The 142,039-nt window shown below is 42.4% G+C and overlaps 5 protein-coding genes across 25 annotated transcripts; 2 read left to right on the top strand and 3 right to left on the bottom strand.

Annotated features, from left to right (window-relative positions):
- The first annotated feature begins 2,073 nt into the window (after window positions 1-2,073).
- Window positions 2,074-18,009, top strand: CSRNP2 (cysteine and serine rich nuclear protein 2). 9 transcript variants are annotated; one of them, XM_034645853.1, is made up of 6 exons: window positions 2,074-2,350; window positions 3,060-3,164; window positions 7,385-7,621; window positions 8,725-8,984; window positions 12,215-12,511; window positions 14,537-18,009. In XM_034645853.1, exons 3-6 carry the CDS (start codon window positions 7,471-7,473, stop codon window positions 15,458-15,460), a joined length of 1,632 nt encoding a protein of 543 aa, XP_034501744.1. In that variant the 5' UTR covers window positions 2,074-2,350; window positions 3,060-3,164; window positions 7,385-7,470; the 3' UTR covers window positions 15,461-18,009. The 9 variants fall into 9 exon arrangements, with proteins under 9 accessions (XP_034501744.1, XP_034501742.1, XP_034501740.1 ...); XM_034645851.1 differs by having other exon boundaries at window positions 2,993-3,164; window positions 4,857-7,621; XM_034645849.1 differs by having other exon boundaries at window positions 2,901-3,164; window positions 4,857-7,621.
- A 449-nt stretch (window positions 18,010-18,458) lies between these two features.
- LETMD1 (LETM1 domain containing 1) lies at window positions 18,459-27,011 on the bottom strand. 5 transcript variants are annotated; one of them, XM_002921568.4, is made up of 9 exons: window positions 26,862-27,011; window positions 26,165-26,316; window positions 24,260-24,375; window positions 23,552-23,634; window positions 21,598-21,784; window positions 21,373-21,474; window positions 21,115-21,267; window positions 20,596-20,692; window positions 18,459-19,458 (listed from the first exon to the last, which is right to left on the bottom strand). In XM_002921568.4, the coding sequence occupies exons 1-9, from the start codon at window positions 26,981-26,983 to the stop codon at window positions 19,388-19,390; spliced, it is 1,083 nt and encodes a 360-aa protein (XP_002921614.1). In that variant the 5' UTR covers window positions 26,984-27,011; the 3' UTR covers window positions 18,459-19,387. The 5 variants fall into 5 exon arrangements, 2 of the variants coding, with proteins under 2 accessions (XP_002921614.1, XP_034501746.1); XR_004621382.1 differs by having other exon boundaries at window positions 19,407-19,458; window positions 20,596-21,267; XM_034645855.1 differs by lacking the exons at window positions 21,598-21,784; window positions 24,260-24,375.
- An 8,039-nt stretch (window positions 27,012-35,050) lies between these two features.
- SLC11A2 (solute carrier family 11 member 2) lies at window positions 35,051-79,713 on the top strand. 9 transcript variants are annotated; one of them, XM_034645844.1, is made up of 21 exons: window positions 35,051-35,564; window positions 36,640-36,729; window positions 37,904-37,984; window positions 39,043-39,179; window positions 44,185-44,418; window positions 59,245-59,316; window positions 61,205-61,353; window positions 61,916-62,041; window positions 62,448-62,567; window positions 64,007-64,113; window positions 64,643-64,713; window positions 64,817-64,884; window positions 66,122-66,277; window positions 66,992-67,150; window positions 67,928-68,014; window positions 68,870-68,989; window positions 69,146-69,295; window positions 69,835-69,908; window positions 70,493-70,646; window positions 72,619-72,672; window positions 73,563-74,985. In XM_034645844.1, exons 5-21 carry the CDS (start codon window positions 44,373-44,375, stop codon window positions 73,611-73,613), a joined length of 1,764 nt encoding a protein of 587 aa, XP_034501735.1. In that variant the 5' UTR covers window positions 35,051-35,564; window positions 36,640-36,729; window positions 37,904-37,984; window positions 39,043-39,179; window positions 44,185-44,372; the 3' UTR covers window positions 73,614-74,985. The 9 variants fall into 9 exon arrangements, with proteins under 9 accessions (XP_034501735.1, XP_034501736.1, XP_019657661.1 ...); XM_019802102.2 differs by lacking the exon at window positions 73,563-74,985 and adding an exon at window positions 78,441-79,713 and having other exon boundaries at window positions 35,053-35,564; XM_019802103.2 differs by lacking the exons at window positions 37,904-37,984; window positions 73,563-74,985 and adding an exon at window positions 78,441-79,713 and having other exon boundaries at window positions 35,053-35,564.
- A 3,157-nt stretch (window positions 79,714-82,870) lies between these two features.
- Window positions 82,871-98,278, bottom strand: HIGD1C (HIG1 hypoxia inducible domain family member 1C). Its single transcript, XM_019802107.2, has 5 exons — window positions 98,247-98,278; window positions 97,726-97,779; window positions 96,704-96,805; window positions 92,146-92,280; window positions 82,871-82,935 (listed from the first exon to the last, which is right to left on the bottom strand). Exons 3-5 carry the CDS (start codon window positions 96,795-96,797, stop codon window positions 82,871-82,873), a joined length of 294 nt encoding a protein of 97 aa, XP_019657666.2. The 5' UTR covers window positions 96,798-96,805; window positions 97,726-97,779; window positions 98,247-98,278.
- Window positions 98,279-111,710: 13,432 nt separating this feature from the next.
- METTL7A (methyltransferase like 7A) lies at window positions 111,711-119,604 on the bottom strand. The gene is given in 4 exon segments (XM_002921571.4): window positions 111,711-113,308; window positions 118,515-118,707; window positions 118,709-118,761; window positions 118,764-119,604. Coding segments are annotated over 4 exon segments (759 nt in total). The 5' UTR covers window positions 119,040-119,604; the 3' UTR covers window positions 111,711-113,071.
- Window positions 119,605-142,039: the final 22,435 nt, after the last annotated feature.

Below are 142,039 nucleotides of genomic sequence, written 5' to 3'. Positions count from 1 at the left end.
TGCATTTGAGCTTCCTGGTCATTTGCCCTCTATAGGCCCTGCTTAGGTGGGAGGCAGAATTGCAATTATGGGCAAACTGGCACCATTGTAGTAACTTACCTAGTGTTTCTACCAAGACAATGAAATATGGTGAATAAGTGACTGTGATATGTAGTCGTGATGTTTGTTACAGGTCCAGCTGATCTTCTGACTGATACAGAACTTATTGCCAAATTGGATTCTGCGGCGATTTCAAAGCACGTGCTGACTTTGGTTTGGCTATCTTCTAATTTGGCGTCATTAACCTACAAATCATGGGCACTGAGGCTGATGGTACCCTGATGAATTTCCATGACTCAAACTGTGGATCCATAGCCATATGAGACACTTTTTAAGCCTATCCAACATGGCCTTTTGGCTATTATTTTGTAACTCTACTCACTGATTCTACAGAGCGGTCTGGGGCTTTCTCTTTTTGTTATCTGTGTGTCCAGGAAAGACAGAGTCATGAACATTTACATAGCACTGACTATATTGTAAACATTTTATACTATATTAACTATTTAATCTCCATGAAACCCTATGAGATATATACGGTTCTCCCTGTTTTGCAGATGAGGAAGCTAAGGCACCGAGAAGTTACATACCTTGCCAAGGGCCATACCACTACTGAGTGGAGGAGTGGGTTTGTATTCAGGTAGTCTGGCTCTGGATCACATGTTACATCATACCTACATTTCAGCAGATAGGGAGATCGGTGCATGGTACGCTAAGGACTGCTTTTTTGCGATGTGCTTTTTCACTCTTGTTTCCTGGCCTCATGGAGCCTCTGATGTCACCTAGGTGAGAGGACTGGAATTTTTGGCATTACGTCCAAGCCAGCCAACTTCTCAGTTCTAAAACTGAGATGGCTTGGAAGCCAGCAGATCTGGTTCCATAGTTTTGGTTGCAGTGAAAAGTGCGCTAGGCTATGGAACCAGCCTAACCTGAGTTTTAAGTCCTGCCATCCACCCACCAAATATCCAGTAAATATCTAGTGAGTTCCTAAATGTCAAATGCCAGGCTTTGTAGGGGGTGCTCACGATACGAGTAAACAAAGCAATTCCTTGTTCTCATGGAATTTAGTCAAGTGAGAGAAGACTGAAAAATATACATCAGGTGGAAAATGCTAAGAAGAAATCTAAGTCAAGAGGATAGAGACTAAGGGGAAGAACCGTTTTAGAAAAATGGTTAAGGGAAGCCTGATATGGGGATATTTGAGCAAATAATTAAGTGAAGGAGTGTTTTAGGGAAAAGGCCCTGAGGTGAGAGCACGATGGTTGAAGGAACTGCAAGGAGGTCAGTGGGCAGATGTAGTTAGAATACAGGAGGAGAATAGTAGAAGGAAACAAGATGGATGACAGATAGGATAGGGGGTGGTGAGGGTAGTAGGGAGAGGGGATGTACCTACCTATATGTGGTAAGGCCTTATAAGTCAAAGAAGAGACATATACTTGTATTCTGAGTGAGACCGGAAGCCAAGGCTGGGTGTCCTTGGCAAATGACATATAACTTCTGACTTCTGAGTCTTCTTTTTTCCCATCTTAAAAATGAGTTGCAAAGTTGTGAAGATCAGAGATCATGTAAGAATATTTTTGACAGAAAACACAAGTCTTAAGTATTGCCGTAACTCAATACGTTGTATTTCCTTCTCTATACCTTGGGCAGGCTGCAGCACTTCATGCTGCTTAAGACTGAGCTCCCATGGGCGAGCGAAAGGGGGATTATGTTCTTTACGCATGGAGTGTGGTCCTGGAGAAAGGAAAAGGGGAGCTTTAGAGTCAGGTTCGTTTAGTCATTGAAGATCTGTATTTGAGGCTGTCCCCCTTCCTGTTCAAAAGGCTGCAGAGGCGCCAAACTCGCTTTCCCAGGTTCCACTGCAGCAAAGACCCCGCCTCCAGAGCCCATCTGCAGGCGACTTTCGGCTCTGCGCCGGTCGCCGCCTCCAATTCCCGGCATGCTGCGGGGTGAGGCTGGCACGTAGACTCCATTTCCCAGCCTGCCCCGGGGCTCGGTCAGGACGTGCCGGCGCCTATAAGAGCCAGAGCGCTGCGGCCGGAGCCTATTGTTAGCCGGAGCCGGGGCGGTTCTGGGCGTCTGCTACCGGGGGCGCCCGAGTTGCTGGAGCCGCCCGCCCTCCGCCGCCTGCCGGCCGACCTGCCCATCCGCCCTCCCTCCCAGCCCTGCCGCCCTGGGAACTCCCCGACCGTCGCCCCGGGCCCGGGACTCACTGTCTCCTCTCTCCTTCCCACCCGGGCTAGGGCGGCGGCGGCGGCGGCGGCAGCGGGGGCGGCAGAGACCATCACGGGAGGAGGCAGCTGCGGCGGGGCCGGTAATGGGCCTGGGGGTGCGGGGCGGAGGGTGCCGCCTCGTCCTTTCTCGGGATCGGCCCTCGGGCGGCTGTGGAGGAGTGGTCAACTCAGAGCTGCGCGGATGGAGGGGTCAGAAATGAGGGAGGCTCGGACGGGAGCGGTCGGGGGGCGGGGAGCCAGGGCGCCGCTGGGAAGGGAAGGAGTCGGGAGAGGCGTGGGAGCTAGGGGCACGGAGGACGCGGGCCCGGACTGCGGGGGCAGCTCGGGGGAGACCGATGGGCGGCTTGGAAGCTGGCAGGATTGCGGATGAGGGTTGAGTTCGGAATGGAGTGGAGATGATGTAGGATGGAGGGAAGTGAAGGAAGGGGAGGGCGGATAGAGGAAAATGTGGGAGGAGTGGTTGGGAATTTGTGAGTAGCAGGCAGGAAGGGATGAGGAAGGCTGGGCAGGGGCTGCAGACGATTGGAATGAGCGGGAAGGTTAGCAGGAATCAGAGAAGTGGGCCGGGAGCTGAAGGGTTCAGCATGGGTGTCCATTAAAGGGAACTGATGCCTTGACATGTCCTTTCAGCTCAGGTTCCTGATGTCTCCCATTTTTCTGGCGTTGTGGGAGAAAACGAAAGCATCACTTGCCCTGGCTGCTAGCTTTATCATTTTTCACAGGCCCAAAGACGCAGCTGACTGCCATCCATCCCTTTTAGAGCCATGGTCTTGATTTATCCTTTTAAAGGGGTTAGAGTGGCGGTGTGATACGCAAACCGTTCTTCAATATGAAATGTTAGAAGTTATCCCCAAGAGACACAGTGTCCTCTTGTCCTGCAGTTTTCAGTTTAAGGTAAATCCGTAGTTGATTCAGATTTTCATTTTCTTTTCTGACTTCACATCTTGCTAATCTCCAAAGCCAGGAGGATGTTGGTGTGTGCCAGAGTTAGAAATGACTGGATATCCTTGAGAGTTAATGGTTCCTGCAGCATCATGTTCCTGGTCTCCACAAAGATCTTGTGTCCTCCATACGATGGTGGTTTAGACATGGAAAACCAAATTCTAACCTTGTGTCAGTGAATGGGTAAAAAAACAAAAAACGTTGTGAGGGTTAGAGGGGGGCTTCCTTAAAATACCTAGTTTAAACAGTATGTTTGCACTCAAGCACTTTATAAGTTCATGATCCTGGTAATCACAAGGACACATGGATCCATGAAATTCATAGTATTTGAGAATCAACTGCAATATCTTGTGAAAGGAGGAGCAGGTCAGGTCATCTTACTCAGGTTTATCCAAACACTTAGCAGCAAGCCTGCCTTCCTCTAACCCAGCTACAGAAGGCAACTCCGACAGTCTTACCAGAGATTTTCGTCCCTTGACCTTTAGCAAAAGGTTGGGTTCCAGTGGAGTGAAGAGGCTTTCTCCTGTGAGGTCTACGTTGTCTTATGATTTTATATTCAATTAAGAGAGAGGCTTTCGTTACCTAACTTTGCAAATAACATTTTGAATCCACAGATTTTTTTTCTGGGCGGTCCCTTTTTTGCTGGTCTCACATAAGCTGTATTTTTTGTTTTGTTTTGTTTTTTGGGAGGTTGTAATAGGAATCCTACAGGCCTGAAAAGGCTTAGATGTAGGACTAAAATGCATGTATGCTATAGATCCTTATCTGGTACTAGCCTCGTATCTTCTGTTTACTGTGGATATGCTTTATTTCATATACCTTTGGGAAATATTCAGCTAGAAACACTTGAGAAAAGACCATAAGGCATGTAGCCAGAAAGTGTCAGCTGACCTTTCATTTCACTGGCATTAAAAAGCTTTTATAGGGGTTTGCATTATTTTCTCCAAAAGCATTTGTTGTTTGAGTTGGTCATTTTGACAGTTAACTGTCAGTTATGGCCTGCGTTTCCAGTCTCCCCTTCATTATTTCTGTATGGGTTTAAGTGCTTGGAATGTAACTCGCAAGTGTTTCTCGAACACAGGCATTGATCCTCTGCCAGTGAATTGTTTAGAGAGGTGGGAATGACGGATTTCGAATTATGGTTTGAAAAGAGATTGACTTGATGAACTGGAAAGTGTGGGACCTATTCTGGTTCTTTCTGTTGCAAAGAAAGGTCTCTTCAGGCCACGCTGGAAGTGGATGGGAGGTTTGCTTTTGGTGCCCAACGAGTATCTTTTTCTGACAAGTTCACACCAGAGTTGGACAAGGAAGGCTGGGTTGAAATTTAAATTTATATTGGTTGTCAGGACAGAATCAATGAATTTTATTTGTGTGTGTATATATATATATATACACACACATATATATATATTTATATATATATACATATATATATAGTGGAGTGAATGTCAGAGAAAGTGATGCAGACAGATCCTGGGTAGGGTGAGGAGAGCTCAGTTGGTATGCACATTACTCACACATGTAGCCGTGGGTTCAGATGATTCTCCGGCATTTTAAGGAAAAAATCTTTCTCCTAGGTTTCACATCTTTTCTTTCTTTCTTTTTTTTTTTCCTCTTTCTTACCTCCCTCTTATCATTGCCCAGAAGCCACTATTCCGGGAGTGGAAGTGGGGAAGACCTAGAGAAAAGGGCGAAGGAGAATGGAACAAAGAGCCAGCAGTCCTTGCTGCACCAGAGGAAGTGATACCCCTGAGGGCAGCTGGGTTAAGACAGTGAGAATTTTAATAATAAAGATGATTTTGGACCAAACCCAACCTCATGCAGGGCTTAAAGAGAAATATTCAAAGGGAAGCCACAACTACTGGAAGCAAAGGGACACGGGAAGAAAGGACAGGCCTGCACATTTGCTTCCAGTCATAAAGCCCTGCATGCTTCCTGACTGAGGAAAAAGCCACTTTCCCAGTAGCAACACTAGACATCTCAGTTAAAACTGAAGCTGGGCTTATTAGGCCCTTTCTGAGAAAGCAGATTTTCAGCTCCATCTGAGTTTTCATGTGGTTGAGAACGTCTTCAAGTGGGGAGGAAAAACTCAATTCGGTGGTCAACATTATTCTCTCTCTTTTTTTTTTATCCCACCCACATAAGTTCTCAGTTGTAAAGATTACCAACCCCCGTCATCGAATGGAATAAGAAATTTGTTAGTTAAGAGGTATCTTTAAACCCAGCTCCAACCTTACCCCATTCAAAGGTCCTTGGCTCTCTCCATTCGTAATATGTCCTAGGAATGTGAGCTCTGATGGGAAGATCAGTAACCTCAAGAACAGAATCGACACTTTGGGTTCATTTTTAAATTTCATTACAATTCTTTTTATTTTTTTTAAAGATTTTATTTATTTATTCGACAGAGTTAGAGACAGCCAGCGAGAGAGGGAACACAAGCAGGGGGAGTTGGAGAGGAAGAAGCAGGCTCACAGCAGAAGAGCCTGATGTGGGGCTCGATCCCATAACACCGGGATCATGCCCTGAGCCGAAGGCAGATGCTTAACCGCTGGGCCACCCAGGCGCCCCTAAATTTGATTACAATTCTTTCCAAGTACTTGATTTTTTTCCCCTCCTCTCTGGCCAAATTTAGTTCAGGAATGTGCTTGTCTGAGACCTAGGATGGCTGAGGTTTCTTAGGTACATCTTGGGACTCGAATGCAGAATTTTGATGAGATCTGGATGGATAGATCAGGAAATCTCTTCGCTCAAGTACTTATTAGGTCTGGTTGACTACGTAGAGCTGATCCAAGAGCAGGCACATTGCTTCTGAGAGACACAGGCCAGAAAAACAGCTCTGTCGCAGGCATCTCTTGACACCACAGTATATTCTGGGTAGCTCTGCAGTAACGCGGCCCTGTCTTTCTGGGCAGTGTTGTTATTCCTGCTGCATAATTAGCAGTGAGATCATAGTCTGGGGAGATTCGGGCATTACTGAGGCGAAGCAGGGAGGCTTCATATCATCACTTGTGGCCCCGGCTCTGACAGCATTTCTGTCGAGCAGATTTATCTTCTTGGGAACTTAAGTCCAAAGATGGAGAAGGGGAAAGATTTGTACCTGGGAAATGGACCATTCCAGACTCTGTGTGTGCGCGACATGTTGAAAACACTGCCCGCCATATTGACGTCACCAGAGTCCACTGTCACTTTAGCTATTTGTTTCCCCCTGCCAGCTTCTTCACAGAGGACTAAAATGGTAAAGCTAAGTTTTCCTCGCCCAGGGGATGATGATGATAGACCCGCTGAGCCCTATTTTACGGAGCTGTGTGAGATTGGAAAAGATTCTGGGTTTTGAAGGCAGTGCAGATTCTAATCTTCATTCTTTAGAACCAGATTTGACCTTTCTAGGAGCCTGGTGAGACACTTCACCCTTGTGAAAATCTGGGTAAAGTGTTTCCCTGGCTTCTGATGTACTGTGAACCTTAGAACCTAGAGCGGTATTTCTCCAAGTGCGTTCCAAGAATCATTTGCCTCCTGAGACGCTCTGGAAACAAAGGGTTCCATAATCGGGTATGGGGACCCCTGCACTGTGTTTGCTCTCACCCTTCACCATGCTTATTAACATGTTTAAAGCCTCTAAGCTATCCTCTCAAAAGCACTTTTTAAACTATTTGGAGACAGTGGTCCTATTTCCATGTAAAGCTATTAATATCCATGGAACTAGTTTATTTAATATATACACTTTGGGAAAAGCCAGGCTAAATTTTCACTAGGAAAAATAATTGGATCTACTCTAGGTTCAGGCACAGCCTAATTCTGCCTCTGATCCCTAGTCCCTCCTACTGGCCCCTTGGAGAGCTCTCCTGTGTGAGCACAGAAGCAGCTCCCGTTATCCCCGGGCTAGTGAAACCCAGAGCCCAGCTGGCTTAGAACCAGAGGCCTTCACTGTGCTCGGAAAGGTGCTGCTGTTTCTCATCTCGTTATTCTACGAGCCACTGAGACTGGAGGGGCTAAAGAGAAATAAAAGTAGGAGAATGTTGGCCAGAATAAGTAGAGAAATGACCTAGTCTCGAGAGACCAGACATCAGTGCTAGCTCAGGGACTTCCTGTCTTCGTTTGGAGAGCTGTGTGTATAGACTTGGGAGGGGTCTGGCTCAGGATGGGAATGCTGATTCCTCTTTTCCCCTGGGCAGAATCCTAATGCACCTGGCTAACTGGTGGTGAGCTGGGGCTTTGGGGCCAACTTGGTGGGCTCCCCAAGGAAACCCCTTTGAAACCAATGGATGCATTCACGGGCTCGAGTCTCAAGAGGAAGTTTGATGATGTGGATGTGGGCTCATCAGTTTCCAACTCAGATGATGAGATCTCCAGCAGTGACAGTGCTGACAGCTGTGACAGCCTCAATCCTCCTACAACTGCCAGCTTCACACGTGAGTGAGCCCCTCCACCCCCTGCCTCCACCCACATCCTCAGCATCAGAGCCCATTGCAGTCCCTGAGACAGCTTCTCTCTGGCTGGGGGATTTTCCCTTAACCGTGATCTTTTCCACTCTTAGCCCAACCTCCCTCTTTGGAGGACTTTATTGCTCTAATATCTTAGACGTAGGTTTGACTTATTCTAGCTGATTTTTCTTATGCTGTGGTTTATAGGTCCCCAGAATGGGCTGAATTAAATTGAAGAAGCAGAAATCCAGGATTTTACCCTTACCCACCAGAGTCCCACACAATTGTCACTCTAGAAGGACAAATGGTGCCTGGACAACTGGGGCAGTTCCGGATTTCTTAGTTCTAATGGCTCCGTTAATTTCTTGGAAAGAACTTCTGATTCTATAGACCAGAGGTTGCCTACAGACCAGATCTGGCCCACTGCCCTTTTTGTAAATAAAGTTTTATTGGCACACAGCCACACACAGTGTAATTGCTTTCGTGATACAGTGGCAAAGTTGAGTAGTTGCAGCAGAGACCTCATGGCCTGCAAAGCCTAAAGTATTTGCTGTCTGGCCCGTTAGAGAAGAAGAACACCATCCCCAGCTATAGGTAACACTGTCCAATAGAATTTTCTGTTATGATAGAAATGTTTTATATCCACACTGCCCAGTACGGTAGCCATTAGCCATATGTAGCTTTGAGCACTTGAAATGTGCTTGGTGTAACCGAGGAGCTGAATTTTAAATTTTCTTTTGAATCATTATTTTAAATCGCCACGTGTGGCTAGTAGTTGTCGCATTGGACAGTGAAGCCATATAGCTGGTTATATCCTGAAAAGATTACCTAGAGATCCTCTTCCCAGCTGATGTCCAGAATTAGCTCTTGTGGTCATCTGTTCGGGTGAAGTCAGTCTGGAGGCAGTGGTACGGACCTGCTGATGTTCAGGGTCCCTCCCAACTGTGCATTTATCATGTGAGGATTAGAACTGTCTCAAGGTACAGAGAGCGCTTCGGACGACAGTTGAGCGCCTAGCCGGATGAGAAAGAACGAGGGCCGCGGGCGGGCCGATTCGGGGTTGGTGAGACCGCTCTGTGCTCCCTTCCCAGCCACATCCATCCTCAAGCGGCAGAAGCAGCTGCGGAGGAAGAATGTCCGCTTTGACCAGGTGACCGTGTACTACTTTGCCCGGCGCCAGGGCTTCACCAGCGTGCCCAGCCAGGGCGGGAGCTCGCTGGGCATGGCCCAGCGCCATAACTGCGTACGCAGCTACACGCTCTGTGAGTTCGCCCGGGAGCAGGAGGTGAACCATCGGGAGATTCTCCGTGAGCACCTGAAGGAGGAGAAGCTCCATGCCAAGAAGATGAAGGTGATAAGGGGTCTGGGGTCTGGGTACTTAACCATGTGCCAAGACAAAGTGGGAAACCGCCTAGGTCTCTTGATTATTTGTTCTTCTTAATTTGACTCTTGCCTTTGGCATGTAAAGATTCCAGATCTTTCTAGTGAGAAGCCTCACATCTGGAATCAAATCTCAGTCTGAGACACCTTCTTGTTGTCTCTGGCGGGGATACAAGATAGCAAAATGGCTTCCCTAGACTTCCCTCCCCTCGTCCCCTCGGCACATTTTTTAAAAGTTTAAGGTGCGAATACCTGAAAATACTCAAGTCTGCCACCCTCGGAACCTGAGGAAGCCCATTGTTTCAGTTTCTCGGCAAATGACTGTCTGGTGTCCCGGTGCGCAGAACGGGTTTTCCCCGCTAGACCCCGCTCCTCTGGGGGTGGTCTTTTAGGTGTCCACGACAGCATTACCAAAGAGCTGTTTCACTTTGTGTGGTGCCGGGCCTGCCCTCTGCTGCCACACCAGCTCTTCCAGGGCAGGGGCAGCGGGGCTGGAAGGAGACCCGGCTCTCAGGGCGGCTCTTCACAGCTGCCCGTTTGCTCTCGGCGCTGCCTGGCGCTCCGCACCGGGCCGCAGAAATCTCCCCCGGAGCTCCTGGTTCGCGGTTTGGAGAACACTGCTTTCGGCCTGGCCCAGTTTCATGCGGGCCCCAGGCATGCGGACCCATATTCATACAGGGGGCTGCGTTACTTCCAGGGTTGAGGGTGAAGTCCTCATGAGCCACACCAAAATGTCGTGTGGCCGGAGAATGGAGGACAGAGGATGGGGGCTAACGACGTCTCCTTCCTTTCTCCCTCTGACAGCTACATCCCCTTCCCGCAGCCTCCTCCCGAAGCCTCCCACCTGTTTTTCTAACTGGAGTGACATCGAGGCGTCCCTTTCTTGTGTCTGAGGAATTCCGTCCCTGACCCTATCACCTTCCCGCTGCTATAGCAACAGCGGGGGAAATAAACACTGTTCTCATCATTGGCCGTGAAGGCTTTTCTTCCTTTTTCCTAGAAGAAATCTCTCTTGTGGATCTGGTAGAGGGATAACCTGTCAAAGCATGATTCCATCCTGTTCTGTGGCCTCCCTTGTCCGAGGTCTAGGGACAGAACTGGGCAAACTCGAGGCTGACATAAGACTCCTACTTACTAGCCGATTTGGTGAACAGCCGCTCTGGTGGCGACTGATACATCTTTCTGTGTCGAGAGAAACCCTTACTTTGGCCTTCCTGGGTCCAGTTTACTCTTTTCTTAGAAATTTTTCCTATCTTGAGGCGCCTGGGTGGCACAGCGGTTAAGTGTCTGCCTTCGGCTTAGGGCGTGATCCCGGCGTTAAGGGATCGAGCCCCACATCAGGCTCCTCTGTTGTGAGCCTGCTTCTTCCTCTCCCACTCCCCCTGCTTGTGTTCCCTCTCTCGCTGGCTGTCTCTATCTCTGTCAAATAAATAAAATCTTTAAAAAAAAAAAGAAAGAAATTTTTCCTATCTTTAATACTCTACAGGGGAGACTGTTGATGTAAAAAAATACATCTTTCACATCTCCTGCGTGCCATCTCATATTAATTTTCCTCTTTAGGTTGTCCCCTTCCCCCCAGAAAAGCTGGTGCTCTGTAGCTTTAATGACCTATACTTTTTCTAATACTTTCACTATTTTTTTTTAATTTTGGCCTTTTATTCACTTGGAATTCATTATCATGGGTAGTATGAATTGGGAATCCAACTTCACTTATTTTTCAGAAGAATATCCAGTTATCCCACTATCATTTAATGAGCAGAGTACTCTCTTTCTCACTTGATTTGAAATGCCACCTCTGTCGTGTTGCATGGAATTCTTACATCTACATGGGTTTCTTCCGATTGCATCTCTGATCTCTTTCCCTGGAGAGGACAGCAGGAGGGAGGGTGCTGGGGAGGAAGGAGGCCATGCCCAGCAAAACAGGCGGGAGCAGCCCCAAGGTCGGCAGAAGGGCCCCTCTGCGTGAGTCTGCCTGGGACAGAAATAACAGACCAGGAAACCCCCAGAAACACCACTGTGCCTTCCCCCCTTCCCACAAACAAACCAAACAGGTGTGGCGCTGATTAGCGGCCCTGTTGCATCATCTCTCTCCCAGGAGTTGTTTCTCCCCGAGCCCGGCTGGGTCTGATGAAACAAACCCGCCCGCCAGGAGCTTGCCTCTCATCCTGCTAGGAGCTTCCAGAGCTCTGGGAATCCCGAAGTCTCATTTTCTTTCCTTGAATTCTCCACTGAGTTTTCAAAACTCATTCAGCCAGATTGTCTTCAGCCCGTCCTTCCACGAACACTCCCTTTCCTGCTTCTCCGTCTTTCTTAGCCCAGAGAACCCAGATTCCTGCCTACTGTTAGTGCCTCAGTATTATACACGCCAGCCTGCGTCACACACGGCTCTTCTCTGAAATCAAACAGGAAGGGATAGAAAGGAGAATGACTACATTTAGGCTGTGGAGTTGGAGGTGAGGGCTTTCTTCGATAGCCACGAATAATGTGGTCCTTTTTTCCTCCTCCCAGTGACATGAAGCTCCTCTGTGTGTGAGGATGATTGTTCACACCGTGGGGGTTCAGGGTCATTGACAAAGACCCGGTAGCCTCGTACTAAACGTTAGTGTGCTCTTCTTCCCACGGTGCGGTTTTGGGTCCTTTGGGGTGCAGATCGAAGGGTGTTTTGCCGAAGGTTATCTAGACATCCAAAAGTTATCTAGACATCCAAGGAACATCCGGCCATGGATAGACCTTCTCCTCCCTGTTAGAAGGCAAGTTAGCTGAAGTTACGGGACCCAGGTCTGGGGGGTGGAGGGTATATTTTTGGGAAATCCTATCTTCTGGGAGGGAAGATGAGATGCTGGCTTTGAGGAACTTCTATCTGGAAAGGTGATAGCCCCTGTGTTGACAGGGAGGTGTCAGAGCTGCATACGGCTTCCTGCCATCCTGCTCTAGATTGATTCTCTTCAACCACCCAGTATGGTCATGACTAGCCACGTGCGGCTATTTTTACTTTATTAATAGGAAGTAAAATTAAAAGTCCCCCTTCTGCTTAGCACTAGCCGCGGGTACAGCGCTCAGGAGCCCCGTGGGCCGCGAGCAGCGCGGATACGCCCCTCGTCGCAGAAAGTTCAGTTGGGCTCTGCGGCTCTAGATGCTGGGTGTGGGGCGGCGCCTGCTGAGAACACTGGAGGCTAACCTTCCCGTCCTGTCTCCCGGCAGCTGACCAAGAATGGGACAGTGGAGTCGGTGGAGGCCGCCGGCCTGACCCTGGATGACGTCTCAGACGAAGATATTGACGTGGAGAACGTGGCAGTGGATGATTACTTCTTCCTGCAGCCCCTGCCCACCAAACGGCGACGAGCCCTGCTGAGGGCTTCGGGGGTCCACCGCATCGATGCTGAAGAGAAACAAGAACTGCGAGCCATCCGCCTGTCACGGGAGGAGTGTGGTTGTGACTGTCGCCTGTATTGTGATCCAGAAGCGTGTGCCTGTAGTCAGGCTGGGATTAAATGCCAGGTCAGTCCAAGGGGGCCTGAGACGGTAGATGTACTCCAGAGTCCGGGGGGATGTGATGTGGGTACCGCGGAACACGGGGCGGGGGGGGCTGCGCATCGTCCGTGGGTGGATTCCCCAGGACTGGGAACACTGCCTGGTTCCACAGCCCTCCTCCACCAAGGGAAGAACCAAGCATGGCGGGATTCCTAGGCTGGGGAGATAATAATGATCTTTTCTGTAGTTCTCACCTCATAAGTGATAAGCAGCAGCTGTGAGCAAAGGGGGGAACATGGGTTAGTAAGTTTAACATTAGTAGCTGTTCCTTAAATATTGACTGATTTCATGAGCTAAAGAGAAGAAGAGAGGACTCACTCTTCTCTCACTCACTCACTCACTCACTCACTCACTCACAGGACCTCTACTCCAGTTTTGTAAAACTCAAAATAATTCTCGGGTTTCTGTAACTCAGGATGGGACTTGGCCTGGCAGAGCTTAACTCCAGTGTCTTAAAAGATGGAAGACATCATCCCCTAGCTGGCCTGACAAGGAAGGGACAGTTTAGAAGGCATATCTCCGTTGAAAACAGCAGTACCATCCAAAGGATGACATTTATTTGGAACTTGTATATTGAGGATGTGGGTGCTGAGTCCTTGTGGTTGAATACGCCCTAATGAACTGTCTCTTTCTTATTTTCGGTGGGTAATAGCTGTAGCAGGTCTGGCCAAAACTTCTTTTCAGACTGAAGTCCCACAATGAGTCAGTCTGTTACACAGTCCTGAGAACAGTCCTCAGAATTGGACTGCTCCTAAGAACTGGAATGGAGAGTTCTAGAAGTTGATACCATAGGAAGACATTGTGTATTTGTATATACATATTTGCTTACATTTATTTTATTTTATTTTTGGTATGTGTGGGCTTCTTTCCTTTTGGGGGTCCAAAAGGGAGATAAGGAGGCAGAGAGGATCTCCTTTCCAGATATTCCTGGTTTGTAAGTTAGTTATCTTAGTAACTGCTCCAGACGCACACTGGTCAACCGTCAGGGAAAATATGAAGTGGGTGGTGAAAAGCTGGCCATGATTATGTTTGAATCGTCACTACAGCACCCGAGCAAAACCAAGGCACTTGCGCTTAGTTTCCCTAGAACATACTGCTTTGGACCAACCAGCTAGATCTTTTGCTTCCTTTCCCTGTCATTGCAGGAGGCAGTAGGCTTGGGCCTCTGCCTTTGTTTTCTCAATAGACTAGGTAAGTTCTGGAAGTCTCTGAGGCACAAAAATTTCTTCTACTCTGAGAACTGTCAGCATTCAGAGCGGTATCTCTGGACTCTTAACTGGAAAGGCCCTTTAACGTGATTTTTGGCTACATTTTATTTGGAACAGGAAACAAAGCCCTGGAGAGATAAAGGACCTTTTTTTTTTTTTTTTTTTTTTAATTTTGTTTATTTCAGGGGCGCCTGGGTGGCTCTGATGGTTGGGCAACTGCCTCTGGTTCAGGTCTCAATCTCCAGGTCCTGGGATCAAGCCCCAGGGCCGGCTCCCAGCTCAGCAGGGAGTCTGTTTCTCCCTCTTCCTCTGCTCCGCTCCTGCTCTGTCTCTCTCTCTCAAATGAATAAATAAGACCTTAAAAAAAAAAAAGATTTTATTTATTTGAGAGAGAGCACAAGCAGGGGGAAGGGCAGAGGGACAAGAAGACCACGCTGAGCCCGGAGCCCGATGCGGGGCTCCATCCCATGACCCTGAGATCGTGGCCTGAGCCTAAACCAAGAGTCGGATGCTGGACCGATGGCACCACCCGGGCGCCCCTGAGGCAGAGAACCCTCCTGAGGGCACACTGCTACTTAATGGCTGTGCTGGAGCTGAAATGCAGGTGGTCTGATAACTACCCCCTGGTGCTCTGGTCGGTCAGGCTGAGCGTTACATTTGTCCTGCTTGTTTCTCTTTTAAGACCTCGAATCCCAGCTGCCTGTGTTTGCCAGCTCATGTCTCCTGTCTCCATCACTGAATCCGTTGGTCTCATCTTCCCTCACCCTTCTTGTCCCCTCCTCAGGTGGATCGCATGTCCTTTCCATGTGGCTGTTCGCGGGACGGCTGCGGGAACATGGCGGGGCGCATAGAATTTAATCCAATCCGGGTCCGGACTCATTACCTCCACACCATCATGAAGCTGGAGCTGGAGAGCAAGCGGCAGGTGAGCCGCCCCCCGGCCCTGGACGAGGAGCCCTCCCCCGCGGCCAGCGGCAGCCTGACAGGGGCCCAGGGCTCGGAGACGCAGGACTTCCAGGAGTTCATTGCCGAGAACGAGACGGCGGTGATGCACCTGCAGAGTGCGGAGGAACTGGAGCGGCTCAAGGCCGAGGAAGACTCCAGCGGCCCTAGTGCCGGCCTGGACTCCAGCATAGAGAGCCTGGGCGTGTGCATCCTGGAGGAGCCCCTGGCGGTTCCCGAAGAGCTGTGCCCGGGCCTGACAGCCCCCATTCTCATCCAGGCTCAGCTGCCCCCGGGCTCGTCGGTGCTGTGTTTTGCCGAGAACTCAGACCACCCCGCTGCCTCGGCAGTGAACAGCCCGTCCTACTTGAACAGTGGGCCGCTGGTCTATTATCAGGTGGAGCAGAGGCCGGTCCTGGGGGTGAAAGGAGAGCCGAGTACAGAAGAAGTCCCACCCTCTTTCCCCAAGGAGAAGGATCTGAACGTCTTCTCTCTCCCTGTTACCTCACTGGTGGCCTGTAGCCCCACAGACCCAGCCGCCCTGTGTAAATCAGAAGTGGGGAAAACGTCCACTCTAGAAGCGCTAGTGCCCGAAGATTGTAACCCTGAGGAGCCCGAGAATGAAGACTTCCGCCCCTCTTGGTCCCCCTCGAGCCTCCCCTTCCGCACGGACAATGAAGAGGGCTGTGTGGTGGAGAAAGCCTCACAGCAGAGTGAGGACAGGCCCCCCGAAGATTCTTCCCTAGAACTCCCTCTGGCAGTGTGACACGGGGTGGGGATTCTGCCTGTCACCCATTCTCTATTTATTCCCTTATTTTATCTAACACCATTTCAAAACAAAACTGAAGAAGCAGCTGCTACTCCCATGTTATTTTATTGGGGCCTTGGGGGGATGGGTGGGAAAGAATTGTTTGTAAAAGTATTTTTTAAAGGGTAAACGGAACCAAGGAGACCAGTCCCGGCTTGATCTGGGGAGAGTCCGGGGGCCGAGGAGGCTGCGTGGTGCTGAACACTGAGCTCTCTGGGCCACTGGATCAAAGAATGAGGATCTCCCAGGAGAAGCTGGGTAATTCAAGCAGCTATTCTTTATGTAGGGACCAGAACACAATAATTTGAACAGCATGGCAAAGCCCCTTCTCCTTTCCTGCGCTCCAGGTGGGGCACAAGCTCATTATCTCATCAGTCACCACCCCGATAGCCCACTTTGGTGTTACCGTCATCAGCTGGAATGTCATCTGGTCACATCTAAGGAGGCGTGGATAGAAGGGTCTCTGCTTCTGTAGACGACCACCAGGATTTGTACAAATGTACCCTGCCTTCCCTGGCCCCTATTTGGTAAATAAGTTAATATTTGACATGTTTGGTGTTCTCTGACCTGTTCCCCACACTGGGGATTTCTGGTCTGTAACTTGAATTATTTCTTTCACATGTTATTAGGTACTAGAGTTAAGCTTGTCCATTTATCTTTTCCCCCCTCCTGCCTTTTCCCTCGAAGAAAAAGCTAGATTGGCTGGGGATGTGGCCTAAAGAGCCGGAGTCTTCTGTCTGCGTCTAACGCCCGCTCTGTCAGGCGGCTCTAGGCTGGGACTCACACGTCCCATGGGAGGCATATATGCAGCACTAACTACGTCCCAAAGAGGCAGCAGGAACAGGCTGCTGTCTGGAAAGAAGACTTTATTTGTCCCACACTTGCTTTTTCACCCAGGTCCCTCCCACTCTGGGAGGTTTGAGCTTTGAAGGAACATAGGATGTGGCAATCTAAAGTCACTGACTAGTTTTTGTTCTTTTTTTCTGTATCTACCCTTGTGGTCCTTGGATAGACAGGGTTGGAGAGTTCTTAAACTATTCCTGTCCACCCACCGCCCCCAGCCCCAAGAACTGCAGACATTTATTGGATCCCTCCATCTTGATAATGTCAAAATTGCAAGCCAAACTAATTCTTAAATGCAGCTCCCAGGTTCCAAAGAATTCAAGTTCTGACTATAACCTTTGAGATCGATCAAGTGGGACTCAAATTCACTTCTTACCTCTACGGGGTGGGGGGGGCACACAGTTCCTATTCACCTTATGTCCAGCTTACGTTCCAGGATGTGCTCCACTGAACGCCACTGAATTCTTTTTATTAGCAGTTACCTCTGCCTCCATTTGGAGGCAGGAGGGAGCAAAACACTCTTCTCCAGCACCCTTGACATCATGCTTCCCTTCTGGTATGGTTTATTAACCAGGAAAGAAAACAGTGATAACCTTTTCGGTTTGGGTGGGGGAGAGAACTCTTCCCACCTACCCTGCTCACCAAGCTGCTTTGTGGAACGTTAACGCGCCCTGTACGTATGTCGCAGCAGCGTTCCACCTATGAGATCTCTCAACTGAGCCTGAGAGGCCTTGTACTTAAACAGATAGATCTTTTAACCCAGTCTGCCTCTCCTGTTCATTCCAGTTTTGCTTGGTTTTATATTTGGAGGGGAGTTCTTAAGTACAGGACCTTGTCTCCCCCCCATCCTCTAGCCTCATGAAACAGTCTTAAGTACCCGAGATCTAGACACTCTCCCACCTTCAGCCGGCTCCTTGAATACAAGACTGAAGCTTCGCTGCAAATTTGACTCTGGAGAAGAATCTTCCTGAAAGTTTGTGTTGGAGGGGGAGGGTGGGCTCCATACATTCCCTCCTTAGGAAGGCTCCAGCCTCACCTAGGAAGTGGATTCCAGCTGCTCACTAAGAGACACTTTAGCCTTTGGGATCAAACCAAGAATCTGAATCTAATTGTCAAACTGCCTGCCAGCCCCCAAGATATTTGGTTTTTCTGAAACACTAGTTTCTTCACTTGATCTTAGCCAAAAGGCCAAGAAGCGATATCTGAAAAACTAGTTTCTTAATCCAAGTCCATCCCTCCCTTAACAATTCTGTTGCTGATCCCCAGTTTTTAATGCTGAATATTAACATTGAGCATTAATCGTCTTGTCAAGCAAAGGGCCTTTTCTACAACCTAGTCCATCTCGTTTCTGGTGCTACCTGAGCTGGACAGAATTCTAGCTCACGGTTGCTAGAAAAGCTAAGCCTAGGCCTCTGATCACAGGAGCAGATGGCTTCGGTCCCGCTCAGTCTAGGCCTAGATAAAAGAAATCTTATTGCAACTCATTATTTTCCAGTTTCCTTTCTCACATACTGTATACAGGTAGTATTTTCAATGTGAATCCAAAGCTTGTCTGGTTCTCTGAAAAGATTTTTTTTTTTTTTTTGCCTTTTAGGTCCTTTACATTGTGATAATGCTGTATTTAAAGAGAATATTTAAATGTAATATTAAAGAAATATTCAGAAGAATGGTGTGTTATTCTTTATCTTGGCAGGCTCGTTACTTGTTAGAGAAAGGGTATTTCTCTAGCGTCATACATAAAACTAATTAGGTCAGTTAGAGATTAATGTTAACATTATGGTAGAAAAAACAGAACATTCTCTTTGGAGCATCTAGAGCTTGACTTGCATCACAGGCCCTTATGCAGCTCTTCAGCTGAAGCAGGCCTCGATCCTGCGCTCCTGGAGCTTCTCCCTTCCTATAGTCCCTCTGGGGGCTCATTTGTTCATTCCAAAGTCTCTATTCCCTGTTACCATCTTAAAGTCCAGCGAAGAGGATCAATGTCAAATCCGCTCCCTCTGAACTTCCACCAGAAGCTTCTATTCCAACCGACTACCTCCCCCATTAGGTCGGTTTTGTCAGTCTTGTCAAAGGAGCTTTAGCAAAACAGTATGCAGAAGTCACTTCAAGCAACTGGTTTCAGGCAATCTTTACTTGGCTTTAAAACAGTGCTTCATGCATGTACAGTAAGTCACTACAGGTCAATGATGTACACAGACAACAGCTAAACCCAACTCACAATGCAGGCCTCTCCTGGGGTCCCAGGCGGGGCGTGATTAGTACCTTAGAGGTTTACTCCACGGCCCGGAGAAGGCAGCCCCCGGCCGTTACAGCCGGACCGCTGCAGCACAGTGGAGTTAGCGGAGTTGAAGATCCTTCGGGGCCGCACCACAGCCCAGAAATGAATAAGACAAGGGGGGTGAAGGCTATAAACACGGGAAGGGGCAAGAAGTGCTTGGTATTTCCTTTAATCTTTTCATTAGAAAGTTCCCATGTGTGAATGACTACTGGCTTTAAAAAAAAAATGTTCAAGGATTAGGAAAGGAAAGGGAGTGGTTAACCCAGTGAGGGGGCCAAAAAAATAAAAAAACACCTATTTTTGGTCATCACAGAAAAGATTGAGGGCAGCATCGAAGTACACGCATAGACGTAAATGCTCCAATTTAAACAGTGCCGCCCCGCCCCCCCCACCGGCCAGAAAGCGTAACAAAAACGCAGCTGTGAAGAACGTGGCAGCGGGTAAGCCCCAGGGTTTCCAGCTGAGGCAAGAGCCCACTTCCTTGGCTCTGAACTTCACACGTCACGAGGAAAGGCCAGGGCAGAGGCTGTCGCCAGCTCGGGCTGATTCCGAGGAAGCTGGGAAGACAGCTCACGTGGGCTGCCCCAGTAAGAGGACATGCTTCGGTTCCAGCTCCAACCCGGGCACCAGGCCGTGAAGCCCAGGCACCTGGTCCTCCGCCTCCCGCACACCCCACCGCGCACAGATCCCTGCTGACCAGTGCCGTTCGGGAAGCGCTGCCGCCCCGTGTGACTGCAGGACGGTGCCGTCCGCGCCACGCTGGCTCAGCGCCTCGTCCCCGTGTAGTTGATGGAGAGCAGGACCACGTTGTGCAGCAAGAGGGACAGCTCAGCTTCTGTAAACACCGTGAGCGTCAGTGGCTGGGCCAGGAGCAGTGAAGCCTCCTAACTGCCTCGGTGGACAGGGCTCGAGACAAGAGGCGGGAAGCCGAGTGCAGAGGTGTGACGTCAAGGGGCTACTGTTCTCAAAGTTCCCCTGCTTCGCTCCAGTCCCTGCATGTATGTTTTCCTTTCCTTCAGGATACTCCTTTCTACCCACCCTCATTCCTTGACTCTTAAGGGGGGGCAGTAGAAAATCAGGAGATGGTAACGATACTAAACACCACTGTCACCCTTGGGATTCTTCTGGTAGAAGCTGGTGCTCTGGAAACATTTCTTGGCTCCAAGGAGAGGAGTAGGCCTACCCTGACATTCACATGCTTAGAAAACATCAAGGCCTAGCCAAAGGTTCCAACGAGAGAACCACAGGCCAAACACCCACCCGGAGGTACTTTTTATTTAACCAAATTGAGTGTTTTTGTTCCGAATTTGAGTGCCTTTCGACTAGCGCTCCTCAGTTGAGCTAATTCTATTCTCCTCTCCCCCACTGGACGTCTAGCAATGTCTGGAGACATTTTTGGTTGCCAAACTGGTGTGGAGGGGCGCCTGGGTGGCTCAGTCGTTAAGCATCTGCCTTCAGCTCAGGTCATGATCCCAGGTCCTGGGATCGAGCCCCGCATCGGGCTCCCTGCTCGGTGGGAGGCCTGCTTCTCCCTCTCCCACTCCCCCCACTTGTGTTCCCTCTCTCACTGTCTCTCTGTCAAAAAAATAAATAAAAATCTTAAAAAAAAAAAAAAAAAAGAACTGGTGTGGAGGATGCTGTTGGCACCTAGTGGGTAGAGACCATGGATACTGCTAGAGATTCTCTAACGCCCAGGACATTAGCGTCGACAGTGCCGGGGCTGAGAAGCTGCCTCAGACGGGCATGCGTGCCGTCTCGGGCTCCCACAATCCTCACTACTCCCTCTTGTCTTGCACAGTCCACTTCATTACCTGCTTAGGTCCTGCAGGCAAATGAGTTTATGCCCTTTCAATTAGATACATATATTAAATAAGGGTCTCACGGTACTCAATAATCAACTCCAAAATAATCTTCGAATCAAATAGAAAAATACTTCGGATTTTAGTGTCATTACCACAGGGTTGTGTCTTACCTTTCAGGCTGCAGGAAATCTGTAACCACTCTCCTAGCCAAGTTCGACACCTCTCTTCAGCAATATGGGTTGAATTCAGGCCACGAAGATAACAAGCCTGTATCACTCAGAAGGGAACAGACCTCAAGAATCACATAGCAACTCTGCCCATGAAATGTAAACCCACAAATACAAAATATAACAAAAGTTATAACCTCACGCCCTTTCTCCACGGCAATCTGAACTACAACGGACACGAGGACACATAAAGGAGCCTATATAATCGGAAACAGTAGGTCTAAAAGAATAGCGTCCTCGGTTTCTGAAGGGCCAAAAGAAACATAAACCAAAATTACTATGGGCAATTCCTTTTCCACGAGTTAAGTTCGCTGAGAAAAAAGGCACAGAAATGAGGTGAAAGAATAAAGAGTTTGGGCTTTGTTCTAAGAAGCAAAACAGGGAGCTCTCTGTAAGCTCCCAGCCCCGTGAGCTCAAGAGCCCACCAAGGACTGAGGGTTGATATCGCCAACGAGTTCTTACCGATTTCACCTCCTGAGGAGTCAGCTGGCTAATCCCCAGCTTTGCCAAAGCTTTGTCCAGTTGGTGAATCACAGTGGTGTGAGTCTTTAAACGGTGTCTCAACAAGAAAGGAGGCAGATAAGGCGTGAGAAGCATGGCTCGACTCAAGGCTTTCTGTAACACAACAACACAGCAGGAGAAAGTCAACACAGTTATTACCACACGCACGACCTGAGGCCAGGTGAGGCTGCGGGACACAGAAAGCCTCAGAGTGCTCACCATTTGCAAAGCATGGAGTTGCTTCATGCCCAGAGGATGGTTAGAGAAACACTCTCTCAGAGCCAGGATATCATGTATTGCTGGGTGGGTACCATGCTGTATCTTGGGAGAGGTGAGAGATTGGTAGAGGTTAGGAAGGTTCTGCCTGGCCCTTTGTCCTAGTTTTAGTGCAAACGGGATCTCACAAGAGTCGGAGTCTGCAGGAAGGGTTAGCTGGAAGAGTACCTTGGTGCATAGTTCTGTCAAATGCCACCGGAGTCCCGCATCAGAAACGAGAGGGATAACCTTTTCTAAATGACAAAGGATTTCTGGGTGTGACTGCTTCCGGCGAGCGTGATAGATATCTAAGAAATCAATCTGTTGCTTTGGGGTCCAGAAATGTTGGATCAGTAGCTGCCTAGGAAACAGGTACCTGAAAGGAAAAGGAATCCCAATGTCACTTGCTGAAACAGGCATCTTTCAAAACGATCCAAGAAAGTGTTTGGAAGACATGAACACTAGGAAGAAGAGACGGAGACGTGACTTCCCTACCTCACTGTTCTTTTCTGTAAATGAGTCTCAGACCGAGGCTTAAAGGTACACTGAAGCACAATTCCAGGCAACATGACTGAGGTCATGTGAAAGGACGCGGTAGTGGGGCAGCCTCGCGTGCGGTAACGAGACGGAATGACTTCACGTGAACTAAAGCATTTGAAGAACACACTTTGGACCGAGCTGGAGAGAGCTGCAGACAGAGCCGGTCACTGTATGTGATGACAACCTCACACTGTAGCACAGTCCGTTTGTGTGTATAAAATGTTCAAGGCAAAGGTGTTTTTTAATTCATTTTTCTACATGGGTGGTGGTTTTAAAGCATGGCCACAAATTCCCTGGCATTCCTCTTATTGAGAAGGTCTGTGTCTCCTTACTTTTTAAATCCGGGTGACTGATTGAACCAATAAAACAGAGCAGAGTGAGTCTTTGTGACCTCGGAGACTAGGTTATAAAAGGTCAACCAGATTCTTATTTGCTGAAACACTGACCCCTGGAGCCCTGAGCTGCCAGGTAGGAAGCCCCATGACTCTGAGGCCACCATATTTAAGAGGCCACCCGTAGGCACTCTAACTCAGAGCTCCAGCCTTCCAGCCATCCCTGCTAAGGCACCAGACAGAAGAGTGACTTTAGACCATCCAGATTAGTCCCTTCATCAGCTAAATACCCCTCAAGGACTTCCGTCAACACCACATGGAAGAGCAAATTCAGTCACCCACCTGAACCCTGCCCAATTTCCTGGCCCACAAAACCATGATAGCTACTAAGCTTCGCGGTTGTTCGTTATATAGCAACAGATAACTAAAATACCATACAAGATCGGAGCTTGAAAGTGTCACCTTTTGGGGCGCCTGGGTGGCTCAGTTGGTTAAGTGTCTGACTCCTGATTTTGGCTCAGGTCATGATTTTACGGTTGTGGGATCGAGCCCCCTGTTCGGGTCCACGCTCAGTCTGCTTGAGATTCTCTCCCTCTGTCCTCTTCCTGAGCTCACTCATTCTTGCTCTCTCTCCCTCAAAATAAATTATTAAAAAAAACCCCACAAAACTAGGGTACCTAGGTGGCTCAGTCGGTTAAGTGTCTGCCCTCAGCTCAGGTCATGATCCCAGGGTCCTGGAATCAAGTCCTGCATTGGGCTCCCTGCTCAGCGGGGAGTCTGCCCCTCCTTCTCCTTCTGCCCCTCCCCCAGCTCATGCTCTCTCTTGCTCTCTCTCTCAAATAAATAAATAAAATCTTTAAAGTAAATAAATAAAATAAAATAAAACTGTCATCTCTGGATACAAAGTAAAGTAATAAAGATTTATGTTATCAGAATATGAAATGCATTTCTCTCCTGAAAAAAAAAAAGATTCTCCCAAATTGCTATGCTTCTCAGGGAGTGGGTTGCTGCCTCTAGGGATGATGGAAAAGGTCATAATATTATTTCCCATCACACAGGGGCTGCTAAGAGACAGGTAAAGTCTAAGCTCCCTACACCTACAGCTAGCTGATCCAGTAATCCAAGTGTTACTGAGTGGCTAACTGGCAGACTGGAGCAGGAGGTGTGATACTCTCTGCCTGCTTCTGAAATGGAAAGTTCTTTAAATAATTTTTAATTAAAAAAAATCTATATTTCTTCAATATGCTGGGAAGACAGAAATCTGTACTCACATTAGCAAGAAGACCAGGTAGTTGGCAAAGGGTGGAATGGAAATAATACCTAGGAAAAGACACTTGGTGACGTCTCGACGGAACTAAGCAGAAATAAAGACAGATGCAGTTTTAACCCAAGTAAGTTCTTAATGCAGTGAACAATCCCTCCCCCACACCGTGCAGTAAACTTCTATTGCAGCCCAGAGAAGGATCAAGGTTATTTCTATCTACCTCTGGTTGGTAAGTTCCTAGGGGACAGAAGCCCTGATTTGTTCATTTTTGTATCCCAAATAATGTCTAGTACGGGGCCCGACATTATGCTAAATCCCTCAACAAATTCTTCTTGATATGCTGAACGGGTCCTAGGTTCTCACTCTCAGCTTCAAAACTACCCATCAAGTCACCACCAAATACTACTTTCCCGCTGCCTTTTGGATCCTTGCAGATTTTTATATATTCAGAACTGGATTTTAGTATTTATAACTTTTATTCAGAAAGTATGCCAGAATCTCTATGGAGCTCTGTTATAGAGGGCTACAACTCTGAATAAACCCAACGCTGACAAGTTATAACCTGATGCTCTCATTTAGTTCAATACTTCGATCTCCCAGTGGAGGGGAAAAGGTTGATCAGGGGTGAACAAGATAGGAAAGAGAAAAGCCTGAGATCTTGGTTAACTTGAATTACCTCACCATGAACTTCTGGATATCTGCCCCTGGCCCGTACCTGTCTCAAATGCTCCATCTCCCGGTATGGAAGTTGATGAAACTTTATATTGTGCTTCCACATATTTGCCTTTATTCTTCTAGCCTTTTTGGCATCAGCCCATAACATCTGCAATCCTGCCTCATTAAAGTAGAGGACAGAGAGTGACGTTATCCCAGTTTGAATCTTACCACAGCTTCCAACTCCATGTTTACCCACAACACACATACTTGTCCCTCCCCAACACTACTCTAAACTAGGACACTTGAACCTCTTGTGAGGCCAACCTATATCTCTCTTCTCATTCTTTATCCCCCCAGCACATCACCTTTCTTCCAGCCACGTTGGCCTTCCGTGACCTACTATGGGATGCTCTTCCTCTTCTAGTTCACTACTCACTCCCTCTTTAAAACAAAAAATCAAAAGCTCCCTAACCTCAGGAAATCTTGCTCAATTAACCTTAGGTAGTCCCCAACCAGATATTAACTTATTTCCTTTCTAGAAGACTTTCAGAAATATAATTCAGCAAATTTCTATGACTGTATTTGTTTTTTGTTGTTCATCTGATGATAATTCTTACATTTTACCAAAGGCTTTAGTTTTTAAAAAATGCCTTCCTATTTATAAATGAAATGATATAATGTCTAGGCTGGCTTCAAAATAATACAGGTGAAGGCAAGTGTACAAATGAATTAAGATTGATGGCCACGAGTTGATAATTGTTGAAGTGAGGCTGAGTACATGAAAATTCAAGACATTATTCTATATTTGTGTATATATAAAATTTTCCATAATTAATAAGTTTAAAAACAGGAGCACCGGGCTGGCTCAGTCAGTTAAGCGTTCTGCCTTCGGCTCAGGTCACGATCCCAGGGTGCTGGGATTGAGCCCCCAGTCGAGTTCCCTGCTCAGTGGGGACTCTGCTTCTCCCTCTCCCTCTGCCTGCCCCTCCCCCTGCTCGTGCTCTCTCAAAAATAAATAAAATCTAAAAAAAAAAAAGCTTAAAAACAAACCAACCAAAATCCTTTTCCAGACCCTTTTCTCATTTAATCCTAGTTATAAACCTGGTAGCAGACAAAGCAGCCATTCTATTTCTACTTTAGATTTTGCAAGTTCATGAAGTTAGTAATAGTCATGATAATATTCACAGCCGACAATACGGTAGTTTATTGTAACTGCTGTTATGATAAAAGTATAGAGTACAATAATAGGTATAGATACATTTATTGAGCACATACTATGATCAGGCCTTAAGTACTTTACATGTATTGATGTATTTATTTAGTCTTCACAACTACGTGGTCAGTAAGTAGGTCCTATTATTTTCCACATTTTACAGACAAGAAAATCAAGGGACAGGGAGGTTAAGTAACTAGTCCAGTCACACAGCCAGTGACAAGCTGGGATCTGAAGCCAGGCAGTCCGGCACTGGTGTGGACACCTGTCATTATACCATCTTCTAGTAACCAGCACAGCTCTGATCTGAATGAAAACATTCAGAAAATAAATATATGTAGTGCTATTTCCACGATATGCTACCTAGGGCAGATTTGTGACAAGCATTAGACCACATTTTCTTATGGGCCAAGTCAACTGATGAATCATAGGGCCGGTCTGTGAAGCTGTAGCTGCCTGGCCTTATACATGTCAAAGCATTTCTGCAACAGTCAGCTGTGTGTGGTTAAGAAAAATGCAAAAATACCTATATTCCCCCTGGATGCTGTCAGAAGTTGTTTGTCATAATACTTTTCTAGAAACATTCTTCAGAAGTGCTAACTTAGAAGAACTAATTTAATCCTCAAGCATTTATGAAACAGAAAACACCCCAGCTCACACCCACATAGCAGAACATGCAAGTAATCTTACTTATTCTAAACTCTTTGGCATTGCCCACGAACGGATTCAAGGGATTTGTTTTGGCTTTACCTTTCATGAAGACTGTGTACAGGACATAGAAGCGGGGGAAATGACGACCCAAGAAACGATGATATTTCCCGTTAATCACTTTAGTCTTGGCCACCACATAAGAAATCAAGCTCTTCACATCTGCCTTTGGTGAAAGGTGAAGCTTTGAAGACCTACACGGAAGATCAAAGAGACTGTCTGGGAATCAATCCTGGAGCCCCTTTCCACTAATGTAAAACATCAGTCTCAGAGAATGTATTCTAAGACCTGAATCTTCTGAAATCCAAGGAAGATCTTGGGCACAAGGACAGATAAGCAGACTGAGAAAAACATCGGGCAGATGAGACATCGGGCAGGAAGCAATGTCGGGTGTGGTAGGAGTCTGCAGGGAGCGCAAAGCCTGAGGGACCATTTGAACAGCATGCTAAGGCCAAAGAGATGGGATCCAGATAAGAAGCCGTAAAACCTAAGCCGAAAAGGGAGGCTGAAAGATGAGTTCAGGACACGTGGGGATTTCGGAAAACATGGGGCACTAAGAGTTGTGAAGGTCAGGAAGCCGTATCACTAGCGGCGATCGGGGTGCGAGTTCCCAGCAGCATAAAAGCCCCGGGGCCAGGGCGTGGAACGCTGAGAATTAAGAGACAGCATGCAAACAAGATTGAGACACTTGGAAACGCCTGTACGTCAGAAACGCTTTCCTTTCTCCCAGGTCCCTCACCGAGGGGCCCCCCAGGCCAGGCCACAGCGAACAAGTTGCAGCTTCCGGGTGACATGAGGTCCGAGAGTGACCGCTGAACCCCACAGAGCAGCCCGAGCCCAGCACACCCTGGAGAGCGCCATCTTCACAGCGAGGGAGGGGGAGAGGAGAGGAGGTCGCCTTTAGGTCAAAGTTCACCGGACGTCACGTTCGTTCCAGAACGCATGCGCCTTTCCTGAGTGCTGATTGGTATCCATAGCCAGCCGGCCTGGCGCTCCCCCGATGAGGAACCGACGCAGAGACTAAGTGGCGAAAGAAGGACCAGGATTGGACGCAGCCAGTATTTCCTGATTTAAAGGCGCCGGAAACGGGCTGTCCTCGAGGCAGTGAGGACGTATGGCAGTGGTCGGGTTTGTGATCTTGAGGGCGTCCTCTCGTTGAGGGCCTGCTGATCCCTCGCGATTCCCTAGGGCTTCCGAGCGCCGCCCTTGCCCTCTGTCCGTACCCCGGGCTTCGGGGCCATGACGCGGTGGGTGCCAGGTGTCAGCGTAGCAGTGCCTGAGACCGCGGCGCCTCCTAGGGGCTGGGGAGACCCGCGGCGCCCTCTAGTGGTGGCGGCCAGACTAGTCCGGGAACTGTCCAGTGCCAGTGAGGTGGCCAGCGTTGGAGGCCTGGGAGCGGCCCCTGTGCACGCTAAGTACGTTTTTACTTTAGACGCTGGTTTCCGAACTAGGTTTGTGGGGAAATGCAAACTTTCGTTAAGCGCCTCCTGAAGACCAAGGTCGGGTTTCAAATGTCAGTTTTCTAAGAGGCTTTCTCTGACTATTCAAAGTAATGCCCATGATAAGGATACACATTTACCTCCATCACCTTGTATATTTTCTTTATAGCATTTCCCACTTAATACTGTTCATACGTTTGTTTCCTTGTTTGGCCCGCTTCCTCAACTAGACTGAGGGCAAGCACCTTCTTGCCTTGTTCATTGCTGTACCTTACCCCTAATCCTAGGTGCCATTCCTAGAATGTAGTAGGTGCTCAATAAATATTATTAATTTTTTTTTAAAGTAGGCTCCACCCCAGTGAGGAGCCCAATGCAGTGCTTGAACTTACTACCCTGAGATCAAGACGGGAGCTGAGATCAAGAGTCAGAGTCTTAACCAACTGAGTCATCCAGGCACCCCTAGATGCTCAATAAATATTCTTGAATAAATTAATTACTGAAACTGGGAAGGATTCTTAAACGTGGCACTTAGCTGCCTCTGAGAGTTTACTGTCTCAAGTACATATGGATATTTACCCTCCATGGAGAGTTGTAAAAAGCATCCCATTTGGAAACAGGATCTAGGTTCAAATCTTAGCACTGCCATTTCCTTTAGTGTGTATGACCTTGGACATGTCACTTTAGCTCTGGGCTTATTTCCTCTGCAATAGTACTCATTTTATAAGAATTCTGTGAAGATCCAAGAAGAAAATGGTTGTGAAAGCTCCATAGAATGCCTAATGGGTCAGAGAGCGTTCTATTAGCGTAGGCTGTTTATGACTGTATCAATCATGAAGTCAGAGAAAATGTTCTCTAATGACGATCTCTACACGTGTTGGGTAGATGAGGTGGGCGGGATAGAAAGTTGACTAAAACATGATCTCTGTCTTCAGGCAGTGTCTAAGTTCTCTCAGCCACTATGTATCTCAAAAATGTTCAGCTCTAAAATTCTAGAACACTCCTGGAAAGAAGGGGACAAGATCAATCAGAGTCAGTTTTGTAGAGGAAATGGGAAGGTATTGTGCCTGGAAAGATGGCGTAGAGGGAAGGCATTTCATGCAGTAAACATGGCAGGAACACGAATTCCCTCCCTTCCATCCCTCCTTCCTTCCTCAAATACATGTTTATTGTTTAGTGCCTCTCCCTCCATGCCCCCTCACTGCAGCATACGGCCAGTAAGTCTTGGTGGTTCTGCCTTCTAACTGTTTCTTTAGTCGTCCAGTTTACTTCTCTCTTCTGTGCCACCACCCGCCTCTGATCTAGAAGACTGGATCAACTTCCTTACTGGTTTCTCTTTCATCTATAAAATAGAGGCCAAAGGCCTCTTTCCAACCAGTTTTCCATTCCATAGCCAGAGAAAGCTTTGAAAATTGCAAATCTAAGCTTGTCACTCCCCTTTATAAAACCTTTCAGGTTTCCTCACTCCTAGGATAAAGTTCAGACTCCTTAACCCGACCTACAAAGCTTTGCATTATTGACCTCAGCCTGTCTTCGCAGCCTCATCTCATATCTCATGGTATCCTTTGCCTCTTAGCCTTCTATGCTTAGAAACACTGGCCTTTCAGTTCTGTAGGCCAAGCAACTTTATGCTCTGGGCTGTTGCTCATGTTGCTCTTTGCTTAGAGTTCTTTCTTTTCTTTCTTCCTTTCTTTCTTTCAAGATTTTATTTATTTATTTGAGAGAGAGAGAGAGAGAGAGAGAGCGAGAACGAGTGGAGGAGGGGCAGAGGGAGAGAATCTCAAGCAGACTCCGTGCTGAGCAGGGAGTTTCATGCGGGACTCCATCCTATGACCTTGGGATCATGACCTGAGCCAAAGTCAGACGCTTAACTGACTGACCCACCTGAGCACCCCTGCTTGGAGTTTCTTCCCTTCCTCCCAGCTTGTCTTTCAGGTTCCAGCTGAAATGACAATAACAGCTGGTATTTATTAAGCAGGGACCACGTGCCAACATTGTACTTAACGCTTTATGTGTATTAAGTCATTTAATCTTCAGTATAACTTCATGAAGTAGGTACTATTGTTAGCTCCACTTTATAAATGAGGAAAGTGAGGCTAAGTAACCTATTCAAGATCTGAGTCAGCATTTGAACCCAGATAGACTGGGTACATGAATTACTGCTGCACTGTATATAAATAGCACTGTTGGAGAAACTATTTTTTAAAGTTTTGTGGGGTTTTTTTGGACGGAGAGAGACAGCCAGCGAGAGAGGGGAGGAGTGGGAGAGGAAGAAGCAGACTCCCAACGGAGGAGCCCGATGCTGGGCTCGATCCCAGAAAGCTGGGATCACGCCCTGAGCCGAAGGCAGACGCTTAAGGACAGAGCCATCCAGGCGCCCTGAGAAACTATTTTTTAATCCCACAGACTTAGGTCCCTCTATTATACCTCTATCTTAAGTAGCCAGGTATATTTAATAGTGCTTAAAAGGATCATAATTAATTAGCTGTGACATTATACATTTAATGATTGCCTTCCCCATGGGATTCTAAGGTCACTGTATCTAGTCGCTAGCACAGTGCCTGGCACACAAGAAATGCTCATTAAGTATTTGTGAAATGAACAAATGTCTCATATACCTGAATATGAGGTTTATTTTTCCTCTCAAAATAATTTTTTTCAGAAAAGAAGTTGCCTTGTAATTTGTGTTCTTACAAAGTCTCTTATTAGAGTGCATGATGTCTATTTTATACATTTTGTTTTGAGTTGAAGGGTTTGGGGAAGATGCATCCTGAAATAACCTCAGTTGATGCCAGTTCTTTTTTTTTTTAAGATTTTTAAAATTTATTTATTTGAGAGAGAGAGAGAGATTGAAAGAATAAGTGGGAGGAGGGGCAGAGGGATCATGACCTGAGCCGAAGGCAGATGCCCAACCGACTGACCAACCAGGCGCCCCAGTTGGTGCTAGTTCCACAAGCTTATAGAGATCACTGGATGGAATGACTTTAAAAAAAAAAAAGGAGGCCAAAAAACTTAACATAGATTTAAGGAATTATTCTTGGATTAGGACTTTACAGTTTCAAGTGTTTGATCTTGTTGTAAGCCTTTTAGAAAGCAATAGGAAGGGGTTATACTGTGGATATCAGGAATATATATGCGTGGTATGAATTTTTTTAAACTGTCCTCAAACAATTTGGATATATGTGAGATTGGTGTGATCTGTAAATTGAGCTAATTAATGATGAAAGTGGCTTGAATGATGAAGAAGGCATTGGTAATTTGAATTGTGTTATAAAGTTTGAGAAAGCATTCTCTCTAAATAAATATTTCACATGTGATTTTAAATATGTGTTGCTGAATGATATTAGACTTATATTTTCACTAAATTAGTAGCTACTTAAAGTAGACATTTGACTATTCATATATATGAAGTTGACCAAAAACCTTTTTTTTTTAGTTGTTCTTTTTGAGAAAACAAGGCACTGCCTTGTATTTGGGCATGTATATTAAAATTTACAATACATTTTATTAAGTGCTGTTTATTAAGTATTAGCAGACACAAAGATGGGCTGAGAGGAGCTTGGTGTATATAGAGAACAAGAAGAAAACTAGCTGAAACAAATAATTATATACTAGGAATAGTTCGTCTGTTCATTAATTCACAATTATTGAGCATTTCCCCCAGGCCAGCCATTGTTCCTACTTCTTGGAATAAGTCAGAGGTCAGACAGGTAAAGTTTCCAGCCCTAGAAGGATCGAGCGATGTGTTTGGAATACTAAAGTGAGGCTGCATTTCTGGGGGCCTCATGTGTGAAGACTAGAGATTTAGATTTGACTGGAAAGGATTAGAGAGTCCTACTGCATTTTGCCCAAAGGAGTGACAAGATGAAGATGATGTTTTATAAAAATTAGTCTGGAGTGGTGTCCAGGGTGGATCAGAATGGGAAGAGACTGGAGATTAAGGATACCAAAAAGGTTATTATAAGGATCTGGACAAGAGATAATGAGGAACCAGTAGAATGCCCCAAAATGGTGACCATCTTTAAGTGGTCCAGATTTGCAGTGTGAAAATGGGAACCAGATTTGAGCTCCCAAAACCCATGTAATTTAGTTAGTCATCAGAATTTGGTGTTCATTTTACAAACATCTGAGGGTCCACCCTACAGCCATTCTGCTAGATTCTAGGAAAATAAAGGCAAATAAGAGGCAGGACTTTCCCTCAAAAAGTTCAGATGTTTAGTAGGGAAGATTCCATTCAAAAATTATTGTGCTATCACATGATAGGTGCTGTAACAGAGAAATGTCCAAGGCACAGTGAAAGTTGAAAGAAGGAGTAGTAATTGATAAATTCTGATGGTGGGGAGTAGGGCATCCAGATGAAGAGAAGTCAGGTTTGAACTAGATCGTGGGAGATAAATTGGAGATTGCCTGGCAGACAAGTACTGGAAGGAAGGGCTTTGTGAGAAGAAGGAGCAGCATGTCCAAAGATAGGATAGACTGAAACTTCAGGGAAAGAGAAATCTCTTTTGCTAGGAGAAATACCAACCGCAGTGATTTGCCAACTTCAGATACCAATTCATTGAGTTTGACAGGCTGCCTTTGGCCGGTTATTCTTCCCAAGGCACTAAAAAAAAAAAAAAAAAAAAAAAAAAAANAAAAAAGTACCAGACGAAAGAGTTTTAATAACCAGTGCTTAATACAATTTTATGATACCCTCTCAAAATTCTGAGCGAGATGAAAACTTCTTATTTGCATTTTTTTTCTTATGTATTAAAAATGTTGTTGGGGGAGTGCCTGGGTGGCTCAGTCGGTTAAGCATCTGGCTTAGGCTCAGGGCATGATCCTAGGATCCTGGGATCGAACCCCACGTTGGGCTCCCTGCTCAGTGGGGAGCCTGCTTTTCCCTCTCCTGCTGCTGCTCACTCTGCTTGTGCTTTATCCCTCTCTCTCTGTCAAATAAATAAATAAAAAATCTTTAAGAAAAATGTTGTTGGGGGGCATGTGGCTGGCCCAGTTGGTAAAGCATGTGACCCTTGATTTCAGGGTGGTGAGTTTGAGCCCCATATGGAGTGTAGAGATTATTTAAAAAATAAAATCTTAAAAAATATATACATATATTTTTAAAAATATTTTTTAAAGTAGGCTCCACACCCAACTTGGGGCTTGAACTCATGACCCTGAGATCAAGAATTATGCACTCCATGGACTGAACCAGGCAGGCATCCCCCTAAAATAAAAATAAATAAAATAGAAATGTTGTTGGGGTGCCTAGCTGGCTCAAAGAGCATGAACCTTTTGATTTTGGGTCGTGAGTTCAAGCCCCACATTAGGTGGAGATTACTAAAAAAAAACCTTTTTTACTCTTTTAAAAGGAAGAGAACACAATACTATAACATTCATTTACATATCTACCACCTAAAATCCCATTTCATTTCCTTATTGGGCATCCTCTCTATATCAGTCCACTTTTAATACTTTGAATATATATATTATAATATATAATTATATATTGAATATATATTATATATGTATGAACATATGAATATATTCCACAATTATATATATTGAATATATATTGTAGTGTATAATATATATCTTTGAACATGCATATATATATATCTGCACAAATAGTATATGTACTTTTAAAAATTTTCTTTAAAGATTTTATTTATTTGAGAGAGAGAGGGAGAATGAGCAGGGGGAGGGGCGGGGGGGAGAGAGAGAGAGAGAGAGAGAAAAAGACTCCCCACTGAGCAGGGAGCCCGATGGGGGGCCCAATCCTAGGACCCAGAGATCATGACCTGAGCCGAAGACAGCTCAACCAACTGAACCACCCGGACACCCCAATGTTTTAAAAATTCATATACAGTTGAACAACATGGGTTTGAACTGCACAGGTCCGCTTTTTTCAATAAATGCAGTACAGTACTGTAAATGCATTTTCTCTTCTTTATGGTTTTCTAAATAACATTTTCTTTTCTCTAGCTTACTTTATTGTAAGAATACAGGCTGTAACACACAGAACATACAAAATATGTATTAATTGATTGTGTTTTTGGTAAGGCTTCTGATCACTAGTGGGCTATTAAGTTTTGGGGGAGTCAAAAGTTATACATGGATTTTTGGGTTTCCTGGGTTGGCCCAGTGAGTTAAGCATCTGACTCTTGATTTTGGGGTCATGAGTTCAAGCCCCATGTTGGGTGTGGAGCCTACTTAAAAAAAATATATTTGTTTTCCAAATCCATCCATGTAGACCAAATTCATTAATTTCAGCTGCTGTGTGGTATTCCATCACATGAATATACTCCAATTTGTCATTCTATTTGTTACTAAAAACATTAATGTTGTTTTCAGTGTTTCATTATTACAAACACTGCCTTGTAGGGAACACCCTTGAACAAATCTCCTTGTTCTTATGTATGGAAGTTTCTCTTAAGCAATGTTTTCAGAGTGTTTTTTTTTTAAACCATAACTCATAGTACAAAATACATTTTATATCAAGACTCATTTCATATATGAAATAAAAGTTTAGTGAAGTAATATGTACTTAGGTTATATGCATTCTATTTCCTATTCTATTTCATTTTTGTAGACTACTGGACATGATTCCCTAAATTGATTTCATGACCCACTCATGGATGGAAAACACTGCTCTAAGGCAATGGACTTTCTGCATCAAAGGACATGTACAGTTTAGACTTGAGTAAATGTTGCCAAGTTGCTCCCCAAAGTAGTCGTGTCGATTCTACAGGATATGCAAGTCCTAGTTTCTCACCAACACTTAACAATGGTCAGACTTTAAAATTATTGCTAATCCAATAGATATGAAATGAATCTCATCGTTAGTGTACTTTGCATTTTCCTGGGTACTGGAGAGGTGGAATAGATTTTTACATGTATTATTGGTTATTTGAATGTCTTCTGGTAATTATCTATTTATACCTTTTGTCCATTTTTTCATTGGGTTGTTTATCTTCCTTTTGTTATTATTAGTTTGTGGGAATCCTTTCCAGATGCTAAATACCAGTCCTTTTCTGATATGCATGTATGTTGCAGATACTTTCTCCCTATCTCCCCATCTGTCATTTGTATTTTAACCTTGTTTAGGATATCTGTTGAGGGTCACCTGGCTGGCTCAGTTGGTGGAGCACGTGACTCTTCATCTCAGGGCCGTGAGTTCAAGCCCCACGTTGGGTGTGAAGCCTACTTTAACAAAAAGATGTCTTTTGTGTATGAGTTTTTAAGATTTGTTATAGTCAGTTTTATCAAAATTGGCTCTTATGACTTCTGCTTTTTTATAATTTTATCTTTTATTTTTAATTTTTTTTTTTTACTTTTTAAAGATTTTTATTTATTTATTTGTCAGAGAATGAGGACAAGTGGGGGGGAGCAGCAGGCAGAGGCAGAGGGAGAAGCAAGCTCCCCACTGAGCAGGGAGCCCGATGCGGGACTTGATCCCAGGACCCTGGGATTATGACCTGAGCTGAAGGCAGACGCTCAGCCAACTGAGCCATCCAGACATTCCCATAATTTGATCTTTTAAATTCTATCTTAAGATCATAAAAATATTCTCTATTTTTCAGATAATTTTGAAAGTTTTGTTTTACAATTTTAGGTCTCTAATTCACCTGGAGTTTCTTTTTGCCTGTTCCTTTCTGTCTTCTGAAACATGTGGGGCTCATCATTTGACTCTACCACATGTCTCATTTCAGTAATTGTCTCTGGCACCCTAGGCATCTTATTGCCTCCTCCCTATAAGTCTTTCTCTTAGAAATAACAGAATGGGACTATAAATGATCTCCAGGCTAAGGAAAGTAGCTGTTTGGAGGCCTGTAAAGAAGAAGCAAGTGGCAAAAATGAGGTAAAGAGAGGCATCAGGAGGAATCTCTGGAAAAGATGATACGCAAGGATGGTTCATCCTTCACAGCGGGAACCTGAGGATCCTGGAAGGAGAACTGGGTTTGCAGGGAGAAAGAAGAGTGTCTCAGAGCTGGCCCTGAAGGAGAGAGACTTCTGACAGGATCCTTGTATCCTAATTTTGAAGCCCTTCCACATCTACCCCATCTCCATTCCTTCCTTCCTTCCTTCCTTCCTTCCTTCCTTCCTTCCTTCCTTCCATCCTTCCTTCCTTATTTTATTTATTTATTTATTTGAGAGTGAGAGTGAGCAAGAGAGAGAGCACACGAGCAGGGGGAGAGGGAGAAGCAGACTCCCCACTGAGCAGGGAGCCCGACGCAGGGCTCAATTCTATGACCCAGAGATCATGACTTGAGCCGAAGGCAGAAGCTTAACTGACTGAGCCACCCAGGTGCCCCCCATCTAGTTTCTTATTTTGCCTCTCGTCCCTACCTGCAAGTCCTGTGAACTTCTTCTGTATTGCACTAGAAGAATGTGAAACTAAGGCATGTTAAGAGTCACATGGGTGTTGATGAATCTGAGATTAGAACCCAGGTCTCCTGGCCATCAAAATGAAAGGTTTCAGCTGAGTCCAGTGGAAACCAGTTTGCAAGAAAAGACTTATGAGAGAGGAGGTTAGCATTTCCAGAGGGGCAGCAGTCCAAAATTACAACAGGTAGCCTTTGATTTCTAGTGTAATTTACAGTCATAATCATCATCAAAAAGCCTTTATCAGTGCCTGCTTATAATGGGCAATTAAGGTAGACACTGAACAAAATTTAGAATATATTTTTCATGAACATGGTCTAAGAATTCGTACTCTATGAAAATTAATATAAACAGATAAGCAAAGGACATATCCTTCTGACAACTAAAAAAAATGTAGACCACTCAAGCCACTGTGGACAGTAAAGAATTAACATCAAACTTGCCAGAAGTCAGGTCAATTCAAGGATAAGGGCATCGCTGGATGAAGAGCAGGGCCAAGTAGGGATTGGTTGTAGGGGTTCCAAGTTCAGGGAAATTGTCACCAATCAATTAGGGAGGGTGGGTCTCTTGCTTTCTGACTTCTTCCACTCCCTTTCACCCTCCACACACATGCCCCACCCCAAGCTTTTCTTCTTACAGGGGACATAACCATAACCCTTGCTAAGGACTGAGATCAGAGGAATTTTTCCTTTGTGTTAGTCCTTGACTTTGGATAAGGGACCTTTACCCAGCATCAGCAGGAACCACCCTCAAGAGCCACTTTGTGCTGCCTGGCACGTCCACAGCAATTAGAGCAAAAGGACAGAGGTAAGAAAACTAGAGGGAAGTTCTCCCCACCCAGTGTTGGTAGGGTCACCCAGGACCTCTACCATCAGTCCTGACATTCACTGTACGGGGCTCATTATCCTCACTTGCACCCTTTACTGAGCTTCCCCTGGGTCCAATTTCTGCTGTATGGTGAAGTTAAACAGAAGAAACCATGAAGTCTTTCTAAACCAATTCTATTCAGCTTTAGAAACTTGGTCATTGGGAATCTCTGTCATTCGGAATCTCTGACCCCACCCCTACAGAAGACTCCCCACCAATCTCTTTGTCAGTCCAGGTGACTCAGGTAGGGCTGACCACACTCCCTAGCTCTAAGGGTCAGCTCCTGTCCCAGGCACCCCTGGGGCACTGTTTTCAGCTGATGATACCTACCCATGCTAGGTAACAAACAGAGCCCTCCCTGACCCTTCTGGTGGAACAGCAGGGGAAGAGGTACTCTAACCTGCAAGCTGTGAGGATGACATCAGTCCAGGGCAGACGGTGGCTGTTGTCCCACCGAGCAAGGAGAACCTGCCGGAGAATGAAGTCATGCTCAGACTGATGCAGAGCGCAGAGTGAGAGAGAGAAGGAGACAGGTGGACAGTGGCTTGGCGATATTTGAGTCCTCAGATCCGGCCCAGCTCAAAGCTAGATGTGCCATTGGATTTCCCACTGATGTGAGAGATTCATTTCCCTTTGAGCACAACCGATCTGAATGGAGTTCTGGCTGTCACTCACAATCAAAAACAAGACGAAAATCATGCCTAGTGCACATTTATTTTTATTTCCTAGTGCACATTTAACTGTAAAATTTGTACCACATCAATTTTCACTTGTTTACTGAATAACACATGCAGGTTTTTACCTAAAATTTCTGAACACTTTTATACTTCATAAAATAACCTTGTGTGTGTGTATAAAACTTAATTTAAAAAAAATGTTTATTTATTTGAGAGAGAGGGACCAAGGGGTGGGGAGGGGCAGAGGAAGAGAGAGAGAGGGAGAGGGAGAATCAGACTTCCCACTGAGCAGGGAGCCCACCCTGGAGCTTGATTCCCCTGACCTGCAGATCATGACCAGAGCCAAAGGCAGACGCTTAACCAACTGACCACTCAGGCGCCCCTAGGACCTAGTTTTAACAAAGTTATGTGAGGTGGGATATATTTTATTCCTTCAGTTGGTCAAACTGAAGCTCGGAGAAATCCAGCAGTTTATTCAGCGTCACACAGCTAATAAACAGCAGAGCAAGAACTCTAAGGTAGGTCTTCGGGGCTCCAAATCCCAGGCCTGTTCTGTAGCTCTTCATCTGCATAAGTACTTGTAGGATTTCTTCAGGAATTTAGTTTTTTGTCTCTCTTGATACAAGAGAAGCTCACTTAAAGACAGGACCTTGCTGTTTGCGTTGAGTCCCTGTTTGACTTCCCCTGACAGCTTCCTGGTATGAGTGGGACTCAGAGTAGGGGGTTGGCTCTCACTGATGGTAAGATTAGGGTTTGCCAGATCTGCTTTCTCTCATCAAGGAGCTTATAATCAGCTGACTGAAATAATGCATTTGTATTACAGTGGTGTTTTTCCGCCTTTTCTGACTGCAATGGTAAGAAACTATACACACATTCTTAAAGTTTAAAAGCAATACCTACCTTAGTACTTGTGACAGTCTTTGATGTTTCCTATTTCATTTTTTTAAAATTCTGATTGTGACCCGCTAAATTGATTTCATCATTCAATAAAACGCATTGAAACCCAGTTTGAAAAAGCACTGTTACAGGTTACGTATATGTAAAGTCAGATCCAAGCTAAAGTCCAATATCACAAATGCTTATTGAGTGCTAAGTATATTGCTAGGTGCAATGAAAGATACAAATAACGTATGTATAGCTATATGACACTCATAATCTAGTGACAGAAATTAGAGAATAAACTCAAATAATTAATAAAGGGAAAAATATGAGCCAAACCCCACCCCCCCCCGCAAAGATTCAGGAGCAGTAGAAACCACATCCTGTGAGAATCAGGAAAAGCTTTAAGGAGCAGGGAGCATTTGAGTTAGGTCTTGAAAAGTGGCTATTAGAACTGTGAGTGGAGGTAACAGAAGAAGCCAGCATAGGGTCAGGCCATGTGTTTGGGAAAGAAAATGGAATGAAGGGTTTGCATGGTGGAAGATGAGGTGGAAAGAAGGCAGGAACCGTGGTGTGAGGAACTTTGTCAGATGAAGTCTGTTCTGTACTTGAATGCGGTATGTGTGTAAAACACCCCCACACGGCATGAAGGTGCACTCAGTTAATAAGACCTCCCATTTCCTTCTTCACTCTGCAGGCAATAGGACATTTCTAAGTGGAGCACGGAAATGCTCAGGTCAATTGCGGGACATTGAAGCTGTTGAGGTCAGTGCTGTGGAGGCCCAAGCAGAAAGGTAGCAGTTGGAATAGAAGGGAACAATTGACCTTGTGCAGGTAGGCAACGGTAACTGGCATTATTAGATGTGAGGGAGGGTGAGGAATCCATGATGACTTTTTTTTTTTAAGATTTTTAAAAAATTTATTTGACAGAGATAGAGACAGCCAGCGAGAGAGGGAACACAAGCAGGGGGAGTGGGAGAGGAAGAAGCAGGCTCATAGCAGAGGAGCCTGATGTGGGGCTCGATCCCATAATGCCAGGATCACGCCCTGAGCCGAAGGCAGACGCTTAACCGCTATGCCACCCAGGCGCCCCCATGATGACTTTCAATTTTTAAGTCCCAAATGCTGGGAATGTAGGAAAATTGTAAGAACAACCTGGTTTGAATAGAAAGGAGGATAATTAGAAATGTTGNTCTATGCCACCCAGGCGCCCCCATGATGACTTTCAATTTTTAAGTCCTAAATGCTGGGAATGTAGGAAAATTGTAAGAACAACCTGGTTTGAATAGAAAGGAGGATAATTAGAAATGTTGACTTTCCAGATGGACAGCCAGGGAGAAAGTCCAAGAGGCAGTTGTAGCTCAGGGAAAGAGGGTGCGGGGAATAATGGCATTTGGGAATCACCATCAAGAACGTGAAATGGTGCCGTGGCTATGAAGGGATGTGACCATGGCCTTGGAGTCCTCCTTGAGGATACACCACTGAACATGACAAAAGTCCTGGCTCCCAAGGAGAAATACAAACAGCGAAAGCAATTCGGTGGGGGTAGTGCTATGGAAAAGGGAAGAATACAGCATAGTGCACATGGGATTACATAGAGGACAGGCCTCACTCAGACACTAGCCTCATGGAAGGCTTTTGCAGGAAGAAGCATTTAAAGTGAGACCTCAATGGTGAGTAGGAGTCAGCCAGGTGAAGCATGCATAAATCAAGAATGTTCCGACAGAAGCGCAGCATGTGAAAAGATGGGGAGGCAAGAAAGAACATTGGTACGTTTGGGGAACAAAAAAATAGAGGGAGCATNTGAGACCTCAATGGTGAGTAGGAGTCAGCCAGGTGAAGCATGCATAAACCAAGAATGTTCCGACAGAAGCACAAGCATGTGAAAAGATGGGGAGGCAAGAAAGAACATTGGTACGTTTGGGGAACAAAAAAATAGAGGGAGCATCTTTATGAAGTTGGTATCATACCCACTTCAGATAAAGAAATGAAACACAAAGATTTAATAACATACCCATAGTTTCCCAGCTGGCTAGACCCGGAACCCTGGTCTACTTTACTCTTAAGAGGTTGTTCTTTCCATTATTCCAACCTGTCCCACAAATGTCCCTAATGCTGGGTGGGTCCTGGTGCTATTACATCGAAGTTGCCGAGATTAGGGAGAGTTAGAGGACTAAGAATTGAACCTAAGGAATGCCTACATTTAAGGAGTAGGAGGAAAGAGAAGAAAAATAGCAACTGAAGAAAGCTGAGGAAGGGCAATCCAAATAGGAGAACTAGGGGCGCCTGAGTCGGTTAAGCATCCAACTCTTGGTTTCAGCTCCGGTCGTGATCTCGGGGCTGTGAGATCCAGCCCGGTGTTGGGCTCCGTGCTCAGTGCAGAGTCAGCTTTGAGGTTCTCTCTCCCTCTCCTTCTGCCTCTCCCACTTATGCTCTTTTCCTCTCTCTCTCTAAAATAAATAAATCTTTAAACAAAACAAAACAAAATAGGAGAGCTACCCAGCACACACAGTATGATGGAATCCAAAGAAAGAACTGGAAGGGGAGTGGTACAACATTTCAAATGTGGCAAGAGCTGAAGAGTTTGTGGGTTCTGACCATAGATAGCCAATGATGATATCACTTAGCTAACAAGAAAGCCATTTCCGGGGTGGATCACAAAGGGTGGAAAACTACATGGGTGTTCAGGAAGTAGAGTGAGTGCAGATCACTTTTTCAGAAACACTGGTTTGGGTTGCGGGAGGAATTAAGAAGGGAAGCCAACTCAGATGGAGGCAGCGGTTTTATTAGGAAGTGATCTTGAGATCGCCACTAAGGGAAGGGAAGGAAGCAAATCTGCACAGAAGGAGAAGTTGGGCTGTGACATAGGACAAAGGCTCAGCCAACCTTCAGAACTGTCCGTGTTCGGGATGAGAAGGATGAATCTTTATACTCCCATGTAAATCAGTCATTCAGCATGGGCTGCCTGAGAAAGGGGCATGACAGGATAGCTGAGGGCCAGCTGCCAGCAGCATTCCCTCTTCAAACAGCTGGGGTCCTAAGTCCTTCATTCTCAAAGGGGGTCCTGCCCCTGCATTCCAGCATTTATCCCAGGAAGAGCCTTACAAGGCTAGCAGAAGTCAAGGGAGGAATATTTTTAGGATAGGTAAGACTCAACTTTGGAAATAGATACATAAATAGAAACAGATATATCCTAATTATTATTCTGTAATGCCCTGTCAGGCAACATGTCAGCCATAACATACTAAAAAGTGGGCTAATACATTTATGAAACACCACCCATATATCTGGCCTTTTTTAGCAGCAGGTGTACAAAGATAAGATAATCACCCCTAGGGTACCTGGGTGGTTCAGATGGTTAAGCGTCTGCCTTTGGCTCAGGTCATGATCCCGGGGTCCTGGGATTGAGTCCCACATCAGGCTCCCTGCTCCTTGGGGAGCCTGTTTCTCCCTTTGCCCCCCCCATGAATAAATAAAATCTTAAAAAAAAAAAGATAATCACCCCTATCGAGAAGCTTACAATTTAATGGGAGAAGAAGAATGTATAAAAACAATAACCCTATAAGGGGCTGTGCTTATCTTATTGTGCTTTTATCTCTACCATCCCGTGTATGCCTAGCACACAGTGGGCTCTCAAATATACACAAGGAGCCAGTGGTAGAGTAGAATAAGAGGTCCTTGGGTAGAAGACAAAATGTAGGGCTAATGCCACCTGGAGGAGTCAGGGGGGTATATTTTAAGGGAAGCTTAAATAATAATAATAATAATAATAATAATAATAATAATAATAATAATAATGTCTTCCAGGTAAGGAAGGGGAGGGGTGGGAGGAGTTAAATTCCAGGCGGCTGTTTCAGGGAAAACAAAAGTAACAAAAAGAATACTTGGAGAGGGAGTAGAAGGTAAGCGTGGAAAGAAAAGTCTTCTGTTTCAATAAAGGGCACCCATGATGCAAATACATGTTAACATCTACACAGAAATGAGTTGGCTAGGGTGGTAATGAGGAATGTTGAGGGAACTTACAATAGGATGTTATGAAAGATTATTTTCAAGCTCGATGTGAATGAAAGGGAATTGTTTCGGGTGTCCACAATAGAGGCAGTACAGTATAGTAGTTGAGGGCTGGTTCCTGAAGAACAGATTTGTGTTCAAAGCCTGGCTCTGCCACTGACAGTTGTATGTACTTAGGTAAGAACCTCCCTAAGACTTCGGTTCCCAAACTGCAAAATATAGTTCCTGCCTCACAAATCTATTGTGAGCATAATTCAAGTTTGTGACATTAAATGTGGTTTTTTTTTTTTTAAAGATTTTATTTATTTATTTGACAGAGATAGAGACAGCCAGCGAGAGAGGGAACACAAGCAGGGGGAGTGGGAGAGGAAGAAGCAGGCTCATAGCAGAGGAGCCTGATGTGGGGCTCGATCCCATAATGCCGGGATCACGCCCTGAGCTGAAGGCAGACGCTCAACCGCTGTGCCACCCAGGCGCCCCTAAATGTGGTGTTTGATATAGATATGTAAGAAAAAGTTAGCTAATGTTGTCAGTAGGAATTGCAGAGCTGGAAGGCACGACTGGAGTGTACGTGCTGGGAGAAACTGCTGGGAAAGGAAATAGGAGCTATGGTAGAGTCTCATAAAATCCACTCCTGTTTTTGGAATTCCTCAACTAACATAGGGCTTTTTCCTCCAACATTTGAGTTTGTGGCTGATTTCATATGTACTTCTGTTTTCCTGTGGAGGGGGACAAATTTGTGGCCAACCCCATGTAAGGCAGCTTTAGATTAGGGAACTTGTCTGAGGTAGATCAGGACAGGGAGCACGTCAAGTTGTAACGGTAGGACTTTGAGTCCTTTGTGCGTCCTGGAGTAAAGAGATCTTTATCTGGGTCCAGGGCAGGAGATCTAGAGATCCTTCTACTGACCGTATGGCTGTTCTGAGTCGGAAGCAGAGCCACTTGCTAGAAGCCTACTTTGACTAATATAAATCTATTGCTCTTTTCTTTCTTTTCCATTCTAAGATATTTCTTTCTGTCATACTTAATATGCATATGTTTCTTATGGTATTAAGCAGATTTTCTTTAAAACTATCAGGAAACTTTCTGAAGGCAGCCACTTCTTCCTCCCAGTATCCCACTTCATTCTCCTCACCTCCCCCTTCTGTCTCCTTTCCACCTGTGCCTCCAGCTGGCCTACTAAACTATTTGCCAGAGGCATCATTTCCTCATTCTTTCAGTTCCCTTCCTCCCAGACTGAGAAATTCTGGACTTGCTCTGGATTTGTTTTTCTCGAGTCTCATGGGTTTTTTTTGTTTTTGTTTTTGTTTTTTTTGGTTTTGTTTTGTTTTGTTCCTTTTGCTTTTCTGTCAGGCATCCCAGTCCTGGGTTTGCATGGCTTTGTAGTCGGCCTATGGATCACTGATTAACCAGCCTGATGCCAGCGGGTCCCTCAGATCCCAAGGAATAGACTGGGCGGTATTTTTACCCACAGCACTGAGACACATCATAATTGCATCAGTGCTGCACGCACCTATGGAAAATACGAGTAGACTGTCGGGCTTGGGGTTAATTGGTTTCAGCTCACGCCTTAGGGGAGCAGAGTCCTTGCACACATGCTGGCCTGGTACAAGTGCCCCAACCAGCTTCACACTAAGGGGAGTGGCGTCCTGAAGGAAAGCAATTCCTTTAACTCCACCCCTTTCATCCACTGGCACTCACAGGCTGCCCTCCAGCTCCTGCCAAACGGATCAAAGACGAAATCTTAGAATAAAAGTTTTCTAACTCAATTAATTGTTCATTAATATCCAGGAGTGGCCGATATATGATGCTTCCCTTTTCATGGCAGGTCAAAGATGAAATTTGATCAGGCTTTGAAGGGTGTGGCTTGCCTCTTGAAACTCCCCGCTGTGTCTTTACCAATGTGGTGTTGCTCAGGGTAGCCCGGAGTGACCTTATCTAACCAAGGGAGGCGCACTTGTCTGCATATATAGAGGCAGGAGGCGACACTGGGAAAAGTCAAATCCAGTCTGCACAATGAAGAAGCAACCGAAGACGGAAGAAGCTCCACACTGTGAGCTCAGTAAGTAGCCAGCAACTATGCAAAAGCCCAAGGAGATGGCTCAGCTGAGCAGACCTGGCAGGTGACAAGAATGGCTCCAGCCATTTTACTTTCTAGCGGCAGCAGAGGTTCCCAAAGGAAGGGTTCTGGCCTGGAGGGACTTCATCAAATCTTGCTGAAACTACCCAGATGTTTTGTTGAGAGATTCTCAGAACTAATTTGTGCATTTTCTTTTTCTCTCCAGGAGCAATTCTGTATGGAAAACAGCCTGTATCAGATAACTGACGATGCTCGGCCCAGTTTTTTTGTCTCTGAGTTTTTTACTTTGTATTTGATTTGGATTTTTCTTCTTGCAGTTCACTCTCTTATTGTCCTCTCTCGGACTTTTTTTACTATCTAATAAAATTTTCTCCTAGCAGTTTTTACATGAAAAAAGAAGGAGGGGTTGATGCTTTTCCTTTCTAGGCCTACAATTTGGTTAGATAAGCTTGGTTATCTTTAATGTAAGCTGTAGGGGGGTGTCTAAGAATGCTTCTGGATGTTCTGAAGGACACTGCAGAAAATGAGGGTGGCTTGTCAGACCTTTTTCCTTCCCTCCAAAGCACTACTAGTCTGGCCATTATCTTCAGGGAAAGACTGGCGCGTGAGATTGAGACTAGAGTGGGACTGCTTTTAGGTAGACAGAGATAAAGCCTGGGGGGAGGAAGCGAGACAGACCGGTAGGATGGGAGCAGCGCACCCGATGCGGTGGAACTGGCTGCACTAGCTGCCGTTTCACGGCTCCTCCCAGGTATGGATTGCTCTTGGCGAGGAGCAGATACCGTGATGTGGCTCTGGGGACAAGAGGACACGGTCCTGGCAGGTTGGCTAAACTTTCTATAGTGGACCCGTACCTCGTAGAGCAATGTCTCCAGAAAAAAAAGGGGGCTCGACTGCCGGTACCTAGTGTGAGGCAGCGGCTAACTACGGTACGTAATTTATGTGACCCGGGAGCGCCCGCGCCGTGGGAACTTCCGAATCCACACTCGGCGACCAGGACGCGCGCGAGCAAAGGCTCCGCTGGAGGCACCTCCCGCCCAGGCCGCCGTGGCCCCGCCTCCAACTTGACCCCGGGGCGGGAGGAGCCTCGGGACGCTGTCGGCTGGCCACGCGCGCCCGCAGCTACGGGGAATACGAGGAATCCAGCCAATGGGAATGTGCAGCTGCGGTCCTGTGGGCCAATCGCGGGGCGTGTAGGGGGTTGGCCGGCTTGGCGCTGGCTCCCGGGATATGGAGCTGCCAGCGCGAGGGCCTCTTGTCAGGTGGTTGCAGAGCCGGTAAGGCGACGGGCCGGCGAGGTCGGGGGTCACGCGCCCGCGCCGCTTTCTCTAGGCGGGCCGGGAGGGCGCAGGGCGGCTCGAGGGTGCGCCAGGGAGCGGGCGCCGGGGCCAGTATGGGGCGCGCATGGCGCCGTGCGGAGCAGCGAGGGGCTGTGCGGCTCGGGAGGGTCTGAGGCGCGGGGGGCCAGACGGAGCCGCGTTCTTCGAAGGAAGACGGAGAGCGGGGGGCGGGAAGCGGACGCCTGAGGTTGTGGGGGCCTCGCCCCTTCCCCGCCGAGGCCTAGGAGAAATGGCAGAACCCCCGGCCGGCCCTGCCACCGCGCCGGAACCCGTGACCGGGGGTGCGCTAACCCGCTTCACGCCGCGGTGGAGGCGACGGGCACAGGGCAAGGTCTCGCCAGCCTCCTCCTTATCTGCAGAGCCCTGGGCCCGCGCCCGCTCCCTGTGCCTCCCGCCGCTCCTCTCCAACATAAAGTTCATTTCGTTGCAGCCAGCATCCTTGGAGAGCTCTCTAGTGCAGCGCCTGGAGAGGCCGCTGAGTACTCGTGTGTGGATCGGTTTTAGGACCGTTTGTGCGCCTGCCAGGCTCCAGGTCCCTTTATAGGGGGGCATTGTGGCGCGCGGTGTGTAATGGGGTAGATGCTTTCCGACTGTTCGGTTTCTTATAGCCCTACCTTTAAAGCTGTATTTTGATATTCCGTCTTTAGATTCTTTTCCACTTTTGATCCCCCCCCCCAAACCCCACCTCATGTATCCGACGATTTCAAAGAGCATCATTAGGGGAGAAGTTGAGAAACCTGGGCTCGAGTTTTCCTGTGCGTGAAAGGAACATGTTTTCATGTTGTCTATTGCTTTAAGAGGAGCGCTATGAAGTTAAAGGAACGTGGCATATCTTTGAAGTGGAAGACAAAAGGAAAAATTCTGTGGAAGGAGACGCAAGGGCAGATAGGCTTCCAGAAACTTTTGCTGCCCATAATTTTAGTGAATATTGGTGAAACCGGGGGACACTGTTTACCTTGACTCCTGTGAAATCGAAGGCCCACCAGTTTGCACCACCTCTTGGCTGTGTAACCCTTTGAGCAAGTTGCTTAGCCTCTTGGTTCTTTTGTTTCCAGGTACTTAAAATGGGGATTGATAATACCAATCTTACAGGGTTGTTGGTGAGTATAAAGTAACAGTACACATAAGGTGCTTAGAACAGTTCTTGGCATGTAGTTTTTATTACTTACCTGTGCCTTCCTTCCCCTGAAGATTCCAAACTAAAGAATTCTGACATTACTACTTAATGTTTGCTCAGAATCCTGAGCCTATCGTTAAAGACCCTTAGGCCCTTGTTTTCCATCCGTGGCTGTAATGTTGACCTGAAGGTATAGTATAATTCCATATGATTAGAGGCTTTCTACTGGGTGTTTATTTTTATCATTAAATAAGGTTGGAAACTATCACTATACTAGGTATGTCTGTGATAGCTGTGTTGGGTAAATGAAACCTTGGAACTTCTTTGGCTGTTTAGTTTTTCATCGGAAAATACTTCATTTACGGTCTTAGGCTAGGCACAGTTTATTTTGGATCCAATACCAAAAAGGCCATGATTGCAGCAATACTTGGTTTCTCATGTTTCTGGAATGGCTGTGGGACTCGGGAGGGGAATTTCTGGGCAGTCTGGCAGCACTTCTTGTTAAAGAATGGGGAAGCTTGGTATGAATCTAATCTAATCTTTACTATTAGGATATCAGCAGTACTTCCTTGGATTACTCTAGAGCAACTACTAAGCAGCTTTACGTCAGTTTGGACTCAGGGAAGGGAAGGTTAGAGGTTAGAGAATGGTATCCATAAAGTAGCATCTTTTGGGTGGATGCTGTGGAGTCAGAGACCTCTTTATTCCTTGCCCTCTCTCCACGTACACAAATACAAATGTCTGCTGACAGATACCCTTTCTATGAGCTTAAAAGTTTTAAGTTATCTGGAAAGCACTACTGAAAGACTGTTCTGTCTTCTGATTCTTCTCTTCCATGAAAGCTGCTGTTTATACACATAGCATAATCACAAAATGAGAAACTGAGTTTATGAACAAGAGCACCACTTAACTGCAGCAGTATGCTGGCCCGATTTGGGAGAAGTAGGGATGCTATAAGTTCACTTATTAAACTTTGGAATGAGACAGTTTAATAGTAATGTAGGGTTGAAAGTTGAATTTGGTTTGTTGAGAGTAGAGAACAGTATCTTCTTGGAACCTCTTTACTTGTTCCTGAACAAGGAGGAAGGGGAGTGACGTCTTGGAAGAGTTTAGTGTTTGAGGCAGAAGGCGAAGCATTTTGCCCTGGTATTGTTGTCATCTTTGTCTCTGTGGTTTGAATAAAATATTTTGGAAAAAGAAGGCCCGGAGCATTTGAATGTGCAGAATATAAAAATTTGGAAGACCCTGACCCTTGTCGTCTCACTCATCAGATGCCATTTATTGTTTTGATAATTTAACAAACACATATCGAACAGTTGAGATTTATTGGCCCGTGGAGACACAAAAAACAGCCCTTCAGGTATCATCAGGAATATCATGGATAAAATGCGACATTGTTTGTATTATAAACTATAATAACATCAGAATGGAATGTAAAACATTTGGCCGGGAATGATAAAAATATATTTATTGTCTAATTCCTCTTCCACTTTTAATTTATGAAGTAACTTACGTTTTTTTTTTTTAATGTAGGGGCCAAAGTTTCCAGTAAAAACTTAAATTGGGAAGTTAGGGTTCTCAGTCTTGTCTTTGTGCTTAGTGCTAGTAGGTCATCATGTATGGGTTATTTTTGTTTGTATTGGTCCCATTTATCACTAATGATCAAGTGTTTGTTAAAACTCCTAGGTAATGGAAGGAGAAGCCTACAGGTTAGTTATTAAAGTTTAAACAGGCTCCAAAGAGCAGAAGGAGGCATATGTGCAGCCAGAGAATCTTGTAGTAAGTGTTGTCTGTACATACAATTTTTCTTTGCTTTAAGAAAAGGCATGTCAAGGAAAATATGTACTCAAATTTTTAAGGCCAGGCTATATCCAAGAGGGCAGTATGTGTCATTGGAATAAATGAATTGAGTAGTCTAATAATAAGCATTCTTCACATTTGCGAGAGAAAAATTATTCAAACAAGTGTGAGGGCAGAACATTTTTTCTGAGGCATGAGTGGGTGTAAGTTGGTTTAATAGACTGTATTATTTCAATATAAAGGGTCTCTGAAATTGTTCACAGAGCTTTGAGTTGTGTTCTAGGATCAATGTGTCAGGCTGGGAGGCCATGTTGGTTCACCCAAAGGGAAACACGCTGCTATATACCTCTGGTTAGGAGGAAATCAGAGGAAGCTCTCTGTATGAGAACTAAGAAGAACAAAGACCAACCTATACAGAAGCAAGACTTCAGTGCCCTGACATGTCAGCAGCCAAAGAGGTGTGAAAGCTGGTTAAGCCTCAGCAACGGGCAGAGAAAGTGTTCTGTTTAGTAGGTATCAGGCCCTTCTAATTCTGAAGTCTGTTTGATGAGTGATATTTTTGTCTAAGAGATCAGTACTTCTTGACAGCCTGGCCACATTTCTCCCAGCTGTTATCATCTTTGACACCCAGTCAGCCAGTTTCATTATCAGCTGTCCTCTTTCTCCCCATATCTGACTCTTCCCTCCTTGCTGGTTAACATTTCCTTTTTCTTCTTTTTTATCATTAGATGTTCTCAATGTCAGGTTTTTATTTCAACTCTAAAACATAGATTCTCAGAAGTCCAGCTTAGGTGAGAAACCACAGACTTGACGGTGAGTTGAAATTGTGCTCTCTGGTAGATTAAGCAAGATTCTCCCAATTTCGAGATTATTGCTACGGTATACAAAGTCGGTAAAATGAAGAGCAGCCTAAGCTGGTGGCCGTTGTGCCAGAGTGAGAAAGAGCAACACACAGAAACCCTGATGCGTATTAAGCACACGATACAATAGGAGTACTGTTTGTACTTTATGAACTGGGTGTGTTTGTGTGGCTTTTGGCTGAAAACATTCTAATATGAAGACATTCTCTACTTAGGTAGTGTGGATTAGAATTTTGAGACCTTTTTCTTAAACTAACACCACAAGGACTTTTCAGTTTGTTCCTTCACAGAAGTAGGTGTAATCAGTCCTCAGCCTATCTTTTCTTCATTTTATCATTTTATATCAAATTCATCTTCATAAGAGAAAAATAGGATACACTTATCCTTAAATTTTAAAAATTCTAAACTTCACATCCTCAAGAATAATTCAGGAGTTCACATGGCTCTTTAAAAAATTAATTGCTGTAGTTGACATACAGTGTTACCTTAGTGTCAGGTATACAGCAGTGCTTTGACAATTCTCTACATTTTGCTTACCGCTGGTAAGTGGAGTTACCATTTGTCACCATATAATGTTATTACAATATTATTGACTACATTCCCTATGCTGTACTTTTCATCTCCGTGACTGACTTATTTTATAAGTGGAAGTTTGTACCTCTTAATCCCTCTTTACCTATTTTGCCCATCTTCCCTCCCGCCTCCACTCTGATAACCATCAGTTTGTTGTATATATTTAAGAGTCTGTTCATTTGTTTGTTTGTTTTGCTTTTTAGATTCCACATGTAAGTGAAATCATATGGTATTTGTCTTTCCCTGTCTGACTTGTTTATCTTGGCATAATATCCTCCAAGTCCATCCGGATTGTCACAAATGGCAAGATGTCATTCTTTTTTATGGCTAAGTAATAGTCTACTGTGTGTGTGTGTGTGTGTGTGTGTGTGTGTGTGTGTGTGTATTTATCACTTTTTCATTATCCTTTCATCTGTGTATATACACTTGGGTTGCTTCCATATCTTGGCTTTTGTTAATAATTCTGCAATAAACCTAGAGGTGCATATATCTTTTTGAAGTGGTGTTTTCATTTTCTTTGGGTAAATACCCAGTAGTGGAAATATTAGATCATATGGTATTTCTATTTTTAATTTTTTGAGGAATCACCATTTTCTACAGTGGTTGCAACAGTTCACATTCCCACTAACAGTGCACAAGGGTTCTCTTTTCTCCACATCCTCATAAACACTGTTTTGTGCCGTTGATACTTCCCATTCTCACTGGTATGCGGGGATACCTCATTGTGGTTTTGATTTGCGTTTCTCTGATGATGAGTGATGTTGAGCATCTGTTCATGTGTCTGTTGGTCATCTGTATGTATTTGGAAAAATGTCTGTTCAGGTTCTCTTTTTTTTTTTTTTTTTAAAGATTTTATGTATTTATTCGACAGAGATAGAGACAGCCAGCAAGAGAGGGAACACAAGCAGAGGGAGTGGGGGAGGAAGAAGCAGGCTCACAGCAGAGAAGCCTGATGTGGGGCTCTATCCCCTAACGCCGGGATCACGCCCTGAGCCGAAGGCAGACGCTTAACCGCTGTGCCACCCAGGCGCCCCTCTGTCCATTTTTAATCAGTTTTTTTTTTTTTTTGGTTTGTTTTCAGTTTTAGAAGTTCTTTACGTATTTTGGATATTAACCCCTTATCAGATATATCATTTGTAAATATTTTTTTTTTTAAGATTTTATTTATTTATTTGACAGAGAGAGACAGCCAGCGAGAGAGGGAACACAAGCAGGGGGAGTGGGAGAGGAAGAAGCAGGCTCATAGCGGAGGAGCCCAATGCAGGGCTCGATCCCAGAATGCCAGGATCATGCCCTGAGCTGAAGGGAGATGCTTAACCACTGAGCCACCCAGGCACCCCTCATTTGCAAATATCTTATCCCTTTCTCTAGGTTGCTTTTGTTTTGTTGATGTTTTCCTTTGCTGTGCAAAAGCTTTTTATTTTGGTATAGTCCTAGTAGTTTATTTTGCTTTTGCCTCCCTTGCCTGAGTTATATCCATAGCTATGTTGCTAAGGCCGGATGTCCAAGAGATTACTTCCTGTGTTTTCTTTTAGGAGTTTTATGGTTTCAGAGCTCACATTTAGGTCTTTAAATCATTTTGAGTTTATTTTGTGTATGGTGTAAGAAAGTGGTCCAGTTTCATTCTTTTACGTGTTGGCTGTCCAGTTTTTCCAACACCATTTGTTGAAGATACGGTCTTTTTTCCATTGGATCGTCTTTCCTGCTTTGTTAAAGATGAATTGACCATATAGTTGTGGGTTCATTTCTGGGTTTTCTGTTCTCTCCATTGAACTATGTGTGTGTTTTTGTGCCAATACCATCATCAGGGAAATACAAATCAAAACTACAAGGGGATATCACCTCACACCAGTCAGAATGGCTAAAATTAACAACACAGGAAACAACAGGTATTGGTGAAGATGTGGAGAAGGGGGAACCCACTGTTGCTGGGAATGCAAACTGATGTAGGCACTCTGGAAAACAGGTTGTGAGCTCCTCAAAAAGTTAAAAATAGAACTGCCTTACAACCCAGCAGTTGCACTATGAGGTATTTACCCAGAGGATACAAAAATACAGATTCAAAGGGTTAGGTTAGGGATTTCACTGAATCTGTAGACCGCTTTGGGTAGTATGGACATTTTAACAATATTAATTCTTCCAATCCATGAGCATTGGTGAATCTTTCCATTTGTTTGTGTCATCTTCGGTTTGTTTCATTTATGTCTTGTGGTTTTCAGAGTACAGGTCTTTCACCTCATTGCTTAAATTTATTCCTAGGTATTTTATTTTTGGTGCAATTTTAAGTGGAATTGTTGTCTTAATTTCCCTTTCTGTTACTTCATTATTAGTGTATAGAAACACAACAGATTTCTGTATATTAATTTTGAATCCTGCGACTTTACTGAATTCAGTTCTTAGTTGTAATAGAGTTTTCCTGGGGTCTTTAGGATTTTCTGTATATAATATCCTGTCATCTGCAAGTAGTGCCAGTTTTACTTCTTTACCATTTTGAATGCCTTTATTTGTTGTCTGATTGGTGCAGCTAGGACTTCCAGTACTATGTTGAATAGAAGTGGTCAGAGTGGACATATTTGTCTTGTTCCTGATCTTAGAGGAAAGGCTTTCAGCTTTTCACTATTGAGTATGATGGTAGCTGTGGATTTGTCATATATGGCCTTTATTATGTTGAGGTATGTTCATTCTGTACCACTTTGTTGAGTTTTTATGATGAACAGATGTCATATTTTGTCATGCTTTTTCTGCATCTACTGAGATGAGTGTGTGGTTTTATCTTTCCTCTTGTTAATATGGTACATTGGCATCCCTGAAATAAATCCCACTTGGTCATGATGAATAATCCTATTAGTGTACTGTTGAATTTGGTTTGCTGATATTTTGTTGAGGGTTTTTGCATCTATATTCATCAGGAATGTTGGCCTGTAGTTTTTTGGTGTTTTTTTTTTTTTTTAAGATTTATTTATTTGAGAGAGAGAGTGAATGGGGGTAGGGGCAGAGGGAGAGGAAGACAATGAGAATCTCAAGCCGACTCCCAGCTGAGCACAGAGCCCAACATGGGGTTTGGTCTCACCACGACCCTGAGATCTTGACCTAGACCGAAATCAAGAGTTGGATGCTTAACTGACTGAGACACCCAGGTGCCCCCGAAGTGCTTTGTTTTGTAGTGTCTTTGGTTTTGGTATCATAGGGTTATGCTGACCTTGAAGAATGAAATTAGAAGTTTTCCTTTCTCTTGTATTTTTTGGAATAGTTTGAGAAGAATAGGTATTAACTGTTACTTAAATGTTTGGTAAAATACACCTGTGAAGCCATCTGGTCCTGGACTTCTGTTTGTTGGGAGCTTTGATTACCATTTCAATTCCATTACCAGTAATTGGTTCACATGGCTTTTCTAAGCTGTTTCTTTACCCCCTCATTCCCAGTGGGGGCAAATTGAGTTTTGGAACTAATGAGATGGACATCCTCAATGGAATGACTCAGAAAATGGTACTTATTCATTGATTTGGAATGGAAAACAAAGAAAACAATAATCTCTTATTTTAAAAAAATGGCTAATAATCTTCCTTATTAAAATACATAGGGTTCAGAAAACGATTAGCTCTGTTCAAACCACTTGAATATTTCAGAGTTTTGTTGACTCGCAGTCGTCCAGGACAGGAGCTTACTTTCATGAAGAACATCTTATATGACATAGGTTTTAGATTAATAATAATGGTTTATGAGAAATATCAAGTACTTTAGCCCTAAAGGAGACTTTTAGGGAAAAGGATTTTAGATCTGGAAATTTTTACATTTCAGGACAAATGGAATTTTTCTTTTTATCACAATTCCTGTTATTCTCAAATAAACAACTCGGGTATCACTTTCTAAAGCCTTGCTCTCTGCGTTTGGCAGTTTTGATTGTGTCACCAGCATGTTGCTGGCACTGAAAAATTGTCTGAGGGAAGCATCAAGAGGGAGAAGAGGTGGTTTTGCCAGTCAACCTCATTTTATTTTATTTATTATAATCTATATTTTATTTTCCCCAGAGAACAGTTTTTCTTCGGTGTTTAAGGACTTAGCACCTTACAGGTACTTTGTTAGAGGTGGGGCAGCACCCACAGGTCTAAATCCAGGTGGAGGTGTTTGGTCCTTCCCTGTTGCGCAAGAGTGATTCCTGACTGCCTTGCTGTGAATTTTGCCAGTCAAGTTAAACATTCCTGTTTACATTTATTTAACCAGTTGCTACCATACAAACACTTCTGGTTCTCTCTATGAGAGTTCTTTTCCTACTTTAATGCTGTCTTTGATTTTAGTCATGTAGGGAGGGGAAGGTAAAAAGGGGACGAATTAGAGGACTGTTCAAAAACATTCCTCTTTAAACCTTACAATTAATTTTAGGGAGACCTTTGCAGTGTTGAACACAGCTCTGAAATCAGTGAAATAATTTTGAGGACCTTTGTTTTCTATAGGGGAATTTTATAAGAAAGAAGTATTTCAAATTCAACCTTTTTTTTAACCATATGGGGAAAACATTTAAGTTAAATGTTTTTTAGTATTCAGTTTTTCAGACTTTCTTAGGGGCAATTTTTAAAACAGATATGGGCTATCTAAATTGTTCTTTTTTTTTTTTAATTTATTTATTTGAGAGAGAGCAAAAGCAGGGAGAGTGGCAGAGGGAGAGGGAGAGGGAGAAACAGGTTCCCTGCTGAGCATGGAGCCCGATGTGGGGCTCGATCCCTGGACTCTGGGATCATGACCTGAGCCGAAGGCAGACGCCCACCCGACTGAGCCACCCACATGCCCCTATCTAAACTGTTCTTCAGAAAATTGTTCTTCTAGAGTTCTTGCGAAAGCTAAGAGAACATGTGAGTTCATGTTCCTTATATGTTCAAAATTGATTATAGCTAGTATGTGTTTGGGGAGATACCCAAATTATCTTTCCTGATGACGTGGCCTCTGATTTTTTGCATTCAGGTGAAACTCCCAGTTCATAATTGCAGAGCCTGGCTATTTGGGCACTAAGACAAAGTAGTAGTAAGTTAAGCTTAAGACAGTGTGTGCCTGCCAGCTGGATAGGTGTAGATCTCTGATTATCCACTACAGAAGTTTTGTCAGAGTTCACCTACACATCCTGAAAGTGTTTGTTCGGAAGCTGAGTGAATCCATATGACCTTTATATTTTTTAAAAATAAATAATAAAAGTACATGACAAAAATTTTTTTAAGTGCAGAACGGTGTACAGTGTATATTCAGTGAGAGGTCTTCCCTTCACCTGACCTCATTTTTGCTCCCCCACTCCTTCATCTTGGGGACAGCATTACAGTCTTGGCGTGTGCCTCGGGAGTAGACCATACATGTACATGTGTGTATTTTCTCTCTTTTTTTTCTTGACATAAATGATGCATGCCATTCTATACATTGGGTTTTTTTACTTAAAAACACGTCTTGGAGATTGTTTCCTATCAGTGCATTTAGATTTGCTTTATTATAATAGCTGTATGGCATGCCATCCTGTAAATGTACATAGTTTACTTAACCAGTCCTCGACTAATATCTAGGTTGTTTTTAGTCTTTTGATACTACAGTGTTACAGGAAATTTCCTTGCACATACTTCCTTGTGTGAGTATTTCTTTAAGGTCCATTCTTAGAATTGGTGGGTCAAAGGGTATGTGCACTTTTGGCATTTTAGACAGAAAGTGTAATGTCATTGGCCTTTTTATCTTGTAAAACTTTTTTTTTTTTTAAGATTTTATTTATTTATTTGACAGAGACAGCCAGCGAGAGAGGGAACACAAGCAGGGGGAGTGGGAGAGGAAGAAGCAGGCTTCCAGCGGAGGAGCCTGATGTGGGGCTCGATCCTAACGCTGGGATCACGCCCTGAGCCAAAGGCAGACGCTTAACGACTGCGCTACCCAGGCGCCCCCAAAACTTTTTTTTTTAAGTAACCTCTACACTCAGTGTGGGGCTTGAACTCATGACCCTGAGACAAGAGTCACGTGCTCTACTGACTGAGCCAGCCAAGCACCCCACTTGTAAAACATTCTTAACAACCTTTTTTTGGTGGAGGGGAGGAAGGGCAAAGGGAGAGAGAGAATCTTAAGGAGGCTCTGCACTGGGTGTGTGGGTCTTGCTCTTACAACCCTGAGATATGATCTGAGCCTAAATCAAGAGTCGGACACTTAACCGACAGAGCCACCCAGGCACCCCCATTCTTAACAACTTTTGATAAGGAATGGGGTAAAATAGTTATATTACATTTAACCAAGAGTGCCATTTTTTCTGTTGTTAATTGCTGTTTGACAGGAGGAGACTTAACTGGATTTGGAAGAAGGTGACACTTTATGGTTGAGGGTGAGCTAGAATATAAAAGCTATATTAATCATAATTATCAAAGTGTTGTCGGATTGATTCTGGTTGCTTATATTTCAACTTGATCTTTTCATTAATATAGTTAAATGACTGAAACGACCTGGTGGTATGGTCCTAGAGAGCAAAAACTGTTTTAATAATTAACTGCTTCTGTATGGGTCTTAAATTTTCACGGAGATTAAATACTGTGCAGCTCACCAAGTATAACTCACCCACTTTATTTCCTGCCCTAGTTCTGTTCCGTAGACACTGGAAGCAATAGAGCTTATAGTTTGTTGACTAAAAGTTTTGATGAGAAAGTTGGAATCTAGAATCATTTTTTCTTTCTTGGAATAATATATTCCTGAGATTTCAGAGAGAAGATCAGACTTCTTGTATTTATTAGCTCTGTATGTAGTTAACATAGAAATAATCCCTTAGGATGCTAATAACAATTGTTTAAATTTTATAATGAAATATTTCTGTCTAAAATTATTCAACTATCACTTTTTTTTTTTTAAGATTTTATTTAGGGGTGCCTGGGTGGCACAGCGGTTAAGCATCTGCCTTCGGCTCAGGGCGTGATCCCGGCGTTATGGGATCGAGCCCCACATCAGGATCCTCCGCTGTGAGCCTGCTTCTTCCTCTCCCACTCCCCCTGCTTGTGTTCCCTTCTTGCTGACTGTCTCTATCTCTGTCGAATAAATAAATAAAATCTTTAAAAAAAAAAGATTTTATTTATTTGAGAGAGAGCAAGAGCATGAGCACAAGTCGGGGAGCAGCAGAGGCAGAGGGAGAAGCAGACTCGCTGCTGAGCACGGAGCCTGATGTGGGACCCCATCCCAGGACCCTGGGATCATGACCTGAGCCGAAGGCAGAGCTTAACCGACTGAGCCACCCTGGTACCCCTAACTATCACCTTTATAGACTACAGGCTCAGGGGAAAACGCACTACTATCTCAATTGTTTGTTTTTTAAATATAATTTAAAAGTTTATTTTGGGTAGGAAATTTCCTCAGATGCATTAAACACTTCTGTGACTTACACAGGTCATCACCACAAAAGTAATCTAATTTAGTCAGTTCTTGGTAAGGAGAGCCACATTAGAAGAAACTTGAGTTATTCTTAATAATAATATAATTAATAATAATAAAATATTAATAACATTATTTTTAATAATAACGTTCTCAGAGTTGATCAAAGTATAAAGAAGAGCTCTTTGCCTCATATGAAGGGGCCCAAGACCTTTTCCTATAAGAGTTAAAGTCCCGGAGCTGATTTGTGGTGTCTTATTTATTATAGGTTGGGATAACCTGGCTTCTTAGAATTGTGTGTAAAATAAAAGTATAAAGGCTCTGGGTGGGGCCAAGGGGCTGAGCTGTAATTGGAATCCAAGTGTCTGCTGCTATTCTCAGTGGTCAGATATGTAAATCCCATTCAGATGAGGTGCTAAAGAGGGTTTGAATGTAGTCAGTGTTACTGGCATATACTGGCTGGTGTTTAGCCATCTAGTGCTTAAAACCTGATAAGACAGACATGGCTAGTTGTCCACTGTAACAAAATACTTGATATTGGTGAGTATAGAGGTGAAAGATTATGTTTTCCAAATTAGCAAGTGGTGGTTTGTTTTACATTTGGGAAGATGGATGAAACCTAGAACCCTTGCGGTCTGAATTCCATAATCCTTTAAAACAAATACAGAATATATTGGTAAATTATCTAAAAAAAGAAAGTAGAAGAATGTTCAGATAGGAACAAAGGAGAAGAGAGAAAAAGACTTTCTACAGTAAAAGATAACTAAGGAGAGACTTTATAACTTTTTCAGTAGGGTCGTTCTTAGTGGGATTTAAGTGGGGGTTGGGGCTAACAGTAAATATTACCTCGTCTTTCTCCTTCTAAATTTGAAATCACCTGAGTAATAGATTCCTTAATTAGTAGATTAAATGTAAAAAAAAAAAATCAACCTTATTGATGGGGTTGATTGGAGAGTATTCCATAGACCTGTGGCCAAATGGGCTCACCACCATCCCTCCCCTCCCTCTAGTTAAACTTAACCTAACAGGGTGCTAGACCTCTGGGACAACCCCTCGTCCTTAACTCCCTTGCAGGATGGAGAGAAGTGTTGGCATCCTGCAGACTATGCCTAGTCTTCCTGGTGCCTCATCTCTCTCTGAGTGCCCAGGAAGGGAGAGCCATGGTGATTAGTTTCTTCTTCTGGTGTTGAAGGGTTGGGGAATGAGAAACATTATAGGGGAAATTTCTGTCTCCTCAGGGAAATGAGACTGGGAAGTAATGGCCCTCCACTACTGGTATGGTGGTGAGGTGCTTTTCTCCTTCCATTCCAGAAAATTGAATCGTGAGCTTAAATTTTTTCTTAGATCAGAGAGAGTCATAGATCTTTGTCCTTAAAAATTTGTAAAAGTTGGGGGAAATCAGTCTGGTTTTAAATAAATATTTGAGTTAGTCTGGAAGCAAAGGCAGAGAGACTGGGGGATTGCTTAGCAGCCTCTTTGTGGGTGTATTAAAAGTATTCACCTACTTCCCTGAAATACCTTTTGCTTCAGTTTGGTTTTAAAGTCTTGCTAGCAAAAAGTGATTAAGACTTTTTAATTTTTACTAAATATCTCTTAATCATTTCTGAAAACTGTAATTATTTTCAAGGTTCTCTAATTTAGTAGAATTATTCTTTTCATCTAGTATGGGGTCATTGTACAGAGTAACAAAATGCTGGTTCTGAACTTGTTAGTTTGTTCTTGCTGATTCCTGTCTCCCTTTTCTCCTTTCCAGAATCCTATTCTAAGAACTTGGACACTCAGGCATCCACCATGGTGTTGGGTCCTGAACAGAAGATGCCAGATGGTAATTTACAGCTGCATTATTGTCTGGTTTTTACTTGGACTTAGGTTTAAATCAGCAATAAAAATTGACCGTAATGTTCTTCTTCTCATCTGTTACAACAAAAATTGTCCTTAACTCCTCCTCCCTAGCTCACAGTGCCATCATAGAGACCTGCTCCAATCAGGTCCAGTCCAATCACATCTAGTAACTTAGGCTGTAAATGGTAACCATAAAGATCTGTCTTCTGTCTTATTTCCAATTCTGAGATGAGCCAAGATTAGCTGCAAGTTTGGTTTCTGTAGCAGTGATGCTTGCAAGGGCAAGTATTAATCACAGGTTTGGTGTAAAAACCTTTAGAACGCTTAGGCTCTTCACAGCACTTCAGGTACATTAAGGAACCGTGAAATACCGAGCACGCGCATTAAACTGTGTATTCTGTTAGAGCTTCTGGAGTGTTCTAATTCTTTCTAATTCTCAATTTCCCCTTATAGAATTTTCATTCCTTTTCTTTAAATTTCCTCTTCAATTCAGGGCCATTTCACACAAAGTGGGTCAGCTCCCTATAGAAAGAAAGCTTTTTTTTTTTTTTTTAAAGATTTTATTTATTTATTCGAAAGAGACAGAGACAGCCAGTGAGAGAGGGAGCACAAGCAAGGGGGAGTGGGAGAGGAAGAAGCAGGCTCATAGCGGAGGAACCTGATGTGGGGCTCGATCCCAGATGGCCGGGATCACGCCCTGAGCCGAAGGCAGACGCTTAACCGCTGTGCCACTGAGGCACCCCAAGCTTTTGTTTTTCTAATTGGATGTTGCGAGGATTTCTTGGAAACGCTAACATTAGAGCTTTAATTTTTATTTTGAAATTGCCATTTGATGATTACCAAACTGGGCTTTGTATCCTTCTGGCAGATTAGCCCTTTTCTCCTAGACCCTCCCCTTCCCAGCATTTAAGGTTACCTGTAAGATGCAGGACTCGGAAACACTGATAAGCAGTCTAAGATGAGCCCTCCTGTCACGAGGGTGCCCACACCCCGTGACCTGAAGCGCTTCACTGCAGGCCTTAGGAGGCAAAAGGTTCCTGTTTGGTGGTTTCCCTGCAGCTTCAGATTTTAGCCCAACTGGCAGGATTTTTCAACTTCCACATTTTTTGAGAAGCCTGACGGAGGTATAATGTCCAAGGACGATTCTTTAGCAAAGTCCTCCGAAATAACGGTTGGGGGTAGGGGCGGGGGAGAGTAGTAACCCCCTAGACAGATGTAGTTCTGTTCTTCTTCTTCTTTTTTTTTTTTTAATTTTTACTTATTAAAGAGAACGAGCAGGGGAGCAGCAAAGGGAGAGGGAGAAGCAGGCTCCCTGCTTAGCAAGGAGCCTGATGTGGGACTTGATCCCAGGACCCTGGGATGATGACCTGAGCCGAAGACAGACGCTTAACCAACTGAGCCACCCAGGTGTCCCAAGTTCTGTTCTTCTCAAAGTTAGGATTTTAGGTTACCAATGTGGCTCGTTGGGGAATGTTACATTTTGAGCCCTAGGCATCAGTGTTTTTAGAAGAAAATGAAATGATTCTAAAAATTGCCAACTGGGAATACAGAAGTGTGAAAGTAGGAAAACCATTGTGAGATGAGCGTTAAAACTGGTCTAGAGCAAAGTGACTGGGGAGGAGGGGTGAGAGGGAGCTTTTTTACCATCAGCTTTTTTTATTTCCTGAATTTCCATCCATGGGAATATACTGCCTAGTTAAGAATTAATTTATTAAAAATATAGATGAAAATAAAATATTAGAAATAAATTGAGTAGAGCCAGGTTGGTCTTGTGCATTTAGGTATTAAAAATTTTTAATTTAAAAGTTACTAAGAACAAGTTGTTAGTGTATTTTGTTCATTTTTATTTCTTCTCAAATCTGTCAATTTAGATGATGCTTCTGGAGACCATGGGGACTCTCCCAGTCTTGGTACCCTCAACCCTGCCTACAGTAGCTCATCTCTCCCCCAGTCCGCTGAGCACTCACAGGAGCCCTTTACCACCTACTTCGATGAGAAGATCGCCATTCCTGAGGAGGAGGTAAGTGACAGATCCTTGGAGGAAAATGTTATTTAGGGAAGACTTAGGAGTGAAAAGTCTGCTGGACAACTCAAGATCAACAGCCTCAGATCTAATTTTGGCAAGCAGTCTCTGAAGATGACTTTTATAATCAGAGTAACTGTTTACAGTAACCGTTCAGGAAAATGAGGGCCTTGAAAACAGTTGCCGTATTGTACTAGTGATTATTTTTTGATCTAGAAAGTATGAATTTCATGTTCTTTTTTTTTTACAGTGGCTTTTGTCCCTTTTGGGTAGTGGTTGGGCACAAGGGTACTGATACAGTTACTCAGGTTTTAGAATGAGAGGCTGATTGATGGAAAGAGCAGGGAAGGGAAGGGCTCCTATTTGGACAGACAAGTGGCCAGTTTATTGATAAGAAGTGGGTAAGATGGAGGTTTGACTTGGACATACCCAGTATCCAACATCCTAAATCCTTTGTTCTTGTAAAGCTGATATTGTTGCTTTATATGTGAAAAAATAACAGATAAATTAGATCAGTAGTTTAGAGATGATAATTAGTTTGATCTCTTCTCTTGTATAGCATTCTTGTTTTAGCTTTCGTAAACTCTGGGCTTTCACGGGACCCGGCTTTCTTATGAGCATTGCCTACTTGGATCCAGGAAACATCGAATCTGATTTGCAGTCTGGAGCAGTGGCTGGATTTAAGGTGAGCATCAGTTCTACCCCTGTCCCTTTTAAATGCACACAGTACACCCTCACATCCTTTCCCCCTACTCTGCCTGTTGGACATCATCAGCCTTAGCAGTTACATGCAGACAGCTTCATTGGCAGTGACACTTAGGTGGAAAGTACTTTGCCATCTGGTTTTTAAATTTTATTTTATTTTATCTACTCCGCATAGTTTTCCTTGAACAAGGGAAAAACTAAGGCTCAGAAAGGTTTGAGGTGACCTAGCAGGATATGTGCAGAACCTGATACAGAACTCAGGTCATTTGATTCCTGACCTGGGCTCTTTCCTGAATGTAGTAGTTCTCATTCACATCGCCAGACAGCCAAACGAAAACACTCCAGTTGTCTAATGAGTGTTATGATGGGATTTTGTTCTTCTCTAGTTGCTCTGGGTTCTTCTGTTGGCCACCATCGTGGGGCTCCTGCTCCAGCGCCTTGCAGCCAGACTGGGAGTGGTCACGGGGTTGCATCTTGCCGAAGTCTGTCACCGTCAGTATCCCAAGGTGAGCAGTGTAGTGTCCTGTTTGTCACTCATCTCAGAGGAGCCTTGTGTCTGGCAGAGTGTGCCGGCCTTGTGGTATACTGAAATAGTGGAGTACTTGGTGGTCAGTGACCCTGCAGATGAGTTCCAGGGGAAATTCTGTAGCCCTTCTTGCTGCTAATTCATATTTCTGTACTCCTTCAGAATTTAACTTGAGATTCACTTTTTGCCAGAAAGCTTCCTTAGAAAAATTCAGTTTGAGTAAATATTTACCATTCATTCTGCCTTGTGACGTCTAGCAGCGCCCAGCCCAAGGAGGGGTGGGAGTGCTATAAGCACTTTCATTCATACATCCATATTCCTATTATACATATTTTCTTTTTTGTTTGACTTTGTCATCAATTTGAAAAATAAGGTTTTCTCTTTTACTACAAACTCTCTGTGGCAGGGTCTTTGGATTTGTTAATAATTATTCTTCAATTTACCCTGACCCTGGAGGTTACACTGTCTTCCACAGCTTTTTTCTGGACATTTTGGGCCTTTCTTACTGCTACCTAAGGCAGGAATGGACCCTGTGTCTGCAAGATAGTTTTAACTTAGCTTCATCTTTAGATAAGATAGTGATCTGCCTCTGGTTTGTCCTAAGTGTTTAATCTCCTTTCCTGACTCTGAAAAACTATCCTTACCTGCTTTTTCCCCCTTATATGCTTCTCAAAAAAACCTTAGTAATTTATAATTTCTTGTAGTTTCTCTTCATGTATCTTAACAGTTGTTTTTTGTGACAATTTTTTGTGTAGTAGATCCGGGAAGGTGGTTTTTTGTTTTTTGTTTTTTGTTTTTTCTTGGCCTCTATGAGCCAGTATTAACTGAATTTGCCTTTCAGCTGGATTGTTTGACCAGATTAGGTACCTGTTTTGTTATATGCCACTCAATTTCAACCACCTTGCCCTGAGTCCCTTTACATGTTTGTCCCTTTTCACTTGCTTATATATTATCATTACATTAAGGTTGACCCTAGCCTCTTCATTTTTGTTTTGTCTCTTCAGCCACGGTCAGGGTAGTTTCTTCTGTGGCCATTTTCTGTTCTCTTAACAATATTTTGACCATATTAGCATCTTCATTTTCCCCTAAAACTTTCGGATTGTTTTTAGGCAGGAAATTAAGTGGAAATTAATGATTGGAAAGTCCGTTCCTCTGTTGAGTGGAAGGTAAGAGAAGAAATTAGGATCGTCCTGACCTTGGTTTATAGGCACCACCACATAGTAGCACCCTTGCTTTCTCCAGCTGGGGCCCACAGTGCAATGACAGGCCACGTGGAGCCCAGTTCTGGTACTTCATCTCTAGACTGAAGCCTTATGGAGGACTGTTGATGGGTCAGTGCCAAATGTGAATTCCAAACTATAGAGAAAGTTCTTAGAAATGATTAATTAGAACCATGTCTTTCTGCTGTTTGGTATTTAGGTCCCACGAATTATCCTATGGCTGATGGTGGAGTTGGCTATCATTGGCTCAGATATGCAAGAAGTTATTGGCTCAGCCATTGCCATCAATCTCCTGTCTGTAGGAAGGTGAGGGGGTTTTCCTCCAGAAAGTAATATTTTGCTAGATTTCAAAGCAAATGTAAAAACAAAAACCAAACTAATTTTCAGTTTTCAAGGTTCAATTCAACTATTATTTTTTCTGTGTAACCTTTCTGGAGCCACCTTCTCTCCCAGCAGCTGTAGGCTCTGTATGTTCCGTGTTCTCATGTTGGGTTGTGCATCCCTCTATTATACAGTGTGTGACATTGTGCGTTACAAGTATTTATTTGTATATCAGTTTGTCCCACTAGACAGTGAGCTCCTTGAGGGGTAAGACCCACACTTTTCAGCTGTATCCTAAATGTCTGACTTCGTAGACAGTCAGTGTTTGAATGAATGTACTTTATTCGGTTGGTGCTATGTTCCTAAACTACCCAAGGCCTGACCTCCTGCCACTGTCCCCTCTCCCATGAGTCCTTGCTTCTCCGTGTTGTGTATCTGGAGAGCTGTTCTGAAGAAAGTGTTCTTCACTGTTTCCTTTCTTCCCGCTAATCTCCATTTCTTATCTCTGACCTAGGGTTCCTCTGTGGGGTGGAGTTCTCATCACCATTGCAGATACCTTTGTATTTCTCTTTTTGGACAAATATGGTAAGGAGAGTGGGAATGGAGGGGTCAAAGGAGCTACTTTGCGTCACGTGGCTGATGGAGAAGTTTGCCTTTTGTGAGCTCACTGTAGCATTTTCCCCTTTAGGCTTACGGAAGCTAGAAGCATTTTTTGGCTTTCTCATCACCATTATGGCCCTCACATTTGGATATGAGGCAAGTGTTGCAGGCTATTCATTACTTTTTAAAACAAAAAAGATTTTTTTTGCCTTTTCTTTCAAGACTATATAATGGTAGGATGGTTGAATTGTATCACGTGTTAACAAAAAGCCAATTCAGCCTGGGCCAGTTTTGAAGAAATATGATCTATAGAGACCAGTATCTGGGAAGGCCTGCTCGGTCTCCTAGGTCAAACATAACCAGATTTTTTAGGACTTTCTAGACTAGATTCCCTGGTTCCAGGTTGGCTAGTCCCACAACAGAGCAGCCTTGGAGAGGGTTAAGGAGGGAGTTGCAGGGTGATTCCTGGCTATTAACTTAGAGGGGTTCTGGTTTTGCTTATCCTGGCTTATACCAACTGCAGCTTGAACTTTCTCTGTATTGCAACTGTTAATGAGCTATAAAGGATATAATAGATATTTGCTGATTTGTTCTCCAACCCAGATACTCCTAGGAATCAGTACCGTTATATGCAGTAGTAGTAGCTTTCTGTGTCCAATTGTATAAACTCATTTTTGCTCATTGGCCTGACTAAACTTTTAAAAGTACATCTAATCTGGGGTGCCTGGGTGGCTCAGTTGGTTAAGTGTCGGACTCAATTTCGGCTCAGGTCATGACCTCAGGGATCTGATTCTCTCTCTTTCTCTGTTCCTCCCCCTTCTCACGCTATCTCTATTTCTAAAAGAAATAAAATCTTTAAAAAAAAACGTATCTAATCTCTGAGTAGATTATGCAATAGATGAGTCTGGGGCTTCCAAGAGAAGTGCTGAACCAGGAAAAAGTATGTATGAGAAGTATTTATGAATGAGTCTCAGCACACGTTAGTGGCAAACATGCGTGATTTTTAGATAAACATAGGTGAATAGAGGTGTAAGTATGGATAATCAAGAATTGACTATATTCTCGGGTTTGCCTCATAGGAGTGGTTGTGAAGCTAATGTCAATGAGGCCCTTAGCCACCATTTAATTCTTTAGAACATTAAAGACATTCTCCACACATCTACTTTGTATATCTAAAATATGATGTGAAATATTTGGATATCCCAGTCCTGAATTCTCAGACCTCTGGAAGCAAGTCCCTCATGCTGCTTGGTTTTCTGATGGTGCTATAGTCCTCATTATTCTAGGTGGTTGTCGAAGAAAGTGTTGTAAGGAGCAATGGATGCTGAGTGTTTCCTAGTATGATGCTACTCCCTGGGTCTCATATTCTAATAGTTGTTATGTTGATATGTAGTATGTTACAGTGAAACCCAGCCAGAGCCAGGTACTCAAGGGCATGTTCCTGCCATCCTGTTCAGGCTGTCACACCCCGCAGATCGAGCAGGCTGTGGGCATCGTGGGAGCTGTCATCATGCCACATAATATGTACCTGCATTCTGCCTTAGTCAAGGTGAGCATGCTCTTCTGTCTGTGCCGTCCAGATAGTTCATGTATCCGACCCAGATACGCCTAGGAATCGGTACCATTATATGCAGCAATAGTAGCTTTCTATGTTTTTAGTTGCAGGGGACACACACTTAGTTTAAAAGCGTTAGAACCCTAAAGGAGGGGAAGGTTTTTTCACGGTTGGATGTTTATAAACTTCACACACTCAGACTCTGTTTTTGTCACAAAGGTGACAGAAATAAGTGACCCCACAGAGAAAATGGGACTGAAATTCTTCATAAAAGGTCCAAAAGTATACCACATCTCTTGTCTTTAAATCCCAAAAGACTGAGTGACCTTGAGATCAGGAGTACAGAGCCCAACCAAGGTTTTATCAGTCTTATACAGTAGTTTGTTGGGAGATTTCGGAAACCTTTATAATTAAGGTTGTTAGGACTGAAAATCGAGTTGTTTTGTGTGTTAGTGGCTCTTCTAGCCACAGTAACTGAGAGCTCAGTAGCATGTAGTCATCATTTCCTGTTTGGGGAACGTACAGTGTTGTCAGAAGGTCACGAAGTCCTTACTCACTTCATGAGCTCTTAGAGTGTAAGTTTTCTCACATTTCTTATGGTCAGTTGTTTGCCCTCTAAACCTTTCAGCTAACTCCAGACTCATGGAATATTACAAGGAAACTTGTTCTAACTAATCAAAAAATGACCACTGCTGTTTATCTCTCTAGTCCAGACAGGTAAATCGAGCCAATAAGCAGGAAGTCCGAGAAGCTAATAAGTACTTTTTCATTGAATCCTGCATTGCTCTCTTTGTTTCCTTCATCATCAACGTCTTTGTCGTCTCAGTCTTTGCCGAAGCATTTTTTGAAAAAACCAACAACCAGGTGGTGAGTAAGCCAGGGTCGTGAGTGGTAGTGAACGTGGAGGGTAGTGAAGGCTGGAATGGGGTAGGCAAAGTGACAGTGACTTGGAGCTCAGGGAAGACAGATCTCCAGCCTCAGGGCTGCCCCCTCATCACTGCACTAGTCAGGGTCTAGAGTCTGGGGGCAGACCAAGCCTAGACCCATTTTTCCCAGCTACTGGCTCAGAGGGAGTTTGCCTTAGAATAAAGGTTGCCTCACACTGTTGTGTTTGTGGCTTCATGTGTGTTTGGTTCTTTGTCATCCTCTTTTGTTTCCTGTTTATCAACTGCCAGCCTGCTTGCCAGTCCTGTCATTTAGAGGTGAGGATAGGTAGGAAGGAGTCAACAAGCAGAAAGCAGAAACTGGCCTTATACTTTTCTGCATTTTGAGTTCTCTATCATCTTGATACCTGATTGCCTATCTGTAGGACTCCTCTGACTAAGAAGTCCTCTGCTATTTCTTAAGGGCCCTCTGCTCCTGCCATCACTTAAAGTGAGCAAGCATTCACATACTACCATGCACACTCTTAACTCAGTGAATATTTTTGATGGCACGAGGGTGTAGAAGGATTATGAAAGAAGACCACAAGTGCCATTGCTGCCAGTCCCTGCTCCCATTACAACCTATATCCAGTGTCTTACCTCCAGCCTTTCTCCTAGATGACTTGAGTGTGACCTGTAGTTTGTGATCTGCAGGAGAGTTCTTCTGGTCTGGTCCTTGCCTCAGAAATAAAAGTTGCTTCTAAACTGCTTTGCGTTCCAGATTGCAGTCTGTAGAAATAACAGCAGTCCCCACACTCACCTTTTTCCTGATGATAACTCGACACTGGCTGTGGACATCTACAAAGGGGTAAGCCTTTTCAGATTTGTGATCACTGCTCCTGAATCCGTATTCTTGCCATCGTATCTGATCTTTTCTGTGGGTTTGCTTTGGAGCTGAACCTATCTTCCTTGGAGTGTCATTTATTTCAGAGGTCTAGATGCCAGACAAACATTTTTGGATTACATGGGAGGGAATAGAGGATCAGCTGAAAGATGAACTGTATCAGCAATTCCCAGAGTTATGTTGGTAGTACATTGTTTTATAGGATGTTAATTGGGGGAGACTAAAGAAAGTGCTCCTGGTAAAGTTTTCTTTATTGGGACCTCTCAGTCTCTTTTATGCTCATTACATTATGAATCTCCCAAGAGTGGAATACATAATTTATGTAGTGTTTCCCAAATATGCCAACCTTTCTCTTCACTACCGTTACTATCTTCCAGAATAGTGTGTTAAGTAATATAATTTGGGAAATGTTGTGTAGACTGACTGTCTGTCTTTCTTTCTTTCTTTCTTTCTTTCTTTCTTTCTTTCTTTCTTTCTTTTTCTTTCTTTCCTTCTTTCCTTCCTTCCTTCCTTCCTTCCTTCCTTCCTTCCTTCCTTCCTTCCTTCCTATTTAAGATACAGGTTGAGGATGAAGGCTTTAGGAACTTGGAGAAAAGACTAAGCAGAGGAATGAAGGAATATCCAGGAAAATTTAGTTCGAAGGCCTCTAAAATGAGGTCAGGTTCTGAGTCTAGCTTCTGGGGAGTAGCACCCAGCACAGCACTTGGTGTAGGTTGGTACGTAGCAAAGAAGAGGGAGAAATGTTGCAGAGAAATTCTGTTTTGGTCATTGTCTAAGCAGACCACTGATACAAACATCTTTTTCCCTTTCCTCTTGCAGGGCGTTGTTCTGGGATGTTACTTTGGGCCTGCTGCACTCTACATCTGGGCAGTGGGGATCCTGGCTGCAGGACAGAGCTCCACCATGACAGGAACCTATTCTGGCCAGTTCGTCATGGAGGTATGTGCTGTTTTGACCGGTATAGATTAGAGGAAGAAAACATTGCTTGCCTTTTTGTTACTTCTTAATCCCATGTTTCTAGGGTCTTCCCAAACCTCCCCAAACTTTTCTCTGTTTCCCATTCTCGACATTCATCCTGCTTCTGTTTTCTTCCAGGGATTCCTGAACCTAAAATGGTCACGCTTTGCTCGAGTGATTCTGACCCGCTCTATTGCCATCATCCCCACTCTGCTTGTTGCCATCTTCCAGGATGTAGAGCATCTAACAGGAATGAATGACTTCCTGAATGTTCTGCAGAGCTTACAGGTGAGGAGGGAGCTGGGGAAACTCCCATCCCATTTAATCAGACGGTATTATGTATTGCCCTTAGGTACCTAGCATGTAGTGCTGGGTTCTGGGGACAGTTCAGAGGAAGAAAGAGACACAGTCTCAGTCTACAGTAAATGTATGGAATCCCTGGTATCTAAAAAGCTTTTAGAAATGATTTGGTTTGTGAAAGCCTGTTGAATGGGAATTTTCTGCTATAATTACATGTAGAGTATAAAATTACTGTTTTTTAATCCAAGCAAACATTAAATAACATAGGACACTGCTAGGTCCTATTGAGGTTAAAAAGGCAAGGCAGATACGAATGTTTATAAAGATACAGGATCAGAATTGATGCCAAGTTAACGATGGCTCTACAGGTTTTAGCATAATGCATGAGCATCTTGGGATGATAGGAATAATTTCTCATGGGGTAGATGAGGCAGGATGTGTGTTTCCCTTGTGCTAACAGTGCTGCTCTTGAGGGTAATACAAGGATCTCCAGGAGCCCCATCTGATCTTCATTCTTTCTTTTCCAGCTTCCCTTTGCTCTGATACCCATCCTCACGTTTACGAGCTTGCGGCCAGTAATGAATGACTTTGTCAATGGAATGTGAGTGTACTTCTCTCAGTTCCCCAAAAATATGTGAGGGAAGGATATCTTCATTGAATTAGGCCAGTAAGAAACTGAGTCATGTAGGGGAACCACATGTGTTGAGAGGTGAATGCTGGAGCTGCCCCTCAGTCTTTGGCTCAGAGAACAGAGACTGTGAATGTGGTAAAGAAGGCAAGCACGTTTTTCATTTCTAGCACAAGAAAGTTCCGCTCTTAGGGCTTTATTTCTTCAGCTTTAGTCACTGAACTGTAGAGCACCTTAATTCCATGTTAAATGATCCTAATGAGAAAAGCATAAACGAATACCTTTATATACATCTTGAAAGGGTCTGGGGTATTTGAAATTATTTGTTGCATCTGTAGGTACTCAGGACTTGTTGCATTTCTAGGGACTTAAATATTAAGGATTATTTGATAGTATTTAACCCCCTTTCTCCCTGTTGATGTCTTGGGACATAGTAACAATTTTCAGTTCATTTTGAAATGCCTCTTACTTCTGTCCTGTCTGCCCTACAGGACAGTGTCCTTTTCCGCTGTGAATGGGTTGGACTGTTCCACCAGTGACTGATGATTCTTTTACAGAGGCTGGAGGATTGCAGGCGGAATATTGGTCCTTATCGTCTGTTCCATCAACATGTACTTTGTCGTGGTTTATGTCCAGGAACTCGGGCATGTGGCATTGTACGTGGTAGCTGCTGTGGTCAGTGTGGCTTATCTGAGCTTTGTGTTTTACCTGGTAAGTCCATTCAGGAGGGGGCAGGGGTGTAGGTATCAGAGATGGTAGAGATGGGGGTTATTAACACCAAAATGAAAGGACCCAGAAGAGCACATAGCAGTCTTTTTTTTTTTTTTTTTTGTAATTATAGCACATAGCAATCCAATCTCCAGGTTAATGAGACAGTTTACATGAAATTGTTAAGTCACCTGTGGTTAAATAATATTTTTAACCATAAAATTTATTTTGACTCTTAAGAGCTGTCATGTTACTTCTATCTGGTTTCCATCCTTAATTCCTGATAAGAGGGGCACCTGGGTGGCTCAGTTAGTTAGGCATCTGCCTTTGGCTCAGGTCATGATCTCAGGGTGCTGGGATTGAGCCTCATTTCAGGCTCCCTGCTCAGTGGGGAGTCTGCTTCTCCTTCTCCCTCTCCACTCATGCTTGCACTCTCTCTCTCTCTCTCTCTCTCTCTCAAATAAGTAAATAAATCACTTAAAAAAAAATCCTGATAAGAGAGTGTAGAGTGTTTGAGGAATTAAAAGAACAGTATAGAAAGTAGAGAGTGACGCAAGATTTTAATAGCTGTCTACTAAAGAAAGAAGAGTGATATTCTCTCATTAAATTACTCTAGAGTTATTTAAAAATGATGGTTATAAAATCATAGCTGTACAGAAAATTACTGCAGAATAATGTATTCCAAGATAGTCAAATTTTTCTTCAAAAATCAGGGGTAAATTATATAAAAAATGGTGATAGTAATTGTGTTAGGATGTTTCCTTGATGGATATATTCTTTTCTCTATTTTCCAAATCTTTAACATTACTTAGAGTAATGGAAAATAGTTCTAGCAACAGAGACAACAAACCCACCTCCCTGTTCTGTACAGGTTTCTCTGAAGAATGCATGTGTGGAGGGTTAGGGAGAGCAGAATTTATACCATATATGCTGCAGAGAATGGTTAAGGATGGAGGCTGGAGATCTGCTGATCTTTTTAACACTTACCTAGTCCGCATGCCAATTTCTTGACCCAGGTTAAGTACTAGATTGAGAAAATCACTTTAGTAACTATTGAAAAATTATGTCCTGGATTGATTTATTTTTTCTTCTTTCCTCCTCAGTAACCCTTGAGCATGCTAGGGTCATGCTGAACCTGTGTTTTAGGGATTTACTCCAAGGAAACCCAAGTAACTGAACACGTCTTTGACAGGAATTATTTTAAAAATTCATTACAGAAGTTAAGAGAATCCTTCCTTCCTGCAAATTAGCTATGGAGAGACTGAGTTGTCCTCAGTCACCCTGAGAATGTCGAGGTTGTTGACGCATTTTTAGGCTGAGGACTAATTCCAGAGTCGGTGCTGTTAAGCCCCAAAACACTTACTTCATAGAGCAGTTTGGGATACTATCCCAGTTGTGTTGGTCTGTTAGTCATTACCTCCATATGCATCATGACGAATGGGGTAGGACTGAAGAAAAATGGTCTTCAGGAACTCCCAGTTGGACAAAAGAAACAAACTACAAACACAAAGTGGTAGGAACAGGGAACTCGATATTGAAAATAGTATAAAGAAATTTTGTTGAGGAAGGCAGATTCCAGGATGTCTTGAGGGGGGTGTGGGGTTGCAACCTGGGTGGTAGGAGATGAGCAGAGCTGGATGTTCAAGGAAGAGAGCAGGGGGGGTGCCTGGTGGCTCAGTCAGTTAAGCGTCTGTCTTCGGCTCAGGTTATGATCCCAGGGTTCAGGGATCGAGTCCCACGTTGGGCTCCCTGTTCAGTGGGGAGTCTGCTTCTCCCTCTGCCTGCCACTCCCCCTGTTTGCACGCTCTCTCTCTCTCCCTCTCCCTCCCTTCTCCCCTCTCTCTGACAAATAAATCTTAAGAAAAAAAAAGGAAGAGAGCAGGCTTGCATCTGAGCAGTGCGGTGTGAGCAGTCGTGATGGGATGAGAGATCTGCAGAGAGGTTGGTGAATGATGACTGTACTTTTATCTTTCAGGGTTGGCAATGTTTGATTGCATTGGGCATGTCCTTCCTGGACTGTGGACACACGGTAAGCATCTCTAAAGCCCTGCTGACCAGAGAAGCCACTGATGGCTATACTAAGTAAACACTGGATCAGTCTGTCTGTCTTCCACAGGTAGCCATCAGAGCCAGTGTGTTTCTATGGTTTACTGTGTGAACATAGCCAAAAGTATGTGCTGTTGCACAGACTGCACTTAAGACTCAACTCTTTGTTGGGAAAGACTTTGTTTCAATATATGCTCTAAAGATGAAATTTTTTTTTTCTTCCTGACCTTCTAACCTGGGAACTAGATTAGATAGGATCCTTGAAGAGCTGACATTTGCTGCTGTTATTCCAACACAAACTCTTAAGTAGCTTCCCAAGGGCCAGCTTGTTTTATGCTTGTGAGAGATAATCCTATATGCATGATTCTTAACCAGGCTGTGCATTAAAAAAACATATTTGAGAAATGTGATAAAGTTTTCATAAGACAGATTACAGAATGGGTATGCAGGTTTGGTTTATAAAAAGCTAAAAGACTGAGAAATACTTCTCTTAACGCATACCCCGTCAGTTATTTTAATTATAAAAAGTAAAATCTCAATTAAACTGGTTTCATCCATAATAAATATAAAATGATGAAACATCTACCTCTTTCAGGTTTAACTTCTTTCCACTTTAAATTTCTTGGTGGAAGTTAAGAGGGATGAGAAAGGATAAAGAGGGTAATGAACAAACAAGTAGTAAAGCTGACATGTCGGTGGTGGTTATTAATCACCTTGGAAAATCACTGAGCAAATTCTCCTCAGAGATTGAAGGCTTATCAGGGTGTTCTTGCGAGTCCCGATTTCCTTAACTTTCATGTTAGTGCAGAGCTTTCCTGATGACACTTACTCTTGAGCACATAGAGTTGTAAATCCTTCACCTTCCTCATTCAGGAGGTTGGTTATAAACAAGATGGTAGCGTTTATGAACTGACATTCTCGTGAGATTTTGGAATGAGAAAAGACTTTAAAGGAAAGAAGAACCACTTGTTTTATTCCTAAAAGACACCTCCTACCAGGATTGTCGTGGTTTTCCGAAGCATGCCCAGGACAACTTGCAAGGCAGCCTCAGGAGCTGTGGACCTAACCGTTGCAAAGCTCTTTCTCTCTCAGCAAGTCAGTAGGAATCACTATGAGGGAAAGTTCTCTCTCAGCAAGGTTGCCCTGGGCTCCCTCTCTTCAGCCATTCTCTCAGAGGGAAAAACTTTGAGACCAGATGGTGGAGCTCTGGAGTCAGGAAATGGGTCCCTTCAGCGTGAAGCTGCTGCTCTTCAGCCACTGCTGACATTTTTACATGTGGAGCCTGAGATTATGTGATTATATCAAGTCAAATCACACTTGTCTGGTGGAGATAAATAATCAAGTCTGTTATAGCCATTGACTTGATGAGAACAGTAATGGGAATGGCGTTGAAGGACTTCTCGTTTTTGGAGCTTTACTTCTAGAGTCCTGGTTGATGGACATTCTCTATTCATCTGAGCCCCTAAATGCATTATTGCTGATATTTTGCACACAGTCAAGAGTACAGACTGGATGGCTTGTCTTTTATAAGGCATGAGGATCAACTGCTGTGTATCACTGACCATATTACCTTAGCCCCTCAAGTAATATAGCACGGGATCATGAAAGATAAATTTCCCTCACTCTTCCTCCTCACATCTGCCCCTCTCCCTGTCATCACTCCCCAAACTGGTCATAAGGGCACTCTGTGAAGATATTGGGGACTGACATCTTCATCTCTCATCTGGCTGGACTAGGTGAAGGCAAAATTGACAAGAAAAATTCTTTGTAAAGACAGTACAGTAACACTACCTTTGTCCTGAGTCTGGGTGGGTCCAGTCAGTCTCAGATTCGCACTATTTAGAAGTTCAGGTAAAGCTGCTTGTTTTCTTTTAAAAGTTTTGTTTATGACTTAAGATGATGGAAAATTTCTTCCCAGTTAAGTGGCATTTTATAATACTATGTGTGTGGTGTTTGACAGTGTTAAAAATACTCCTATACTGTATTCCATTTGATCCTGTCAGCCAGTTCTCTGGGTGCAATCAACAATGCTTATGAAGCCTCCCAGTGCCAGCATGCCAGTGTCTGTGCCGAATGTTAAGGGTATACAGTTGTACCTTATGTAAAGTGGTCCTTGTCCTCCATAAATGTAACATGAAATAATTGTGCTGTCACAGCACACAGGGAGCTAAAGGATGGGGAAGAGCTGTAGTTCGGCTCCTGTGAGGTCCTGCTAGTGGTATTACAAGTGGTTACACCGAGCTGTTAGTGCCCATTTAACTATGTAAACTTGGTTTGTAATTAAAAAATTTTTTTCCTTTTCCTGTTTGGTTTCCTGGGTATTTTTTGAATATGAAAATACTTCCGGGGATACCGGGGTGGTTCAGTCGGTGAAGCGTCTGCCTTCGGCTCAGGTCATGATCCTGGGGTCCTGGGATCAAGCCCTGCGTCAGACTCCTTGCTCAACAGGGAGCCTGCTTTGCCCTCTGCCTGCTGCCCCCCTGCTTGCACTTGTGCTCTCTCTCGCTGACAAATAATAAAAATAAAATCTTTTAAAAAAAAGAAAATACTTCCGAAATACTGCAACATCAGCCACCACCTGCATGACATTTTAAGCCCACACTGTTAGTGATTTTCTCTTTTAAAGGGAGGGAGGTGTAAATAGGTTTAGTCTCGAGAAGACTTGATGAACTACAGACACCAACCACTAATACCAGTTCACCCACTTAGTCAAATAGTTCTGCTGTTGCTACAGGTCACATCATTGCCACATATAAACTTGAAAAAAATTGTTATTCTGCCTTTCTTTGCTCTAAGCTTAAGATTTTTCTATCTGTAGTCTTGTTTCACCATTGAAGTAAGCTTTTATATTCCGTATATGCTGCCAATAAAAAGTATGAGTATTTGAAAAGAGAAACCAAAATTGTTTCGTTTAAGAATTGAAAGCATTTTGGCAGAACTGATAGAAATGGGAATATTGGCACCATTTAATAAAACAAAGACAAAGCTCAGGCATACAAACTACAGGCCCTGTCACCATATGAGTGACAGGAAAATTGAAGTCAGCGCTGCATTTATCCCAAGGTTGTCACTAGAATTTCACTGTCCCTTTCTCTGTTGTAAGCTTTTCCTGTGTGTCTTACAGGAGCCAGATACCGTAACACAATAGATGTAATCTGGGAATTTTGTTCTCCATGTTGTCCTCCCTCATTTAGCTCTCCTTTCTTAACCTGGGTTTAATTTCAAAACTACATTAGGATGCAACAATGTGGAGATCCTGATTTGAGATGTTTCTTTTAGCTCCACCCTCTGGAATGCTTCTGGCTTCTTTATTGGGTAGGTGTCAGCTGCTTTGGGCACTTCAGCTTACGAATATTAAAAATGGCTCCTGCTGACTACTGTGTGCTAGTCCTGGTCTGAGCGCCACTATCATCTCATTTAATTGCTATAACAAGAGGATCAACCTCTTTATAGATGAGGCAGCTGAAAGGCCAAAAAGGAACTTCCCTGCATCACATTGCTGGTAAATAGGCAGTTGGCATTTTGACTTGAATAGCTTAACTCCAGAGCCCACATTGTCATTACCAAACCATCCTATATAATACATAGGACACACTCCGTGCAAGGGTAAGACACCAAGCTGGGTGTTTGGCGGGACCAGGAACACATCAAAGCATTTGGGTGATACTCTGATTAGTGATAGAATATGTTTTAGCTCCCAAGTTGCCACCTGGTAGACTAATTTTGTTTGGCCTGTTCTAAATTTGAAACAACTTTGAATGATTTTTGGTAAGCGCAAAAAATGGACAGGGCAGCGTTCTGTGATCCTACCCCAGGAGTAGCTAAGATCTACCAGGCTTACTCATTTGCACTACCTCTCTGCCCCTGACAGTATATAGCCTATTCCTGTGTCATTTAGCCCCATTTTTCAGTGTCGCAGAATAAGACGACAAACTTCTCCGACGAGGAGGTTCTGTCTAGTAAGGCATCTGAGTGACTCTGGGGATCACAGGACTAATAATGCAGCCCTTGCCTACTACATAATGAGGAAGCCCACCACTTCAGCTCTTGGGAAAAGGCTTCAGTGAACTCACAGTGTATCTGACAATCGCTCTTGGTTACTAAAACCTGAGATGTAAGACCCTGAAGTGAATAAGGAGGCTTGTCTGAAGACTTGTCTCTTTGGCCCAAGGCCAGTGTTAGTCATTTCCTAGTCCACTGTTCTTAGAATGTATTTATCTTGGGCTTCATCTGGGGTCATCTTTTACAAATAAGTAGGACAAGTCTCCAAAAGGGTACATGAACTTGCTTAAGGTCACAGGAAGTGGCAGGGTTGGAGCTTGAACCCAACTCTGGTGCCTTTTCCACTACACTGTACTAGAATAGGGACATTCTCCTGTGGGTTTATGGTCTACGTTCTGCATTAACTCACAGGCTGTTGATGCCAAGGGGTGATAGCATTCCTGAAGCCCTAAGTAATAACAGTAGGGCTAAAGTGAGATTGAGTGATTATCTCACGGTGTATGCAGAGGAGAGAAAAGGAGTCAAGTCCAACTTTACAGATCCCAACACAAACCATAGGGATACAGAAGAAGAAAAAAGGGGCGCCTGGGTGGCTCAGTCGGTTTAAGCATCTGACTCGTGATCTCAGCTCAGGTCTTTATCTCAGGGTCACAAGTTCAAGCCTGGTGTTGGGCTCCGAGCTGGGTGTGGACCCTACTTCAAAACAGCAAACCATAGGGATTCAGGTTTCCAGGAAGGCGGTCCGGCAGTGTTTTTTTAAAAGCAGTCCAAGTGATTCCAATTCAGCCTGACAAACATTTGGGACCCATAGTTCATTTCCCTCTCTCAGCACTTTTTTTTTTTTTTAAATGAAAGGCTTTCTCTGCTCAGGTGCCAAAAGATCATGAGGCCTGGATAAAACAGCTCAGGATTTAGACTGAGCTCAGGATTTAGAATTAGTTCTAATAATTTAGAATTAGTATTTAATTCTAATATTTATTTTAATTATTTAGAATTTGATTTCTAAAACAGTAGAATACAAAAGCACCCAGTGTGGTGTTGGCTCTCAATGTCCTTATCGGAAGTAGCCATCCTGGGGGTCTGGTTGGTTCAGTCAGTTAAGCGGCTCAGGTCATGATCCTGGAGTCCTGGGATCCAGCCCCAGAGTCCAAGTTGGAGGAGTTGGAGTCTGGGCTCCCTGCTCAGCGGGGAGCCTGCTTCTCCCTCTCCCTTTGCCCCTCCCCCTGCTTGTGCTCTCTCACTCTGTCAAATAAATAAAATCTTTAAAAAAAAAAAAAAAGGAGCCAAGTGTGTCACAAGAATAGTCAAAGTGCAAACTTTGCTGAGGGCATTTGATACCATCTCAGTTCTTAACTGTTTCAGTGCCGAGCTATTATTTCATGTGCCATAAACCATTCATGTATCTGTAAGCCATTTCTTTTCTGAAATAAAAATCAATATAGCAGTACTGAAAAAAGGCCTCTGTTGATGTGCTGATGATAGGTCCCTCACATGCCAGTTACAATATTTAAATACTTGCAAATCAGGGGGCACCTGGGTGGCTCAGTGTCTGCCTTTGCTCCGGTCGTGGTCCCAGGGTCCTGGGATCAAGTCCCACATGGGGCTCCCTTCTCAGCGGGGAGCCTGCTTCTCCCTCTGCCTGCCACTCCCCCTGCTTATGCTCTTTCTGTCAAATAAATAAAATCTTTAAAAATAAATAAATAAATACTTGCAAATCAGTCTAACCCTCTTCCGTTTTTTCGTCCTTAGTACCGTCTGGGATTGACAGCTCAGCCTGAACTCTACCTCCTGAACACCGTGGATGCTGACTCACTTGTGTCTAGATGACCGACAGCCTGAGAGACTGTATAAGAACCCCTTTGTCTTAATCCTTTTGTGCCAGGTGTCCTGTTAACATATCTCTGTTAGTTCAGAGGTGAGTTTTGTTCAGATGTTTTGAACAAAAGGCAAAGATTTCCTCGTGGGAAGGGCATTAAAAGCTGACAGCTCTAAGTGTAGGACAGAGACCCACCCATCTCAACAGTCCTACAATAGCCAGAGTTAAATGATTGGCCTGTCATGGCCACACACCCCTATGGGCTTGTGTCTTGACTTCTGGCATTTTTTAAAAATATATACGTGTATATATTTATGTAAACCTGAACATATCAGTTTGGGTAGAGTTTCAAGGTTATATAAAATTGATAGGTCTGTCTTATTTTTTTAAAGATAATATTCAGGTAAATCAGATCCTTGTTTTATCTGGGTCACAAGTGAGAAAAGAGAGGGAGTAATGCTCTTTTTCAGAATGATCTGGTCAGATTAACTTACCTTTTAAAGTGATACTTGACTATGGCCAGTTAAATTCCATGTGGGTTTTCATCGACCAGACCTTAGCGATTACTTCATACCAGCACATCATTTCTAAGGAAAACATTTCCTCTTTGCAAGCAGTCATTTGGTCCTGGTTATTGGCGTGCTTTGTAATTATAATTCTCTCTGTTGCTTTTTTTGAAATCTTGTCAGAGGTATGATGGTATTTTCCAAAGAGCTTAATACCTTGTAATAAGATTCAGAAACCACCCTCTAACCAATGATCAGTTTTCCATGTGACATTGTAACTCAGCCCATTCTAGCCTTCAGGTTTTAGGTATAAAAGAAGAAACTTCTAGCATTTAATTTTGTAAAGTTCCAACAGAAGATGTTGGAGGTGTTTGTTTTCTTCCTAATGTTTGTAGAGTCCTACCATGTCTCTTCTTCCCATTTTTCCCATTAAAACTCCAAACATCATTTCTGGGTCCAAAGTCTATTTCCAGGAATGGCTAATATTTCTAATGTTGAATTTCCCTGAATGCTAAGCATTTTATTTTAAGATATTTATACCAAGTAATACGAGATTAGAACTAGACTAGGACTTGGACAACTAGTTCTTATGTCATAAACTGCCTGCCTACATGTGGGTTATAGACTCTTTTTGACCCTTTTTCTTAACTGGGACTTTTCCCTTATGATTTTTTGTAATAAAAAAGTTAATACTTAAAAATTGAAAGCTTTTGGATAATTATCTGATTGAAAGAAGATTTTCAACACGGCTTACGTTCCTGCATGGAATCACAGTTGGCTGGGATGAATGGCCGCTGTCCATCTTCGTGGACGCTACTGCCAGGCGGCACAACTCCTTCATTTCCTTCCAGCCACAGAGGCATTGCGTTTGCAAACACTGCAGCTTTTGTATGACTTTGAGCATCATTTTCCTCTTTCAGCTTAAAAGGTAAATATCTGATCTGTCTTATTTTAAAATTTAGTGATTTTCAGTAAGACTTTTCTTTTGTTAAATCCAGACATTGCTTATCTTCATTTATAAAGACTTGGCCCTCTAAGCGGCGAGTTTTCTAAGAAGATACTTTAAAATTCTCTCATTTCTACGTCAGGGGCCCTTGAAACTTCTGGTAAGTGTAGCATCCTTCCAATGTACGTTAGCGTCCTTCTGATCTTAAAAATGAAACTGAATTAGCATCAATTAACAGTTTTCACTTGAAAAAGAGATTTTTAAAATGAGTGTCAGTATTTTAGATTCTTTATACACAGAGAGCAATGCTTGATGTACCAATTTGGATTTTCCTCCCTTCCTGGGCAATTAAATTTCTCAGTTTCGTTACTAGAGAGTGTTAGGAGAAAGAAAAAAAAGTTAAAAAATCCTGTTTTGCCGCTCCTAAAAAGATGAGGTGCTTGGTTAAACAGACACTAAGTACTTGGGGGATTCTGTAACTTATCTCTCTCCTATAGCTATATGTTACTAGGAAGAGATTACAGTTTACAAAAGTTTATAAGTATACCCTCAGGTCATATAACTCCTGTAATCAAAAAATTTGATAACCTGAGTCATGCTAAACCCAATAGAGAAGAGTGATTTCTAAAGAGTGAGTCTTGGGTACACTTCTTTTCTAAGTTAAGAACACTTAATCATTCTCTAATTTATGATTTACAAATCTGGATTTCTTTTCCTTTTTTTTTTTAGATTTTATTTATTCATTTGACACAGAGAAAGAGAGCAAGCACAAGCAGGGGGAGTGGGAGAGAGAGAAGCAAACTCCCCATGAGCAGGGAACCCAACTCAGGGCTCCATCCCAGGACCCTGGGATCATGACCAGAGCCCAAGACAGACGCTTAACTGACTGAGCCACCCAGGCGCCCCCTTAAGTCTCTTTTTAATGCAGAGTGTATAGAGAGTAGAATCTTTCCAGTAGCCTGATTAGAAATATCTTTTCAGGGGCGCCTGGGTGGCACAGCGGTTAAGCGTCTGCCTTCGGCTCAGGGCGTGATCCCGGCGTTATGGGATTTGAGCCCCACATCAGGCTCCTCTGCTAGGAGCCTGCTTCTTCCTCTCCCACTCCCCCTGTTTGTGTTCCCTCTCTCGCTGGCTGTCTCTATCTCTGTCAAATAAATAAATAAAATCTTAAAAAAAATCTTTTCATTATGTAATCAATTTGAAGGATGACATTTTTTTTTTTAAAGATTTTATTTATTTATTTATTCGACAGAGATAGAGACAGCCAGCGAGAGAGAGAACACAAGCAGGGGGAGTGGGAGAGGAAGAAGCAGGCTCATAGCAGAGGAGCCTGATGTGGGGCTCGATCCGATAATGCCGGGATCACGCCCTGAGCCGAAGGCAGACGCTTAACCGCTGTGCCACCCAGGCGCCCCTGAAGGATGACATTTCTATGCCAGCTGTTCTCAATTTCCCTGACCTCCATGGAACATAGTAGGTCCAGCTGCTGGACTATTTAGTGGAATAAAGTAGTTGGATTCTTTCCTTGCCTATTTTCCGAAGAGGACAGTGTTGACCAAAATCTGTATACTTGTTGGCACTAAAGAGCCTCGTGATAGGTAAATGACAATTTTAAAAATTATTACCTGTGCCAATGGAGAAAAGCGTATATAATACACAGAACAGTGGGTTAATATCGGGAATGCAGACAGATTTTCAGATATTCTTACATCTTTTCCTTTTCCAAATACTAGACTTCACCTTCTGTCAAATTAACCGTCCACTAAAGGAGACATCAAGGAAAAGGAAAGCACCACCACAGATCATTTTATAGTACGTGCTTGATTTTATTTCAGTGAATGTTTTTTCATTTGTTTTTTTCCCAGGCTTGGAGTCTAAGGGGAGTAAATCTGAGTCACAGCAGTTAGGACTTCAACAAAGTCTAGTTAATTTTTTAGAACCTTAGGGCAGTTAGAGAGGAGTTTGAGGTCGCAGGTATAGTTAACATTTAAAGATTTTTTTTTTTTTTTATTTGACAGAGAATAGAGACAGCCAGGGAGAGAGGGAACACAAGCAGGGGGAGTGGGAGAGGAAGAAGCAGGCTCACAGCGGAAGAGCCGAATGTGGGGCTCGATCTCGTAACGCCGGGATCACGCCCTGAGCCGAAGGCAGACGCCCAACCACTGTGCCACCCAGGCGCCCCGGTATAGTTAACATTTAATGTCTACTTTGGTTTCTGTGTTTTCTGGTGTCATTACCAGATTAGCGACAGCATGAGACTAATTCCTTTCACACCCACAATTGCCATCTGGGGGAAAGGGTTTTTTTTTTTTTTTAGCAATTTACCTTTGTTTTCCTAGAAATACTTTCAAGACGTATAGAAATGAGTACACAGATATAGTTGACTGTTAAACATTTATGTTTGTGGCAAAACAGTCAAGTTTTTAGATTAGAGTAAGGTGCACAGCAGTAAACTAAATTTAATAACAACATGACCATTCTCCTCTTATAATTGTTTCCCATTCTCTAAAGGAATTTATGAAAGCTCTAATTATCTTGTCCTGTATGGAGAGAATTAAGTGATGAATAGAGTATCACATTTAATATGGATATAGATAATTTTTCTGTAGCCACTATATAATTTCTAATTTTCAGATTGGTTTGGCATAATATAGATTATTTTTTGCCACTAACAAGAAAATAAAAATTCTGAAAGTCAGAAAATCATGTCCTAGGTTCTGAAAGACAACAAGGATATTTTTAAGTTGACTGTGATTGTTGATTTGGAAATCAACTTTGAAAACAATTGAGACTTACTATACAAGGCTATGAGAATCCTGTCTCATTCTTCTGCAGTATAATTTGCTACATATTGAAAATTTATTCTTCATAATAAATAGTTTTCAGAAGCCTTCTTGTCTTATACGTAGCTTCATTTTTTGGACCCACTGAAGAATCGAGGTCTGATGTAATCCTTATACATAGAATAAAGAACACCTAGAAACAAAAAGATATATATCGATATGGTATTTGTGGAAAACAAGCACTTAATTTCTTACATTTGTGTTTTTCCAAAACTATCCCTCAATTTAAAAACAAATGCCTTCCATCTTATTAACTTTTGGCTTGGATCATGTAAGTGGCTCCAGACAAACAAACCCAAAAACATTAGAGCCCTTTAAGATCAATATAAACCTAAATCCAAATTTATAATGTTACTATGCCACCCTAGAATTTGAATGTTAAAATATTGCTGGAAAAGGAGAGTGGGGAGATTCGGCTAGATAATAAGATAGAAATAATAAATATCTCAACCTAGCACACCTCTCTGCAGTGCCTCCTTGTGTTCAGTGTCTCGAGGGAAACAGGTGAAGGGATCGAATCTTTGCTTCTAGAGGTTTACAGCCTAGTGGTTGAATTAGCTGTGAGCTAGGCAGAGAGATTGATACGGGTCTTCTGTAAGGGTGAAGTCCCAGGGCTGTGCAGAAAGGGTAAGTAGTCAAGGGAAAGAGCCTGAGGGATAGAGTTGTTTTCACTGACGTGTAGGAATGTCAGCATGTGTTCATAGAGCGAGTTAATAGAGTCCGCTCACCTCCCCCCCACCCCCACCATATCAGTTATCAAGACACCAGCTATCTAGTAGATTGTCTAAACTAAATCCTTTACTTCCTTTCCTTCTGCTTTTTTTTTTTTCTGACGCTGCTTGTTAGTATCTTCAAAGAGTGCACAGAGAGTAAAGGGTGGGTAAAGTTGTTATTCTCATCTGCACACTGCAGCCAGGTGAGGCAGCTGTCTGCACAATTTTCTAACGCAATAGTAGTGTAACTGTCACCGATGCATAAAACCCAAGGCAAAAACATGTGTACTTGATGCACTGTGGCATCTATAGAAACATTCTCAGATGCAGAGAGAAGTGTGGAACTCATTTCCCTGTGCTTACTAGACAAAGATAATTCTTACCTCTTGCCTACCTCGTAAATGTTGGTGTTCCCTGGAGTTCTGATCTCAACTCTTTTCTCACCTCATTCACACCTCTTGCTTCACTGGTAAGCAAGTAAGATCTCTCTTCTGAATATGAGACCCATATATTCGTTATACCATATGTGAAATTTCCACATACATAGATAGGTGGCGGCCAGACACTTAAATTGTACATAAATAAATAAGTTGAACATGCCCCTCAAAGTGTTCATTTATTTATAAACAATAGAAATGTACTATGGCTGGTCTATCTATGAGGAAAGCTTTTCTGTTTTCAAGATAAAAATATTTTCGGGTAGCCCTCTTGGGTCTGCCCCCTCTTTGGAAGCTTTTGTACTCTCACTCAGTAAACTTTACTATCGCTCAATAAACTTCACATTGCTGCCCACCAAAAAAATATAAAAATATTTTCTTCCTGCATACCCATGGATCTCCTTATACATCTCCTAGGGTATGAGTACTCTGATTTGGAGACATCTGCCATAGGCACTTCAGTCAGTATAATATAAAATTAAGAGTTCCGGCTCTGGAGTAGATAGCCCATGCCATTGTGAGCGAGAAGTTTTTTTCCTCTTTAAGCCTCGGTTTTCTTATCTGGAAATGGGATTATAATAGCACTTACCTTTTACTGTACTGTTGAGAGAGACTTTGGTCTTTGTCCGGAGTTCCTGGCATAAAGCTTCTAAAATGCTTGGAATTTCCCAGATAGAGAGGGGCGCCTGGGTGGCTCAGTTGGTTGAGCGTCTGCCTCTGGCTCAGGTCATGAGTCCAAGGTCCTGGGATGGAGCCCTGCCTCAGGCTCCTTGCTCCTTGGGAGCCTGCTTCCCTCTCTTACTCTGTCTGCCACTCCCTCTGCTTGTGTGTGTTCTTTCTTTCTCTCTGTCAAATAAATAAAATCTTAAAAATTTCCCAGATAGAGGAGTATCCTTGTTACTCATGGGCCCCTTGGATTATACCTAATTTCTGTTAATGGGGTGACCCATGCTAGGCTCCTAGATAACTTCAGGATATGGCTAGTCATGCCAGAAAGACCAACCATATGATCAGAGGGTTCTTAGACCTCCAGGCTCTTTAGACCTCCAGGGAGGGGAGTAGGACTGGAGATTGAGTTCTGTCACGGGGCCAGTGATTCAATCATGCCTACATAATGAAGCCATCGTAAAAACTGGAGGCTGAAGCTCAGTTGAATTGCTTGGTTGGTAGACACACTGATGTGCTGGAGGGGTGGCATGCCCTGATTCCGTAGGGAAAGGGTATAAAGCTTTGAGTTTGGGACCCTCCCAGACCTTACCCTATATGTCTCAAATTGCCTGGTCTTGACTTATACACTTCATAATAAAACTGTAGTCATACGTATAGAGCTTTCCTAAGTTCGTAAGTTCTAGTGAAATATCAAACCTGAGGGAGTCTTGGGAACCCCTGAATTTGTAGCCAGTTGGTCAGAAGTGCAGGTGGCCTGGGCGCCCCCTCGTGGCTGGTGTGTGCAGTAACCTCAGTCTCTGGGAACCATGTGCGTAAACCTGTGGCATCTAAGGTGAGCTGCGGACGGTTGGCATCGGTACTGAAGTGCACACCAGGTTGTGTGAAGGTGGTATTTATTAAGATTAAATCACTGTAGTGTATACCTGAAACTAACATCACACTATATGTTAGCTATACTGGAATGAAAATAAAAACTTAATAATAAAGTTTACCTACCAAAAAAAGATTAAATGAGATACTGATATATAAAGCAGAATGGCTTGCACATCATAAACACTCATTAACTATTAGCTGTTACTGTTTTGTCCAATATGCACTTATCCTCGCACCACCCCTGTTCTTCCTCATTCTTTATATTAGTGAAGGCACACCTTTTATCTGGTTGCCCAAACCAGAAACCTAGGAATCATCCTCGACTCCTCCTTCCTTCCTTCCTTTTCCCAATCACTGAGTCCTCTCCATTTTCATTATTACTGCTTTAATTCAGACCTAGTTCATCATCTAATTGACTTCTCTGCCTTTGTTCTCACCCCTGCTCTATAAACCCCCACTAACCATTTTCTTTTTCCTCATAGTGAAATAGAATATGCATGGGAGATGGTAGACACAATCTAAACGACCAGATTAACAGACAGTTCTAGAGTGAATTGCCTGGAATTGCAGGTCAAGAAATAGAATGGGGCAAGCATCCTGGAAGCCCCTAGGTTTCCCTCTCTGACCATATCTCCCGCTCCTCTCCATGGATAACCACTGTTCTGACTTTCCCGGTTGTGACCCTCTGTTGAAACAGTTTCATATCGCCTGTGTGAAGAGGCATCTTTCTCAGTTGCCATCCTGACTACGTTACTCCCCTGTTGAAGTCTTCCACTGACGCGTGTCACCTTGTTAACACCTCAGCTTGTAGCTGTATACATCTACCGGGGATTGTTTTCTATCAGTGTAGCTATGCTGTCACTGTTTTTTGCAGAATTCCCATCCCTGCGTTTTTCTGGGTTAGCTTGGCTCATAAGAGACATTTTGCTTGAGATTTGAAGGTGAAAGTTGAAGCAGCAGCTGCTATGGTCTTTGTACCCTTGGAAGGCTTGGTGCAAGGTGCCAGGCGCTGTTGCAGCTTGGGTATGTTGTTTACCTGCTGGCTCACCTCGCCATTGTTGGGCAGCAGTCAGACCCACAGATCCCTCAGCTCCTTCTGGATCTCTTCCTTGAGCTTCTTCAGCTCCTAGGCCAGTGGATGAGCTTCATGATAGAGGGTCCAGTTTCTCCTACAGGTCATGCCATGATCAAAGTTGGAGTCAGTAAGAGACTGACTCGAGTTTCTCACTCTTTGTGAGAAACAAAGATACAAATTTTGGTATCCGAAGCTTCTAGAGGAACATAACCATGAAGGTAGGTTCTCTGAATTGGTTCTGGGTCATCTGGAGTTGGTTCTCTGATCTGATTAGATTTGAAGATATTAATGGCTGTTTTTTTTCAGTAGTAAAGAGGATGCTAGCAGTCCATGGCATGCGGTAGTAAAACATTTCTTTAGATTGTCACCTATAGGTAACCTTAATCAGATGCCTACAGAAAACAGGCTTTGGGTGATCAGGTATTTACTGTCATAGAACATTTAGTGGAAATAAGGAGTATAATTAGGTTGGTTCCTTCCAAGTGTGCTGGAGAACTTGGGAAAACAAAATGATGGGCTCAGGGCTTTCAATTCCTTAATCCAGGTCCTGTGAGGGACCTGAAAGCCTTATGACTTTCCAGAAAGAAACTCAGCTCCCGTAGCTATGAGGCTGATATTTTTGAAAAACATACACAGGAACTAATCCTATTAGTGGCTACTCAACAATAATAAAATCCCCGACTTCACAAAGTCTCTTATGTCCAAGTTAGGGCATTGCTTTGGAAAGAGTGGGATCCTGAAAATTGGGATGGGGGACCTATGGGCAGGTTTCTGTGAAACTGAACCCCTGTATCTGACTGAGACTCCTTTCCACTCCTTCCTGCGAATGACTAAAACTTGGACCAAAAGGTAATCTCCACTAAATGAAGTTGAAATGCCAGAGCTTTCTTGGTTTACGTCCAGGGTACAGCAGGGATTCTGTACTGGCAGTCATTCTTTACGGGGGCAATTTTGTTCCCCAGGGAAATCTGGCAATGTCTGGAGGCATTTTTCGTTGTCACACTGGAGGTGGGTGGGTGCTATTTGCGTCTGCCGCATAGATGCTGGGGTTGCTACTAAATGTCCAGTAAAGCACAGGACAGCCCTCCACAACAGGGAACATCCCGTCCAGAAGTCAGCAGTGCGGAGGTGGAGAGACCCTGCCGTTACGGAAGGCATCCAAAGGCTTAGGGAGATTGGAATGTTAAAGTGATTTATGCTGCTCACTCACCCCCTAAATATATCTATTTCCTTCACCAGGGCTGTGAGAAATTTGTGAAGGGAGTCCCTGGCATCCTCGGAGAGAGTTCCGTGGTGGCTGTCTTCTGTAAGCCAGAAATGACAGTGGGAATTGCTAGGCTCCCTGAATTCAGAAGAGATGATGGGATCCTGAGTGGCAGGGGTCAAGTGGCATTGCTTAATTGACAAACATGAGGAAAGCATGATTACTGTAATGGGCAGCAAAGACTAAACAGTAATCAGGATAGTCTAAGCCACAAAGATCTTTGGCATTGGCTAATTGATTATGGTGTCTCTAGAGATAAAAGTGATGGGCAGCATATAAGCAGAAAAGCTCTAGGTTTGGTGAGTAGAAGTCTCACTTGAATCATCACAGTAGACAGCCATGTCCTAACTAAGTCCCAGATTTGAGTCACTTCACAGACCCGAGTCCCTTGAATAAAGGAGAGGTCAGATCTCCTTAAGAAAAGACCCTGTTACACAGCCAAAAATATAAATACTGTAAATACTCCATCTAGCCTTTCCTAAAGGGATCTGTGACCGACTGTTCACCAAGGTGCCTGCGCACGAGGAAGGGCAAATAATCACATTTGTGGGAGATTATTAAATATTGGTTCTGAATTGATACTGATGCCTTGAAAATTAGGGTGGTCTACCAGTCAAGCTAGGAGTTTATGGAGGTCAGGTAGTCGGTTGGCCTGGTGGGTCCCTGAATTATTTCCCCAGTTCTGGAATGTGTAATTGGAATGGACAAACCCAGCAACTGTCAGAATCCTCACATCACTTCCCTGACCTGTGGTGTAAGGGCTGTTATGGTCAGGAAAGCCAACTGTAAGCCATTCTACTTGCTTCTATCTACCAATGGAGTAAACCAAAGCAATACTACATTCCCAGATGGATTGTAGAGATTAGTGCCATCATCAAGGACTTTCAAGATGCTAGATTCCCACCACATACGCATTCAGTTTGCCTCTTTGGCTGGAAGACATGGATTTTGGAGAATGGTAGTGGATTTCTATAAACTTAATCAGGTGATCACTCTGACTGCAGCTGCCATTCAGCTGTGCCAAAGATCAGCTGTGGTTCCATGGCTAGAGCATATTGGTACAAACATATTTGCTATTTGGTATGCAGCTATTAATCTGGTTGATTTGTTTGTTTGTTTGTTCCTGTATACCTTTTAATAAAGACTCTCAGAAGCAGTGTGCTTTCACCTGGTTGGGCCAAAAGTATACTTTCACTATTCAGTCTCAGGACTACCTGAAGTCTCGAGCCTACACTGTAATCTAGTCTGCAGGGACCGTCATCATCTCTCCATTCCACAGGACATCACGTTAGTCCATTATATAGATCTGATCTATCAAGGGGAAATTAGGTTACTACTATACAAAGCTGTGTGTCTGGAATGTATATCTTCTAGGGTATTTTTTAGTACTCCCATATCCTGTGATTAAAGACAATGGAAAACTATACCCAATACAAGCAGGATGGCTAATGACCCAGACCATTTAGGAATGAAGGTATGGGTCACCATGCCAATCAAATAACCTTTAATAGCCAAGGTGCTTACTGAAGGCAAAGGGAGTATGAAATGGCTAGAACATGGTTATAACACCAACCATGACCATCTGACCAGTTGTAGAAACAGAGTCTGATAGCTAGGACTATTTCTTCCTTATTTTGATTTGAATACAGTTGTGTATACATTAACCATTTTTTTTTCCTATTTGCCACTTCCATTTATCTACTGTCTAATGTAAGAAGTATTAATTATCCTTATATTTCATGATTTAGCTTACAGGATATCAAAGGGAAATGTGACTCTGCTCAAAGACAAATCAACGCCACTCAAAGATGGATAAATGGATTTTGTATTCTCTTTTGGGAGAGAATTAACATGTTTTTGGTTATACGTTGGATGGTTGATTTTGCCATTGTCTTTATTTCAAAATTAAGTGTATTAAAAGAGGTGTAGATGGATGCCAGGTTGACAAGGGGTAGACAATGGTGAATTTGTATTGTGTCAGCTTAGCTAAACTATAACTACATTTTCCAGAATTCCTTTCCTCTTATTCCCTGAGTTATTGCAAAAGGGACATTTTGCATAAGATTTAGAAGGCAGAAGTAAGGCAGCAGCCAAATTCATTTTATGCTTGGAAGGCACTGCTGAAACATATTTTTGCTTATCTGCTGGTCCCCTTTGTTGGCACAGGGGAACAACTAGGAGTACAACTACTGTGTCTTCTGCCACATTTCCTCCTTCACCTTTTCTGACTCCTTGGCCAGGTCCATGTTTAGCTCCAAGATGAAGGGCATCGTTTTTTCCCTCTGTCACTCCCATCATCGAATTTAGAGGCATAGAGATGGTGAGAAATCCACAAGGGTTCCAAACGGTCCATCCTGTGTGTTCCCAGCTCATCCTTGCAGGTTCCAGATTTTTCTTGCTTCTCTCACTTTACATCTACCTTTTCATTCTAAGCGCTTGCTGGGCCCACTGCAGGCCCCAGCTGCTGATACGTAGGTGAGAGCCTCACGGTTATGTAATTCCAAATGCCTATAGTAAGTCTCTTATATATTACTGCTGGTAGCTCTGCTTCTCTCATCAAACACTGACTGCTTCACTCACCACACCAGGCTACGTCGAGTTCCACAATGTGCCATGCTTCTGTGCCTTTGTTTTTTTCTCTGTCTAGAATCGTGATCTCCTTCTCTGCCTAGCTAATTCCTCCACATGCTTGGCTCATATAGTTTACATCCTTAGAGAAGCCTCCCCTGGACTCTCAGCGCTAGTTAGAGGCCCCTCCTTTGTGCTTGTGCTGCCAGAGCAACTGTGCTATCTCTGTCATGGTATCTGCGATTTTATACTGTCTCCTTCTGTTCTTGGTCATTCTCCCTAAGGAGACTAACCTCTTTGAGGGTAGGGACTGAGTCTTATCTTTGTATCTCTAGACTGGCACAGGCCTTGCACATGGCAAGTACTCATAGATGTTTGCTAAATGATGAAAATGAGCATTGTGATTCTGTAGTGAAGTTTCTTGTATTTTGTTCAACACCTGCATTTCTCAGCTCATGGTAATAAGGTAATTACCATATAACTCCCTATACGCAAGCCCCACACCCATCATTCTGTAATCCTAGACCTCCTCTTAGGCTGACTCAACTCTGCACAGCATTAACGAGAACTAAGAACATTGTGACTTGTTCTCATTAATGTACACAAAAAGAAAGTTTTAGATAATTAAGGTCCCGAAGTGGACTTCTTGTTAGAACTATCTGGTTTAGCTATTGATATGACTGAAATTAACCAGATAATTTTACACCTGTTCTTTGGATTCGACTGTGTTAAATATTGCTTAATTTATGGACTAATTAAAAAAGGTTTGCCTATTGCTCAGACTGGGAATAAAAGGAGAACAGATGTTGAGACTTGCCGGCTCTAAAAATATATTCTTCCCAGTTAAAACTACATTAATAATTATATCTGCTGTTCACGTAGGCTGGGAGCTATGACTTAGGTGAGCGATAAAGGCTGGAATCTAGAACCACTGCTTTAGTTGGGTTACATAGGGTACAAACTGTTCACTGCTCCTTTCACTATACAAGATAACAGAACCCACAACCTAGTTCTCTACCTTTTTAGAATTAAGCTCTCTTTTTAAAAATTTTTAGGTATAATTGACCTACAACATTATATTTGTTTCAGATGTACAACAGTGATTCATTATTTGCATATACCGTAGTGATCACCACAGTAAGTCAGTTAACATCTGTAACCATGCATAGTTACAGAAGTTTTTTTCTTGTGATGAGAACTTTGAAGATCTACTCTCTTAGCAACTTTCAGATATGCCAAACAGTATTATTAATTATAGTCACCATGCTGTACATTATATCCCCAGGACTTATTTTATTTTTCATTATTTATTTTTTTTAAAGATTTTATTTATCTATTTGAGAGAGAGAGAGAGTACATGCAAGAGCCGGGGTGGGGGAAGGGTGAGGGACAAGCAGACTCCCCACTGAGTGCGGAGCCCAATGTGGGGCTTGATCCCATGACCCTGAGATCATGACCTGAGCCAAAATCAAGAGTTGGACGCTTAATGGATTGAGCTACCCAGGTTCCCCAGGACTTACTTATTTTATCACTGGAAGTTTGTACCTTTCGTCTACAGTTTTTTTCTTTCAGTGCTTAAAATACCAAGAAATTAAAGCCTCTTATGGGGAAGCAACTTCAAGTGAAGTTCTCTTTCTTACCATTCCTCCTCCATTATATCACCTTGACCCAGTATTCATTTTCTAAAATAAATTAAAATATTCTTAAAGACAGCTGAACACAAGATAGGAATTAAGCAGGTTACCTAGAGTCACAGCTCCTACAACAATTCCTTGGGCAGCAACTCTCATGTGAATAAGATGGATGGACATTTTCTGATCTTTTCTGTACTTTAACTTGTAAAGACCATAGGACACCACAGTCATAAAGCCTGCTATTCCTGTGAATTAAAAAAGCAGAGGTTATGTAAATAGTAGGCTAGAATCCCCAGGATTTAGAGAGCTTTATAGAAGACTGTCCAAAGGATCAGTACTTGGAAGATAAACAGGCCAGGCACCAAAGAATACTTTAAGAAGAACCATGTTGGATTTGATCTACCAGATTTGATTTGATTTGATTTTTTTAAGATTTTATTTATTTGACAGAGAGAGGGAGAGAGCACAAGCAGGGGGAGTAGCAGAGGGAGAAGCAGGCTCCCCACTGAGCAGGGAGCCCGATGCAGGGCTGGCTCAAAACCAGGACCCTGGGATCATGACCTGAGCCAAAGTCAGACACCCAACCAACTGAGCCACCCAAGTGCCCCTGATCCGCCAGATTTTAAAATAGACCCTTAACACATGTGGATTCAATATACACAGTTTTGACTCTCTCAGAAAAACCTGAATCATGTAGTATAGTAATTTCTAATGTTCCTGAGGCAAAATCTTCTAGTGTGCATGGCGAAAGGCTTTTATTTGAGGCAAGTCACTAAGCCAGTGAGCAAACCAACCAAACATCCCAGCATCCATAGCTTTCAAATGTTTGGCTTTCCTCCTCTCTCCTTGTTATCAAATAAGGAGTAAACCTAGTAAGGTGATAAAAAATTTTGATCTTCTAAAAAATGAGATATTTAAATTTTAATGAGATGAAAAGGTATGAATATTTTCACAAGAAATATGTGACTCCAGAAAGATCTGTGACTCTACAAAACTCCAGAAGCACACACGAATATTTCTATATTCCCCACAAATGTCAAGGGGTGAATATACTGCTGTGACCACGAAGATCTTGTAATTGGCTCTAAGACAGAGAACTGACCAACTGAATAGGGAAGATTCTAGAAAGAGATTTAAAACACTGTGAGAACAAATTCATGACAAATCAAAATAACCAAATTACATAAAGGAATAGTTACTTAATAAATACCATCAGCACAATTTTTTGGTGTGGTGAACTAATTTGGATTTGTATCTCACAGCAAACCCTACAAAAAAAATCTGCATGGGTTAGATTTTAATGCAAACACAAAAATATCAATAAAAACTAGAAGAAAACAATAGCATATTTATAACATCTAAAAGAAGGTGAAGTAGACTTTAGAGAAAATGATGAGGACAAAATGCCATATTTTGACATAAGAATAGAGAAATCCTTGCATAATAAAAGCATGGGTCTATTTTTGGGGTTCTTTCCTGTCTTGTCGATCTATGTATTTATCCCTCCAGCAACACCACACTGTCTTGATTACATAGCCGTACAGTACGCCTCAATATCAGGTACAGTGATTTCTCCCACTTTATCCTTTTTTTTTTTCTTTAAGATTATTTTAGGACTTCTGCCTTCACATGTAAATTTTAGAATAAGTGTGTCTTATCTATAAAACCTTGCTGGGATTTTGATAGGAATTACATGAAACCTGTGGATCAGTTTGGGGAGAACTGACATATATTCTTTGTATTTATGTTCTTCTTTACTATATATTTGGTCTTACAATCCGTGGACACAATACCACGTGTAGTCTTTACGTTTATTTAGGTCCTTTCTGATTTCTTTCGTTAACATTTTGTAATTTTCAGCATACGGATTGTATACATGTTTTGTTATGCATATATCTAAGCATTTCATTTTCTTTGGAGTGATTGTGAATAGTGTTGTGTTTTTAATTTCAGTTTCCATGTTTGTTGTTAATATATAGACATGCAATTGATATTTATGTAGGATAGCAAGTTTGGATTATTTATGTTGGCACATGTGTGTCTCTGGGTGGATGAGGATATATTCTTTCAGAATCCATTTATTTTTTTTAATTTTTTTTAAAGATTTTATTTATTTATTTGACAGAGTGAGAGGCAAGCAGTGAGAGAGGGAACACAAGCAGGGGGAGTGGGAGAGGAAGAAGCAGGCTCCCAGCGGAGGAGCCGCTTAACGACTGAGCCACCCAGGCGCCCCCAGAATCCATTTAATAGATGGAAGTGAGAGTACTTGCATTTACACGTATATTTTATAGGCTGATTAGCAAGTGAAATAAAAATTAAAATGACAAAAACGGCAAAAAACAAATAGTAATAAAACAGTGGTAGGCACATTGACAAGCAGGTACAATGCTGAAAGCTCTCTAAGTTTAGCCAAATCTCACGAACTCTGGAAATATATAGTAAGTGGTATTAAACTGAACATCCTTCCTGCCCTGGAAATTCATATTCCAAGAATTAAGCAAAAGAAACATCAAGAAGTTGACACAGAGATGTTTATGGCTACACTATGTGTGAGGAAAAACTTAAAAACAAAAACAAAAACTGAACAACAAACTGAAATGGCCCAAAGAGAGGAAACAGTGCCATAGCTATGAAAAAAATTGTGAAGTACAGGAAATTCTAATACACAGAAATATACATATGAAAATGTTAAGTGAAAGGAGCAAAAACAAATTATCAACAGAGTTTCAGTATATATATAATGTATGCACAGACCTTAACAGTGATCATATGACAATATTAAACAATATAAATAGATTATAATGATGGAAGTTGTTTAATAAATAAAAATGTTTTATAAATTTCCTGCAGCAGGAAATACATCGTAGATATTATTAAAATAACAATAGCTAAACTATTCAACAATATATATTCAAATTTTATCATTTATTTTTCTAGCAAAAACTTGATTCTCTTCCCTTATCAAATCAAGGCTCTGTAGTTAAATTGTTTTGTTTCGTTTGGAGATTAAAGTCAGAACATTTACTGTTTTCCATATAGTGTCACTGTAGTTTGTATATAATTGAATTTAGCTGGAAACACTTTTATCTTTCTACTTTAATCACCTTAAATGTCTCTGGAAAAATAATTTGATTTATGATAGCCACAGTGATTAATCTCTGTTCATGATAGTGGTCTGTCTGTGCAAGTGGCGTCAAGTTCTTGAGTTGTTTTTCTAGTTAAAACTGCTGAGGAAGATGAATTAATCACTATAACATTATTTGCTTCCATTTTTTATGGGTTATTATCAAGTTGTTTTGTTTTGTTTTAAAGATTTTATTTATTTATTTGACAGAGAGAGACAGCAAGAGAGGGAACACAGGCAGGGGGAGTGGGAGAGGAAGAAGCAGGCTCCTAGTGGAGGAGCCCGACGTGGGGCTCAATCCCAGGACTCTGGGATCACGTCCTGAGCCAAAGGCAGACGCTTAACGACTGCACCACCCAGGCGCCCCTATTATCAAGTTTTAATCAAATTAAATTAGACTTCTAAACAGCATATTACTATAAAGTAAAATTTTGATTCTTTTTGATACGCAAATAATGACATTTATGAAGTTGCTAGATTGGCAGTGACAATGAAAACCTAACGACATGCCTATTGGGAAGGTCTTAAGGAATTAATCACTTATGTAATAAGTTACACTTACATAATGTAAGTCTCATTTAAATAAGCTATTTTAATAGTTTCCAGACCAAATGAACACCAGGAAAGAGTCAAGGCTGTGGTATATAATAATGCTCAGATTAGCTTAAGCATCCAAAAGAAGAAAGAGAAAGCTTAAGTTTTAAAACGTAATATTTTGTGCTTATGTGCTTAGATTTTGTGGGGTCTTTTAAAGTCCAGATACATATAGCATTTGTTCTAAATGTAAACATATTAAGTCTGTGTTGGGAAAGGATAAAGAGGCTAAGCCTCCAGGTTTAATTATAATAACACTTCTTTAATCTACAGTTTACTTAACCGTCAACCTCAACATCTGGAACACATCAGGAAAGCCGCAAAAAGGGCCATGGAACATGAGCATCACAAAATTCATGCTTTCAAGTGTACAGACAGGCAGGTAGCCTAGGCTTTCATTCAGAGCTGCTTGACTCTGAATTGACTCACAATTCCTTTAAACTTGTGTATCTAGCTTCTGGTGCCACAGAATACTAGAGGCAGAAGTTTTTGATTTCACTCAACAGTAATGGAAGAGACAGAAAAATCTGTAAATTCCAGACACGAGAACTTAAAGGTTGGAGTGAGAGGACAAAGAGACATACACATCTCCGTCGCTAACGGACTTTCAGTGTAATAAGCCAATGCTGCTGACGATCTTGAGTCATCACAAAAGTGTTAGAGTTCATTCAATCTATTCCAGTTAGAGTGGCTGGGGATTAGTAATTTGAGATGGACCTGTAATGAAGGGGACTTAAATAAAGATTTGAAGCTTCATAATATTAATAGCTAACATTTACTGGGGATTTGCCATATACTAGAAACTGTTCTGAAAGTTTAACTCACTTTAGAGGGGGTTCGCTTCACTTACATGAAAAATTCAATGATATGAAACATTTCATTCCTCAAAGATACTGGGTAAAGCATTATTACAAAGAGTTCCCCGGTGTCCAGTCAAGGCTTGTACTTACCTACGGGGACAAAGGGGGAGTCCCTAGATTTCCTGATCAGTCGGGAGAGTTGGCCTTCTTCCTCATCTGCTGACCACTGGTTATCTGAAGACATATTTCTCCCTAGTAACAGGAGGGGATAAATGTGGTTGCTGCAAATCATTAAAAATCCGTTTATCCTCTCCCACTATGTTGTTGATCATGTGTTCGACTGTCTTCGATTTGCTTGATCTTCCTGTCTGCTCAATTGAAATAAACAGTCATGTTTCCTTCATCCTTTTCCTTATGGAATCCTTTCATTTTGTTTGGGTTAAGGGGTAATGATAATCAGATTCCATGAATACAGAGTAAAGACAGATCATAATTGGGTTATTCAGTCTCCTTTCACTGCTCAGCATTTGAGATCATTGGGAACCTCAGCACTGCTTCCACAAACAGTAAGAGAGTACTTTTACAAGATATCATTTTAAAGAACGATGGCAGTGCCAACATAGGCAAAATTACCTCCAAATTTACAGGTGATGGGAGAGTGATCACTGCAATTCTTCAGAATGTGCAGGGCATTATAAAGTCATTGAGAGATTTACCAAGCCCCTACCACGAGCCAGGTGCTATGCCAGACAGTGGAAATAATCTCCCTTGTCTACACAGGAATGTGGAAACTCGCAAGAGCAACCATAATCACACTCACCATGGTTTAGCAAGCACCTCAGTCCATTATTCGTGCAACCCACCATTTTCACCTAAAAATTCAAATACGGTGGGGCGCCTGGGTGGCACAGTGGTTAAGCGTCTGCCTTCGGCTCAGGGCGTGATCCCGGCGTTATGGGATCAAGCCCCACATCAGGCTCCTCCGCTATGAGCCTGCTTCTTCCTCTCCCACTCCCCCTGCTTGTGTTCCCTCTCTCGCTGGCTGTCTCTATCTCTGTTGAATAAATAAATAAAAATCTTTAAATTAAAAAAAAATTCAAATACGGTGGTTTCATCCTATGAATCCGCTTTCATCAGAAAATGTAACCTGGTAAGTGGCAGAAGGAGCATACCTTTGGCGTAGCCCACCACCTCTGTCTGTCTCCTGGTGTTCCTTCAGCAGGACGCTGTAGATCAGAAGAGGCTTTCTAAGTCCAGGACACATTTATGTGCAATTTCCTACTAATTGACAGCGGAAAGCCCAGGAACAATCCTCCGCCACCCCAGGGGGCGTGGCCATCTGGTATTGGCCAAGGTTTCCACATCCCCGGCTTGGAAACTCGCTATTAACAGCACCTGGACCACAAATGCTAGGTTTTCAAAGACATTGAGGAAATATTAAGGCTTTGAAGAAGATGCTTTTACTTTTACTCTGCCTTCACAGGGAGCTCCCAACTTCCCTCTCCGGCTGTGAGTCCCCCTACCTGATTCCAGGACCCCAAGTTAAGAGGAAAGTGGGCCCACTGTTACAACACTGGGCGTGGGTGGCCGCGGACATTATTAGCCATCTGAGGCCAAGATTTTTGTCTTTAAAGAATATGCACTTGCGAGAGGGACACCTGGGGCGAGGTGCCACGGGCCTGTGCGGGGTCACCTGGAGGCGAGGCCCTCACACCTGTGACCGCTGCAGAGCCTCGAGCTGCACGAGCGCCCAGCTGCAACGGACGTGATGTCCCTACACCCGCGGCCAATCTGAGGGCGGGGCAGGTGGGCGGACGCAGGGAGGTGCTGAGTCAGCGGCTGCCCTGCGCGCATGCGGGGAGCACGGGTCTTGGGCGGCACCTGGGGCGGGTTGGTGTGGACGCTGCTTTTGCCTCCCGGCGCTTGAGGCCTCGGGGAAGTCCTGGCTCACCGCCTCTTCCTGACTGCAGCCACAAAGATGAGCGCAGACGACCAGGTAGCGTTCACGGTTTTTTCCTTATAGCTTTAATTTTTTAAAAGAATTTCAAATTTACAGAGAGGTTCCTAGAATACTACACAGAATTGCATGTCCGACACCCAGATTCCCTATTGTTAACATTTAACCACATTTGCTTTATCGTTTTTCTCAAGAAAAATCTCTCCCTTTCTTCCTGAGAACCATCCGAAAGCAAGTTGTATACTGGTGCGCCCAAACCCCTAAAAACTCTTGTAGGCTTTTGGGGCATTCTTTTCTGTAGCCATAGTACCGTAGTCAAAATCAGAATAGTAGTATTGCTATAATACTATAATCGAAGGTTTTATTCTTATTTGACCAGTTAAGGTCCCAATGAAGACCTTAATGACAATTTTTTTTCCCAGTCTAAGACTCGGTGGGAATACATACTGCGTTTGGTTGTCACGTCTCTTCATTTTCCTCTAACTTGGAACGTTTCCTTAGTGGTTGTATTAGTCAAGATTCTCTAGAGAAACAGAACCGATAGGAGATACATATGCATACATATACACACATGTACGTATGTATGAGCTCGCGTACCGCCATATGCCTCTGTTCATGTATATATACTTACAGATGAGGAGATGTAGGAATTGGCTTGTGATTGTGGGGGCTGAGAAGTCTCATGATCTGCCATTTGCAAGCTGGCAATGGTGTAAGTCCCTGTCCAAGTCCAAAGGCCTGCGAACCAGGAGCACTGATGTCTGAGGTCAGGAGAAGATGGATGTCCCAGCATAGGCAAGGAGCAAATTCCCCCTTCGTCTGTCTTTCTGTTCTGTTCAGGCCCTCAGTTGATTTGATGATGTTCAGGGGCATTGGTGAAGGTGTTCTTTATTCAGTCTCCAAATTCAAGGGCTAATCTCTGCGGGAAACACCCTCACAGACACACCTAGAAGTAGTGTTTTACCAGCTATCTGGGCATTGCAGTCCGGTTGACATAAAGCTAATTCTCACAATCTTCTTTTGTCTCATGACCCTGATACTTTGCTAATGCAGGCCAGTTAATTTGTAGGATGTTTCTCAATTTAGTTTTTTCTGATACTTTCTCATCATTAGGTTGAAGTTATACGTTTTTGGCAGAATACCAGAAAGGGGATGCTGTGTCCTTCTTGGTGTACGATATCAGAGGCACATAAGTTAGTTTGTCTGGTGGTAGTGACTTTGATCTGCTGTTCCGATAAGTGACTGACAACTGGTTATCCAGAGGGAAGAAAGCCCTGATTTGTAATATTTGCCCATTTCCATGGTGTAAATACTCCCACAATGGCCAATTTCAAGCTTCTGTTTGTCATCACTAAACACAAATTGGGAAGAGATGTGCCACTCCTGAGTTGGTGTGAGTTTACTCTGGCACATCACAATTTTGATCATTTGGATTGAGGTGGTATCTGCCAATTTCTGTAAAGTTACCATTTTTTCCCTTTATACTATATAAGTATTTTGTGATGAGCCACTTTAATATGATATAAATATACTGTTATTTTTCAAACCTTTACCCATTAATTTCAGCATCCATTGATGACCCTTGCCTGAATCAATTAATATTATGTTTGCAAGATGGTAATTTTCTAAATCCATCATTTTTATAATTTTCAGTTGGCATTCTAATAAAGGCATTGCTTTCCCTTCTTTCTTACTTTCCCAGAGGGAGAGAGAATCCCAAGCAGACTCCCCACTGAGCATGGAGCCTGATGTGGGGCTCAATCCCACAACCCTGAAACCATGATCTGAGCTGAGATCAAGAGTCAGATGCTTAACTGATTGAGCACCCAGGTGCTTCCCCCAACCCTCACATTTATTTTATTATTTTTTTCTTTTTTCCTATATAATTATTCATTTATATCCATTTGAACTTATGAATTTGTTTCATTCAGTGGCTTATAATCCATTGCTATCATTATTTATTTTGATGATCAAATTGTCCCAGATTTGGCTATTAGGAGCCCCTTTAAGCTGGCTTCTATGTCCTATTGACATGACCCCATCAATCTTTAAACATTCTTCTTTATATTCTGGCATAACAAGATGTTCCAGGCTAAATTTGTACTTTTTCTTCCCCAGTCCTGAAATCGGCCATTTCTCTATGGAGCCCTAATTCATTTTAGTGAAGAATGGTATTTAGAAACCAAGTTCTGGGCATTACAGGTGTTCATCGTTACTGGAGTGTCATTACTTCTAGGCCCTCTCAGCAGACAGAATTAGGATTTATATCTATGTCTATATTAATCCTATGTGTCTATCTATATTAAAATCATGAATGGGTGGTAACATCTCCAAGTTTAACCCAATTCCTCAGGGTTCATTCTGGTCTTCCCCTTTTCATATTTGTGATTCTCTCTGAGAAGACTCCCACTATCTTCAGGATATTTACTTATTTGCCTAATTCTGGAGTACACAAAAATTCATTTAAGAATTTCTGACCCATACTTCTGTGAAAGACAAACCTATTAAATATTTTTTATAGTTCTTTTTTGTCAGAGGGAAAATAGTCAAAATACTGTCTTCAAAAATCACTTGGAATGAAAACATATTTCTACACGAAAACTTGTGTGCAGATATCCATAGCATCGTTATTTTCAGTACCAATGAATGGAAACAACCCAAACATCCATCATTTGATGGAAAAAGAAAATGTGACCTATCCATACAATGGAATATTACTTGGGCATAAAAAGAAATGAAATACTGATGTGCTATATGATAGATGAATCTTGAAAACATGCTAAATGAAAGAAGCCAGGCACAAAAGACCATATAATGTGTGATTCCATTTATATGAGGTGTCCAGAATATGCAAATCTATAGAGAAAGAAAATCGATTAGTGGTTGCCTAGGGCTCTGAGAGACAGTGCGGGGGGAAATAGGGAGTGACTGCTCATGGTTACAGAGCCTTTGCAGGGGTTAATGAAAAAAATTTTAAATAGATTATAATGGGGGCACCTAGGCAGTTCAGTTGGTTAAGCGTCTGCCTTGGGCTCAGGTCATGATTCTGGGGTCCTGGGATTGAGCCCGGAGTCTAGCTTCTTGGTCAGTGGGGGAGCCTGCTTCTCCCTCTCCCTCTGCCTCTCCCCCTGCTTCTGCTCTCTCTCTCTCTCTGTCAAATAAATAAAATCTTAGATAGATAGATAGATAGATAGATAGGTAGATAGAGATAGATAGATAGATAGATAGATAGATAGATAGATAGACGATGGTTGCACAACTCTGAATATAATAAAAACCACTAGGGGCACCTGGGTGGCTCAGTTGCTTAAGCTGGTGGCTGTTGATTTAGTCTCAGGTCATGATCTCAGGGTCCTGGGATCGGGCCCTGGGTTGGGCTCTGCACTCAGCACAGAGTCTGCTTGAGGATTCTCTCCCTCCCACCATTCACGAGCGCTCTCTCTCTCTCAAATAAATTTAAAAATCCTTCTTACAAAGCCACTTAATTGTATACTTTAGGCAAATTTTATGATATGTGAATTATATGTTAATAAAGTTGTATTTTTAAAAAGTTACTTGGAAAAAAAGCTATTTGGGTTGCTTTTTCTTTCCCCCCACTCCTACATCAATGTGGCTAGTCTTCGTTTGGAATACAGTTAGATGTTTTTTTATTTTTCCATCTTAGGGCCCCCCTCATTTTTCATTTTTTTTACATAGACATTCTTTTGCATATTTTATGTATGACATTAACATGGTTCCAAAAATCAAAACTAAAATGATACATTTAAAAATGTATCACTTCTCTCTCCTCTTTATTTCTACTCTCTTCCCACCCACTCACTATAGATAGCCAATCTCATTAGTGTCTGGTTTATTCTTCTGAAGTTTCTTTCTGCAAAAATAAACACGTACATATGTATTTTCTTATTTACCCTTCTTTTTTATGGAGAAGGTACCACGCTATAGATAGTTTTACCTAACAGAGCTCTTGTTTACTTAATATTTCCTTGAAATCACACCTTATCACTTCCTAGAGCTCTATGCCATCCTGCCTTACGAGCGTGTAGTGTTCCACTGTGCAGAAGGCATCATTTGTCCAAGCATTCATATGTATGAGCACCTAGCCTGGGAACATTACAAGCCGTGCCACCACAAATTATCTTGTGCATCTGTATTTTCTTATTGTTGGAAGTGTATCTTCAGGAAGAATTTCTAGAGGTAGGATTGCTGAGCCAAAACATAAATGCGGGCATACTTTTGTTAGATATTGCCAAATATATTGCAATATATGGAAATGTCTGTCTCTCCGTGGCCTGCTCAGCTGAATGTGTTGTCAGACTTTTGAAGTCTTTGCAGATCCGATATGTGAGAAATGGTATCTCAGAGTAGTTTTAACTAGGATTTCATGTATTGTGAGTGAGCTCAAACATATTTTCATACGTTTAAGGCCATTTTTGCATATTAAAAATTATTTGTTAGGTTTCATAATTTTAAAGTGCCTGAAGAATGTGGGGAAGGCTGGAAGATAGCCTCAGACTCATCAAAGGATTCCAAGTTAAGGGATTAATATGGGAAGGCTCCAGAAATAGAAATGATCATTTTAACATGGGGAGATTTGTCTGTCAGGGACAAACATGAACTGTCTTATAAAATGCAGCCCAGTTTTCTTTTTGAGACCTAGAGTGGACAGACAGCAGTTTGTCCCTTTGTAGCCCTCATTCAATTTTTCCCGCAACTGTTTTGCCATTCCACACTGTTCTCCCCTTGGCTCTGTGTTAGTGCAATCTGGAGCCTCATTAAAGTTCCTGCTATCATTTACATACTGGCCTTTTCTTTCTTGTCCAATCTAGCTGAGATGGTAGACAGAATAATGCCTTCTCTTCCCCACTCCCAGATATGTCTGCATCCTAATCCCCACAACCTGTTGGATGTGTTATGTTACATGGCAGAGGGAAATTAAGGTTGCAGATGGAATGAAGGTTGCTATCCAGTTGACCTTGGGATGGGAGGTTATTCTGGATTATCTGAGTGGGGCCAATGTAATCACAAGGGCCCTTATAAGTGAAACTGGGAGGCAAGAAAGTCAGTTTCAGAGAGAGATTTGAAGATGGAGGAAGGAACCATGCACCAAGGAACCAGCGTGGCCTCTAGAAGCTGGAGAAGGCAAAAGAAGAGATTTTCCCTAGGGCCTCCGGAAAAAACAACCCTGCCAACACCTTGATTTTAGCCCAGGGAGACCCGTTTTGGACTTTTCTCCTCCAGAACTGTAGGATAATACATTTGTATTGTTTTAAACCACTAAGATTGTGGCCATTTGTTATGGCAGCTACAGGAAACAAATATGGCTGACACGGGCCTGGCATGCTACGCAGCCAGTCTGCCCCAAAGGCCAGGAGAGGGCGGGGATGGGGACTTGGACGTGACAGCTCTGTTGAATTCCACAAAGGGAAGTCTGTGGGAATAGAGAGGACTAAGGGTGGAATCCTGGGGAAGCAGGGGGCAGCAAAGGAGCTTGAAATGGAGAAGCCAGAGGGTCAAGAAGACTCACGAGAGATAGAAGGAAGATCTCAAGAAGGGGAGCCAGAATCAAATATTATAGCGCTCGTACGGAGGACGAAGCCTTCGTATTTGGAAAGCGGTAATGATTTTGTGGAGAACAGTTTCAGATAGGCTGGAAGCCCAATGATAATGGATTGAGGAGTGAGTGGGCAGTGGGGGAAAAAAAACTGGATTTGATATTTTTTAAGAGATTTGACAGGGAAGGGAGGAAAAGAGCATAGCAATTTCAGGGGAAAGCAAAGCTAAGTTATTTGTTTTGGGTTTTTTCTTTTTTGTTGTCGTGGGGTTTTTTGTTTGTTTTTAGTGTTTTGGTTTTACTGGAGGAAGGTGGTGTGTATTTTAGGATATTTGAACACCGGGGAAGAGTAAGGATGCAAAAAGGAATATGACTTGGCAGAAAAAAGACTTGAAAGAGATGACTCAAGAGCTCAGGGCTGGTCTTGCGGCTGTGATCAGGAGAGGGCATCCGTGAGGTTCTTAAATCTCCCAGACCCGCTCAGTGGCTCTCTTTTTGTTTTTCCTTCTGCGCAGTGAGTAGTAAAGTCGTCTGCTGAGAGCAGAAGTGTGGAAATGAGCGTCGTCAGGGTGTGGCCTCTGTGGCAGCTGAGGGTAAATTGTGAGATTTCTGAGCAGCCCTGAAATGTCTACCTCCGGCTTCATACTCTCTCCTGACAGCCCCAACACAGGAGGCAAATGGCTGGAGTCGGTTGTGCGTTTCACAGAGCCTGGGTGCTGCAGATCGAAAGCTGAGTTAAGAACCCGCGCCCTGTCCCCAGGAGGCTTGGGGACAGGCATAGAGCAGACAGCCCAGACCCCACAGTGTGAAGAGCCAGGCATGGGAGTGGCCTATAGAGGACCGAGCTTCATCGCCAGTGGGACCGGATCACAAGAGCCTTGCATTTTAGATGAAGGATTTTGAGGTTTCATCTGAAAACCGTGAGAAGCCATCAAAGGATTTGAGGCAGGAAGCGATATTTTAATTTCAGTTCCCGGGAGCGGCACTGAGGACAGATTGGAGGGGTCAGGCTGAAGCCAGTTAATCCAAGTAAGGAGGGATGTGAGCAGAAGTGATGGGGGAAGAAAGGAAGGGACAGTGTCTGACTGGCTGTGGGAGGTGAGGAAGAGAGAAAGCCAGGATGATGTCCTGGTTTCCAGCTTGAGTGAGAGTGACAAAAATAGTTTTGCCATTTTACTAAGATAAAAAAAAAAAGAATAGAAGCAGCAGATTAGGGTAAAGGAGACCCTGCAGTCAGAAATTGGCAGGTTTGTACGGCAAGAGGAAAAGGAGGCGTGAGTGGGAACGTGAGGATCGACTGGTTTTGACTGTTGTCCAGTCTGGTTAGAAAAGGGACGCCATGCGGGCCGGCAGCCAGGGACAGCCCAAGGAGGAGTGGTGGGGTTAGAGGTCTCTAAGCTGAAGAGTAAGTTTAGTGGGGGAGGTAAAAGGCTAAAGGCTACTTCAAGAATAGGATTTCCGAGTTTAAATATTCATATGTGGCAATTTGGAAATGATGACAGTATACTCAGGCACTTGACATGTCTGTTTCCTTCTAGAAATGGTAGGTTTATTTGTAGGAGCATTTTTCCAGGGAGAGGATCTAGACTTTTCATCAGATTCTCAAGAAGTTTCTTAGGACCCTATAAAAATGAAGAATTGATACCAGGTGGCACCATTTTTTACCTAATCTTCACATTTTCAGACATATCTGTCATCCAGGTATAGATGGTATGCACTGGCTGTGTGAGCAAAAGGCAAATGTGTTTTTATAAAATTTTACTCAAGGTCCCAGAAGGCCTCCTTCCCAGAATATGAAGGGAAGAAAATAAAAGCGCAAGAGCAAAAACGCGGGCTGACAGGTTAATGATTTATTAGTTGTGTCCACTTTCTCCAGTGTTTTCTCCCAGTTTCAGCATTGGGGCAGAAGGGGTTGTATGGATTGGTAAGCAATGTGATATATGGCAACATTTATATTTATAAATGAATATTACATATTTATTTTAATATTGCAGCTTTTGCTTTTAAAAAAGGGTTTTTAGGGGCGCCTGGGTGGCACAGTGGTTAAGCGTCTGCCTTCGGCTCAGGGCGTGATCCCGGCGTTATGGGATCGAGCCCCACATCAGGCTCTTCCTCTATGAGCCTGCTTCTTCCTCTCCCACTCCCCCTGCTTGTGTTCCCTCTCTCGCTGGCTGTCTCTATCTCTGTTGAATAAATAAATTTAAAAAAATCTTTAAAAAAAAATAAATAAAAAAAAAATAAAAAAGGGTTTTTAGATTTCTTTGTTCCTAAGCTTCAGTAGACAAAATCGAAAAGAAACTCTTCCTCTGGGATCAGAGTAAATGATCTGTTCCCATAACCTGAGAGGTGAGATAGAATTTGAACTGAGTGCTGCTGCTTTCATGGTCCTAATACTGCCTGCTTAGCCTGACAGGTAAACGTGAGCCAAGATTAAAAGGATTTGGGAAATGATGTCTGTATCTTTAGCATTTCTGCGTGGAAGTTCTTTGCAGCATCTCATGTAGGCGCCAAACTTTTTATTGTTAGATGCAAAAACTGGAGCTTTGCCAAGTTATTTTTTGAACAAATTTTTACAGATTTTATTTATTTGACAGAGAGAGAGAGCAGGAGCAGGCAGAGCGGCCGGCAGAGGGAGAAGCAGGTTCTCCACTGAGCAGGGAGCCCCATGTGGGGCTCGATCCTGGGATCATGACCTGAGCCGAAAGCAGATGCCAACTGACTGAGCCACCCAGGTGCCCCCATCCCAAGTTATTTTTAGGGGAGATTTCTTTTAAAGTGTACCAAGTCTCCGGAGGGGCTTCTGGGTGGCACAGTCAGTTAGGTGTCCAACTCTTGGTTTTGGCTCAGGTCATGACCCTCAGGGTTGTAGGATCAAGCCCTGAGTGAGCCCTGAGTCGGGCTCTGCGCTCAGCAGGACGTTTGCTTAAGATTTTCTCTCTCCCTCTGCCCCTCCCCCCGCTTGTACTCACAGATGTGAGCGCGTGCTCTCAAATAAGTAAATAAAATCTTAAAAAGTGTACCGAGTCCCCAGAAAACATTATGGTATATAACAATCCAGTCGATTGGAATTACAGGACCACATTTATAGAAGTAAAGTATCTTTGCCTACACAGAAAGTTAAGCTCCGTTCTGTTCCTCTCTTAAGTGCTTACGGAGGCGGGGCCCTGCCCCGTGTCAAGAAGCTTCAGCTCCCATGATCAGCAGTTTGGTAGTTGACAAACACCTTCTGCATTTATGCCCTTCATCGTCACAAGAGCCATAGGAGATGTAGGTGGTGGTATCTTCTTATACTAAGTGAACAAAAAATAGTAAGGCGCAGTGATGAGATCTGGATTCAAATGTTGTGACCCCAAACGCCATGTTTTTGCCATGGGCCCACAAAGCTGGGAGAAGTGTTGAGGTGTCTACTGACAGATTCTCCTAACTGCAGAGCTGGGAAACTTCAATTCAACCTCAGGCTGAGGAGCTTCCTCTATCGTTTTGAGTTGCAGGAATGGCTGAAGTGTTCTGGAAATAATGGGCATGAAGACAGAGGTGGTGAAGGCATGGAGACCTGTTTGAAACGTTTTCTAGCATGAGAGATTGTGACTTGGATCAGACACTCGTGCCTTCCTAGGAAACCATGTCTTTGTGCCCCAGGAAAGTTATTTGCTGAGGTTCTGTTTCTCCATCCTAGGTTAATGGGGTGAATGGGGTGGAGGAAGGCAAAGAAGGTTGAGTCTGTTGCAAAAGGAGTGTTTTCCAACTACTGTATCCAGATGTAGGATCTTCCCCTCACCTTAGAGCTACTTTTCTGCCATGTCCCTGAATCATGCAATACCTAGCAAGTTCCAGTGTAAATGCTTTGTCATTCCAGCTGTCCACACTCAGTCTGTATGTGTGGCCATCCAGGGCTTAGTTCACAGACGAAAAGGCAGCTGTGAACATGCAGTAGAAGGGACCAGCTGAGAGGTGTGTACAAGAGGCAGGACTTGATGATGAATTAATCGGTAAATACTTTTGGAGCACCTGTTATCTCCTAAGCACTGTGTCTGGCGTGTAGAAGAAAGGAAGAAGAGATTGGTGGTGTGAAATCACACCCGTGAGTATTAGTGAATGCTAAGAGATTTCTCTAGGAGGAAGCTTCTTGAAACAGCCAGCAAATTCTTTCTAGAAGGGCATCTCTATTTGGTCTTGGGAAATAATTATAGGTGTTGAAGAAATTGGAAAATGTTGCTTATTTAGGGAAGGACCCAGTGAATTTTGTTTTTGACATGTTCAATTCTCAGAGGAATGGCAAAAGTGTGAGGTTTAAGAATCTTTTTCAAATAGGTGATGGCTCACAACCTAGGAGTATAAGCAAGCCTCAAGGGATTGAACACAGACCGAATGAGTCTTGAGGGACCATTCACCACAGGGCCTTGTGTTCGAGAAGACCTCAAGAAGCACTAACATTGTGGAGAGGCCTGGGCTCTGCAATCAGGTAAGCTATGTAGGCATCCTGCTGTGACCACTCACCATGTGGTTTTGGGCAAATGATAGCACATCCACTGGTCTGCTTTCTCATTTGTCAGTTGTAGGTAACTTACCTGCCTTGTAGAGTTATGAGTATTATATAAAATAATTGTGTAGGGGCGCCTGGGTGGCTCAGTCGGTTCAGTGTCTGCCTTCGGCTCGGGTCTTGAGCTCAGGGTCCTGGGATCAAGCCCCGCATCAGGCTCCCTGCTCAGCGGGGAGTCTGCTTCTCCCTCTCCCTCTGCCCCTCCCCCTGCTCGTGCTCTTGCTCTCTCTCTCTCTGCTTGCTCTCCCTCAAATAAATAAAATCTTAAAAAAAATAATTGTGTAAAAAGTTGGTGCCTGGCATAAAGGAGGCACATAATAAATGGACATTTATATTGTTAGCTATTAGAGTCATGGAGTAAAAGGATCATTCCAAGGAAAAGGTTGACACAGTGTCAGACACATTTTAAAGATTGAGAAAGACACAGCCTGAATTAAGGCTGTTGGACATGAGAAATGTTTACTTTTAGAATGGTAAATTCTGAATGGTCATTTTCCTTGTTTCTGTGTAATTCTTTACAGGTTCCCAAACACTTACCTGTGGGAATAAAATAAATACCTTTCTTGGTTGGCAAATTACTATGGTTTGTTCTTGTTATGTTTGTTAACTAGAAATTGGGAACATGGGCACTCTACATTCATTTCCTGTGCCCTCAATTAACATGACCTCTGTTCTTGGTTCTGGTGGTTCCATGGGTCAGGGGATTCTGATTATTCTTTACTGTTGCCTGAGTGCTTTTGGTTTTAGGTATTGAAATCATTAAAGTGATGCTTACTGAACAGTTCTCTTTTTTGCTTTTGTTGACATTAGGCGGCTGTGATTCAGTCCACTCTGATGGCCTTAGTAGATTAACAAGAATTGAATTTCAGTTGTGTTAAGATCTGGGTTTTTTAAAGCAATGCCAAAGAGAAAGTCTTCTGTTAAGGATCAAGAGTACAAAAGGAACTGTTACACAATGTTTGCTTCACTTGTTAGTCAAGTCTGAAGTGTGTAGGAATTCAAAAGAAACAAGTACAATATTAGAAAACTTAGGAACAGAATATTTTATGATATAAGTATAAGCAATTTCAGTGGTGTTTTGTTTTGCTAGCCATTAATATTAAGTACCGCACTCACAGATCCAGGGGCTTAACAAGATAAGGAAGAAGCTGGTGTAAGTCGACAGCCCCACTCCTCGCCTGGGGCTCTGGTGCCGGGCCCTGCCGGCCTTCAGCTCCTCCAACAGATTGTGTTTCCTCCTTTTATTTGTCTATGGCTCAAGCTGTCCTCTTACACCAAAACACTAACGTCCTCTGGAATTCAGGTAGGATGTCACTTCCTCAAGGAAGCCCGTGACCCTCCTCCCTGGCTGGGTCAGATTCCATTTGCAGGGCACCTGGCACTTCTCCTCGCAGCTAGATCTTTCCCTGCTGTGGGCTCCGTGAGGGCAAGGAGCAGGTCGAGCTGAGTCAGGGCCCCACGCTGAGCCCCGAGCCAAGTACACAGAAACTATTTGTTGAATAAAGTTCAATGTTTATTAAGTACCAAGTGCTTCACTTCCTTAATTCCTCACAATAACCCTTTAGGTGGATATTTTCCTCATCGACAGATGTGGAAAACACACTAGAGACATAACTTGCCCGAGGTCACATAGTCAACAAATGACACAGCCAGGACTTTGGTCACTTTGAGGCCAAAGCCAGTGTCGTTTTGTCTTTTATTTTCCTCGTTGCCGGCGTTCTCAGCATGGTGCTATGTGATCTATCACAGGAAAGCAGGCAGGGTCTGATCGAAATGCAGCCCTGTGCTTCTAGAGGGCGTTTGTGGTGGGCCTTCTCGGTGGGCAGCCCTGCTCTCCCCAGTCACAGGCCCTGTTTTCATTTGGAGGATGACAGCTCTCCCTGTCTCAGTGCATGTGGTCTGGGCGTGCTCAGCCCCAGGAATGAGGCACTGTGACCTGTTCTCGAGCCAGGCAGCACATAATCCATCGGGTCTAAACAGTACCATTGGTTCAGCCATGGGCTTATGACTCAGTATTGTCAGTAGGAGGCAACTGAGACCCAATGCAGAACTTTGGTTGGAGTGTTTGCAAAAACAGTCGCTCTCTCCAGCTGGTCTTGGCCTGTGAAAGCATGAAGATCGGCACTACTCCCTCAGACTCCCCACCTGGTAGGGCAGACGGGAGGGCAGACGGGACACCTGAGAATATCAGCAGAGCCCTGCTCAAGCCATGCCTGAGGCTCTCTGTCCCTGTGCTTTCCACTAACTTGAGTCATAAAAGTCCTTTTTCTACAAAAGCCTTGTTTCAGTTCAGAGTTGTGCCACTCGCAATCCAAGGAATCCTAACCAGCACGTTGGATGTGTTTTGCCTTTTTCTGTTTCCATTTTGCATGGGCTTAGGTCACTTCCACAGGCTGTTGGAATGACCATACGTGTGTGCCTTCTGGCCCGTGGAGGAAAGCAGTGAGGAGGTAACGTGGCAGTGATGACGTCGACACGGGTTTTGTGGTTTTGGGAATTGGGGCTTCTAGGACCTGCTCGGTAACTTGTAGAATGTAAGAAACCTCATTTATTTATTCCTCTGCATCTTCGTTTTGTACAGAATGTGAGGATAATATTTGCCATGCCACTTAGACAAGAAGGAGTTGATAAGAATGGGTGTACATTTCGTACTTGGGCATTCTCTTCCAGCGTGCTGGTAACAGTTCAGCCTGTCAACCCGTGGTTTTTCGTATTTCTCAGTCACTAGACTAACCTGACCAATAGTGAGGTGGGTAGTTAAGGAGGGTCCTGCTTTGGGGAGACTGTAGAGGGAGGAGATTCCTGTTGTAGAGCTCAGGAGGCCTTAGATGACCGTCCCAACCTCATCATGACAATAACAATAACAGTTATTGTTAGATAGTAAGAGTAGTAAGCGTCCTTTCTTTCTACGCTGTGGATTTCACAAGAGGGGGTCTTTGGACTTGAACTTTTCAAAACTCATTCTGATCCTTCCGAAATTGCTTTCTCTAAAATCCACTAGCTGCGTTTATAGTTATCTGGCAGTAGAAAGAAAAATCTGTATGTTCAAAGAGCTTAATTTTCCCCTCCCAGAGGCAATAAAAAAAAAAAATGAAGCCAAGCCAGCAAAGATTTAAACCATTTATTTCCATTTTTAAAATCTATGTGAATTGATTGATTGATTTCATATTTGTAGAGTCATTATACTTTACAGAAAATATGCTAAATCTATTAAAATACACACAAACTATTGCCGAAAATGCTATTCTTAATCCCTCTGACTGACCAACCCAACACTTGTTTTCAAAGCACTTATGATTTTCAGAGGTTTCCATGGCGGCAAGGAACCAAGAAATCATCTTGGGACAGGAGTGGAAATTTGGTCAGAATAATCCCCCAACTATGTGTCTACTTCTTTTTCTTTTTCTTTTTTTTTTTTAAAGATTATATTTATTCATTTGACAGAGATAGAGACAGCCAGCGAGAGAGGGAACACAAGCAGGGGGAGTGGGAGAGGAAGAAGCAGGCTCATAGCAGAGGAGCCTGATGAGGGGCTCGATCTCAGAACGCCGGGATCACGCCCTGAGCCGAAGGCAGACAGACGCTTAATGATTGAGCCACCCAGGCGCCCCATACGCGTCTATGTGTCGCAGAGTGCCTAGGTTTTAGGGTCCCTTACAAAGCGTACCTAATTACACAAGTTTTCCTCGTTACAGTGGGCCTTTTCCTTACCTACAGTTTAAGACATGCAGCAAAGTATGTGCTACTATCATAAGGAAAATGTACTCAAGGAACCGAAGCGCCTCAGCTGTTTTTCTGGATATACTAATGTGTCGAGTACCATCGATCGTCATCTTAAGAACTTGAGACTGGGATGCAGGGAAACAAACGTCAGTGGAATCCGGGAGTAAAAACAACAACGCTGGGCAGAGCTGGTGTGGCTTAATTTAGAAAACCAGCCCCCTGATACTAAGAACGACAAATAGATTCAGATTTCTCTTTCAAAAAGACCTGGGCTATTTCGATTTGGGTTTTCAACGAGTTAGTATTTCTTGGTTCAGTTTGTGAAGTATTAAGATCTTGTCACTTCTCCCTTTTCAAGTCCTCTTTTGGGTGATTTCACTGGTTCTTAACACCAAGCTCTCGAAGAAGGGGTGAAAGGAACATCTGCCAGGTAGCAATTGAAATAAGACAATGGGAAGGATTTGGAAGTTATCACATAAACTAAAGTTTGGGGATAATGGTAAACTTCAATTATGAAGCCCAGCGTTTCCTTTTAAGGGAGAGTCCTGTGTTGCTTTGGTTTGGTCTTGACCCTCTGGGAGATGACAGAAAATGGCCAAAGAGGTTATAACATAAATTCTTAGGGATGAAATGCAACTTTACCTTAAAAAAAAAAAAAAAGACTTCCTTTGTTTCAATTAGTATTTTAAGTGTAAAAGTGTAGCCTGAAGCTATGAGCCGTTGGCTCTCTGCTCCCCACTCCGGTTACTTCACAGCATACCCACAGACGTGGGGGCGCACCAGCTCCCAGGACAGCGGAGCCTGGAAGTGCTGCAGCTTGAGCTCGGAGAAGCGCGCGCGCTCCAGCGCCTTCCAGCTCTCTCTGGTCAGGTGGCACCCGTCAAACAGCATGTACCAGCAAGGATGCAGGATTTGCTGCCAGAAGTAGTTCCAACTTGAGCTCTTAGCTACGACATGCTCCAGGAAATAGAAAGCCCCTCCCTGAGAAAGGAAAAAAAACAAACAAAAAACAGGATTCTAGTTTTGGAAGAACAGGTTTATAAGATGATGGAAGCTTCGATTTCAGGGGCCCTAAAGGCTAACTTCATGAGAAGGTGTGGATACATTAGCACTTACTAAGACGCCGTTTCTTTCTTCTTTTCTTTTCTTTTCTTTTCTTTTCTTTTCTTTTCTTTTCTTTAGATTTTGTTTATTTATTTGACAGAGAGAGAGACAGCTAGCGAGAGAGGGAACACAAGCAGGGGAGTGGGAGAGGAAGAAGCAGGCTCCCAGTGGAGGAGCCTGATGCAGGGCTCGATCCCAGAACGCCAGGATCACGCCCTGAACCGAAGGCAGAGGCTTAACGACTGAGCCACCCAGGCGCCCCTAAGACGCTGTTTCTTAGTTTCTGTCAAATTTAATCCAGAGCTGCCAATCTAACGCAATTAACACACTTTCTGATCATAAAAGTAATATGTCATGATAGCTAAAACTTGCAGCAGTTCCTGCCTGCAAGGTCCTACCCTTAATGCCTATCACGTATCCACTCGCTTTAATCCTTATGATACACTTATTTGGTAAGTATTATCATTCCTATGTTTACCGATGAGGAAAATGAGTGACACAAAAAAGAGCAACTTGCCCAAGGTCACACAGCTTATAAATGTCAGATCAGGCTTGGTTTGAACCTGGACAGTCTGGCTCCGGAGGCTGGTAATACCGCCTCGCCCATATGTCGATCTTAGGGAATGTAAAAAGTCTAAACAGAAAAACAAGGACTATTCTATCCTCTCAGGGGAACTACTGTCAAGATTTTGTGTGTACATCATGTGAATATGTATCTTTTCCCTAAAACTAGGACTAGAATGTACCTTCTGTTTTGTAACCTGCTTTATTTTATTTATGCATTTGAATATTATTCTAAAACATGATTTAAAAGCTCTTTACACAGTATTTCACACCACTGAGGGTACCATCTCTTAATCCTTCTCATTGAAGTTATTTCTAATTTTTCATTATTATAAATACTATTATAGTGTATGTCTTTATCCATACATCTTGGTGCCCATCTCTATTTCCAAATAAGTAATTTGCTAAAAAGTAGAACGGCTGAGTCAAAAGTCTGTGCCGCCTTGAAGATTTAATTAATTAATTAATTAATTATTTCTTTATTTTAAAAATATTTTTATTTATTTATTTTTAAAATATTTATTTATTTAAAATATTTTTATTTATGGGGGGGAGGGTCAGAGGGCGAAGCAGACTCCCCACTGAGCAGGGAGCCCGACATGACCGGCAGGCCTGGATCCCAGGACCCCAGGGTCATGCCCTGAGCCGAAGGCAGATGCTTGACCAACTGAGCCACCCAGGAGCCCAGGTCTGTGCCTCCTTAAAGCTGTTGGTGCAGGTTGTCAGATTGCCCTTTGGAAGAGTCATTGCAAGTTTACATTCATACGAGCAATGGGTATAAGTGGCCATTTCCAACAGACTCATCAATCCTTTTTCCTCTATCCTGTCAGTTTTGATGGGTGAAATGGTATTTCATTTTCAATAATATGCATATCTTTAATTTCTTAATATATATAACATTTTTTTTTTTTTTTGCTAAACCTTTTTGGGGATTTGGACTACTTCTGTTTCGTCTGTTGATGTTCTTTATCAGTTTTCTAATAGGGTGTTGGGTTTTTCTTACTGCTTAGTGAGGGCATTTAGTATAATAAAACTATGTATACTACAAATGTTTCCCCCAGTTTGTTGTTTGCCTTTTTTTTTTTTTTTAAGATTTTATTTTTAAGGAATCTCTACACCCAACATGGGGCTTAAACTCACAACCCCGAGATCAAGAGTCCCACCTGGGTGGCTCAGTCTGTTAAGCAGCTGACTTCCGCTCAGGTCATGATCCCGGGGTCCTGGGATCCAGCCCCATGTGGGGCTCCCTACAGTGGGGAGTCTGCTTCTCCCTCTGCCCCTTCTCTGCTTACGCTCGCGCGTGCTCTCTCTCTCTCTCTCTCAAATAAGTAAATAAAATCTTAAAAAAGAAAAAAGTCACATGCTTTGTCTGAGCCAACCAGGCACCCAAGTTGTTTGTCTTTTAATTACAAATTTTTTCTAACTTCTTCTTAAAAAAATTTTTTTTTTAACTTCATCTGAACATTGTTCTTGGGTTCTGCTTTGCAAACCTGTGAGAGAGTCTGAGTCCACACCCAGCACTGCCTGAGGCTAAACAGTCACCTCTTATACTTCCGTACCATTGTCACAAGGATGTAAATGCTGTGATGAATTAAAATACCGAAGCATCTAGAAGCATTACTGAGGTTACGGTACCACTGTATCGTCAGGGATTTTATTCAGTGGCTATAATGTGTAAATCACTGTCCTGTAGGAATTAGCAACCGCTGCTTTCATCTAGAGCAGTCCTATAAATGTGGGTGAAGTGTAGACAAGATTGAGGTTATACGTTCTCAGAAGGACTTCGGAAGCCTCCTCCCCGTCTACCTCGATGGGGAGTAAGGGGAAAGGGACCTCCAAATCCCCTCCAAAACCCATGGTGATGGTCACACTCTTCTTAGCCTCCTCTGGCTACTCGAGCCTTGCGTGTCCCAGACAGAGAGCGGGGAGATGGCAGTTTCCCAGTTCTGTGGTTAGGTGTAAGACCTGTGTTCAGGATTGGAAAACCTGGAATTTCCCGAGTGGGTTAAAAAAAAAAAATTTCCGTAGACGAGAACAGGAGGAGACCCAGGTCTGGGGAGGCGGATGTGGCCCTTGGGGGAACACAAGTTAAGCAAGAGATGCCTGTCACCCGTTCAGGTGACCGTTGCGTAGACAGCTGGATATGCAGGTCTGGGGTTAGAAGAAAGATCTGGGCTAGATGTTTAGATTTGGAAACTATCTGGGTATGCACGGTCATTGAAAACTTTGGCGGGGGGGGGGGGTCCATGAGATTGCCTTGGGGCTGTATTTAAGTGAAATGAGAGCCAAAAAAGAAAGTCCAGTATTTAGAGATGGGCAGAGGAAGAACAGCCAGCAAAAGTGGTAGAAATATTGAAGTCGGAGAGATGATAAGGCCCTGATGACAAGCACTGTGATGCAGCAGTACGAGTATTTGCATTCAGGAAAGTCAGAGCCACTAGCTGTGTAACCTTGAGGAAGTTTCTTAACTAACCTTTGTTTCCTCAACACACCATGAAGACAGTCTCTGCTTTAAAGGACTGTTGTGAGGGTTAAACGACACTGTAATAAAGCTCCTGGTTACATTCAGCAGAGAGTGGGTGCCTCACAGGAGCTAAGGGAGATGACCAAGAATGAGATCTCATTAGATTGCTAGAAAATGTAGGTAATCATTACTTGCTTTGTAGGGGTAACACTGTCAACAAAACACTTACTAGCCTTGCCCACTCACTGCCCTGTCTTAGGACACAAGAACCCAGCATTTGATTATAAGAATCAGAACATTTCAGGGCACCTGGGTGGCTCAGTTGGTTAAGCATCTGACTCTTGATTGCGGCTCGCATCATGATTGAGCCCCTATGTCAGCTCTGCGCTCAGCATGGAGTCTGCTTGAGATTCTCTCTCTCCCTCTGCCTCTCCCCCGTGTGTTCTCTCTCTCTCTAAAATAGGTGGAGAAGGGACACCTGGGTGGCTCAGTGGGCTAAGTGTCTGCCTTAGGCTCAGGTCATGATCCCAGGACCCTGGGATCGAGTCCTGCATCGGGCTCCTTGCTCAGTGGGGAGCCTGCTTCTCCCTCTCCCTCTGCCTGCTGCTCCCCCTGCTTGTGCTCTGACAAATAAATAAATAAAAATGTTTAAAAAAAAAGTTTCTTGTCTATCATTCCCATGAACATATAGACATATGTATATATACATATGTGTGTGGGTATAAGCCCTCACACAATAGACTTATACTCTATATAATAGTCTATGTTTTGATTGCTTTTTTTCATTTAACATTATCTCGGGGAGTTTTTCATATTAACATAGATAACTCGTCCTTGTTCTTTTTAACAGATGCACAGAATTTTTTTATACTATGTGACAGACAATTTACTTGAACAGCCTCCTATTGATGGACATTTAGGATAATTCCAATTCGTGTTATTACAAATACTCCAGTGAATGTCTTTGCATATATAGACAAGTTTTTGCATATTTCTGCTGTATAGCTATAGGATAAATTACTACTGGATAAAGGACTATGTACACTTTAAGTTTTGAATATTATCAAGTTACCCTCCAAAGAGGGCACTTCCTCCAATGCTGTGGGGGTATTCTGCCTCCCAAACAAACCCCAATACCATATTGACCTTAAAAGCCTCTGACAGTATAATAGGTAAAAATGTATCTTGCTTTAGTTTCTTTGTGTGTAAGGTTGAGCATTTTTATCAAATAATTGGCTTTTTTTTTTTTTTAAGAGAGCAAGGGAGGAAGTGGGGGAGGGGCAGAAAGAGCAGGAGAGAGAGAATCCCAAGCAGGCTCCATGCCCAGCTCCAGCCGGAGGCGAGGTGTGATCCCACTACTCTGAGATTAGAACCCCAGCAGAAATCAAGAGTTCCCCCTTAACCCACTGAGTCACCCATGCATTCCTGTAATTGGCTATTTTTATTTATATTTCTGTTCCTGCTGTTTTTTCTTCTTTTTTTCTATTTTTTTCTATTTTTTCTTCTTCTGTTTTTCTTATTTGTAAAAATCCTATTGATCTCTTGCAGTGTCTTTTAAAATGAAGGAGGGGTGCCTGGGTGGCTCAGTCGGTTGAGCATCTGCCTTTGGTCATGATCCCAGGGTCCTGGAATGGAGTCCCACATTGGGCTCCTTGCTCAGTGGGGAGCCTGCTTCTCCTGCCTGCTGCTCGCCCTGCTTGTGCTCACTCTCTCTCTCACAGACAAATAAGTAAAATCTTTAAAAATAAGTAAATAAAATTAAGGCAGTTAACCTTTTTGTCTATCATCCCTGGCAAATACTGCTTCTATGTTTTGGTACGTCATTTATAGTACTTTTTTTTTCTCTCTCTCTTAGAAGTTTTTAAATTTTATGTATTCAGAATCAGTCTTTCCCTTTATGGCTTCGTTCTGACTCTAAGATTTTTAAAAATTCAACAGTGCCTTCTCTAGTAGCTTTACTTTTTGTGTTTGAATGTTTGATCCATCTGAAATTGACAGAACTGCCTAGGTGATAGGGCTACCACGACCTAGTCCTCCTCACAACCCCTCACTCACCGGCCTCAGCACTCTGCGCACCTCCTGGAGCATCTGCTCCTGGCTCTTCACGGAGCACAGCACCAGGGTGCAGACCACCACGTCCACGGAGCCATCTGCCACCTGCGACATGTTCTCTCCCGCAGCCACCACGAAGCGCTCGAACTGCAGGTGTCGGTTCTCCGCAACGCTCTTGATCAAGAACTTCTCAAATGGGGTTGGGGTCAATACAAGTCACCCTGAATCCTGGCGGGTAGAACTTGAAGTTGGNCATCCCGGCGGGTAGAACTTGAAGTTGGCCCCGGTGCCGCAGCCTACCTCCAGCAGGGAGAGCGTCCCGGAGGGGCCCACAAAATCCTGCAGGTTGCCGAAGAGCTCGTGCTTCTTGCCTGCCATCTGCTCATTGTATATCACGGTGAACCTCTGCATGAAGTGGGGGAACCATTGTTTGCATAGCCGGCTCCACAAGCCCAGAAAGTTCAGCAGGAACATGGGAGATGCCAGGATGTAGACGAGGAGCCTGACGATAAAGATGGTGAGAGCCATCACTCAGGAGAGAGACACCAACCAGTTACCCTGGACTTCTTTATTGCGAGAGGTAGAGCTCTGGCCACACTCCAGAGCCAATCAACTGCAGAGGCAAGAACCGGCTGGGAGAGAGAGACGCCGCTGAAGTCAAATCAGGGGCGAGAGCCCCATTTCACCTAATTTATAGGCATTTGGCGAAAGATTCAGCTTAGTTTCCATGAAGCAAAGGGAGAAGGTTCCCAGCTTGCTTTAGAAGGAAAGTTGATCACAGTCCCTTATTCCAAAGCAGCGCTCGCTTCTCCTTGGCCGGGTTAGGACTACCGCGAGTTTCCAGCCGCAGTTTTATGAGCACAGCGCACTTAAGCCCCCTCCGGGTGCTCCAGTGACATCTGCAAAGAAAACAGAATCTGTGGGTGGAGCCTCGTGAAACCCTACCGGAGGGCGGCTGCCAAGTGCCCCCCTCCTACTTACTTGGTCCCTCTCCTTCCCCGACGCCGTTTTTTTTAAAAAGAGGAAGTGAATAGACACGCTTGCCTGGCCACAGTCAATAAGAATGTCCCCCTTTTGCATTCTGGGCTGAGGCTCTCAGACATTCATAACTCAACAGGGTTATTTTTAAGTCACTGTTTTGGCCCGCCCATTTTTTAAAGGGGAAGTTTCATCTTCAAATTGTGCAGGACTGCTACGTTACTCAGCTAATTTAGATAAAAATCGTCCGCAGAATGCTCATCTGTGGGAAACTAAAAACCTAAAGTGTACAGAAAATAGTTTCAAGCATTCATCTGTTTTTAACAAGAAAGCCTTGGCTTTAGGGTGGGTCAGGGAACACAGAAATTTTCAAAAATAATAGTAACATTTTTTTCTTTTTCTTTTTAAAAGATTTTATTTAGAGAGCGTGAGCAGGGGGAGGGGGAGGGGCAGAGGGAGAGAAAATCTCAAGCGGACTCCTGCGAGTAGGGAGACCTGGGCTGGGCTGGATCCCACAACCCTGAGATCATGATCTGAACTGAAATCAAGAGTCAGAGGCTTATCCACTGAGCCCCCCCAGGTGGCCCTGGTGACATTTACTTTTTTAAACTGGGTGATGGATATGGAGTGTTCTGTTGTTTCATTATTGTTATATTCTATACATATTTTATAAATACTATATCTTTTCCATTTCTAACAGCTTTTTTGAGGTGGAATTAATATAATAAACTACATAAAGTGTACAGTGCAATACATTTTGGCCGATGTACAGACTTGTGATGCCATCACTTCAAAGTAATGAACATATCCATCACCCCCAAAAGTTTCCCATTGCCCTTTTGTAATCTCTTCCTCCTGCCCTCCTCATTCCAAAGCAAGCACTGATCTGTTTTCTGTCACTAGAGATGGATACTTATTTCCTAGAATTTTAGGTAAATGGAATCCGGCATTATCATGGAATCATGTGCTTTTTTGGTCTGACTTCTTTCACTCAGCATAATTATTTGGAAGGTCAGCAACATCATTGCATGAATTCATTGATTTTATTGCTAAGTAGTATTCCCTTGTATGGATGAATAACTGTTTATCCGTTCACCTGTTGATGGACATGTGGGTTGTTTCTTTGTTTTTGGCTTGTATAGATTGAGCTAATGGGAACATTAGTGTACAGGTCTTTGTGTGGACATAGGCCTTCATTTCTCTTGGATAAATTCTTACGAATAGAATGTATGGGTTACATGGTAGGCAAATATTTAACTTTTTAAGAAACTGCCAAACTTTTCCAAAGCAGGTATAACATTTTATGTTTCGACTGTAAAGGTAGGAGACGTTTAGCTGCTTACACCCTCAGCAAGACTTGGTGTGGTTGTCTTTTTAAATTTTAACCATTTTAAAAGGCATGTAGTGGTCTCTCCTTGTACTTTTAATTTGGATTTCCCTGATGATTAATGATGTTGAGCACCTTTAATGGGCTTATTTGCCATTTGTGTGTATTATTTGATAAGGTGTCTGTTCAAATATTTTGCCCATTTTAAAATTGGGTTCTTATTGAAGATTGAGAATTCTTTGTACATTCTCAGTATAAGTCATTTACCAAGTGCATGATTTTTTTCCTAGTCTGTGGCTTTTTATTCTCTTAGCACTGTCCCCATCTTGTCCTCTCTCTTCTCCCCCTGCCTCTGGCAACCACCAATCTGTTCATCTATGAATTTGGTTTTTTTTTTGTGTGTGTGGGGTTGGTTTTTCCTTCCTTCCTTCCTTCCTTCCTTCCTTCCTTCCTTCCTTCCTTCCTTCCTTTTCATACATGTAAGTGAAATCATATGGCATTTGTCTTTCTCTTATCTCACCTAGAATAATGCCATTAAGGGGTGACTGGGTGGCTAGGTCAGTTGAGCATCGGTCTGACTCTTGGTTTCAGCTCAGGTCACGATGTTGGGGTTGTGGGATCAAGCCCCGAGTTGGGCTCTGCACTCAGCAGGGAATCAGCTTGGGATTCTCTCTCCCCCTCTCCATCTGCCCCTCTCCCGCTCTCTCTCTCTCTTTCTCTCTCAAATAAATAAGTCTTTAAATATCAATCAATCTTAAAAAAAAAAACAAAAACGCCGCTAAGGTCCATCCATGTTTTCATTATCTTAGCTGTGTCTTTTATTTTGATAAAGTCCAATTTGTACATTTTCTTCTTATGGCCCATGACTTTTTCCCCTAAAAACCCTTGCCTGTTCTATGGTTGTAAAAAGTTTCTCTTATATTTTCTTTCTACATTTTTATAGTTTTAGATTTTATATTTAGGTTAGGTCCAATTCAATTGAAGTTTTTTTTTTCTTTTTTTTTAATATATGGGATATGCAGTAAAGGACAAGGTTGATTTTTTTTCTGGTTTTATTGAGATATAATTGACAGAAAGCACTTTATAAGTTTAAAGTATATAGCATAAATGTTAGTATTTTTTCTGTATGGATATGTAGTTACTCCAGCATAATTTGTCAAAAGGACTATCCTTTCCTCCTTTGAATTATCTTGGCAACTTTGTTGAGAATCAATTGCCCATATACGTGTGGGTCTACTGCTGGGAATTCTGTTCTCCTTTATTGTCTGTCCATCCATATGCCAGGAACACACTGTTTTGATTACTGTGGTTTTATAGAAAATCTTGAAATCAGGTAGTTCTTTGACTTTGTTCTTCATCCTCAAAATTGCTTTGACAATTCTAAGTAATTTGCATTTTAAAATAAAATTTTGAAATTTTAAAAATTATATAAATATACATATTGCTTCTTTTTCATTGCAAATTTAATTTCTTTAGTAAATATAGGAATATTAAGATTTTCTAGTTCTTCTTGTGCTTATTTTGGTAATGTGTCTTTCAGAAGTTTGCCACCGTAACAAGTCTAAATTGTCGAATATATTGGTATGGAGTTGTTCACAGTATTCTCTTCTAATCCTTTTAATATCTGTAGGATCTATAGACATGCTTTCTTTTCCATACTGATACTGATATTTTGTGTCTTTTTTTTTTTTGGTCAATTTAGCTAGAGGTTTTTGTTTTTTCAAATTTTTATTTAAATTCTACTTAGTTAACATACAGTGTAATATTGGTTTCAGGAGTAGAATTTAGTGATTCGTCACTTACATTTAACACCCAGTGCTCATCATAACAAGTGCCCTCCTTAATCCCCATCACCTATTTAACCCATCCCCTGCCCACTCCCCTCCAGCAACCCTCGGTTTGTTCCCTATAGTTAAGAGTCTCTTGTGGTTTGCCTCCCTCTTTTTTTTTCTTTCCCTTATATTCATCTGTTTTGTTTCCTAACTTCCGTATATGAGTGATATCATATGGTATTTGTCTTTCTCTAACTTATTTTATTTAGCATAATATACTCTAGCTCCATCCATGTTGTTGCAAATTGCAAGATCTCATTCTTTTTGATGGCTGAGTAATATTCCATTGTAGATATATACCACATCTTCTTTATCCATTCATCAGTCAATGGACATTTGGGCTCTTACTATAATTTGACTATTGTTGATGGTACTTCTATAAACATAATGGTGCATGTGCCCCTTTGAATCAGTATGGGATATCCTTTGGGGTAGATCCCTAGTAGTGCAATTGCTGGATCATAGGGTAGCTCTATTTTTAACTTTTTGAGGAACCGCCATACTGTTTTCCACAGTGCCTGCACCAGTTTGCATTCCTACCCACAGTGTAAGAGGGTTCCCCTTTCTCCACATCCTCGCCATCATCTATTGTTTCCTGTGTTATCAATTTTAGCCATTCTGGCAGGTGTGAGATAACATCTCATCGTGGTTTTGGTTTGCGTGTCCCTGCTGATGAGTGATGCTGAGCATCTTTTCATGTGTCTGTTGGACCATCTGGATGTCGTCTTTGGAAAAATGTCTATACATATATTCTATTTCTTAACTGGATTATTTGTGTTTTTGGGGGTGTTGAGTTTGCTAAGTTCTTTATAGATTTTAAATACTAACCCTTTATCAGGTACGTCATTTGCAAATATCTTCCTCATTTGTAGGATGCCTTTTAGTTTTGTTGATTGTTTCCTTTGCTGTGCAGAAGCTTTTTATCTTGATGAAGTCCCAATAGTTCATTTTTGCTTTTGTTTCCCTTGCCTCTGGAGACTTACCTTGTAAGAAGTTGCTATGGCTGAGGTCAAAGAGGTTGCTGCCTGTGTTCTCTTGTAGGATTTTGATGGTTTCCTGTCTCACATTTAGGTCTTTCATCCATTTTGAATTTATTTTTGTGTATGGTGTAAGAAAGTGGTCTAGTTTCATTCTTCCCCATATTGCTGTCCAATTTTCCCAACACCATTTGCTGAAGAGACTTTTTTCCATTGGACATTCTTTCCTGTTTTGTCGAAGAGTTTTGTTTTGTTTGATTGGGAGGGGGAGAGAGAGAGTGTGAGAGAGAGTGGGGTGGGGGGGTGCAGAAGCGCAGAAGGAGAGGGAAGTCTTTTTTTTTTTTTTTAAGATTTTATTTATTTATTTGACAGAGATAGAGACAGTCAGCGAGAGAGGGAACACAAGCAGGGGGAGTGGGAGAGGAAGAAGCAGGCTCATAGCTGAGGAGCCTGACGTGGGGCTCGATCCCATAACGCCGGGATCACGCCCTGAGACGAAGGCAGACGCTTAACTGCTGTGCCACCCAGGCGCCCCTGGAGAGGGAAGTCTTAAGCAGGCTCCGTACCCAGTGTGGAACCCGATGTGGGGCTCAGTCTCATGACCCTGAGATCATGACTTGAACAAAAATCCATAGTCAGAAACTAACCCACTGAGCCAGCCAGGTGTCCTGGTTGTTTGTTGTTGTTGTGGTTTTTTTTTAATTGAAGGACTGTTGACATACATAATACAATATTATATCACTTTCAGGTGTACAACATACTCATTCAACATTTATATGCATTACAAAATGCTCACCACCATAAATGTTGTTATCTTCTATTACAAAGATATTACAATAATGGAGACGCCTGGAGGGTTCAGTTGATAGACCGTGTGACTCTTGATCTCGGAGTCATGAGTTCAAGCCCCAACTTGGGTATAGAGATTACTTTAAAAAAAAATCATGTGAAACTTGGACTAACTTAAGAATTTTTCTTTGTACTGCTTAATTCATTTATAAATATTTCAAATATGACTAGCTTTCCTGTATGTTTGAAGATGATGGCCTAAATTCTGAATAATAAATAAAAGAGGGGATGCAAATGTTACTGGGAAAAAAAGAAAAGAAAAAAGAAAATTAAGCCAAGCCCCCTACTCTCTCAGAGCCCAGCATTTCAGATTGGTTCTCATTAAGTAATGAGCAAAAGAAGCAAGGTACAAGCTTGTGTGAATGGAGAAGTGGAAAGGTCTTTGCTGTTGTAAAAGTGCTGATATTTCCTATTTGACTTTCTGATTGTGAAAATAAGAAATGTCACATTAAAGAAACAAAGTTATTGGGGCGCCTGGGTGGCACAGCGGTTAAGCGTCTGCCTTCGGCTCAGGGCGTGATCCCGGCGTTATGGGATCGAGCCCCACGTCAGGCTCCTCAGCTATGAGCCTGCTTCTTCCTCTCCCCCCTCCCCCTGCTTGTGTTCCCTCTCTCGCTGGCTGTCTCTGTCTCTGTCAAATAAATAAAATCTTTAAAAAAAAAAAAGAAACAAAGTTATTACAATATTATTTACTATATTCCCTATGCTATACTCTATATCACTGTATACTTTATGTCCTTATTTATTTTATTGCAGTTAAGTTTATACCTCTTAATCCCCTTCACCTGTTTTGCCCATTCCCCTATGGCAACCACCACTTTGTTCTCCGTATTTCTGAGTCTCTGTTTGCTCATTTGTTTCGTTTTTAAGATTCCACATATAAGTGAAATCATACAGTATTTGTCTTTTTCTGTCTGACTTATTTCACTTAACATAACACCCTTCAGGTCCATCCATGTTGTTGCAAATGGCAAGATTTCACTCTTTTTATGGCTGAGTAACATCCCACACTAAACTTCCTTATCCATTCATATGTTGATGGTTGCTTAGGTTGATTCCATATCTTGGCTATTGCATATAGTGCTGCAGGGAACATAGGGGTGTATATATCTTTTCAAATTAACGTTTTCATCTTCTTTGGGTAAATACCTGATAGTGGAATTGCTGGATTGTATGGTATTTCTATTTTTAATTTTTTGAGGAATCTCCACAGGGTTTTCCATAGTGATTTCACCAATTTTACATTCCCACCATTAGTGCATGAGGGTTTGTTACCAGCTATTCTGACAGGTGTGAGGTGATATTGTGGTTTTGATTTGCATTTCCCTGATGATGAGTGATATTGAACATCTTTTCATGTGTCTGTTGTCCATCTGTATGTCTTCCTTGGGAAAATGTCTATTCAGGTCCTCTGCCTATTTTTTAAAAAGATTTTATTTATTTGAGAGAGAGAAAAAGTGAGTGCGGGGGGCAGAGAGGGAGAAAGAATCTGAAGCAGACTCTGTGCTGAGTGCAGAGACTGACATGGGGCTCAATCCCACGACTGCAAGATCATGACATGAGCTGAAACTAAGAGTTGATGCTTAACTGACTGAGCCACTCAGGCGCCCCTATCTTCTGCCCATTTTTAAGTCACATTGTGGTTATTTGGTGTTGCATTGCATGAGTTCTTTATATATTTTGGATATTTACCCCTTATTGAATATATACTTTACAAATATCTTCTCCTATTCAGTGGGTTGCTTTTTCATTTTGCTGAAGGTTTCCTTTACTTTGCAATCTTTTTAATTTGATGTAGTCCCAACTGTTTATTTTTGGTTTTGTTGCTGTTGCCTGAGGAGGCAGATCCAAAAAAAGATTGCTAAAACCAATGTCCAGGGATGCCTGGGTGGCTCAGTTGGTTAAGTATCTGCCTTCTGCTCAGGTCATGATCCCAGGGTCCTGGGATCAGAGTCCCACATCGGGCTCCTTGCTTAGTGGGGAGCCCCCTTTTCCCTCTGCCTCCCACTTCCCCTGCTTGTGCTCTCTCTCTCTCTCTCATAAATAAACAAATAAAATCTTAAAACCAATGTCCAAGAAATTACTGCCTATGTTTTTAGGATTTTTATGGTTTCAGGCCTTTCATGTAAGTTTTTAATTGACTTTTGAATTTGTTTTTCTATATGGTGTAAGAAAGTGGTCCAGTATCATTCTTTTTTTTTTTTTTTTTTTGCATATATGCTTTCTTTGGCATATGTTTTTCTAACACCATTTACTGAAGAGACTGTCTTGTCCTCCATAGTATGTTTGTGCCTCTTTTTAAGTAACCATATAAACATGGGTTTATTTCTGGGCTTTCTATTCTGTTCTATTGATTTATGTCTCTATTTTTGTTCCATTACCATACTACTTTTCCTACTAGAGCTTTGTAGTACAGTTTGAAGTCTGGGAGTGTGATACCTTCATCTTTGTTCTTCTTTCTCAAGATTGATTTGGCTAGTCAGGATGTTTTTTAGTTCCATACAAATTTTAGGGTTATTTGTTCTAGTTCTGTGAAAAATGCTATTGGTATTTTGACAGGGATTACGTTGGATCTAATTGCTTTGGGTACTAAGGACATTTTAACAAAATTAATTAGTGCGTGCTAATCCATAGCATGGTATATCTTTCCATTTATTTGTATTGTCTTCAATTTCTTTCATCAGTGTTTTATAATTTTCAGAGCACAGGTCTTTCACCTCCTTGGTGAAGTTTATTCCTAGGTATTTTATTGTTTTTGGGCAGTTGTAAGTGTGATGATTTTTTAATTTCCCTTTCCACTATTTCATTATAAGTATATAGCAATGCAGCAAATTTCTACATATTAATTTTATATTTTGCAGCTTTATTGAGTTCAGTTATTAGTTCTAGTAGTTTTTTTTGGTGGAGACTTTAGGTTTTTTTTTTATATGATGCCATGTCATCTGCAAATAGTGACAGTCTTACTTCTTCCTTACCAATTTGAATGCCTTTTACTCCTTTTTCTTGTCTGCTGTAGCTTGGACTTCCAGTACTATATTGAATAAAAGTGGCAAAAGTAGACATCTTTGTCTTTTTCCCAATCTAAGAGAAAAAGCTCAGTTTTTTCAGTATTGAGTATGATGTTAGCTGTAGGTTTGTCATATATGGCCTTTATTATGTTGAGGCATACCTCTAAATCCACTTTGTTGAGAGTTTTTCAGCATGAATGGATATTGTATTTTGTCAAATACTCTGGCATTTGTTGAGATGATAATATGGCTTTTATCCTTTCTCTTGTTAATGTGATGTATCATGCTGATTGATTTGCAAACATTGAACATCCTTGCATCCCTGGAATAAATCCTACTTGATTGTGGTAAATGATTCTTTTTAATGTATTGTTGAATTCAGTTTGCTGATATTTTGTGGAGGTTTTTTTGCATCCACGGTCTTTGTTTTAAAGTCTATTTTGTCTGTTATAAGTATTGCTACCCTGGCCCTTTTTTTTCTTCTTCCATTTGCATGGTATATGTTTTTCTAGGCTTTCACTTTTCAGTCTGCATGTGTCTTTAGTCTGAAACGAGTCTCTTGTGGGTACCATATAAGTGGGTCTTTTCTTTTTTTAATCCATTCAGTGACCCTATGTCTTTTTATTGAAGAATTAAGTCCATTTACATTTAAAGTAATTACTGATAAGTATGTACTTATTGCCATTTTGTTACTGTGTATCAACTAGACTCAAAAAATTAAACATAAAATTGCAGTCTGTATTCTAATAGTCTCTTTTGGTGGAGGGAAATGTTATATAACTGAATTCCAGTTGCCTGAAGTAAGTGATCTAAGCTTGTTGGTAGTAGCTCCTGCCTGATTAGAAATACATACCTAAAGGGTAATTAAGACATTGCTTTGAAGTGAAAAACAAGAGCTTGCTGTCAATATATTTTAGAAGAGTTCCTTAATATTAACATTCAGGGCTATCAAGTGAATCTGAATGGTACTCAGTATAAATAGGAAAAGACTAATACATTATGCTGATTGCTATGCAAGCATTACCAACGAATTCCTTATAAGACCTTGTTAATGGGTAACGTAGGGTCTCTTTTAAGAAAGAACAGTCAGCATCCCGGCAGTGTTGCTTATAAGCTTGTAAAAATCACAGTCTTCTACTTCGTGAGCATTAAACCAGTCATGATCCCTAAGAGAATTTTTTTTGAGAGAGAGAGAGAGAGGGCGAGAGAGTGCATGAACGTACCTGTGTGTGCGCGCACGCATGCACTTGAGCACGACTAGGGAGGGGAGGGGCAGAGGGAGAGAGAGTGAGAGACCCTCAAGCAGGCTCCACATTCAGCGTGGAGCCCAATGCTGGGCTCAATGAGATTATGACCTCAGCCAAAATCAAGAGTTGGATGCTTAACCGACTGAACCACCCAGGTGCCCCCCTGCCAAGAGAATTAGTAAATGGAAAACTCATGTTTACTTTCAGTTAAACTCTGAAATTAGGTTAAAGCAAAACAAAATGACAACAACAAAAACAAAATGCTTGGTTTTAGCTAGTTGAAGATAAAAACAAGGATGAGAAAATTATTTCTCCTTTACTACATGGGTTCCCAAAGTTCGAAAGAGATGTGAATTTATTAATAGTAGATACTAATTCAATCAACTTGTTCTTTTGTTTTAAATAACTTAATTTATAGATTAGTCACCATAAAGTTTATCCCAAGTTGGATTCCCTCTTTACCTAGCAAGCATTTTAGCCACCTCTCCTCACAGTTAATTCAGAGAGCTCAAAGAATACAAATTTCGAGCGCGGGCTTCTAGAAAATACGTTTAAAAAGTAGGTAAAAGCTGTAAGAAAGTCACATTAAAAATTTTAAAATAAGAGGGGCGCCTGGGTGGCACAGCGGTTAAGCGTCTGCCTTCGGCTCAGGGCGTGATCCCGGCGTTATGGGATCGAGCCCCACGTCAGGCTCTTCTGCTGTGAGCCTGCTTCTTCCTCTCCCACTCCCCCTGCTTGTGTTCCCTCTCTCGTTGGCTGTCTCTATCTCTGTCAAATAAATAAATAAAATCTTTAAAAAAAAAAAAAAATTTTAAAATAAGAAGTAAATTATTTGGGGGTGTCTGAACCATCATTCTTTTTTGGCATAAATTGTTTCAAATAGAGTTTTAAAAATAGCAAATACTCTTTCTCCAAGTATATTTTGGAACCAGAAAGAAGATAATTAAAAAATATATATCAAATAAATGGCTTTAAATAAAATCTAACTTAAAAGGACATGGTTTTGATTAATTTAACAGAACAGCTTTCATTTTAATTATAAACTTTTTATTATTTGGCATTTATATACATAAGGTATATATTTAATAACTGAATATTCTATAAAACTCTAGGAAGATATTCCAAATGTGAAATTATGATTATAACATAAAAAATAATCAAAATATATCAAAGAAGCATGTGATTCAGTGCCAAATTTATAACCACATATTTAATATGTCACAATCCTTTCGTTCCAAAAAATGTTCACATGAGAACTGTAAAGTGGGCAATTACTTGCCAAAAGGATAAATGATATTCATTATGTAGAACATGGAGAGGGACACAATGCAAAATAAAGATTCTTCAGAATTTCATTATGGAATTGCTAGTAAGACAACAGAACCTGAGGCTACAAGGACCTGTCCGAGTAGAATATTTATGTTAAATATGCCGGTATTGCTTGCCCGGTAGAGGTGATCCGTCAGCCACTGTTGGTAGAAGGATGGCCCACAATAGACACCAGGAAAATTTTTTCGACCGCAGCCATATCCGTAACTGGTAATTCCCATTACAAAAAATCGTTTATGTTCTGGTAAGTAGCACATTAATGGTCCACCACTATCACCCTATTAAAAAAGTCCCAAAATAGGGTTAGTTGCTTCTAGCAATCTTTAAACAACAGTAAAACTGGAATAAATTAATCACATTAATCATACATTTATATAAATACACATTTTTAATATACCTTCAAGTTATAAAGATCCATAGATTTTCAGTTTTATATTCCAACTCAGACAGGAGGCATTCAGTCTGGCCTGATATTTAGAGGAGCCATAAAGCTGGTGAATAAAATTCCTATCTGCATGGTTTTGAACCAGAATTGTATAAATCACAACGTTTGGATTTTTTAGTACAATCACTCAGGAGAAATATAATTTAGGAAATAATGTGCAAAATACTGTAAACACCAGTAGGATACTTCTGTTGCTTAATGTTTTATGTGAAAAGTGTAACTTTAAGATGGATAAAGGATTCTTTAAGGCGTGTGCGTGGTTTGCTAACTAGAGGAGAGGAGTAAACCGGCATCTCGCAACAGGTGGCGTCTAAGTGTTAACTTTGGCTGGCGCGGGGTAGCAGGAATAAATGGCTAAGGCTCTCAATTCTATTACAAATCACAGATGTCCGTCCTGGTTTATGCAAGATAGTCAGTGCACCAAAACACTACTACTAAGGACTGTTACTCACTGAAAACAAGGACTTTGAGATAACGGTTTCAGCACCTGAAGATTAAGGACTGCATTTCTAAGGTGTTTTTAGTTTCTCTATATAAGGTAGGCATTGCATAGTTTTTTTTTTGATAACGAGGATGTTTTGCTTATGAATGCAACTCAATTAGATTAGGTTCTCTACTGTTTTACTTAGCAAAATTTTTAAGGAAAAGGACACTGGGAAGATAAACCTTGGATTACAGAAACCAGAATGGGTAGGACAAGGTTAGAGTATGGGGTACTGCTCGCGAGTGAAGTGCTGATATATTTAGAAGTAGTGAAGAAAAGAGAAATATAGATTCAAAAAGCACAAGAGACAAAGCCAAAAAGATAAATTGACTTCACAAAAATAAAAAAACTTCTGTGCTACAAATGGTAACATCAGGGAAATGAAAAGAGAGACCACAGAATGGGAGAAAATATTTGCTAACCATATATCTGGTAAAGGACTGGTATCTAGAATCTATAAAAAATGCCAATACTCAACACTAAGAAGATAAATAACTCAATTTAAAAATGGGCAAAGGGTCTGAATAGACATTTCTCCAAAGATCTACAAATGGCTGGCCAATAATTACATGAAAAAAGGCTCCACATCATTAGTCACCGGGGAACACAAATTAGAACCGCAATGAAATACCACTTCATACCCACACGGATGGCTCAGATCAAAAAGACAACAAGTGCAGACAAGGATGTGGAGAAATTGGAGCCTTCATATTGCTGGTGGGAACGTAAAATAGTGCAGCTGTTCTGGAAGAGAGTTCGGCAGTTCTTCAAAATGTTAAACATCGACCCAGCAATTCCAGTCCTAGGTGGAATTTCCAAGAGAAACAAAAACCTGCCTACACATAAAAAAATGTATACTCAGGGGCGCCTGGGTGGCACAGCGGTTAAGCGTCTGCCTTCGGCTCAGGGCGTGATCCCGGCGTTATGGGATCGAGCCACATCAGGCTCTTCCGCTATGAGCCTGCTTCTTCCTCTCCCACTCCCCCTGCTTGGTGTTCCCTCTCTCGCTGGCTGTCTCTATCTCTGTCAAATAAATAAATAAAATCTTTAAAAAAAAAAAAAAAGTATACTCAAATGTGTAGAGCGACGTTGTTCATAATGGTCAAAAAGTGGAAATAGCTCAAATATTCATCAGCTAGTGAATAGATAAAATGAGGCACATCCATACAATGGAATAATATTCTCAATAAAATGAATAAAGCAGTAATCCGTGCTACAATATGGATGAACCTTGGAAACATTATGTTAAGTGAAAGGAGCCAATCACAAAAGACTACATATTGAATGATTCTATTCATATGAAATTTCCAGACTAGGCAAATCTATAGGGATTAGTGGTTGCCTAGGTCTAGGGGCAGGTGGGAGGAGAATGGGGAGTGATTCGTGGGTAGAGGCTTCTTTTTGGGTTGACAAAAGTGTTCTAAAATTGGATTACGATGATGGTCCCACTGCTCTGTAAATATACTAAAAATCCATTGAGTTGTACACTTTAAATGGGTGAATTGCATATATGTAACTTATACCTCAATAAAGGTAGTAATAAAAAAAGAAGAATCCAAGGCAAATTTGTCTAAAGTTAACCACGAAACCAAGGAATCAGGAAAGCAAGAGGATTTGGATTGTTAGAATGTAGTTAAAAAGGAGGGGGAAAAAGTGCAATATTTGTAAACTTGGTAATTAAGACTTCAGAAAGTGATCAAAGGCCTTGTTGAAGTTTCCTTCTAGCTTTAGAAAATATTTCAAAGGAAAATTATTTGGTCTTACCCTGCAAGTATCAAAAATCCCATCTTCATCACCTGCACAAAATGAAGTATTAGGAATCATGTTCCCATAACTCTGCTCAGAATCACAAATCTTTCGAGAGATATAATGCACTTTTGCTTCCTGTAACACATCTGTAACATTACCTGTGAACAACAACAACAAAAATACCAGTAAACGATTTCAGAGAGTAGCCATTTTGACAGTCATATCAAATGTTTGCGTGGAATAGATTTTCTTCCCCAGGTGGCTCAACAGTTACATCAAGCCATATCCATAGGTGCACGTATGCCTAGGAAGACTGTGGAAGAATGGTCCTCAAATGTTAATGACCATTATCTCTAGATAGTCGGGATTTTAGGTAATGTTTGTTATCTTTGCTTTCCTCTATTCCTTGAAGGTCTCTCAAAAGGATCTATACATTTTTTTTAAAGGTTTATTTCTTTACTTGGGGGGGAGGGGCAGAGGGAGAGAGAATCTCAAGCACACGCCTCGCTGAGCGCAGAGCCCTCGCAGGGCTCACTCCCACCGCCTTGGGATCACCACCCCAGTGGAAACCAAGAGTTTCTTTCACGCCCAACCAACTGCACCACCCAGGCGCCCCAAGGACCTATACTTTTTACAAAATAAAGCTGTAAAAAAATTGTCACGGGCCAAGGAGGTAAATGCTGAGATCAGTCTTTGGTTCTACATTGTGAATAATTTTTATTAAATTTCCTAAAAATGCTAAGTTTTGAAGCATGGTCTACGTGAAAACAAAACAGGTTTTTAAATCATATACTCCCTTCACTTCTCTGTTAATTCCTGAACATAAGTGGCTCTTTGTTACTGAAAAGAGGAAAATACAGGGCAATTCTTCAGGAGCTATTAAAGGACAGATTATTTTAAGATTTGTCTATAGAAAAGCTTCTATAACAGCAGCCTCTGATAGTATCAGCCCCAGAGCTGCTGTCCTCACATGTGGTGCCTGAGTATTCTGTGTGCCCTGCATCCTTCGCCATTGTCCCCTTGGCCGTAGGTGGGCCAATGATCTAACTGTTCCATTCTGAGAATTCCATTCTCCTAGGACACTGGTTGGTCTAGGAGTACGTATTGTGTTGTGTTGTGTTGTGTTGTATTTTGTTAAGTGTGAGTCTAGCCAATCGGAATGCTCCTCTAGCACTGCTTTAACTGGAGCTGCCAGAGGAAAACCTTTTTTCACTGTCGTCACGTGACTGCTTAGTTCTAAGTTCAAAGCAGCTACAGCCAAATCTGAACTTTCTGATGACAGGCAGCCCAAGAAAATAGTCTATGTGCAGAAAGAATAGGCACAGGAAATAGAAATGAAATATGTCTCAATGACATTCAGATCCCTAGATAGAGGCTTCTTTGAGGCCAGCCACATTTCTACGCTTTATTTACAAGTAATTGAAGTAATACTGGCTGCATGTAACAGAATATTTGTAACATGTAAGTTGCAGAATATAATAATGAAATGAACGCCTGTGAACCTACCACCCAATTTATGAGTCTAAACAATACTAATACTAGCATGGCATTGGTGCAGGACTATTAAAAATAACTAGAGATTTTCAAAGTGAATAAGACAGCTGAGAAACAGATGTCTGGTCTTCTGTTCACCCGGTGACTTTAGAATATCCTCGCACAAATATAACAGAGACTAACTACTACAGCTTTAAAATAAACTTTGATTTCTGGATGGCAACTCCTCTAACATATTTTTCTTCTTGAGGAGTGTCTGGCTGTTCTTGGGTCTTTTAGAATGAGCTTTTTAATTGCCTCAAAACACATGTTAGGGTTTATCATTCCCTGTTTTGTTTTTGTTTTGTTTTGTTTTCAGTTTTTCGGATAGAACTGACATCTTTATGACATTGAGTTGTCCTATTCAAGCATAAAGTATACCATTCCATTTACTTAGGTATTCTTTAATGTCTTAAAAATGTTTTAGGATCTTTCCCATACAAGGCCTGCAATCTTTTGTTAGATTGTGTTTAGCTACCTAATCAGTTTGGTATTATTGTAAATATTAATTTCTGTTAACTTTCTTCTCCAACATTTTATTATGAAAAATTTCAAACAAAAGCAAAGATAAAAGAATTTCTCAGTAAACAAGCCTATGCCCATTTCCTATAGATTCTTTAGTATTTTTGTTTCATCTGTTAACTGTTTCTTAAAAAGATTTGTTTATGTATGTATTTTAGAGGGGGCGGGGGGAGAGGGAGAGCAGAGGGAGAATCTCAAGCACTCCCTGCTGAGCGTGGAGCCTGACGTGGGGCACAGTCTCATGACCCTGAGATCATACCTGAGCCGGAATCAAGAGTCAGATGCTTTGGGGTGCCTGGGTGGCACAGCGGTTAAGCGTCTGCCTTCGGCTCAGGGCGTGATCCCGGCGTTCTGGGATCAAGCCCCACATCAGGCTCCTCCGCTATGAGCCTGCTTCTTCCTCTCCCACTCCCCCTGCTTGTGTTCCTTCTCTCGCTGGCTGTCTCTATTTCTGTCGAATAAATAAAAATAAAATCTTTAAAAAAAAAGAAAGAGTCAGATGCTTCACTGACTGAGCCAAGGTTAACAGGTGCCCCTGTTAACTTTTTTTTAATTCTGTAATTATTTTGGCAACTTTTCATTTAGATATAATTTCAAAATTATAGAGAAAAAGCAGGAGTAGTACAAGGAACTGTAAAATGCCTTTTACTCAGATTCAACAACTGTTGACTTTTTGTCACACTTGCATTGTCATTTGTACTCTGTGTATATAAATTTTTCTGAATCATTTGAGAGTAAATGGCAGACATTGTACTCCTATATCAGTAAATACTTTAGTGTATATTTCTTAAGAATAAGGAAGTTTTTTTACATAACCACAGTACATTTGTCAAGATCAGGAAATTTAACATTAGTACAATACTATTAACCAATTCATGTTTCATCTCCATGTATTATTGGATTTTCCAGCTATCTTTCTGTTATTGGTTTATAGTTTAATTTCATTGTCTATAGTTTAATTCCTTTAAGTCACTTTCTGTCTCTATGATTTGCCCATTCTGTACAATTCATCATATAAATGTGATCAGACAATATGGCGGCTATTAGGTCGAGCTTATTTCACTTAGCATCATATTGTAGCATGTATTAGTACTTCATTCCTTTTAACAGCTAGGTAATATTCCACTGTATGAATATACTACATTTTGTTTATCCATTTATCAGTTGATGGATCTTTGGTTTTATTTTTTGTTTTTGCTATTTCGAATAATGCTCCTATGAGCATTTGAGTACAGGTTTTTGTGTGGACATGTGTTTTCATTTCCCTTGGGTATATACCTAAGCGTGGAATTTCTGAATCGTATGGTAACTATATGTTTAATTTTTAAGGAGCTACCAAACTGTATTCCAAAACACCTGTGCCATTTTATATTCCCACCAGCAATGCGTAAGTGTTCCAATTTCCCCACATCCTTGTCAACACTTGTTCCTAACTTTTGATTATAGACATCCTCATGGGTGTGACATCTGTTAACTTTGAAAGTTACATTTCCTAACTATTGATAGTGTATAAAAATGAAATAGATTTTGGGGCGCCTGGGTGGCACAGCAGTTAAGCGTCTGCCTTCGGCTCAGGGCGTGATCCTGGCGTTCTGGGATCGAGCCCCACATCAGGCTCCTCTGCTATGAGCCTGCTTCTTCCTCTCCCACTACCCCTGCTTGTGTTCCCTCTCTTGCTGGCTGTCTCTATCTCTGTCAAATAAATTAATAAAATCTTTAAAAAAAAATGAAATAGATTTTGCTAGTTTGGTTTTATATCTGGACATTTTAGTAGACTCTCTTAATTCCAATGTATTATAGATTGTTTATTGTAGATAGTCACATCACCTGTGAATAACGAGTATTTTGTTATTACCTAAGCCTTAACATGTTTTTGCATCTTCTTCTAGTGTTTTCTAGTGTTACTGCACTTGCTAGAACCTCTACTACAATACTGATAAAAGTAGTGATGGTGGGGGAAATTGTCCCTGATTTTAAAAGAAATGTTTTTCTGTAATAATGATGTTTACTGTAGCCTGGAGGTAGATAACCTTAATCAGGTTCAGGAAGTTCACTTCCATGTCTCGATCGTTATGTTTTTAACAGGGCTGCTTCTGCGCCTATTGAGATAATTTTTTAAAAAAATCCTTTGATCAGTTAATGAGGTAAACTACATTAAGAGACTTCTAACATTAAGCCACCCTTAAATTCATAACTCATCTTGATTATGTTGAATTCTATTTACAGTATTCTTGATAGATTTGGTGTGCTAATAATGTGTTTGGAATGTCTGCATTTATAATATTGGCCTTTCTTGTACTATACTCGACTTGGGAATCATACACTGAGTTGGGGTGTGTTCCCTCTTTTTGGATTCTTTGGAAGTATTCATATAAGATTTAAGCTATCTGTGGTAATTAAGGTAGGGTTCAGTTGTTCTGAATTCTGATGTTTTATTTTTGAAAACAATAATTACTAATTCAGGGGTGCCTGGGTGGTTTAGTTGGTTAAGCATCTGAATCTTGATTTTGGCTCAGGTCATGATCTCAGGGTCATGAGATGAGCCCCACATCAGGCTCTGTGCTGGACATGGAGCCTGCTTAGGATTCTCTCTCTCCCTCTGCCCCTCCTTCTCTCTTGCCCATTCTCTCTCAGAAAAAAAAGAAAAAAAAGACTGATGGTTTCTGTCACTACAGGTTTGCCTTTTCTAGAAATTTTGTATGAGTAAATCAGTTGGCCATAAATATAAGCTAGGTCCTTCTACTATTGATTGGTGTGTTCTGTTGATCTCTGTGCTCTCATTAAACAAACCAATACCATACTGTCTTGATGGCTGTAGTTTTATAGTATATTTTGAAATTAGAGTAACTCCCTCAACTTTGTTGTTTTTTAAAACAATTTTGGCTACTCTAGGTCCTTTGCCTTTTCATATAAGCTTGTCAATTTGTATAAAAAATCTTGCTGGGATTCTGATAGGGATTGCATTGAATATATAGGTCAATCAAGATAACTGTCATATTAACAATACTGAATCTTCCATTTTTTAGATGGTCTTTAATTATGTAATATTTTGCAGTCTTCAGTGTATAGACCTTGCACGACTTTTGTTGACTACAATAAGTATAGGTATGGATCGCTCTCATTTTTCTAAAAGATTTTATTTATTCATTTGAGAGAGAGAGCCAGAGCACAAGCAGGGAGAGAGGCAGAGGCAGAGGGAGAAGCAGACTCCCCGCTGAGCTGGGAGCCTGACACAGGGCTCAATCCCAGGACCCCAGGGTCATGACCTTGAGCTGAAGGCAGACGCTCAACTGACTGAGCCACCCAGGCACCCCCTTTTTTAAAAACCTTAATTGGGTATTTACTGAGCTCTTATAAATTGGTTTTTATGAAATTTAGGGAGTTTGGGGCCATATTTTCTTTGAATATTTTTTCTTACCCATTTTCTCTCTTTCCCCCTTCCAGAAATCCCATTACACACATGTTGGTATACTTGATGTTGTGCCACAGGGTTCTGAGTGTGCGTTCATTTCTCTTCAGTATTTTTTTCTATGTTCTTCAGATTAGGTCACTTCTATTGCTGTTTTAGTTCACTGATTCTTTCTTGTGCCATTTCAAATATCTAGAATTTCTATTCAGTTCTTTTTAAAATTGACTATTTCTCCACAGATATTCCCTATTGGATAAATCGTTTTCATCACATTTTCCTTTAATTATTTGAACAATAGTTTCTTTATTATGCATATTTAAAGAGCTTCTTTGAAGTCTTTATCTGCTAAATTCAACATTTGAGTCTATTCAGAGTCAGTTTCTAATGACCATCCCTCCCACCCCCATTATAAGTGACGGTTTGGGGGGCAGTTTTTGCACGTCTTATATTTTTGTTGAAAATGGAGCAGTTTAGATACTATATTGTAACAACTCTGGATTTTGATTCCATCCTCAACAATGTTGTTGTCATTCTTAAAGTAACTTGCCTGGACTTAAATTATACAATCTGTCTCCTCTAGGGTATGTGACTGTTGATGTCTCTGCTCACCGTTTTAATTTAACAGTGATTTTTACCTTTAGCTTAGCTTCATAGGGCTTACCTGTGTATCTGCACAGTTTATGGTCAGTCAGTGATTTGGACTGTTGGTGAATGAATGTGTGTGTGGGTTGGAGAATGCGTTTAACAAGTTCAGTCAGTTTTTTGTTTTAATTTTTAGAGGTGGGGGAGGCGCAGAGGAGAGGGAGAGAGAGAATCTCAAGCGGGCTCCACGCCCAGGACAGAGCCTGACTCAGGGCTTGATCTCACAACCCTGAGATGACAACCTGAGCTGAAATCAAAAGTGGGATGCTTAACTGACTGAGCCACCCAGGGCCCTTCAGTCAGTGTTCAAATCAACCTTAACTTTCACCTTTTTGTGAGTTCTCTTGGGTTTTCCCCATACGTGTGTGGTTTCCAGTAAGCCAAGAATGTCTGGAGAGCTTGTTGAGCCGTTCTGCAGCTCTCTCATTTGGGGGATTTTTCTGTCAAATTTCTGGCTGTCTTACTGCCGGCTCTTTCTAGGACTATAATCCCAGGCCAGCAGCGCTGTGGATTTTCCCCACTTGTCTTTTGCTGCTGAGTCCACTGCTTTTACTGACAGCGCTGCTAGCCTGGATTTTCAGCTGCTCTTCCAAACAGAGTTCGCCTCCTCTGGCAACAACGCTCTGCTCTTCATGGCCTTGGGAAAACTACGCACTGACTGACGCGACCGGGGAGTTGGGAGCACCCACAAGCAAGAAAGCTGCAGAGTCATCTTTTTACCCAAATTTATAGCTGTTTATGATAAATGTTCCTCAATTTCTTGTATACTTTGGTTGATTTCCAGGACCCTGAAATGGTCGCTTTTGATGATTTTGTCCAGCTTATATTTATTTGGGGAAGAGGATTTGCCAGCCTCCCCATGCCGTCGTAGGCAAAATTCTCATCCCTTTTATTATTTGTAAATGAATCATAATCAGAGTTCACAGTTTGTACATTACCTATCTTTGAACTTGGAGTTTTGTTTTATGGCCTAATAAGTGGTCGATTTTTTTAAAGATTGATTTATTTGAGAGAAAGTGTGTAGCTGTGCAAGTGGGGGGAGGGGCAGAGGGAGGGAATCTGCAAGCAGACGCCCCAGTGAGGAGCTTGACCTGGGGCTCGATCTCATAACCCATGGGATTATGACCTGAGCCAAAAACCAAGGGTTGGATGCTTAACCAACTGAGCCACCCAGGTACCCTGAGTGGTCAATTTTTAAAAGATTCCACCTGCACTTCAAAAGATAAAAGCCTCTGAATTTTTTAATGTACTCATTTGGCTATTAAATCAAGCTGGCTAATTCTGTTGTTCAAATATTCCAGATCTTTAAGTTTTTATCTGATATGCTAACAATAAAAAGAGAGTTGTATTAAATTCTCTACTATCAAGGAGGAGTTATAACATTTGCTGTACAATTCTATTTTTCCTTAATATTATCTGGGTCCTACTTATTAGGTTCAGNGATCTTTAAGTTTTTATCTGATATGCTAACAATAAAAAGAGAGTTGTATTAAATTCTCTACTATCGAGGAGTTATAACATTTGCTGTACAATTCTATTTTTCCTTAATATTATCTGGGTCCTACTTATTAGGTTCAGAAGTCTAGAATTATTCTATCTTCTTGGTGAGTTGAAACTTTTCTAAATAGAAATGATCTTTTTTATCCTTTTGTCTTAAAGTCTATTTTGTCTTACAGTCTGTTTTGTCTGCAATTTGCATAGTGATACTAGCTTTCTTTTAATTTACTTGATATATTTCTTTATTGTTGTTGTACTTCGGTCCTTCCATATCCTTACATTTTAGGTATCTCTCTAGGTAAGCTGGATTTCCTACTCCCTAATCTGATTTTCTGTCTTTTAACTAGTGGTTTAGTCCATTAACATTTATTGGGATTATGGGTGTATGTGGGCTTTTTTCTATGGTCTTATTTTATACTTTCTATTTTTCTCACTTTTCCTAAGCTTATTTCTCCTTTCTTGATTTTTTAATTAAGATTTTTTTCTTTATTATTCCATATGTTTCTTATTCCATTCCAAGTTATATCCCCTATGTCTATTATTCAAATTTGACCATTCATGCTTCAATCTAATGTTAATCAGTATCTTAACACTTCTGAATAATACACAGACCTGAGACCACTTTAACTCTGATCACCCATTCTGAAATACAGCTTTTCCCCCAATATTTAAGTATCTATTTTTTTAAATTCCATGAATTATACATTATTTTTATTGTGTTCTGAGGTTTCCCAATCCAGCACTATTGACCTTGTAGGCCAGATAATTCTTCGTTGTGGAGGGTGAGAGCACTCCCCCTGTGCATTGAGGATGATGAGCAGTATTCCTGGCTTCTGCCCACAAAGATGCCGGTAGCATACGTACACCCTGCCTCGTAGGGACAAACACAATTTTCTCCAGACAGGACCACATGTCGCCTGGGGACAAAACTGTCCTTAGTTGAGAACCACTGTTGTATACAATATTTACCTATACAGTTAGTTATTTGCTCACTTCTGCATTACATACCTCCCTTTTGGCATCGTTCTCTTTCTTTCTGACACATTTCTTCTTTCCTTTGGTGAAAGATTATTGGTGGTGAAGTCAGTTCTAGCTCACTCTTCCTCTCTGGTGGTAGCTTGGTTGGACACACAGTTGTAGGTTCACTTATTTTCTCTCAGTACTTTGATCGGGATAGTTCATTGTATTTTGACTGTCATTGTTGCTATTGAGAAGTTTTCTGAAAGCCAATCTGTAGTTATTTTGTAAGGATTTTAGTCTTGTTTCCGGCTGTATTCAAACCACTTTTTTCTTTCTACCACTTCATTACAGTGTATGTAAAGGAATTACGTTTCGTTTTGGATATCCATTTGTATGGGAATAGCCATTTTGCTCATGGATATCTGGATTCATGTTTTCTCTCAGTTACAGAAAAATTTCAACCCAAATCCATTGAAGATTGCCTCTCCTCTATTCTCTTCATTTGTTCTTGCTAGCACTCTCATTAGGTGTATATTTGACTTTCTTATTCCATCCTTCTTATACTTTACTTTCGGTCATAATCTCTCTTTTTATTCCTCTGTGCCACAGTCTAGGCAGTTTGTTGAGATACAGCTTCTGGCTCACAAATTTTCTCTTCAGCTGAGTCTAATATGACACTTAATTCATCTAGTGAGTTACAAACTTTAGCAGTTACATTTTTTCATTTTTAAAGATCCTAT

This window comes from Ailuropoda melanoleuca, chromosome 16 (assembly GCF_002007445.2).
Source record: "Ailuropoda melanoleuca isolate Jingjing chromosome 16, ASM200744v2, whole genome shotgun sequence".
Taxonomy (NCBI): Eukaryota; Metazoa; Chordata; class Mammalia; order Carnivora; family Ursidae; genus Ailuropoda; species Ailuropoda melanoleuca.
The sequence above is the reverse complement of the archived record's forward strand: the minus strand, read 5'-3'. Positions and strand labels throughout refer to the sequence as shown.

Excerpts from the sequence above, each read along its gene's own strand:
- CSRNP2 (XM_034645852.1), top strand. The coding sequence starts at position 7,471 with ATGGATGCATTCACGGGCTCGAGTCTCAAGAGGAAGTTTGATGATGTG. Across the intron at positions 7,622-8,724 it reads TACAACTGCCAGCTTCACAC|CCACATCCATCCTCAAGCGG; the intron begins GTGAGTGAGCCC and ends CTCCCTTCCCAG. Across the intron at positions 12,512-14,536 it reads AGGCTGGGATTAAATGCCAG|GTGGATCGCATGTCCTTTCC; the intron begins GTCAGTCCAAGG and ends TCCCCTCCTCAG.
- LETMD1 (XM_002921568.4), bottom strand. The coding sequence starts at position 26,983 with ATGGCGCTCTCCAGGGTGTGCTGGGCTCGGGCTGCTCTGTGGGGTTCA. Across the intron at positions 26,317-26,861 it reads CTGGCCTGGGGGGCCCCTCG|GTCTTCAAAGCTTCACCTTT; the intron begins GTGAGGGACCTG and ends TCTTCCGTGTAG. Across the intron at positions 19,459-20,595 it reads GATTTCCTGCAGCCTGAAAG|AAGCTGAGCTGTCCCTCTTG; the intron begins GTAAGACACAAC and ends CGGTGTTTACAG.
- SLC11A2 (XM_034645842.1), top strand. The coding sequence starts at position 44,373 with ATGAAGAAGCAACCGAAGACGGAAGAAGCTCCACACTGTGAGCTCA. Across the intron at positions 64,114-64,642 it reads AATCTCCTGTCTGTAGGAAG|GGTTCCTCTGTGGGGTGGAG; the intron begins GTGAGGGGGTTT and ends TCTCTGACCTAG. Across the intron at positions 69,296-69,834 it reads ATGTTCTGCAGAGCTTACAG|CTTCCCTTTGCTCTGATACC; the intron begins GTGAGGAGGGAG and ends TTTCTTTTCCAG.
- HIGD1C (XM_019802107.2), bottom strand. The coding sequence starts at position 96,797 with ATGTCTTCAGATAACCAGTGGTCAGCAGATGAGGAAGAAGGCCAACTC. Across the intron at positions 92,281-96,703 it reads CTCCCCCTTTGTCCCCGTAG|GAATAGCAGGCTTTATGACT; the intron begins GTAAGTACAAGC and ends TTTAATTCACAG. Across the intron at positions 82,936-92,145 it reads TGTAGGAGCTGTGACTCTAG|GTGTTCTTTATTCTATGTAT; the intron begins GTAACCTGCTTA and ends TTTTGTTTCTAG.